Genomic DNA, 144,179 nt, shown 5'->3' on the forward strand with positions numbered 1-144,179 from the left:
CTGTGTATAATGTCACTGGTGATCACTGTATTACCTGTACACTGGCACTATATACAGAGCTCATGTGTATAATGTCACTGATGATCTCTGTATTACCTGTACACTATACACTATATACAAAGCTCCTGTGTATAATGTCACTGGTGATCACTGTATTGCCTGTACACTATACACTATATACAGAGCTCCTGTGTATAATGTCACTGGTGATCACTGTATTACCTGTACACTATACACTATATACAGAGCTCCTGTGTATAATGTCACTGGTGATCACTGTATTACCTGTACACTATACACTATATACAGAGCTCCTGTGTATAATGTCACTGGTGATCACTGTATTACCTGTACACTGGCACTATATACAGAGCTCATGTGTATAATGTCACTTATGATCACTGTTTCACCTGTATACTGACACTATATACAGAGCTCCTGTATATAATGTCACTAGGGGATCACTGTATTACCTGTACACTGGCACTATACAGTTGTGGCCAAAAGTATTGACACCCCTGCAATTCTGTCAGATAATACTCAGTTTCTTCCTGAAAATGATTGCAAACACAAATTCTTTGGTATTGTTATCTTCATTTAATTCGTCTTAAATGAAAAAACACAAAAAGAATTGTGCTAAAGCCAAATTGGATCTAATTCCACACCAAACATAAAAAAGAGGGTGGACAAAAGTATTGGCACTGTTCAAAAAATCATGTGATACTTCTCTAATTTGTGTAATTAACAGCACCTCTAACTTACCTGTGGCACCTAACAGGTGTTGGCAATAACTAAATCACACTTGCAGCCAGCTGACATGGATTAAAGTTGACTCAACCTCTGTCCTGTGTCCTTGTGTGTAACACATTGAGCATGGAGAAAAGAAAGAAGACCAAAGAACTGTCTGAGGACTTGAGAAACCAAATTGTGAGGAAGCATGAGCAATCTCAAGGCTACAAGTCCATCTCCAAAGACCTGAATGTTCCTGTGTCTACCGTGCGCAGTGTCATCAAGAAGTTGAAAGCCAATGGCACTGTGGCTAACCTCCCCAGATGTGGATGGAAAAGAAAAATTGACAAGAGATTTCAACGCAAGATTGTGCGGATGTTGGATAAAGAACCTCGACTAACATCCAAACAAGTTCAAGCTGCCCTGCAGTCCAAGGGTGCAGCAGTGTCAACCCGTACTATCCGTCGGCGTCTGAATGAAAAGGGACTGTATGGTAGGAGACCCAGGAAGACCCCACTTCTTACCCCGAGACATAAAAAAGCCAGGCTGGAGTTTGCCAAAACTTACCTGAAAAAGCATATAACGTTTTGGAAGAATGCTCTCTGGTCAGATGAGACAAAAGTAGAGCTTTTTGGGCAAAGGCATCAACATAGAGTTTACAGGAGAAAATAAGAGGCATTCAAAGAAAAGAACACGGTCCCTACAGTCAAACATGGAGGAGGTTCCCTGATGTTTTGGTGTTGCTTTGCTGCCTCTGGCACTGGACTGCTTGACCGTGTGCATGGCATTATGAAGTCTGAAGACTACCAATAAATTTTGCGGCATAATGTAGGGCCCAGTGTGAGAAAGCTGTTTCTCCCTCAGAGGTCATGGGTCTTCCAGCAGGACAATGAACCAAAACACACTTCAAAAAGCACTAGAAAATGGTTTGAGAGAAAGCACTGGAGACTTCTAAGATGGCCAGCAATGAGTCCAGACCTGAATCCCATAGAACACCTGTGGAGAGATCTAAAAATGGCAGTTTGGAGAAGGCACCCTTCTAATATCAGGGACCTGGAGCAGTTTGCCAAAGAAGAATGGTCTAAAATTCCAACAGAGCATTGTAAGAAACTCATTGATGGTTACCAGAAGCGGTTGGTCGCAGTTATTTTGGCTAAATGTTGTGCAACCAAGTATTAGGCTGAGGGTGCCAATACTTTTGTCTGGCCCTTTTTTGGAGTTTTGTGTGAAATAATCAATCTTTTGCTTTTTGCTTCATTCTCTTTTGTGTTGTTTCATTTAAGACAAATTAAATGAAGATAATAATACCAAAGAATTTGTGTTTGCAATCATTTTCAGGAAGAAACTGAGTATTATCTGACAGATTTGCAGGGGTGTCAATACTTTTGGCCACAACTGTATACAGAGCTCATGTGTATAATGTCACTGGTGATCACTGTATTACCTGTGCACTGGCACTATATACAAAGCTCATGTGTATAATGTCACTGATGATCACTGTATTACCTGTACACTAACTCTATATACAGAGCTCCTGTGTATAATGTCAAAAGAGATCACTATTACCTATTCACTAACACTATATACAGCGCTCCTGTGTATAATGTCACTGGTGATCACTGTATTACCTGTACAATGACATTTTATACAGAGATCCTGTGTATAATGTCACCAGAGATCACTGTATTACCTGTACACTATACACTATATACAGAGCTCCTGTGTATAATGTCACTAGGGGATCACTGTATTACCAGTACACTAGCACTATAGACAGTGATCCTGTGTATAATGTCACTGGTGATCACTGTATTACCTGTACACTATATACAGAGCTCCTGTGTATAATATCACTGGTGATCACTGTATTACCTGTACACTATACACTATATACAGAGCTCCTGTGTATAATGTCACTGGTGATCACTGTATTACCTGTACACTACATACTATATACAGAGCTCCTGTGTATAATGTCACTGGTGATCACTGTATTACCTGTACACTATACACTATATACAGAGCTCCTGTGTATAATGTCACTGGTGATCACTGTATTACCTGTACTTTATACACTATATACAGAGCTTCTGTGTATAATGTCACTGGTGATCACTGTATTACCTGTACACTATACACTATATACAGAGCTCCTGTGTATAATGTCATTGGTGATCACTGTATTACCTGTACACTGACACTATATTCAGAGCTCATGTGTATAATGTCACTGGTGATCACTGTATTTACCTGTACATTGAACACTATATACAGAGCTCCTGTGTATAATGTCACTAGGGGATCACTGTATTACCTGTACACTGACACTATATACAGAGCTCATGTGTATAATGTCACTGGTGATCGCTGTATTACCTGTACACTATACACTATATACAGAGCTCCTGTGTATAATGTCACTGGTGATCACTGTATTACCTGTACACTGGCACTATATACAGAGCTCATGTGTATAATGTCACTGATGATCACTGTATTACCTGTACAATGACATTTTATACAGAGATCCTGTGTATAATGTCACCAGAGATCACTGTATTACCTGTACACTATACACTATATACAGAGCTCCTGTGTATAAGGTCACTAGGGGATCACTGTATTACCTGTACTATGACATTTTATACAGAGATCCTGTGTATAATGTCACCAGAGATCACTGTATTACCTGTACACTATATACAGAGCTCCTGTGTATAATGTCACTGGTGATCACTGTATTACCTGTACACTGACACTATATACAGAGCTCCTGTGTATAATGTCACTGGTGATCACTGTATTACCTGTACACTGACACTATATACAGAGCTCATGTGTATAATGTCACTGGTGATCGCTGTATTACCTGTACACTATACACTATATACAGAGCTCCTGTGTATAATGTCACTGGTGATCACTGTATTACCTGTACACTGGCACTATATACAGAGCTCATGTGTATAATGTCACTGATGATCACTGTATTACCTGTACACTATACACTATATACAGAGCTCCTGTGTATAATGTCACTGGTGATCACTGTATTACCTGTACACTATATACAGAGCTCCTGTGTATAATGTCACTGGTGATCACTGTATTACTTGTACACTATACACTATATACAGAGCTCCTGTGTATAATGTCACTGATGATCACTGTATTACCTGTACACTATACACTATATACAGAGCTCCTGTGTATAATGTCACTGGTGATCACTGTATTACCTGTACACTATACACTATATACAGAGCTCCTGTGTATAATGTCATTGGTGATCACTGTATTACCTGTACACTGACACTATATTCAGAGCTCATGTGTATAATGTCACTGGTGATCACTGTATTTACCTGTACATTGAACACTATATACAGAGCTCCTGTATATAATGTCACTAGGGGATCACTGTATTACCTGTACACTGACACTATATACAGAGCTCATGCGTATAATGTCACTGGTGATCACTGTATTACCTGTACACTGGCACTATATACAGAGCCCATGTGTATAATGTCACTGGTCATCACTGTATTTACCTGTACACTATACACTATATACAGAGTTCCTGTGTATAATGTCACTGGTGATCACTGTATTACCTGTACACTGGCACTATATACAGAGCTCATGTGCATAATGTCACTGATGATCACTGTATTACCTGTACACTATACACTATATACAGAGCTCCTGTGTATAATGTCACTAGGGGATCACTGTATTACCTGTACACTGTACACTATATACAGAGCTCCTGTGTATAATGTCACTGGTGATCACTGTATTACCTGTACACTATACACTCTATACAGAGCTCCTGTGTATAATGTCATTGGTGATCACTGTATTACCTGTACACTGACACTATATTCAGAGCTCATGTGTATAATGTCACTGGTGATCACTGTATTTACCTGTACACTATCCACTATATACAGAGCTCCTGTGAATAATGTCACTAGGGGATCATTGTATTACCTGTACACTGACACTATATACAGAGCTCATGTGTATAATGTCACTAGTGATCACTGTATTACCTGTACACTGGCACTATATACAGATCTCATGTGTATAATGTCACTGGTGATCGCTGCATTACCTGTACACTATACACTATATACAGAGCTCCTGTGTATAATGTCACTGGTGATCACTGAATTACCTGTACACTGGCACTATACACAGAGCTCATTTGTATAATGTCACTGGTGATCATTGTATTACCTGTGCACTGGCACTATATACAGAGCTCATGTGTATAATGTCACTGATGATCACTGTATTACCTGTACACTAACTCTATATACAGAGCTCCTGTGTATAATGTCACCAGCGATCACTATTACCTATTCACTAACACTATATTCAGCGCTCATGTGTATAATGTCACTGGTGATCACTGTAATACCTGTACACAATACACTATATACAGAACTCCTGTGTATAATGTCACTAGGGGATCACTGTATTACCTGTACACTAGCACTATGTACAGTGCTCCTGTGTATAATGTCAGTGGTGATCACTGTATTACCTGTACACTATCTACAGAGCTCCTGTGTATAATGTCACTGGTGATCACTGTATTACCTGTTCACTATATACAGAGCCCCTCTGTAAAATGTCACTGGTGATCACTGTATTACCTGTTCACTATATACAGAGCCCCTGTGTAAAATGTCACTGGTGATCACTGTATTACCTGTACACTATACACTATATACAGAGCCCCTGTGTATAATGTTACTGGTGATCACTGTATTGCCTGTACACTATACACTATATACAGAGCTCCTGTGTATAATGTCACTGGTGATCACTGTATTACCTGTACAATATACACTATATACAGAGCTCCTGTGTATAATGTCATTGGTGATCACTGTATTACCTGTACACTGACACTATATTCAGAGCTCATGTGTATAATGTCACTGGTGATCACTGTATTACCTGTACACTATACAATATATACAGAGCTCCTGTGTATAATGTCACTGGTGATCACTGTATTACCTGTACACTATACACTATATACAGTGCTCCTGTGTATAATGTCACTGGTGATCACTGTATTACCTGTACACTATACACTATATACAGAGCTCCTGTGTATAATGTCATTGGTGATCACTGTATTACCTGTACCGTGACACTATATTCAGAGCTCATGTGTATAATGTCACTGGTGATCACTGTATTACCTGTACACTATACACTATATACAGAGCTCCTGTGTATAATGTCATTGGTGATCACTGTATTACCTGTACACTGACACTATATTCAGAGCTCATGTGTATAATGTCACTGGTGATCACTGTATTACCAGTACACTATACACAGAGCTCCTGTGTATAATGTCACTGGTGATCACTGTATTGCCTATACACTATTCACTATATACAGAGCTCCTGTGTATAATGTCACTAGGGGATCACTGTATTACCTGTACACAGACACTATATACAGAGCTCATGTGAATAATGTCACTTGTGATCACTGTATTACCTGTACACTGGCACTATATACAGAGCTCATGTGTATAATGTCACTGGTGATCGCTGTATTACCTGTACACTATACACTATATACAGAGCTCCTGTGTAATGTCACTGATGATCACTGTATTACCTGTACACTGACACTATATACAGAGTTCATGTGTATAATGGCACTGGTGATCACTGTATTACCTGTACACTGACACTATATACAGAGCTCCTCTGTATGATGTCACTGGTGATTACTGTATTACCTGTACACTGGCACTATATACAGAGCTCATGTGTATAATGTCACTGATGATCACTGTATTACCTGTATACTGACACTATATACAGAGCTCCTGTATATAATGTCACTAAGGGATCACTGTATTACCTGTACTCTGGCACTATATACAGAGCTCATGTGTATAATGTCACTGGTGATCACTGTATTACCTGTACACTGACACTATATACAGAGCTCATGTGTATAATGTCACTGATGATCACTGTATTACCTGTATACTGACACTATATACAGAGCTCCTGTATATAATGTCACTAAGGGATCACTGTATTACCTGTACACTGGCACTATATACAGAGCTCATGTGTATAATGTTACTGGTGATCACTGTATTACCTGTACTCTGGCACTATATACAGAGCTCATGTGTATAATGTCACTGGTGATCGCTGTATTACCTGTACACTATACACTATATACAGAGCTCCTGTGTATAATGTCACTAGGGTATCACTGTATTACCTGTACACTGGCACTATATACAGAGCTCATGTGTATGTCACTGGTGATCACTATATTATCTGTACAATATACACTATATACAGAGCTCCTGTGTATAATGTCATTGGTGATCACTGTATTACCTGTATGCTGACACTATATACAGAGCTCATGTGTATAATGTCACTGGTGATCACTGTATTACCTGTACACTATACACTATATACAGAGCTTCTGTGTATAATGTCTCTACGGGATCACTGTATTACCTGTACACTGGCACTATTTACAGAGCTCATGTGTATAATGTCACTGGTGATCGCTGTATTACCTGTACACTGACACTATATACAGAGCTCATGTGTATAATGTCACTGGTGATCGCTGTATTACCTGTACACTATACACTATATACAGAGCTCCTGTGTATAATGTCACTAGGGGATCACTGTATTTCCTGTACACTGGCACTATATACAGAGTTCATGTGTATAATGTCACTGGTGATCGCTGTATTAACAGTACACTTACACTGTATAATTGTCATGTCCCATGATTTAGGATCATACAGACAGTATTGCATTATTATTGTATTGTTGTTATTTTGTTTTGCAATAGGGTTTTCCCCTTTTAGAATTTTCACTCCCTCTCTCCATGTGGCTCCAAGTTAGCTCTGGTGTTAGTAAGCCCTCCCTGTTTCTTCCTCATTCTGTATGTCAACCATGTTAAGAAGCAAACGTGTCTGCATCTCTGATTCAGAAAAAGTTCTTTTTACCTTCTGTAAGTGTGCATAACTGCAAGAATTTAGCTGGGAAATAAGCATATTTCTGGAATCTTTATACATACCTCTTCAGTGAAGTCAAGCTATCTGATTAAACTTCTTTATGAGCAATGGTACATATAGAACCATAGAAACGGTCTCTCAGGTGCCTCACACACTCAGCCTAGTTATGGATTCAGTATAATGCTATCTATAGAGCCCTTACGTAAAATGCCACTGGGGATTATTGTATTCACTGTAGATTTACATTTTATACAGTCATGGACAAAAGTGTTGCACACTTGTGGCAACCTTGTGCCGCCCGTGTACTGCATCAGTACCACAAGGACGGTCGCCGGGTAAGAAGCACTACTATAAACGCTGTTCCGTGGAGGCAGGTGCTGAATGCGGCTCTCATTCTCCCCTGCTCTGCCGGCAATCGGCGCAAGCAGAGGAAAATGAATGAATGAAAAACCCGACGTGGGTTCTCCCTAAGCTTTTCAACCAACCTGGCAAAACTCACATGTAGGGCTGCTATTGTCAGGCTGGTAAGGGGCCATGGAAATGGGCCCCCCAGCCTAAAAACTGCAGTCCACAGCTGCCCAGAAAACGCGCATCTATTAGATGGGCCAATTCTGGAGCTTTTCCTCACTCTTCCCACTTGCCCTGTAGTGGTGGCAAGTGGGATGTTTTGCTATCTTTATTGATCTGCTAATCCAAGCGATGCCCTCAATCTCCTGTAATAAAGATAAAAAAATAAAGCAACAATATACCACACGTGTCCGTTACTCTGTCCCACGCCGTAATCCATATCTGGGGAATAATCAGTTTACAACCGGAACGGTGTTAAATGCGACCTCTCCGGCTGTAAACTACTGGTGAATGAATGAGAAGCTGCGGGCGCAGGCTCAGTGACGTCACTGAGTCTGTGCTCGCTGCCGGCCTGAACTCCTGTGACCTCAGGACCGTAGAAAAATTCAATTGATGAGGTCCCTGTGACAGGCACATTGTAGGGTTCAGAAAAGAGAGGGGGCATTTGGATTTTGAGGCGTAGATGTCACTGGAATTTTTTTTTGGTGGAGCCATGTTGCTTTTACAGTCTTTATACTACTAGTAAAGTGGAAGCCCCTATATTTCCCTTAACAGATGTTGGATCTGAGTGGGGACTTGTTTTTTGCGGGTTGAGTTGAAGATTCTATTGGTGGCATTTTGGGGTACATACAGGTACGGACTGGGACTGAAATTCAGCCCTGGTATTTGAAATCATACTGGCCCATGCTATTCCCATCCACAATCACCAGATGATATATATTACTAATATTACCCAGGATGGAGGAAAGCAAGATTTACTACAAGACCAATATTGCCAATGATACCCAGTGGTCTGCTGGGGTAAGTGAGGGAGTCAGCGACTTTGTGCTTCATCACAGCTCTTAACAGTATGGGTGTCTTGAGAACACCGATTCTATTCACAAAAATAGCAAACAAGGCGGCCCATGACCAGACAGGCCCTTCTGGCATTTGCCAGAATTGTCAGATGGCCAGTCCGGCCCTGGGTACATAACATTATACAGTAGATCACTTCTAAGGATCAGTTCACATTTATCCTCTGATCCTTGCACCCCTTGTAATTATTGATAACATAGTAATAGTGTAGGTTATGACAACCCCTACAGACCGTAACGGATGCAGCTAGTGGTTGTCAGCTCACTTACTTAATAAATGAAGTTCCGTAACATTTCCGAATCTGAACCTTTGTTAAACCTCCATGGAAATATTGCAGCATTTGCACAATCTGACATTATCTGTTTATAATGGCTCTTTTTTTTTGCTGACAACCATATGTGCTGCTGTGATCTCGCTGATATCGGTCACCCACATTACAGCCTTGAAGTGATAATGTTGCTGTAGTCAACATCCTCCAAGCCAACTGACTGACTCATTCAGAAGAAAATGGAAAGGACATTACAGGGGAAATAAACATCAGAATTTTTTTAGGGGGTGGGCACGCATCCCATCTCTTAGGTTTAGTCCCCGCAAGTATATTATAGCCATATAGACGGTACTGTAGGTATCGAAACATGAATTGAGGGGCATGGAGATTTTAGAGCGAGCCAAGCCACCTGCTCTTTAACCAATTAACAACTAGAGGTATTTGAGTTTTTGCGTTTTCGTTTTTTTGCTCCCCTACTTCACAGAGCCATAACTTTTTTTTATTTTTTGCTCAAAATGGCCATGTGAGAACGTGGTTTTTTTTTGTGGGATAAGTTGTACGTTTGAACGACACCATTGGTTTTAGCATATCGTGTACTGAAAAACAGGAAAAAAAAATTCCAAGTGCGGGGAAATTGCGAAAAAAAAAAGTGCAATTCAACAGTTTTTTTTGCCTTTGCTTTTTTGCTAGGTTCACTAAATGTTAAAACTGACCTGCCATTATGATTCTCCAGGTCATTACGAGTTCATAGACATCAAACACGTCACGTCTAGGTTCTTTTTTATTTAAGTGGTGAAAAAAAAAATCCAAAATTTGGAAAAAAAAATTAATAAATAAAGGGAGCCATTAGCGTCTTTATTTTTCGTGATTTGGGACTGATTGAGGGCTCATTTTTATTGAAACCATTTTGGTGTGGATGCGATCTTTTGATCGCCCGTTATTGCAGCTTATTGCATTGTAGCGCCAACCAAAAAACATAATTCTGATGTTTTTCTCCTTACGCCGTTTAGCAATCGGACTAATTCTTTTTATATAGCTTGATAGATCGGGCGATTCTAAACGTGGCGATAACAAATATGTGCATATTTGATTTTTTTTATGTTTTATTTTGAATGGAGCGAATGGGGGTGATTTGAACTTTAATTTTTTTATTTTTTTAATATTTTGTTAAAAAAAATGTTTCCTTTGTGCATGCTTAAATAGTCTCCATGGGAGACTAGAAGATAGAGTACTTCAATGATCAGATCCCCTGTGTGTAGCAGAAACTGTTAGGTGTCGGGTTTCTGCATCTGCTCTGCAGGAATCCAGAGCCTCACATTCTGCGGTCTCCTGCTGTCTATCTACCGCAGAGATTACTTTGCAGCAAATCTCTCCAGAGACTAAAGCCCCCATTACACATAGCGATATCGCTAGCAATATCGCTGTAACGTCACCGATTTTGTGACGTAGCAGTGATATTGCTAGCATTATCGCTATGTCTGATACTTACCTGCGACCGGCTCCCCCGCTGCTCGCGCGAGAAGGTCCTGGATCATTTCTCATCGGCCGCTTCCTGTTGGGCTTCCTGTGGCGCCGACCGGCGACGCGTGGACGTGGGCGGGAGGACGTCAGGATCGCCACGTCTGACAGGTAAGTAACGACCCCCGACCCCTGCGATGTCGCTGGTGTGATCTGCCTGTGTGGCAGTTCACTACCGACCACTTAGCGATGCACCAGCGATCCATATCGTTGTCGGGATCGCTGGTGCATCCCTAAGTGTAACGGTACCCTAAGTTTCTCTATCCTCCTACTGGGCATGCTCACAAGACGATCTCCCATTGGAGATCGGGAGTCATGTGCCCAGGTCCTGTTCCAGATCTCATTGGTCCATCGTGGAGATCTGGAAGCTTCCGGAAGGTCCTGGCTATAAAAAGCGCACATGGCCATTCCGCCATGCGCTAGTATAGTCTCTAGTTGCTACTGTGTGAATGATGATGGATGTATGTGTGGCGCCTCCAGGATTAAGGTCGCCACAGTGGCTTTGCCTTCCTCCATTGAGGGTAATGCCAGGCTTGGAGGCAATGACGGGTCTCTCTCGCAGTCAATCTATGCATGCAACACAGTTCCACTCCAGGCCAGCAGGGGGAACTCTGAATCGGGAATAAGGGGAGGAGTGCTCTCTGAGGGCCAGGGGCAGGGAGTGGTGAGTTAGTCTGCGGAGGGTGAAGTGTGCAGATGTGTGGAAGGAGCGCTGAGATAGAGCTGAGAGGAAGAGCTCATCTCCCGTAAGAGCGCATGAACTGGAGCCTGGTCTCCACGGCTGTATGGACAATGAGGGTCCTACAGCAGACACCAGAGGGGTAGGAGGCTGTAAATGTAATACTCCCATCTAAGACTTGAGGGCACAACAGCAACACTGATAGTGAGCCGGGACTTAGAAGTGAGGAGTCCCTGGAAAAGGCTACAGCTGTTCGTCGTACAAGTAGAGTTCTTGGGAACATCTGACAGGAGGACCTTCAGTGTAACTTGGTACTGGAGATCCCTCAAATAAGTGCTAGGAAGGAGACTGCACAGCCCATCTGCTGAGAGAGAATCCCTGAGTTGCTTCCAGGCTAGCCTGCTCCGTTACCATCTGTAATCAGGACCCTGGACTGCATTTACCAAGTAAAGGTACAGAAATTGCACCCCGCTGTGTCTTGTCTCCTTCGTACCTTTCCGGCACCGCTACATCCCCGTGCCAACCACATCTACACTGCCCTGGGACTATAGCTTCACCTGTGGGGAGCTTTTACATCTTGGCTGCACCATATCATCAGTCCCAGCGGATCTGCATGCAGCGTTGGCTTAACACCTCCCTTGCCGAGCACCACAGGTGGCATCACGAACTATTCATCTAACTACACTCCACCATTCACATTTTCCTATTACTTGGGCGCCCAGGGCCACGGTCCGGGTCACTGCTGCTGTGACACATCCCACTGATACCGGCCCGGTACCGGGTATCCCACAGCCCTGGGAGGGTGACCAATATGATTCTGGTGACTGACTCATTAAAATCCCCTCCCTCTGATATTACGGATGTGTACTGGGACTTAGCTTAGAGTCAGTGCCTGCAAGTGGCAAGCCTCAAGCCACTACAGCATCATCCACAGTGCTAGCGTCCGACATTGCGCTTGCTTCCTTGCTTGGTTGACTAGCGGCAGTGTCCTACGCCGCGCTGCAGTTGCAGCCCTCTTTGGCGTCCGCAGTAGTGACGTCGCATGCACGGTAGGTCTAGACGGACGCAGCTCCTATGTCTTGGGTCCTGCTCTTGTGACCAGATACCGTGTGTGCAGTTTCCTGAGACCTGTGACAATAACAGGCTCAGCCTTTTGTGTTTACCTCTGCTGGCATCTCTGTGAGCAAAGAGAGAGTGCTAAGCGCACCTGGGTGACGTTCAACCTGCGGGCGCATTTCCGCCATATTGCTCATCTGTCACTACTTAGCAGCAGTGATATCACCTTCTGCATGGTGGACGGCGAACGCACTTTATTATTTATTTTATTTAATGCGTTCTGCTGTTCCTAACAAGAAACGCTCACTTGCTATGAGTACCGACCACAGGGTGGCGCTCATAGGAATCTGGCAATGACAACCATAGAGGTCTGCTGGAGAGCTCTGGTTGTCATGCCGACACATTAGTGACCCACGATCATGTGATGGGGTCACCGATGGGTGGGATTAGTGACGTGCCTCCGGTAAGAGCGAGTAAAATGCCGCAGTCTGAAATTGACAGCGGCATTTAACTTGTTTACAGCCGTAGGTGGATACCAGCTGTAATGTGCCCATAAAGGTGCAGGCTCAGCGCCGAAGCCCACACCAAACATGGGGAGTCCCGGCATCGGCGTACTATTATGACCAATGTCGGAAAGGGGTTATATAATTGTCATTTCAACAAACTTTCCTTAAATCAATAGTACAATCAAATATAAGAAACAGTGTAATATATATTATCAGGGAAATTAGCTTCTTTCTCCACTTATGAGCCATTTCTCCTCCCCATGAGCTCATCACTCACTCTGAAAAAATGCTAAAATGCTTCTCAAAAAAGACAAGATAGACTGTCTGCTCACTGAGGAATCTGAGTGCAAATGCCTATTGAAATCTGTAGACGGGAGGGGGGGTGGAGAGAAGAGGACTGTGAGATTATAGTAAGTGTTTTTATATTTTTACCTCACCTCAGTGCTGGATTCACAGTTACGCTGCTCAGTACTGCTGTATAATGTTGTCCATGCTGCTGCTGCTGCTTCTGAACATGTACTACAGAGAGACAGGAGAGAAGGAATCCTTCATGTCTGTGTGTGATGTGTATGAGACATATGATAGCAGCTAGCCTCCACTCACTAGCTCAGAGATGACTGAAAACTAGATCATGCCAGACAAAATGGCCAGAAATATTGTAAATGCATGACAGCTTATTCTGAAACGTTACCTGGAAAAATTAAAACTTTAGTATGTGTGACCACCTTCCTACTGCTACACCACAGGAAAGGATCACCAAACAGTCAGGATGAAGGCCTCCCCCTAGGGATTTCACAAAGGACAAGCCCCATAAACATCACCAGAATTCCCTTGATTACTGTAAAAAATAAAAATAACGTAATATAGACACAGAAAAATAAGTGACAATTGTAATCATAAGATCAAGCACGTAGTTCCCCATGGAGCTTTTCTTGAAGGTAACCTCCAACCCCATTCGCAAGGTGTGTTGATCCATGGGGTCTATACTTGGTGGCTTCATCACCACACTTTAAGTTGTCCAGGAACCAGTACAAAATGTTATTCGTTATGTCCAGAATTATTTCCTGCAGAGAATCCCATAATTCTAGGAAGCTGATGAGGGCCACCTCTCGAAACCTCATGTAGGCTCATCTATGAAGACACCCAAATATCTGCAGGAGAAAGGGTTACAATCTCAACCAGTTGTTTGGCATGCCATTTTCCAAAAATATACAGGATGCTCCCTGTGTGTTAGAATAGTCCCCAAAGAACAAATAAACAATGTTTCAAGTGTTTTCATTGGGGTCCTATATTGGACCAAATGCAAAATTAGTTGTATTTTTTTAATTGCTCCAAATCCGAGTTTAAGCTAAAATCGTTTTGCCACGACTGCCTTAAATTCTTTGCTCTAGTTCACGTCTTCAGCTTCCATGTGTATGAGGGACCCTGAGATGACCTCTTCTCTTCTCACATTCTTTTCTGTTCCACACTTCAGACTTTCACGACTTGGAAAGAATTGTTTGACTTCTCAATTGGAAAATTCTTCCTCGCTATGTAAATATTCCTATCTTTTTTTTTTCCCTAGACAGCTGTCTCAGTGCAGAAAAGGTTTTGTGAGGCCACTGGGCAATAGTAGCTGAAACTTACTTGAAAAACTGCAGCTGTGTTACCGGGGCCTGGATGATATTTACAGTCAAATCACTTTAGGCTACTTTTTCAGAAAATATTAGGATAAGGTCTCATTTCAGTTTACATTTATATTGGGTGATCTAATTGTAACTAAAGGACAATGAAGGCTGAAGGACATGCCAGGTATACTAAAGGACATTTGTTGCTAGCACTTTACCAACCAAACTCAAAAAACTGGGTCCAGTGCTGAGTCTCCACTGCTAATCCTGGTGTATGTTATCTGCAGCGCTGATGCCATGTGGACAGCACTGCGGCCAAACAGTGAGCTCAGCAGCTCTGCCCACGTTGGTGGCACAAGCTTCTTATAGCCACTGATCCCACTGATTGACTGCAGTGCTAACAGACTACAGTGCAGACAATATCAGACACCAGGAGCAGTGGCTTAGTCTTAGTGTTGGACACAGGATGTGTGAAGAAAAGCACAACAACACAACAACAAGCTACAGCCGGGTGGGCAGGGGTTTTTTAAATCTGGAAAACTCCTTTATCAAACACCAGGCTCTTCTGTCCTGGGTGACAAAACCTGGCAGCTAGTGGAGGCCCATTTATGCCCATATAGGACCTTTTATGCCCAAGCACTTGATCAATGCTTAGACTTTTATTACTGCTTCCACGGGCATACAGTTGATTCCCAATTGTTAGACTAAATTGGGTAACAGTTTTTCTGATTAGGGAAATGATATTCTGATTAGTCACTATGTCCTTGTTCCCAGAATAGACCAGAAGGCTAAGTGATGAGGAGTATTTCTGTGTGGTCTTCAAACTGTGGAACTTCTTTAGATGTCCTTGTGTTGACCTTGTGTTGTGTCGGCACAGTACTTGTGATGAATCGTCAATTTGATTCCTTCACTTTGTAGGGTGAAAAATCAATCAAATTACAAATATGTGGGACAAAAAGTACTTCCTTAGTCAAGAGGACTTGTTTTCGAACATCTTTCCAACCAAGAGCCATACGATGTGTGAGCCTCTCAATGTTTCTGAATGGCTCGTATGGTTCTTGGTTGGCAAGATGCCACCAGAAATGATCTCAAGCATATCGAGTACAAACCTTGACCCAACCACAAGACTGATCACCCAATAGAACAGCTCCACAGAGACTGATGATGATGTCAGGTTACGTCATCAGAATTTTTGCAGCTGTGATACTGACAGGGTTACCAACGGTCCAAAAATTCCTCCAAGTCCAAATAATTGGGCACCTTTTATTTACCGTGACCATAGAGAAGAAAAATGAATGCCTCTGTGATTTTTTTTTTCTATGACCAGGAAGGAACATGTGCAGAATATTGTGAATGTCATTATCATCATTTCAGAGGTCACAATGAATGTTAATAATGTGTTTTATATCTATATTAGGGCCTGTAGACATTTATCACTTGTATTATAAATGATTCATTATGATTTTCCAATGTGTCTGCAAAAATGTTTCTGTGGTGGAAAAAGTTTAATGGTTTGATTGATTCTGCACTTTTACAATTATTACAGCTAACGTTAAAGATTAAACAATACGATTCCGAATAAAACTACAAGCTGGAAAGTCTACTCTCCTGACCATCTGGGTCTAGGCATGGAGGGACTCTCCCGGACGTGGAGGTTGATTAGAATAGAAGTTTATCAGTATTGTCTTGTATAATGACATCTTTTGATGTCTTACATATTCATTCCTCAATAGTGAAATTGCAACACCCAGATGGAAAAGTGATAGAATTATGGAAACCACCACAGGATGGATTCATGTTAGTGATGTGCAAATGATAAAGCAAATAGGAACAAAGTTTTCAAAACATCTTGATTTATTAAGTCCGGAGTATGAGCACCACGTGCAGAAATCCGTGAGGTTATTAATGATCATCTTGAGTAATGTTCTGCCACGCTGAATACATTCATCAAGATCCGCTGCTGGCAGCTCACTTTGCAATTGACTTTTTGATGATGTCCCAGATGTGCTAGATAGAGTACGAGTCTGGAGACAGTGCAGGCTGTGGTAGCACGAGTAACATGCGCCCTGTCGATGTTTTATATAAAATCAGCTCCTGGGACACTTTATAGAAATGGCCATAACACTGGTTCTACCACTTTATCAATGTAACACTGATATGTTACATAACCTGGAATGAAAAGTAGGTGTCCGGCTACCACATATTATGCCACCCCACACTATAATCCACAGAGTAGGACCGGTGTGCCCACGTGGTCTCCAGACCAGAGTCTGGAATGGAGGTTCATCCTCTTCAGCAATCAGTCCTGCTTTTATTTTGGATGTAGTTATATGCCAAGGCTGTAAGTGTGAGGATTTTTGAAAATGTTGTTTTATCATTTGCAGAACAGTAACGTCTGTAACGTCTCGATTTCCATAATTCCATGGCTTTCCCTTCTCAGTGTTGCAATTTCAATGAAGAGGACCCCTGATGAAGAAATAGTGAAATGTGCCTCTGGCGTTTGGTGGGTGAGCTACTTTTGCTACATTATTCATATTTATTTATTACTGCCAATATTTGTATTGAGTCCTATATTTATCGGTATCTTCTTGTATAGACATCTATGTATCTCTATTCTTACACAATTGAATACTTATTCATGTATACTGCTAAATTATGTAATTTATACTGTATATTTAGTCATCTATACGTACTATCTTTGGGGTTCTGACTATAGCTCATTCAGCAATTTTTAATCTCTATGTACTGCTGGAATTATTTGTATTTGTTTATAAGATTTCTATTCAATAAAGTTCATTATTTTTTTTTATTATATCTTTCCCTGGAACATTTTCCTTTTCTGTTATATTTGCTGTCCCTGTGCCCTATAGAGGGTTATAATTTTCAGTTGCCAATGTAGAGGAGTGTTTAACCTGTATATATTCTCTTACATGTATTTTTTATTATTATTATTTCAGTAAACTGCAGTGTTTCATTTAGCCATTACCTACTATTATGTCTCCTCCCTATCACTCTCCAGCTATTAGAAATCCCTGCTACCTCTCTAACCTATAACCCATTCACTTGACATTTCGCTGCTCCCTCTCTCTGGAGGACTGTGGCACGCTGGCTCAGTCTGTAAGAAACTCTGTGTTATTCACAACCTCTTCACTTCTCAGAATCTATCCTTCCTGGGCCTCACAGAAACTTGGCTGGCACACTCTGACACGGCCTTACCTGGTGCGCTGTGTTATCGCGGCCTTCACTTCACCCAGACTCTTTGCCCTGGCAATAAAAATGGTGAAGAATTTGGACTTCTCCTTTCTAACAACTGCACCTTCAACCCAATCTTAGCTCTACCCTCCCTTACCCTTCCTTCTTTTAACATGCTCTCTGTCCAGATGCACTGTCCCTGCAATCTCCATACGGCCCTCATATACCAACCCCCTGGCCTTTTTACCACCTTTATCAATCACTTGTCCACTTGGCTTCTACTCTTTTCTTCTCTTGACATTCCTACCGCCATCATGGGTTATCTCAAGATCCCCATTGACACCCACCAGTCAGTAGCTTCCAAACACTTGTCAATTGCTTCAGAATTTGGGCTTACTCAATGTTAGCCACCCACAAACAAACATAGATTAGACCTCATCTTCACCCGTCTATATTCCCTATCTAAACTCACAAACTCACCTCTCTTCCTATCTGACCATCATCTACTCACTTTCTCATGCCTATCCACTTCACCTGCCCTCCAAGTCCAGCTGTTACCACATCCTCATAGAAAACTTCACACTTGTTAGCTCTCTTCTACTGCTGTCCAACTTATCCTTGCTATGCAACATAGACATACACATTGTTCTCTACAATGGCACATTGTCATCAGTTATGGACACGGTTGCCCCTCTCATGCATAGCAGGGGGAGACAAATCATTAGACAAACCTGGTACACAACCTCACAAAAAACCTGCCCCAAGCATCCATGGTTACCGAGCTGCACTGGAAGGAAATGCAGTCGCAGTAAGACTGGATCTTACTCAAACGAGCAATTCTCACATTCAAGTTGGCCCTCAACTCTACTAAACTGGACGACTTCACAACTATCATTTTTTCTCCACCTGTAACGCCGATGACCCTCCATGATTCCTCCTGCCCTTCCGGCAGGGATGCCGACATGCTCACAGCCCAGCTATGTCCTCTGCTCCGACTCCCATGTTCCAGGACCTGCACATGCCACACAGGTCTCCTGTTAGAACACTTAGGACACATGCTCCCCACCTCTTAAAGGAGTAGTGCGCACACTCCTCATGTGTACCCAACCAATGGCTTGGAGGCACTGAAGTGTTTAAGGCACCTTCCCCTACAGGGAGATGCCTGTGCAATACCTGTGTTTAGTTAGTCTGCAACCTGCTAAGCCGTTGTCATGTCCCTATCCCTGAACTGAATCCCGAAACTGAACCGTCATGTCGGTACCTGAACCTGAAACTTGAACCAACTTGTCGGTTCCTGAATCTTCTCTATCAGTCCCTCAACATGTAATCACTCAGTCAGTCGCCGAACCTGAAATCGCTTTGTCGGTCCCCAACTTTGGAACCGCTTTGTCTGTATCTGAACCTGAAACCACTCTGTCGTTTCTGAACCTGAAACAGCCTTGTCAGTCCCTGAACTGAAACCGCTCTTACGGTCCCTGACTCTGAAACCGCTTTGTCTGTATCTGAACCTGAAACCACTTTGTCAGTCTCTGAATCTGAAACAGCCTTGTCAGTCCCTGAACCTGAAACCGCTCTGTCGGTCCACAACTTTGGAACCGCTTTGTCTGTATCTGAACCTGAAACCACTCTGTTGTCTCTGAACCTGAAACAGCCTTGTCAGTCCCTGAACCTGAAACCGCTCTGACGGTCCCCGACTCTGAAACCGCTTTTTCTGTATCTGAACCTGAAACCACGCTGTCAGTCTCTGAATCTGAAACAGCCTTGTCGGTCCCTGAACCTGAAACCGCTCTGTTGGGACCTGAACCTGAATCCATCCCATCTGGTCCTGAACCTGAATCCATCCTGTCTGAACCTGAACCTGTCCTGTCTGTGTCTGAACCTGGAACCATCCTGTTTGTCCATGAACCTGAATCCATCCTGTCTGTAACTGAACCTGGAACCGTCCTGTCTGCAACTGAACTTAAATTTGTCCTGTCTGTACCTGAACCTATTACTTGTTCTGTCAAATCTTCAAGGGTCCACAGTGTCTGAACCTGCACCAGTGTCCATCCGGTCATGAGTTTCTGCACCCACACAGTTTGAAACAGCACCAGCATCCAATCCTTCCTCTGACTCAGAGATCATACCTGCATTCCTGACTCTTGGGTTCAGCTGCTGCAGTATCGGGGGATTGCCCTGGAGTAGTATGTAACATAGTAACATAGTAACATAGTTATTAAGGTTGAAGGGAGACTTTAAGTCCATCTAGTTCAACCCATATCCTATCCTAACTTGCCCTAACATGTTGATCCAGAGGAAGGCAAAAAAAAACCCATGTGGCAAACAGTAAGCTTCACATTGGGGAAAAAAATTCCTTCCCGACTCCACATACGGCAATCAGACTAGCTCCCTGGATCAACGCAATATTAAGGAAACTAGTGTATATACCCTGTAATATTATACTTTTCAAGAAAGGCATCCAGTCCCTTCTTAAATTTTAGTAGGGAATCACTCATTACAACATCATATGGCAGAGAGTTCCATAGTCTCGCTGCTCTTACAGTAAAGAATCCACGTCTGTGAGTATGCTTAAACCTTCTTTCCTCCAGACGTAGAGGATGCCCCCTTGTCCCCGTCACAGGTCTAAGAGTAAAAAGATCATTAGAAAGCTCTTGGTATTGTCCCCGCATATATTTATACATTGTAATAAGATCACCCCTAAGCCTTCGATTCTCCAAATTAAATAACCCCAAATGTAATAACCTGTCATGGTATTGCAGACCCCCTAGTTCCCTAATAACCTTGGTCGCTCTTCTCTGCACCCACTCCAGTTCAGCTATGTCTTTCTTATACACCGGAGACCAGAACTGTACACAGTATTCTAAGTGTGGTCGCACTAGTGACTTATATAGAGGTAAAATTATGTTCTCCTCATGAGCATCTATGCCTCTTTTAATGCATCCCATTATTTTATTTGCCTTTGCAGCAGCTGCCTGACACTGGCCGCTAAATGTGAGTTTGTCGTCCACCCATACACCCAGGTCTTTTTCAGTGACTGTTTTGCCCAGTGTTTTACAATTAAGCACATAATTATACATCTTGTTCGTTCTACCCAAGTGCATGACCTTACATTTATCCCCATTAAAGCTCATTTGCCATTTATCAGCCCAAGCTTCTAGTTTACATAAATCCTCCTGTAATATAAAATTGTCCTCCTCTGTATTGATTACCCTGAAGAGTTTAGTGTCATCTGCAAATATTGAAATTCTACTCTCTATGCCCCCTACAAGGTCATTAATAAATATGTTAAAAAGAAGCGGGCCCAAAACTGACCCCTGTGGTACCCCACTGCTAACCGTGACCCAGTCCGAGTGTGCTCCATTAATAACCACCCTTTGTTTCCTATCCCTGAGCCAGCTCTTAACCCACCTACACATATTTTCCCCTATCCCCATTGTTCTCATTTTATGTATCAACCTTTTGTGTGGCACCGTATCAAAAGCTTTTGAAAAGTCCATGTACACCACGTCCACTGCATTCCCTTGGTCCAGTCCGGAACTTACCTCTTCATAAAAGCTTATCAGATTAGTCTGACAGGAACGGTCCCTTGTAAACCCATGTTGATATTGGGTCATGAGGTTATTCTTCTCCAGATACTCCAGTATAGTATCTCTTGGGAAACCCTCCAGGATCTTACCCACCGTTGAGGTTAAACTTGTGCCATTGTGGCGGCTTCCTGAAGCTCAAGCATAACTCCACTATCAGGGGCTCTAGTGAAAACAAGGTAGCAGCCTAGTCAAGCCCCTCCAGGGCAAGTCTGGCTCATGGGTCCTTGATCCACCAACATGATACTATCCCATAATCGCAAATAGTTATTCAACTCTTTTAATTCCCTCATCCAGCCTCTGTTTACCCTGCATCCTCCATCATTTCTGCAATAGACTTTCTGTTAGGAACGGCAGAACACACTAAATTAAAATATAAATAAAGTGCATTCGCCGCTCGAGGTCCACCGTGCAGTAGGTGAAATAACCGCTGCTAAGTGGTGGCAGGAGCAATATAGCGGAACTGCACACAGGGTTAAACTCCACCCAGGAGCGCAGAGCAATCTCAGTTAAACTCACAGAGATGCCAAAAATACAAATACAAATAACTGAGCCTGTTGCAGTCACAGTAAAAAACGCACACACGGTATACGGTCACAGGAGTAGCCCAAGACGGCGGCACTACATCCGTCTAAACCTACCGTGTGCATGGCGTTGCAACTGCAAACACAAAGGAGGCTGCTACTGCAGCGCGGCGTGGACACTGCCGCCAAACAACAAAGGCAAGGCGCAAGCGCAATGTCGGACGCTAGCAGCTGTGCAAGTTGAAGCAGAGGAACGCTGGCGCTGATACTAACTCAGTCCCTATTCACATGCGTAATATCAGAGGGAAGGGGTTTCAGATGAGTCAGTCACCAGAATCATGCATCCGTCCTCATACACACAGCAGCAAGTAAGTCTATACTAGTGTAGGGAAGGTGACCTGACGGACGGACGGACTAGTCAGAGTGAAGAAAGATAGGTTTGCACAGTGTAGGTAGGAGTCAGTGATTACAGTGGGGAAACAACTAGGAAAGTGTAGTGGACGTGCAGTACCTTGGGATGACCATTAGATGGCAGGGTGGAGTGTGAGCGAAGGACTTTACAGCAGCTTAGGGCTTTTGAAACCGTTGGTCATGGGGGGCGAGGTGACAGTTGGAGTGACAGTTTCAAGGAACCGGGGGAGCTATAAATTCTGAGGGAGGGTTCCAGAAGATTCCAGTCCCCAGGGGGAGCTCAAGTGACAGGAGGACTACGACAGTCTGTGCACTCTGAGGAGAATCCAGACCAGGGGGACTGAGGAGAGAGGACGTCAGGGGGGTGGTCCTGACAGGAAAGGACCGCAGTTGAGACGAGGTACTGGGTGTAAGACACCGTATGTGACACGACGACTGAGCAGTAGAAGCGCTGTTGGTTAATGGGCCTAAGGCGGCCACAGTGATGGAACTGTCAGGAGCGTCGACAGTAAAGGAGGGGACGGTGTGTGCAGACACGTCTCCAGTGTACGGTGTGAGAAGCGGCTCTGGAAACGGAGGGCCGCGAGGTGTGCCGTCAGTCGGACGGCAAGTGAAGAAATAAACTTGGACCTGTTGCACCCAGAATCTGCCTCCATCGTGTCTCTGTTGTCATCTCTGCGCGGTATAAAAGTAGGACCACCCCCCCAGCTCGGCACCCCACCACCGACACTACATTTGGCGTAGTCGGCAGGATCGCCACCGCTAATACCCCATCTTCTGCGGCAGACCTGCCTCAAAGAATGGAAAAGGACTTGGACTACTCTGTTTGGATTACAATTACCTGTGGATTACAAATGACCTACCTGTGGAATTCAAATGGGAAGCGCTGTGGCTGATCTGTGTTGCCAGCAGAGGATCCGGGGCGGTACCAGGTACTGTGCAGTATGGCGGTGTTGCTTCAGCGCAGAGGAGAGGTCCGGGTGTTTGCAGTCGTGTTGAATGGACTGGGACCCCCTCCAACGTACCCCAAAAGGAAGCAGTATGTGCCTGGAAATCGACGCTTCCATATATTGGACCCTGACAGGATGGTGGAGAGGCCTGCCGACACCTCACCTCACAGAGGGAGTGGCACAGAAGAAAAACTTGGCTGCGGCTGTCTGATGCCATTCGAGTGCTGCCCAACGGACGGTATGAGACTCTGCAGGTGTCGGGGCATCGGCCGCCTAGAGTGGCAGTGGCGGCAGGGGATGGAGCTGTGCCAGAAGTCGCCCTCAGAGCCACGGGAGAGCAGCGGGATGCTGAGCTGGGGAGCGGAGCCTGAGCGGAGTCAGCGAAAACGGCCGCCACCAATACCAGCAGAGGACTTCTCAGCGGAGCCCCCGAGTTTAGGGGAAAAACCCGGGGGACAGTGGAGCGAGGGACGGAGGCTGCGGGTGAAGCCACGTATTGATGTGATGGAGGCCGCAGCGCCGGGGAAGGTGAGAGTACCCCCGGCACCACCAGTGCCTCCGCCAGCGGCCCTCATCATTCCGCCGCAGCACGCTGCCCCCTGCGCACCGGAAGGCCTGGGTACATCGGGCCCAGTGGTGTATGCAGAGTTGTGCGAGGCCCCTGCTCAAGTCCCTGAGGTACCCCGCCTGGAGCCGCCAGTGCGGAAGTCATCTAAAGAAGACGCTGCTGCGTTCCCCTTGCTGATAGCAGCTGCGTTGTTGGAACCGGCCGTTACTCCGGCTCCATTGGAAGTAGTGGATGCGGCCTGTCCTGAGGCCGCGGTTATGCCGCTGCTGAAGTCGACTGCGGCCGACTTAGTGGGCCTTGTGATTCCAGCCTCCAAGGACCCGGTTGTCCCCATTTGCCACCTGGCCCCAGCGGCTGTTGAGCCGCAGGAATCATCGGCCGCCTCTGATCCACGTCCTTCCTCGGTTAAGTCCCGCCCACCGGACTCCAGGGCTCATGCCGGACCCTCTGTTTGGGTCGCAGGAGTTATAGAGAAGAAGAGGGCCAGGGGGCAGGAAGTCTGGAACCTGCTCCATGAGAGGGGAGAGGCTGGCATGGCGGCTGCACGACCCCCGGGACGGCTCGTTTATACTATCTTGCAGAAAGGGACACTTCTTGCATCCTGGGAGCTCCACGGTTGTGGGGTCCCATACTACTGACCACCGAAAGGAGGATTGAACTGTCAAGAGTTCGTTGCACCGTTGTGCAGGTCAAAAGGACAGTTCGCGGTCAGCTTTTAAAAAAAAAAAAGAAATGTTTATCTGTGATTTTTATGTCTGTTTTTCTATGTTCCTCTTACAGGATAGTTTGTGTTTACTTGTTAGACTGACAGAGCGGGGATACTTAGAAGAGAGGGAGTGTCCATGTCCAAGGAAGGGGGGAGAAAGAAGACATGCAATGTTATGTTGTTATATGTTGGTTTTAAAATGAGCAAAAGAAAACGGAAAAAAAAAAATTATAAAAAAATGGGGTACTTGTGCTATTATAAAGTTGTATGATGTATAATATGCAAAGTAAAATGCAACAGGTCCGGGTAAGGGAAGGTCTGCGGGACCAAAGGAAAGTGTGAGATCCGGTAGGGATCTAAGAGTTGAGGAGGTCTGGGAGACCGGGACGCCGACCATGACATGTAATTGAAAGAAGGAAAATGAGTTGGAAGACGTGAGAAAGACAGCCGTCCTAGGTCAGGTCCCCAACACCACGGACACCCCTGAAGAAGGAAAGGCGGGCGCCGGCAATGATCTGGTAGGTGAGTGGCCTCGATCATGGCGTACCGGATAGTGAAAGGTAACAGTAGGGGAGAGTAGGGAAAAGATACACGCCGTAGAGAGAATACGGGTGTACCTTGCCCAATTTGAAAGACGTTGTCATGTGGCGTGCGCGCTGGTGAGTAGCAGTAGGCTGCTCAGAGCATAGTGCTCCCAGTATGGTTCGGCCCCCGCAGATAGTGGGTTTGGCTCAACTTCTGGTCCGACAACAGAATGTAGGTGTAGATTCAGAACGACGAAGGCAGGGATTACGATTGTCGAGGACGACAATGGACAAAGGAAGGTGGAGTGTAGGGAAGGTGACCTGACGGACGGACGGACTAGTCAGAGTGAAGAAAGATAGGTTTGCACAGTGTAGGTAGGAGTCAGTGATTACAGTGGGGAAACAACTAGGAAAGTGTAGTGGACGTGCAGTACCTTGGGATGACCATTAGATGGCAGGGTGGAGTGTGAGCGAAGGACTTTACAGCAGCTTAGGGCTTTAGAAACCGTTGGTCATGGGGGGCGAGGTGACAGTTGGAGTGACAGTTTCAAGGAACCGGGGGAGCTATAAATTCTGAGGGAGGGTTCCAGAAGATTCCAGTCCCCAGGGGGAGCTCAAGTGACAGGAGGACTACGACAGTCTGTGCACTCTGAGGAGAATCCAGACCAGGGGGACTGAGGAGAGAGGACGTCAGGGGGGTGGTCCTGACAGGAAAGGACCGCAGTTGAGACGAGGTACTGGGTGTAAGACACCGTATGTGACACGACGACTGAGCAGTAGAAGCGCTGTTGGTTAATGGGCCTAAGGCGGCCACAGTGACGGAACTGTCAGGAGCGTCGACAGTAAAGGAGGGGACGGTGTGTGCAGACACGTCTCCAGTGTACGGTGTGAGAAGCGGCTCTGGAAACGGAGGGCCGCGAGGTGTGCCGTCAGTCGGACGGCAAGTGAAGAAATAAACTTGGACCTGTTGCACCCAGAATCTGCCTCCATCGTGTCTCTGTTGTCATCTCTGCGCGGTATAAAAGTAGGACCACCCCCCCAGCTCGGCACCCCACCACCGACACTACACTAGCACATGGCGGAACAGCCATGCGCGCCTTTTATAGCAGCCGGGACCTTCTGCACGCTTCCAGATCTCTGAGATGGACCAATGAGATCTGGAGCGGGACCTGAGCACATGACTCCCGATCTCCAAAGGGAGATCGTCCCATGAGCATGCCCAGTAAGAGGACAGAAGGACTTAGCCTCAGGAGAGATTTGCTGCAAGGCAATCTCCTCTGCAGTGGAAAAATAGGAGGAGAGTGCAGAATGTGAGGATCTGGATCCCTGCTGAGTAAACGCTGGAATCCGACTCCTAACACTTTCAAAATCAAAATTTACCAAATCAAAACTTTAATTTTCAACAACCACAACCCACTCAAATAGCAAACCAATGCCTTCCCCATAATCTTCCTTCCCATATCATTGAAGTAAAGCGTTCTCATCTTCTCTCCAAATCACACCTTACCACTTGTCCACTCTACCTTATCCCATCCTACATCCTGCCCATCCTTACCACCATGCTTATCCCACCCCTAACCCGTGTCTTCAACTTCTTAACCTTTGGTCTCTTCCTTTCTGATTTCAAACATGCAACAATCACACCTTTCCTGAAGAAGCCAACCCTCGACCCAACCTCTACATCCAGCTTTTGTCCCTTATCACTACTCCCGTTCGCCTTCAAATTCCTTGAACAACATAGCCACATTCTACTTTCCTCAAACCTCTCATTTAACTCACTCTTTAATAATCTACAATCCGACTTCTTCTACCGCTCCATGAAACTGCCCTAAACAAAATTGCTAACAACTTTCTAACCGCCAAAACTAGCAATATTACATAATACTCCTTCTAGACCTGTCATCTGCTTTTGACACAGTTGAACACTCCCTACTACTACAGAACCTTTCTTCCTTTGGAACCATACACCTTGCCCTTTCCTGGACTTCCTCATACCTCATTAGCCACACATTTAGGGTCTCCCATTCCCATATTACCTCCTCATCCCGCCCTCTTTCTGTCTATGTTCCGAAAGCCTCTGTTCTGGGATCCCTAATCTTCTCCAACTATACATTTTGTCTGGAACCACTCATAAGGTTCCATGGCTTCCAGTACTACCTTTATACTGATGACACTCAAATCTATCTTTCTGGCTTGGATATCACCTCTTTGCTGTGCAGTACACATTTTCTATCATTGATATTCTCCTTCTTCCCAACCCACTTTCTAAACATCAAAGTTTCCTCCATCTCATTCACCCTTGACAAGATGTACAGTGTCTATGACAATAAATGACATCATGTTTTCCCCTGTATCACAAGTCTACTGCCTTGGAAAATCCCTCAACTTCGACCACGCATTCAAGCTCATACCAGTTACTGCTATCTCCAACTTGAAAATATTTCCAGAATTTGTCTTTTCCTCAACTTAGAATTTACAAAAAGCTAAAATATTAGTGCATACCCTCAATATCTCCCGCCTTGGCTACTGCAATATCCCCATCTGTGACCTCCCAATTAGCATTCCCCCATCTCTCCAGTCCATCCTTAACTCTGTTGCCTGAATACTCCACCACGCCTGCATTTCTTCTCCTCCTCTCCGTTCTGCAAATCGCTTTATTGGCTCCCAGTTTCCCAAATAATAGAGTTTAAACTACTATAATTGGACCTACAAGATAATCCACAATCTGTGCTCTCCGTATATCTTCAAACTAATCTCCCGATATCTTCTCACACATAATCTCCAGTCCTCACAAAACCTCCTTCTCTCCTCCATTCTTGTATGTTCCTCACCCAATTGCCTTCAAGACTTCTTTCAAGCAACCACCCTGGAATTCAAAATCTCAGCATATCTGATTGTCTCCCACAATGCAAAGAGAACTGCCCAAAAGTGAAACATGGAGAACCGTGAAAAGCTACAGAGAAAAAGTCCTCCAAAAAATTCATTTAAAAGCAATTTTTCTTTATTGAACAATGTCACAGGTTAAAAAAGGGAAATTCACATACAAGGAAAAACAGTGTAAACATTGAGCAGGAGAATAAGTTCAGCCCAAAATGCAAAATGGAAAAAAAAATTTTCTTTGTTGGATAATGAGTAGGAACATGCACATAAATTTAATTTTTAAAGAAGTATAAAAGAGCTAGAACAGATCCTAAAGGACAGTGCCGGGTCACGTTGGAGATAGAAGTCACATGCCCCTTTATGCACCAATTAGATCAGGCTAGGCAGCAATGATGCTCCACACATGCGCACTGGGTCTCAATGGTGGATCACACATCCGGTTCTCTATGCACGGCGTCCCACACAGGTGCAGCGATTTCAAATCTGGGTCATGGGTATAAAGAGATGGTTCATGGGGTTGTTCCCTTGCGCACACCTTCTGAGAAAGATACCGAAACGCGCATCAAGGGGTACATTGCAGCAGCTTGGACTTTGGGTAAATATGTTCATGTTTAGCTCCTTTCAATTGTGTTTACTCCTGCTATCTAATACATAATGACTGGCCATGGTATATAAAGAAATTCTCATTTAACTTGTTATTATATTATCTGTGATGAATTATCTTCTTCCATGAATTAGCCTATATTGTTTTGTGAGCTTGTGTATATTTAACACTCCAACCATTGTCCTTTGGGATCTGTTCTGGCCCGTTTATACTTCTTTAAAAATTAAATTTATGTGCATGTTCCTACCCAAAAAAGAAAAAAAAAATTTCCCATTTTGCATTTTGGGGCTGAACTTATTCTCCTGCTCAATGTTTGCACTGTTTTTCCTTGGATGTGAATTTCCCCTTTTTAACTCATGACATTGTTCAATGAAGAAAAATTGCTTTTCAATGAATTTTTTGGAGGACTTTTTCTCTGTATTGGTTTTCCCACTCCCACAAGTTGAAGTCCAATAATAACACATAAAAAATTGGCAAATCTACTGTAGATATAGACAATGATATGCATCAATCTTACACTTGCACGGAGGAGCCCTACTGGTTTTGAAGATGTAGAGAAATGTCAAGAACCATTTCCTCCAAATCAGAATTTTTTGTAATTCGATTTGAGTTTAATCTAGCAAATTGTCGGATGACTAGTTGCCAAAAATTATGTTGAAACTGTAAAAAAATATATTTTCTTTCCTGCTCTTTATCCTTATGCCGCAATTCCCCACCTGGTCCTCTGCTGGGTCTTTTTGACTCCGGTCTCTGATTTTCATGGCAGGTGATTCCCTCCATGTTGGCAGGCACCGCACTGCCTAAGGAGAGTGCCTCTGACTGCAGCGCCCTCTCCCCTCGCACCCCTCTCCCCCCCCCAAGTTTGTCTGAGGCACGCTTTCGTTCAGCTGCCCACGGTGGGAGGAGTAGGGATGGGGTGAGGGATCGTAAGCCCATCAGGGGCAGGGGTTTCAATTCACCCCTCCCTCCTCCTTACAGCTCCTATACATACTATGCTATGATGTCTATTACTTCCTCTTCCTCCCGGCTTGAAGCGTGTCCTGGAGGCACTTGTGTATAGCGCTGTCTGGTTGGAAAAGGTATGGCAGACCCTCTGCTGGATGCCCTGTGTTCTAGGAGTGAGAGTTAAGGTGAGCAATGGCTGTCTGCCCTCGTCGCAGGGCTCAGCGCTCACCCCCCCGGTGCGTCGCATGAGCCTCCTTTGAATCCCCTGTCGGTCACTTACCTCAGCAGCCCACCCGCGGTCATGCCCCCGACCCTGACGGTAAATACCTGGGGGTCAGTAGCGTCAGGTACTGGGCAGGGAAGCGGGCGGTCTGTGCGGCGTTCCTGCCCTTCTAAGCGCCTCAGAGAGCTCTCCTGCTCTGACAGGGAGCTCGCGCTGGGGCCAAGACAGGAGAAAATTCCCGCCCGTGAAGCTCCCGCCCTCTAGTCAGGCGACAGGAGCAGTTACACGAGTCAGCGGTGGGAACTCTGCATCTGCAGTGTCATTATCTCATCCTGCCCTCCCGTCAGCCGTCGCAGGTGCTTAGAGGCCCGGTTATCACAGCGGGCGACGTAGTTGTGCAAGCGAGGGGCCTGGACTGTAGTTTGGTGCCGGCGGTCGCTGCTAAGGGAGGGAGGACTAGTACCCACTCATCAGGCTTCACTGAAGAGCCAATTTCACCATTAAGTAATAAACAAAGATTGCTTCGTCGGGTGTTTCACAACATAATATAACCCCTTGGTAACCTTTTTCCTAGACAAGCAGCTGCAAGGGCAGTTTTCCCCATATCTGGCCTGTCTGAGGGGGACCCTGTGATGAACGCAGATTTGCTCGAGGTGTCATCGCCTCTGAGGAGCAGCCCCATAAGGGCACACAGGGTAGACATAGGCGCAGGCGTTTCTATTCCTCATTTTCTTCATGGTCGCATTTAGCGGGCAGATGTGACAGGAGGTCCTCGCACTCGAGCTGTAGGTCTAGAAGCAGCCGTCGCCATAGATCTCGGTCCTCGAGGCGCCGCTCTCCTTCTTCATTGTCAGAGAGGTCGAGCGCGTCTGCAAGCCCCCACATCGCTGGCATTGTCCTCCTCGTGATAACGTGAGTTGAGGGCTCATTTAGGAGCTTACAGCCTGGTTGAGCCAAGTGCACCACCGGGGCTACAAGCTAAGGCATCCTATGTTACCACATAACAGGAGCCGGAGTTCCTCCACCAGTGGGAGTCCCTCCTCCAGCCGTGGATCCCGGTGAGTGATCGTTTTTGGTGTCTCAGATGGTAGCAGTGGTTAATGCTAACAGCCTTCAAGGCTTTGGTGGAACAATTATCGTTTCGGATGGTAAAAGTGTGTTACGGATGGTAACAGTGTGTTAATGGTAACAGCCTTTAAGGCTTTGGTGGAACAATTATTGTTGTTCCGGATGGTAAGAGTAAAAAAGAAAAAAAAAATGATGCATGAAAAAATTATAAAAAAAAATAATAAAAAAACGTGAGTGTATATGTGGGTATGTATGTTTATGTATGTGTGTGTGTGTGCGCGTGTGTGTGTGTGTGTGTATATATAAATAGAGAGAGAGAAATTAATATAAAAAAAAGTGTGTGTCTATGTGTGTATGTGTGTATATATTTATATGTATGTGTATATATATATGTATATATATAGAAATTAATTTAAAAAAAAGGGGGGTTCACACGCCAGCTGTTGAGCATAATTTTTAATGGACGAATAATTGGTTGCAAGTTTTGCAGTTTTAACATGCTTTATGGGACAGCCCCGAACGGGGCTGCAATGCTTATACGGTTTGCGCAGGTCCCAGCAGATGGAGCGCAAGGACCCCGATGAGCGTGGTTGCGTTAGGGCCTGTGGTTAGACCGTTACCCCACACAGGATGAAGCAGAAGTCTGCGTTTTTGGTTCATGTGGTTTTTCATTCCGTTAAAGCTGTTTACTAGAGTTGAGCGAAACGGGTCGAAAAAATTCAAAAGTCGCCGACTTTTGGCAAAGTCGGGTTTCATGAAACGAAACCCGACCCTAGGATGAGGTCGGCCACGAGGTCGGCGACTTACGCGCCAAAGTCGCGTTTCAAAAGTTTGTTTTGCGCTCTTTTTCAGCCAATCAGGATCCACGGACACTGTGGGCAACGTGATGACATAGGCACGGGTCACCACCATCTTTCAGAAGGGCATGCAAGTGATTGGCTTGCTTTGGTGGGCGTCACAGGGGGTATAAAAGGGCGTGCACGCCGACCGCCATCTTACTTCTGCCAATCTTAGTATAGGGAGAGGTTGCTGCTGATTCTGTAGGGAGAGCGTTAGGCAGGGAAGAAGACAAAAAAACTGCTTCTGCTGCTAGCGATTTGGCCTGCACAACACACAAGTCACTGTGTGTGCAGTGCAAGGGGAGGCTATATTGTGGTGTATCAGTGGTGTTGGTTGTTGGGCTGCCTTTTAAGGCTTCCTGACACGCTGGCATTGCTGTTTACCCACTGCTCCGCAAACTGCTTTTTTAAAAGCAATCCAATCTCCCTTATCCTCTCGTCACTTTGGTCACAGGCAGCTGTGCCATCGAGCGTGTCACATAGCGCTCAGATATCAGTGGGCCTCACACCATCCACAAGTGTCCAGTGTCCAAAAGTGTACGCAGAGATTCCAAATCTCCATTATCCTCTCGTCACTTTGGTCACAGGCAGCTGTGCCATCGAGCGTGTCACATAGCGCTCAGATATCAGTGGGCCTCACACCATCCACAAGTGTCCAGTGTCCAAAAGTGTACGCAGAGATTCAAAATCTCCATTATCCTCTCGTCACTTTGGTCACAGGCAGCTGTGCCATCGAGCGTGTCACATAGCGCTCAGATATCAGTGGGCCTCACACCATCCACAAGTGTCCAGTGTCCAAAAGTGTACGCAGAGATTCAAAATCTCCATTATCCTCTCGTCACTTTGGTCACAGGCAGCTGTGCCATCGAGCGTGTCACATAGCGCTCAGATATCAGTGGGCCTCACACCATCCACAAGTGTCCAGTGTCCAAAAGTGTACGCAGAGATTCAAAATCTCCATTATCCTCTCGTCACTTTGGTCACAGGCAGCTGTGCCATCGAGCGTGTCACATAGCGCTCAGATATCAGTGGGCCTCACACAATCCACAAGTGTCCAGTGTCCAAAAGTGTACGCAGAGATTCAAAATCTCCATTATCCTCTCGTCACTTTGGTCACAGGCAGCTGTGCCATCGAGCGTGTCACATAGCGCTCAGATATCAGTGGGCCTCACACAATCTACAAGTGTCCAGTGTCCAAAAGTGTACGCAGAGATTCAAAATCTCCATTATCCTCTCGTCACTTTGGTCACAGGCAGCTGTGCCATCGAGCCTGTCACATAGCGCTCAGATATCAGTGGGCCTCACACAATCCACAAGTGTCCAGTGTCCAAAAGTGTACGCAGAGATTCAAAATCTCCATTATCCTCTCGTCACTTTGGTCACAGGCAGCTGTGCCATCGAGCGTGTCACATAGCGCTCAGATATCAGTGGGCCTCACACAATCCACAAGTGTCCACTGTCCACAAGTGTGTGCAGAAATTCTAAAACTCCCCTGTCCTATAGACACCTTGTAGCTTGTTTTACATTACTATATAGTTTGTTGGATTTTGTCTACATTTCTACCAAAAATGAGGAAGGCTGGTGGAAGAGGCCGTGGAATTGGGCGGGGGTTGGCAGCTGGTAATGATGGTGTTGGTGGTGGATCTGATGGTAGTGGCAAGAGCAAAATAGGACCGAATGCAGGAGGTGCTGACCCTGCGTCATCGTCTGGCTACATAAGGCCTCGAACGCTTAGTTTTCTAGGAGTTGGCAAACCGCTTTTAAAGGCAGAGCATCAGGAAAAAGTTTTGTCTTACAATGCTGACTCAGCCTCCAGCTCTATCGCCTCCTCTTCTTCAGTTGTAAAAAGTAAAAGCACTGAGTCGTCATTGGAGGCTCATGTTCATGAACCACACCTTTCCTTGTGTCCTTCACGCCAACCAAGATTGAAGGATGACGCAGGCCATACTACTGATTACTCCATGGAGCTGTTTTCACATACCATGCCTGGATTATCAAGTGAAATGGTGAATTACCCAGGCCAAGATGAATCTGACATGGAGTGCACTGATGCACAGCCGCTGATGGATGATTCTGCTGGTACATTCACTCAGAGCACTACATTGTCCTCGCAGTGTACAGAGCCAGATTCTGACCCTGATGAGACTCAGGTGCCCCTTCCCGCACACTATACCACCATACACGGTGACACAGAGGAAGGTGCACATGACATAGAAGAGGAGGTGATGGATGACCCAGTTGTTGACCCAGATTGGCATCCATTGGGGGAAGAGGGTGCTGCTTCCAATAGCTCAGATGAGGAGCATCCACAGCAGACATCGACATCGCAACAGCTGTTATCTGGCAGGCCTGGAGCACTCCAAAGACAGGTTCCAAACATCAAAAGAGTTGCTGGACAGCTTGTCCAGAGGGTCAAAAGATCACAGCGTGCTAGGCCGCAAAATGTCTGCCAAAGTAGGAAGAGTGCAGTGTGGCAGTTTTTTGAACAAAATCCTCATGATCAGGCCAAGGTTATCTGTAAGAAGTGCGCAAAGACCTTTAGCCGAGGGAAAAATCTGAAAAATTTGAATACCAGTTGCATGCTTAGACATTTAACCAGCATGCACTTGCAAGCGTGGACACAACACCAAACCTCAAGTGCCACATGTGCAACTGATCACAACGAAGGTAGTCAGCAACGCTACATTGTTTCCCCCACTGTAAGCCCACCGGTTAGCACAGCAGCAAATGTTGAGGTGTCGTTGCAAGGCCACAGCAGTCAGGGAATCCCACTGTTATATCAACGAAAGACTGATTCTAGGCCATCAGAAAGAACACCAACTCCATCACCATCATCAACCCTCTCTCAGTCCGCCCTGTCCACCGCTACTTCCACCATATGCAGCTCTCAAGTCCAGCTCACCCTCCCAGACACTATGAATAGGTCAAGAAAGTACTCAGTCTCTCATCCGCGTACACTGGGTTTGAACGCCCACATTGCCAAACTAATCTCGTTTGAGATGATGCCCTTTCGGTTGGTGGAAAGCACAGCTTTCCGCGAACTCATGGCCTATGCAGTACCACGCTATGACCTACCCAGTCGCCACTTCTTCTCTCGCAAAGCCATCCCAGCCCTCCACCATCATGTGAAAGACCGCATTGTCCATGCACTCAAGCAGTCAGTGAGCGGAAAGGTGCATCTCACAACTGATGCATGGTCCAGTCGGCATGGCCAGGGCCGTTACGTGTCCATCACTGCGCACTGGGTTAATGTGGTGGATGCAGGGTCCACAGGGGACATCGGTGGTGGGACAGTGCTGCCTAGCCCACGGTATAGGAAACAGTTGGCTGTAGGCGTTCGACCCTCCTCCTCCTCCTCCTCCTCCAGAAGCGAAAGCTCGTCCACAGAGCGCAGTCGTACGAGCACTCCATCTGCAGCTGCCACTGTTGTACACGATGTGTCCCCCTATCGAGCAGCTAGTGGAAAGTGTCAGCAGGCTGTGTTGCAGATGATGTGTTTGGGCGACAGACACACCGCCGAGGTGCTGGCCGAGTACTTGAAGCGACAAACTGAGTCATGGCTGGGCAGTGTACATCTTGAGGCAGGCAAGGTAGTTAGTGATAACGGCCGTAATTTTTTGGCAGCCATAGCCCTTTCAAAACTCAGCCACATACCTTGCTTGGCTCACACCTTGAACCTGGTGGTGCAGTGCTTCCTCAAAAATTATCCGGAGTTAACAGCCCTGCTCCAGAAGGTGCGAAGACTGTGCGCGCACATCCGCCGGTCGCCTGTACACTCCGTTCGTATGCAGAAGCTGCAGCGATTGCTCCACCTTCCCAACCACCGCCTCATTATCGACATTGCAACAAGGTGGAACTCCACCCTGCACATGGTGGAGCGGCTGTGCGAGCAGAGGCAGGCCATAATGCATTTGTGGGAGGATACACGGCCAGGCACTTTGAGAGCAGACATGGAGTTGACAGGCGTGCAGTGGTCGAAGCTGAAAGACCTTTGTAAAGTCCTTCAGTGTTTTGAGGAATGCACACGGCTGGTAAGCGCAGACGACGCCATCCTAAGCATGAGCATCCCACTTATGCGTCTGCTCATGCAAACTTTGACGCACCTTAAGGAGCAGGCGTCTGCAGCCAATGTTGATGAGGAGGAAGAGGAGGAGGGAATCCTTGATGACATTCAGCCATTGTCTGCTCAGGGACCTCTCCTGGACGAGGTGGAGGAAGAAGAGGAGGAGGAGGAGGATGATGGGGATGATTACTTAGGGGAGGAGGATGCATCTCGTGGGGCAAGTGAAAATGTTGGCGTGGCAAGGTCTGGTACAGGGTTTGTGCGTGACTGGAGGGATGTGGATTTGCCAGAAAGTGCTCCTCCACCCAGCACTCGCAGTGCATCATTGACACCGGGAACATTGGCCCACATGTCAGATTATGCCTTGCGGATCCTAAAAAGGGACCCCCGCATTGCCAAAATGATGAACGATGACGACTACTGGTTGGCCAGCATCCTGGATCCACGCTATAAAGGCAAATTACAAAACATCATGCCACAGGAGAACCTTGACCTAATATTGGCTAATAAACAAGCAACTCTGGTAAATCGGTTGCTTGAGGCATTCCCAGCACACAGCAGCGGTGATGGTTCTCACAAAAGCCGTACGGGCCGGGGCAGCTTGGCAGAGGTGTTCGTGGTGCACACAGCAGAAGTGGCGTTGGAGACAGGGGTTTCATGACAATGTTGTGGACTGATTTTTCAAATACCGCTCACACAACTGGTAATACTGCATCGATGGAAAGTGACAGGAGACAGCAGTTGTCAACTATGGTTACAAACTACTTTTCCTCCCATATCGATGTTCTCCCACACAGGTCATTCCCCTTTGACTATTGGGCCGCTAAACTGGACACCTGGCCTGAATTGGCCCAATATGCCTTACAGGAGCTCGCTTGCCCAGCTGCAAGTGTGCTATCGGAAAGAGTCTTCAGTGCAGCTGGATCAATCCTGACAGAAAAAAGGACCCGTCTGTCAACCCAAAATGTGGATGATCTAACCTTCATTAAAATGAACCACGCATGGGTTTCCAAGGATTTTGTCCCACCTTCCCCTGATGACACATAGGGTGACAGAAAAATGGCTTGCTTTGGTCCACCTCTTCCTGGTACTTCACCTATTTCGCCTTTTGCATCAGCTGAATGTCCAACATCAACATATGCCACTTTCTAAAACTCCATAACTGTGCTGCCTCCCCCCCCATGGCCGGGGTCACCACCTACCGCACGACACCGTGCGAGTGCCGTTTGCCCTGGACAGGTGGGTAGGCCGACTCTTGGGCGCGGGCACTGGCACAGGGTCCCTCATAGTGCAATCAAGTGTCTCTGACGGTGGTGGTGCACACCCAGCCGTCAGACACACCGCTGTACTATGAGGGGCCCAGTGCCAGTACCGACGCCCCCTTGCTTGGCCAGGGCCCCAGCATTTGCAATCTTTACCTCTCCCTGCTCCTCCGCTGTGTAATCTGGGCTGTCAAATCCATACTGTGCCTGACACCGTCTGAGCCTGCCTCCTGAGACATATATTTTGAATGTGTACGCTATCCATACATGTTATCCAGGGATACGGTACCCTTTCTAACCTTTGTGCAATGACGTGCAATCCATACTGGGCCTAACACCGTCTGAGCCTGCCTCATGCTGTATAGACATATATTTTGAATGTGTACGCTATCCATACATGTTATCCGGGGATACGGTACCCCATCTAACCTTTGTGCAATGACGTGCAATCCATACTGGGCCTAACACCGTCTGAGCCTGCCTCATGCTGTATAGACATATATTTTGAATGTGTATGCTATCCATACATGTTATCCGGGGATACGGTACCCTTTCTAACCTTTGTGCAATGACGTGCAATCCATACTGGGCCTAACACCGTCTGAGCCTGCCTCTTGCTGTATAGACATATATTTTGAATGTGTACGCTATCCATACATGTTATCCGGGGATACGGTACCCCTTCTAACCTTTGTGCAATGACGTGCAATCCATACTGGGCCTAACACCGTCTGAGCCTGCCTCATGCTGTATAGACATATATTTTGAATGTGTACGCTATCCATACATGTTATCCGGGGATACGGTACCCTTTCTAACCTTTGTGCAATGACGTGCAATCCATACTGGGCCTAACACCGTCTGAGCCTGCCTCATGCTGTATAGACATATATTTTGAATGTGTACGCTATCCATACATGTTATCCGGGGATACGGTACCCCTTCTAACCTTTGTGCAATGACGTGCAATCCATACTGGGCCTAACACCGTCTGAGCCTGCCTCATGCTGTATAGACATATATTTTGAATGTGTACGCTATCCATACATGTTATCCGGGGATACGGTACCCCTTCTAACCTTTGTGCAATGACGTGCAATCCATACTGGGCCTAACACCGTCTGAGCCTGCCTCATGCTGTATAGACATATATTTTGAATGTGTACGCTATCCATACTTGTTATCCGGGGATACGGTACCCTTTCTAACCTTTGTGCAATGACGTGCAATCCATACTGGGCCTAACACCGTCTGAGCCTGCTTCATGCTGTATAGACATATATTTTGAATGTGTACGCTATCCATACATGTTATCCGGGGATACGGTACCCTTTCTAACCTTTGTGCAATGACGTGCAATCCATACTGGGCCTAACACCGTCTGAGCCTGCCTCATGCTGTATAGACATATATTTTGAATGTGTACGCTATCCATACATGTTATCCAGGGATACGGTACCCTTTCTAACCTTTGTGCAATCACGTGCAATCCATACTGGGCGTGAGAACGGCTGGCGAGCTGTTAAGCAAGCTACAGCACCTGTCCAGACAAGTACAGGGATTCCCTAGCGAGGAGACTTATTTGATTGTTTTCAATGTTGGGACAGCAATTTTTGGGGAGCACTATACTCTGGAGAATGATAGATGGGGCCCACCATACACTGGAACATTCCAAAGGTGGACATCAGACACTGGAGCAGCATTTACAGGGCCCATTATACACTAGAGCATTAGAAATGGGGCCCATTATGTTTGGAGCATTATTTGGGCCCATAAGACAGTAGAGCTTCATCCATGGGGACCAACATATACTGTAGCATTATGTGGAGCTCATCATATACTGTTTCAAACATTATATGGGACCAATGATTCTGTATGGAGAAATAGATGGGCCTCGTCATGAGATGTAAAAAGTGAGGTATTTTTCATTGTACTATACCGCTATTTCTCTGCCGTATCGGAGCATGATGAGTTGTGGTATGTGTTAAAGGGGCGCTCTTTCGCCCAGGGCACATGAAAACCTGCAGCCAGCCCTCCCCCCCACAAATTTAGCCAAATAACCCCCATTTTTCAGTGCGTAACTTGTATTATGAAGTTAATTAAGGTTGACAAGCTTAAGTAAGAAGAATTGATGCTTTTGGCATTCAAATGGGCACTGTAGGTGTGTTTCCTGTCCTCCTCTCACTGCCGACTTTTATTCCCCATTGACTTACATTGGGTTTCGTGTTTCGGGACGACCCCGACTTTTCCCTATAATCGGACGATCTTGCTCGACCCGACTTTTGGAAAAGTCGGGTTTCACGAAACGAAACGCGACCCTAAAAAACCAAAAGTCGCTCAACTCTACTGTTTACTACTTGTGCAAAGAATTTGAAATCTGCTTGGAATACTCGGGTTATCGGTCACAAGATCACTAAGAGACTTGCGCCCGAGCAAGAATCCGGAGCTTTCTGCTTTATTCAACATCTATTACACCCAAAAGGGCTTTTGGTAAATGATGGGTTCTGCTGTGGGTTGCATTGGTGACGCATTAGTTTTTTATAGTGCGTTCGCTCTAGTTAGGGCTGTGGTCACGGAGCTTGGTTAGTAAAGGCCGTTATTGGCCCTGCCTTTCGTTTATTGTCAGTGCATTCCGAGTGTTTTTCATATAGTGGAATGTCGAATGGACTTCGAGTACTTTACGTTCCCATGTGTCGCTCTTTTCATTTTACTATTTCAAGCGTTTTTAGTACTTGGGTGGTGAGATATGAGTCTGAGTGAAGATCAGTTACCCACTACATAGATGATTTTATTTTTATCGGCCCTGGGAACTCAGAGTTGTGCTCTGTCGCGATGAGTACGTTTATGGTCATAACGCGTCGTTTCATGTTCATTTGTCTTCCACCCAAAAAAAAAAAAATCATTTGTATGGTGTTGGTTTCACATTTCTCGGAATAAAAAATCAACACCATTGCAATGGTATATTCTTCTATGCTTCTCTACGAAAAATTTCAAAAAGCAATTTTTTTCCTGATCACCGAGCTTGTTTATGTCTGTAGGGTCACCTCCTTTTGCAAATGCAATCTTTGCTGGGGTTTTGGTCTTCGCTAGCAGAACTATGCCGGTAGACAGTGTCTTTTTTGCTGAGTTGGTTATTGGCATCTTAAGGCTTTTTATGCCCGGCTACAGATTGAGAGTTACGTTTACGATGAAGGCTGATTTTAGGTGTGTAAGGTATTTTGGTTTCTTTTAATGGTTTATACTAGGTTCATTTTACTTGAAACGTCAAAATCGGGAATTACGGTTATTCAATTTGGACACAGTGCGCGGTGAACAAAGTGCATGGTTTCATGGCCGTTTTATTATAGGAGGCCTGGTTTGTGTCAGGACATTTATTTTATGCAAAGTTTTTTCTATTGCATTGATCGTAGAATTTCGGGGTGCTTAGTTGTTCAATAAGAAAGTTTATTTTGTTAAACAGCCTTGATGTATAGCGTGGTATAAACCTCAGGTCGTCCGTGTCACCCACGGTGTTGGGTTTTCTTCGTCGTTTAGTGTTATGTCTGTGATTTAATGTTTTACCACAGGCGCGGCATATGCCGAAAACAGATGACACTCTTGCTAATATTATGAATGTTTTGTTTGTCAAGCCATCAAAGAAGTCTTTCCCGATATTTTCTGAGGAGTTTTTTCCTTGCCCTCCTTCGCTAAGGGAAGTGGTGGTGATCTACTAATGCCACTGGTGCGTTCTTCTGTGGCTCCATAAACTTGGCAAGCATTCGGTTAGGCATGGGTAGAGTGGTGTCTACTGGTAAATAACAATATGTTTACGTCTTGTGACCAAGCACGCTTGAAGGTTTCCATGTAGTTTCTGTTGCAGATTCATCGATGGGGTTTATCGGTCACGTATGCTCAGCAGCGCTTATCTAGGTTGGCCTGTTTTTTCAGTTGTTGGATTGGGCGGATGTTACGAAAATGTTATTCGGCTGCTTTCGGGATCGCCTTTTTGGTGCGTTTTGTATCGGTGAGATTGTTCTTGGGGTCGAAGTTTAGCTCTTTAGGGGGGTTGTTGCTTGTCGATGTCGTGGTTGTACGGAATACTATTCGTTTCCACAAGTCAAAGAAAGACCTGTTGGGTAAAGGAGCTTGTGGGATTATACGGCCGTTTGAAGGCCTTACTTGTCCCGTTACCTTAATTAACGATTATTCGTCACACAGTGCGGGGTCTAGTTTTGTCTTGTCACATGTTGTGGTTCTCTTTTCACGAGGTATCAATTCCAGTCCATATTTACGATAATTTTGTCGGCGCTGGGAGTTGAGCCACGGGAATATGGCACCCACGCATTTGGTTCGAGGATGCGATGAAGGCAGCTAGTTGGATTTACCGGATTTCAAGGTGCAGAGATTGGGTTGGTGGCGTTTGACGTGCTTTTTTAGGTGCCTTAGGCCTCATTTCTTGTATGGTTGCCGTCTATTTTACTCGCAGGTGCCATGAGGCATAGGGTTTGGCCTTTGGGCCACTCATTTATATTCTGGGTTACCCAACGGGCTGAAGGCCTTCATGGAGGTAGAAATTTGGGTTTCAGGAGGTGAATTTTATGTGTCAGGGTATAAGGGGTTTATATTGGCCGCAAGTGCTTACTGATGTTGTGTACATCTCCAGAACAAACACTGGTACGATAATCCTTGTGCTGCATGGGGGGGGGGGGTGAAATGACTTATGCCCCTGCAAATTGGCATAGTTCCTGTGCATTATTTGGTTGGGGTTTGTGTTTTGGAAAGAGTGCCAAAGGAAGGGGTCCGGGTCCAGGCTCTGGGGTCGCTGCAGTCCTCTCTTCACTCATCGTTGCCACTTTCTGTGGTGAGTACGCCCTAGGAAATGCACTTCATTATCACAACATGCGCTTTCCAAAACCTAGTCAACAACTTGGGAGATGCCCATCAGAACTTCCCGTTGTGCATCGCCCAATATCTTCGCTGGTGCAGAGGGAAGGAATGCAGAGGGGTCTGAAGAGACGATAGAACATAATTGTCACGTCCGCCATGTCTGCCATGTCTGTTTGTCTCAAGAACTCCTGGAGCGATGTGCATGCGCATGTTTTGTCTGCTGTCCTGCATGTTCGCTAGAGCTGTGTGCAGACTCACCTCATGTCTGAGCTGCAGGATCCCTGCGTTTCTGCTCTGCCTTCTGTGATCTTCTCGTCATGTCTGGAGTCCTTGATCATGTGATGTTTCTTAAGATCCTGCACTGTCTGGTTCTGCAATCATCTCGTCATGTCTAGAATCCCGGATCATGTGTTCTTCCTAGGATCCTGCACTGGTTGGTTCGGTGATCATCTCGTCATGTCTGAAACCCTGATCATGTGACGTTTCCTAAGATCCTGCACTGTCTGGTTCTGCTATCATCTCGTCATGTCTAGAATCCGGAAGTTCTCCCCTGGTCCTGACCTGGAGGAGGAGGTGCTATGCCCTATATCAGGCCGCCTCTTCCTATGCTCAGGGCGCGATTATTGTGTTGCTTCCCTGCAAGGCTCTGGGTCTGTGGGGTTGCTCCCTCTATTCTGTGCCCTTGCACTTTGCTCTGTAGTGCGTCTCTGCACACGCTCCGTGCTCGTATTCCGCCTCTTGTCTTGTGCCATGTCTTGTTGTCTCTTGTGCCATGTTTGTCTTTGCCTTGCTTTGCCTTGTAGTCCTTCTGCTGTTCTTTGTCTTAGTCTGTTTTGCTATGTCTCGCCTTAGCTATGCTTTGACTTGTAGTCCTTCCTTTGTTCTCTGCCTCGCCTGTTTTGCCATGTCTTGCTTTTGCTATGCTTTGACTTGTAGTCCTCCCTGTGTTCTCTGCCTTGCTATTCCTTGCTTTGTGTTCCTCCCTATGGTCTCAGTCTTTGCTTGCTCTGCCTCGCTCTCTCCTATGGTGCTCTGTAGTGCTCCCTGGCACACGCACCATTTCTCCTCTCCTTAGTGCTCGTTTCTTTGTCTAGTCCCAAGGTCTTCCCTTGGCCCGGCTCTGGGCTTCTGCCTACGCTCCGCTGCTAGACTCTGTCCTCTCTCTGACCTGGCTCTGTTTCTGCTTGTGTTCCTTGCCTTGTTCCCTGCCTTGTACTTGCATTGAACCCCGGCGTGGGTTCCCCTTGGCCGTCTCCTGTGCCGTGGTAAGTGCCACGTGTTTGTGTACAGCCGTGTGTACTGGCCAGTGTGGTGTGCCCCCTGCGTGGCTCCTAGCACGCAACCCTTCCTTGTGCCCTGGCGTGGCTCCTAGCACGCACCCTGCCTTGAACCCTGGCGTGGCTCCTAGCACGCACCCTGCCTTGAACCCTGGCGTGGCTACTAGCACGCACCCTGCCCTGAACCTGGCGTGGCTCCTAGCACGAAGGTACCTTTGCCCCCTCCTGTGCCTTAGTCGTGCCTCGTGCTGGCGTTACAGCCGTGTGCATTGGCCAGTGAGGTGTGCGTCCCTGCGTAGCTCCTAGCACGCAGCCCTGCTCTGAACCCTGGCGTGTCTCTACATGCACCCTGTCTTGTGCCTTGGCGTGTCTCTACACGCACTCTGTCTTGTACCTTGGCGTGTCTCTACACGCACTCTGTCTTGTACCTTGGCGTGTCTCTACACGCACTCTGTCTTGTACCTTTCGCCTTGGCGTGTCTCTACACGCACTCTGTCTTATTCTATGCTTTGGCGTGGCTACACACGCACCCTGTCTCGCTTTGAACCCTGGCGTGTCCCCTACACACGCACCTAGTCTTGAACCCTGGTGTGTCCCCTACACACGCACCTAGCCTTGGACCTTGGCATGTTCCCTAAACACGCACCCTGCTTGGATATCTGTCGTGCCTCCTTGCCTGAACCCTGGTTTGCCTGCCGGATGCCCGGAACCTGCCGACCGTTGCCAGAGGTCCGGAACCAGATGACTACGTCCTGATGTCCGGAGCTGACGTCCGCAGCCTGATCCCTGGACCCTGTCGGTTTGCCAGCAGTCCGGAGTCCAATGCCATCATGCCATTACCTGTGCCTAGGCGTGCCATCTGGCACGTACCATGTTATGGACCTTGGCGTGCCCATGCGCGCACCTTGCACGTTTTGCTTGTTTTCTCTGTATGTGATCTTGTGTTATTCTAATGAAGATACCTTGCACCTACGTCTAGTCTCGTCTTGCTTCCTGCTCGTCCTTGTCGTCAGACACTCGTCTAGTGTCCCCTGAGCCGGCCGTCTGGTCCCAGCAGTCGTGGTGGCTCACCCCCTTGGTCTTGCCCCTGACACTCCCTGTATAGGGGGTGGATTCTCACAAGGTCAGCTCGCCCTCGGTGGGTGGGTGCCACGACCCAGAGTGTCCACTCAAAAAATGGGCTCAGCAGGAGCTGAGTCCGTCACAGTTAATCAGGCCATGGACTCCGCTGGTACCTCGGCTACCCGTCTGATGACCCGTCTGTTATAGAATCTGATCTGCTCTGTCTCCTGGACTCTCCTGAATATGGCGGTACCCCGGCCACTCTTCTGATGTAAATCAGACCTGGCCATTGACCTCTGGACTCATTTGGAAATGATGGCAGCCAGAGTAAGAAGACTTGCTTGTCTAACCGCAGTCCTCCCCACTGGATCTTCATGTCTCGTTAGCGGCTCCTGTGTCTTGACCGGTGCAGGTGTCCGTTTCAGATGTCGGATCAACATTGTTGGAGTGGTTTGTACTAAACTCTGGTTTCTCCCGAAGAAAATTTTTTTTTTTTCTTCTTTCCAGCCCCGGTGAGAGGGGGCTTAAAGAGGGGGGTACTGTCACGTCCGCCATGTCTGCCATGTCTGTTTGTCGCAAGAACTCCTGGAGCGATGTGCATGCGCATGTTTTGTCTGCTGTCCTGCATGTTCGCTAGAGCTGTGTGCAGACTCACCTCATGTCTGAGCTGCAGGATCCCTGCGTTTCTGCTCTGCCTTCTGTGATCTTCTCGTCATGTCTGGAGTCCTTGATCATGTGATGTTTCTTAAGATCCTGCACTGTCTGGTTCTGCAATCATCTCGTCATGTCTAGAATCCCAGATCATGTGTTCTTCCTAGGATCCTGCACTGGTTGGTTCGGTGATCATCTCGTCATGTCTGAAACCCTGATCATGTGACGTTTCCTAAGATCCTGCACTGTCTGGTTCTGCTATCATCTCGTCATGTCTAGAATCCGGAAGTTCTCCCCTGGTCCTGACCTGGAGGAGGAGGTGCTATGCCCTATATCAGGCCGCCTCTTCCTATGCTCAGGGCGCGATTATTGTGTTGCTTCCCTGCAAGGCTCTGGGTCTGTGGGGTTGCTCCCTCTATTCTGTGCCCTTGCACTTTGCTCTGTAGTGCGTCTCTGCACACGCTCCGTGCTCGTATTCCGCCTCTTGTCTTGTGCCATGTCTTGTTGTCTCTCGTGCCATGTTTGTCTTTGCCTTGCTTTGCCTTGTAGTCCTTCTGCTGTTCTTTGTCTTAGTCTGTTTTGCTATGTCTCGCCTTAGCTATGCTTTGACTTGTAGTCCTTCCTTTGTTCTCTGCCTCGCCTGTTTTGCCATGTCTTGCTTTTGCTATGCTTTGACTTGTAGTCCTCCCTGTGTTCTCTGCCTTGCTATTCCTTGCTTTGTGTTCCTCCCTATGGTCTCAGTCTTTGCTTGCTCTGCCTCGCTCTCTCCTATGGTGCTCTGTAGTGCTCCCTGGCACACGCACCATTTCTCCTCTCCTTAGTGCTCGTTTCTTTGTCTAGTCCCAAGGTCTTCCCTTGGCCCGGCTCTGGGCTTCTGCCTACGCTCCGCTGCTAGACTCTGTCCTCTCTCTGACCTGGCTCTGTTTCTGCTTGTGTTCCTTGCCTTGTTCCCTGCCTTGTCCTTGCATTGAACCCCGGCGTGGGTTCCCCTTGGCCGTCTCCTGTGCCGTAGTAAGTGCCACGTGTTTGTGTACAGCCGTGTGTACTGGCCAGTGTGGCGTGCCCCCTGCGTGGCTCCTAGCACGCAACCCTTCCTTGTGCCCTGGCGTGGCTCCTAGCACGCAACCCTTCCTTGTGCCCTGGCGTGGCTCCTAGCACGCACCCTGCCTTGAACCCTGGCGTGGCTCCTAGCACGCACCCTGCCTTGAACCCTGGCGTGGCTACTAGCACGCACCCTGCCCTGAACCTGGCGTGGCTCCTAGCACGAAGGTACCTTTGCCCCCTCCTGTGCCTTAGTCGTGCCTCGTGCTGGCGTTACAGCCATGTGCATTGGCCAGTGAGGTGTGCGTCCCTGCGTAGCTCCTAGCACGCAGCCCTGCTCTGAACCCTGGCGTGTCTCTACACGCACCCTGTCTTGTGCCTTGGCGTGTCTCTACACGCACTCTGTCTTGTACCTTGGCGTGTCTCTACACGCACTCTGTCTTGTACCTTGGCGTGTCTCTACACGCACTCTGTCTTGTACCTTGGCGTGTCTCTACACGCACTCTGTCTTGTACCTTGTGCCTTGGCGTGTCTCTACACGCACTCTGTCTTATTCTATGCTTTGGCGTGGCTACACACGCACCCTGTCTCGCTTTGAACCCTGGCGTGTCCCCTACACACGCACCTAGTCTTGAACCCTGGTGTGTCCCCTACACACGCACCTAGCCTTGGACCTTGGCGTGTTCCCTAAACACGCACCCTGCTTGGATATCTGTCGTGCCTCCTTGCCTGAACCCTGGTTTGCCTGCCGGACGCCCGGAGCCTGCCGACCGTTGCCAGAGGTCCGGAACCAGATGACTACGGCCTGATGTCCGGAGCTGACGTCCGCAGCCTGATCCCTGGACCCTGTCGGTTTGCCAGCAGTCCGGAGTCCGATGCCATCATGCCATTACCTGTGCCTAGGCGTGCCATCTGGCACGTACCATGTTATGGACCTTGGCGTGCCCATGCGCGCACCTTGCACGTTTTGCTTGTTTTCTCCTTATGTGATCTTGTGTTATTCTAATGAAGATACCTTGCACCTACGTCTAGTCTCGTCTTGCTTCCTGCTCGTCCTTGTCGTCAGACACTCGTCTAGTGTCCCCTGAGCCGGCCGTCTGGTCCCAGCAGTAGTGGTGGCTCACCCCCTTGGTCTTGCCCCTGACACTCCCTGTATAGGGGGTGGATTCTCACAAGGTCAGCTCGCCCTCGGTGGGTGGGTGCCACGACCCAGAGGGTCCACTCAAAAAATGGGCTCAGCAGGAGCTGAGTCCGTCACAATAATAAAGCACATTCAATTCATATCCGACTTTTTCGATGCAACTCAAATTTCTTATCCAGATTTCAGAGACCTAAAATCCGATTTTGACAGATTTTCTCAAACCCTTAAGTAATACAAAAAAAAAAACAAAATGATACAACTTTACATTAATGCCAAAAAGCCATACAAAAATTAAACCCGTCATAGAGAGCTCACACGCCAGCAAAAGATAGAAGTCCACATGTTGTCGTGAATCCAAGGTTGTGGAGACTAGGACAATTCTTTCATCCAGTGATCAGACCATTCTTTTTCACAAAGACATATATACGTTCTTACTCTCCATTCTTAAGTATGGAGTCAATGGAGTCAAAGGAAACACCTCGCCCTAGAGACAGAAATATGGATCTGACTGGTTCTATTGCTATGATCTATCCATCATCCTATAAATTAAAATTTGGTGTCTTATGAGGTCAATTAAATTCAGGCAAAGTGAATTAAACATTATAAAAAAAAGCCAGATAAGCAGCAGCACATTGTGTCCTGGGTGGAATGCGCCACGTGGACCAATATACTGCGCTGACTAAGCCAACTAACCTTTGTGAGCTCTTATAAGACTGCACATTAAACAGATAAAATCTTAGTCCTGTACAAGGTGTCATATTCCAAGAGGAGTTTACTATTGGAGTAATAAAATAGATATGTTGGCACAATGAATTATGTAAGATCACTTTAGCTATGTTTACAAAGAAGGTTCTCCAGCAAATTCTAAGGCCCTTTTTATATTCTTGCACATAGGAGCAGCATTATAGTAGTTATATTCTTGTATATAGGGGCAGTATTATAGTAGTTATATTCTTGTACATAGGGGCAGTATTATAGTAGTTATTGTTATGAATGAGTCACCGGAGGATGAGAAAACAAAAATACAAGCTAAGTCCAGAAAATCGGAGAGGTTGGTAGCTATCGGATTGCAGACCCCTGATCCTATACACCACAACTAACAGTAGCCGTGGGGGGTTCCTACGGTGCCCTAGACCCCTCGTCACAGCCGGAGAACTACATAAGCCTAAAGAAGGAAAGGGGAAATCTAAACTGCCCCAGAGCAGACCCCAAAGCAATAGACAGCCCCCAACATGTATTGTCGGTGAAAAACAGATGAAAACACAAACACAGACAGAAAGACAGGCTGAGCAAATGATGGGGCCTAACTAACTAGATAGGACAGGACAGAAAAGATGCTGGCTGCAATCCGCAAAAAACCCTACCAAAAATGTCCCAACCGTCTGATAGGGAAAAAGGCCCTGAAGTCGCTAGACTTAAAAATCGCTATATCAGCACTCAGGTATATTCTGAAAACAGAGCAAAGAGATCAACTGATCAGAGACAAAAATGGAATTCAGCCAGTCCCAACCAGGACTGGCTGAATACATACACTAAGGAAACCAGACAAAATCTCATGGAATAATAGCAGGGCAAAAAACTTAGCTTTTAGTAGACAGGAACTAAGCTGGATGCAAGAGCTCAGAGCAGAAAGGATCACCAGCAGCCCTGCAGGGCGTCAGCTGCCTTATATCCACTCAGAAAATCCAGATGTCCAATCACACTCCGCCTGTTCAGATGACAGGTTCTTCCCATCCCAATCAATTTCACTACCTCTCTTCACCAGCAGAGGGAGTTTATCAGACATCAAAGGTGAAGGGGAGAATGAACTCACAACAAGTTATATTCTTGTACATAGGGGGCAGTATTATAGTAGTTATATTCTTGTACAGAGGGGACAGTACTATAGTAGTTATATTCTTGTACATAGGAGCAGTATTATAGTATTTATATTCTTGTACATAGCGACCCTATTATAGTAGTTATATTCTTGTACATAGGGCCAGTATTATAGTAGTTATATTCTAGTACATAGGGACAGTATTATAGTAGTTATATTCTTGTACATAGGGGGCAGTATTATAGTAGTTATATTCTTGTACATAGGGGCAGTATTATAGTAGTTATATTATTGTACGTAGAGGCAGTATTATAGTAGTTATAGTCTTGCACATAGGGGCAGTATTATAGTAGTTATACTATTGAACACACAGGCAGTATTATAGTAGTTTTATTCTTGTACATAGAGGGAGTATTATAGTAGTTATATTCTTGTATATAGGAGCAGTATTATAGTAGTTATATTCTTGTAGTTAGGGGCAGTATTATAGCAGTTATTTTCTTGTACATAGGAGCAGTATTACAGTAGTTATATTCTTGTACATAGGGGCAGTTGTTGTGAGTTCATTTTCCCCTTCACCATTGAGGTCTGATGAACTCCCTCTTCTGGTGAAGGAAGGTAGTGAGGCTGATTACAAAGCACCTGAGCAGAATGATGATGACTGGGTGACTGGGATTGCTGACTGGATATAAGGCAGCCAACGCCCTTCTGCCTTGCGGGTGATTACTCTGAGGGATTCTTGGAGACCAGTCTGATTCCTGCTCCTCAAAAGCTAAGTTTTCTTCTCTACTTTTTGCATTTGTGTTTTGGTTTTGTTTTGCCTTGTTTTTCTGGATTTCTGCCTTTCCCTGCTGGAAGAGCTGAATTCCTTTTTGCTCTGTTTTCAGTTAATACCTGATTACTGATAAAGTCTTTTTGAAGCCTAGCGTCTTCAGGGCTTTTTGCCCTATCAGACTGTTGGCTCTTGTTTTTGAGAGAGAGTTTTGGCGGATTGCAGACAGCAGCTTTTCTATTCTATTTAGTTAGCTTGGACCCCATCATTTGCTCAGCCTATCTTTCTATCTGTGTGAGTGTTTTTTCATCTTGCTTCACCGTCATTATATGTTGGGGGCTGCCTATTGCTTTGGGGTCTGCTCTGGCTCAGTTTAGATTTCCCTTTCTGTCTTTAGGCTATGTAGTTCTCCGGCTGTGATTGAGGGGTCTAGGGCACCGTAGGAACCCCCCACGGCTACTGCTAGTTGTTGTTATTAGGTTCAGGGGTCTGCAATCCGATAGCTGCCAACTTCTCTGGTTTTCTGGACTTAGCTAGTATTTCTGTTTTTGCCTCCTACGGTGACTCATTCATAACAGAATCACCCGCCATACCACAGATCCTAGGGTACTCAATAGCAGGAAAGAATTGTAAAAAAAAAAAAAGTGTATATTTTTCCCTCTATATCTCTGAGGCGTAGGGGGAATTTTTTTTCTCTCAATAGAGATAAAGCAATTGTCTGATCGTGTGGAGCAGCTCGCCTACCTTGCTCATTCACATGCTGCTGAACCAAAGATCCCTACTCCTGATGTGTTATTTGGGGATCGGTCTAAATTTTTGAATTTCAAAAATAATTGTAAATTATTTTTTGCCTTGAAGCCTAACTCGTCAGGGAGCTCTGCGCAGCAGGTTAAAATTGTCATCTCTTTGCTGCGTGGCGATCCCCAAGATTGGGTGTGAACGCATTTTTTCAAGCCTTGGGGTTGTTGTATGACGAACCTAATGCTATTGATCAGGCTGAAAAGACCCTGTTGGCATTGAGCCAGGGTCGAGATTCTGCAGAATTGTACTGTCAAAAATTCTGAAAGTGGGCGGTCCTTACTACCTGGAATGATAATGCCTTGGCAGCTCTCTTTCGGAAGGGTTTGTCAGAAGCCGTAAAAGATACTATGGTGGGATTTCCTGTTCCCTCTGGTCTTGACGATTCTATGTCATTAGCCATTCAGGTTGATCGGCGTTTACGTGAACGCAGGACTGCACGAAAGGTGTTGCCACATGTTGAACAAGTGTCTGAACCTATGCAATGTGATAGAGTTTTGTCCAGGGAGCAACATCAGGAGTTCAGAAGGCGTAATAAGCTGTGTTTTTTTTGTGGAGATGCCTCGCATATTATTTCTGTCTGTCCTAAACGAGAGAAACGTTTTGCACACACGTTTTCTGTGGGTGGTGTTCAACCTAAGTTTCTTCTGGCAATTACTCTGATCTGCTCCCTGTTCACATTTTCCGCCAAGGCTTTTGTGGATTCGGGAGCAGCCCTGAATCTAATGGACTTGGATTTTGCTAAACGTTGTGGATTTCCGATGACACCTCTGCGGACGCCTATCCCTTTGAGGGGTATTGATGCTACTCCTTTGGCGAAAAATAAACCTCAGTTTTGGACCCAGGTGGTAATGCGGGTCGCCCCAGACCATCAAGGAAATTGCAGATTTTTGGTGTTGCATAATTTGCATGATACCATTGTTCTGGGGTGTCCCTGGTTGCAAATCCATAATCCAGATTTGGATTGGAAATCTGTGTCTGTGGTGAGCTGGGGTTGTCGGTGTCCCCGTAGTGAGGCTCCGTTTTTTTCCACCTCTCCTCAGTCGCATGATGTTCCTGACTATTTGGCAGACTTTTATGATGTATTTAGTGAGAATGAGTCTGCGTCTTTGCCTCCTCATAGGAGTTATGACTGTGCAATTGAACTAAGCCCGGGGTGTAAATTTCCTAAGGGTCGGCTCTTCAATTTATCTGTACCCGAGCACGAGGCTATGCGATCCTATATTAAGGAGGCGTTCGAGAAGGGTCATATTAGACCATCCTCTTCACCCTTAGGTGCCGTTTTTTTTTTCGTGGCCAAAAAGGATGGTTCATTAAGGCCTTGTATTGATTATAGTACCCTCAACAAAATTACTATTAAATATCAGTATCCGATACCCCTGATTTCGGATCTATTCTCCAGAGTTAAAGGTGCTTGCTGGTTTACCAAGCTTGACCTCAGGGGGGCGTATAATCTTATCCGCATTAAGCATGGGGATGAATGGAAGACGGCGTTTAATACTCCGGAGGGACATTTTGAGTACCTGGTGATGCCTTTTGGGCTCACTAATGCCCCTTCTGTCTTCCAGTGCTTCATGAACGACATTTTCTGAGACTTTGTGGATAAATTTTTGATTTTCTATCTGAATGATATTTTGATCTTCTCCAAGGATTGGGATTCTCATGTGGAACATGTTCGGACTGTGTTCCGGATCTTGAGGGAGAATTCCCTGTATGTCAAAGGATCGAAATGCCTTTTTGGGGTACAGAGGATTTCATTTTTGGGATTTATTTTGTCTCCGTCAACTATTGAAATGGACCCGGCCAAGGTACAGGCCATTTATGATTGGGTTCAGCCCACTTCTTTGAAGGCCCTCCAGAAGTTTTTGGGTTTTGCTAATTTTTATCGGAAATTTATAGCAAAATTTTCTAGTATTGCCAAGCCATTGACTGATCTGACTAAAAAGGGTGCTGATGTGTTGAATTGGTCTCCAGAGGCTGTTTCTTCCTTTCAGGAGCTGAAGCGAAGATTCACTTCTGCCCCGGTTTTGCGGCAACCTGATGTCTCACTCCCGTTCCAGGTAGAGGTGGACGCTTCTGAGATTGGTGCAGGAGCTGTTTTGTCCCAAAAGGATCCTGTAACATCTAAAATGAATCCCTGTGCTTTCTTTTCCCGAAAGTTCTCTCCATCTGAACGTAACTATGATGTGGTGAATCGGGAACTGTTAGCCATGAAAAGGGCATTTGAGGAGTGGAGACATTGGTTGGAGGGAGCTAAACACCAATTCGTGGTCCTCACTGACCACAAGAATTTGATTTACCTGGAGTCGGCCAAAAGCTTGAACCCTAGACAGGCTAGGTGGGCCTTATTTTTTACACGTTTTGATTTTGTGGTCTCTTTTCTTCCTGGCACTAAGAATGTCAAGGCAGACGCCCTCTCTAGGAGCTTCTTTGCTGATTCTCCTGTGGTGACCAAGCCTGCTACCATCTTAGGCGAAGGGGTAGTTCTTTCTGCCATCTCGCCCGATTTGAGACGTGCTCTGGAAGAGTTCCAGGAGGACAAACCTGAGCGTTGTCCCAGTGGAAAGTTGTATGTGCCTGACCAGTGGAAGAAGAGAGTGATGTCTGAAGTTCATTGCTCTGCATTGGCTGGTCATCCAGGTATTTTTGGTACTAGAGATCTGGTGAGTCGGTCTTTTTGGTGGCCCACCTTGTCTCGTGATGTCAGGAATTTTGTGCAGTCCTGTGGGACTTGCTCCCGGTCTAAACCTTGTTCTCGCTCTAGTGGGTTGTTGATGCCTTTGCCGGTCCCCAGGAGGCCATGGACCCATATTTCAATGGATTTCATCTCTGATATGCCTGTCTCTCAGAGAATGACTTTTATTTGGGTGATTTTTGATAGGTTCTCTAAGATGGTTCATCTTGTACCACTTCCTAAGTTGCCATCTTCCTCTGAGTTGGTGCCCCTGTTTATGCAACAGGTGGTTCGCTTGCACGGGATTCCTGAGAACACTGTATCTGACAGAGGAGTTCAATTTGTGTCTAGATTTTGGAGGACTTTCTGTTCCAAGCTGGGAATTCAGTTGTCCTTCTCCTCTGCTTTTCACCCTCAGACCAATGGGCAGACGGAGAGAACAAACCAGACCTTGGAGTCGTATTTGAGATGTTTTATTTCCGCTGATCAGGATGATTGGGTTTCATTTTTGCCCTTGGCCGAATTTGCTTTAAATAATAGAGCTAGGTCTGCCACTTTGATATCACCTTTTTTTTGTAACTTTGGGTTTCATCCTCGATTTTCTTCAGGGCAGGTGGAGACTTCTGCCTGCCCAGGTGTTGACACTGTGGTGGAGAGAATGCACCAGATCTGGGACCAAGTGGTGGATAAGTTATCTCTCTCCCAGGAAAAGGCCCAGCGGTTTTCAAACCGACATAGGACCATTGGTCCCCAGTTTAAGGTTGGTGATATGGTTTGGTTATCATCAAAAAATATCACTATGAAGGTGGCTTCTCCTAAGTTTAAGCCTAGATTTATTGGACCTTACAAGATTTTGGAGATTATTAATCCGGTCTCTTTTCGTTTGGCTCTTCCTGTCACATTTAAAATTCATAATGTGTTTCATAAGTCCTTGTTGAAGAGGTTTGTTGAACCAGTTGTTCCTGGGGTGGCACCTCCGGACCCTGTATTAGTTGAAGGTAACATGGAATATGAGGTAGAGAAGATACTGGATTCCCGTCTGGCTAGACGGAGACTCCAGTATTTGGTTAAGTGGAAGGGTTATGGTCAGGAGGATAATTCCTGGGTCTCTGCCTCTGATATTCATGCCAAAAGATTGGTGCATGCCTTTCATTGGGCTGACCCTGATCGCCCTAGTGGCATGGAGGAGGGTTCAGTGACCCCTCCTCAAGGGGGAGGTACTGTTGTGAGTTCATTTTCCCCTTCACCATTGAGGTCTGATGAACTCCCTCTTCTGGTGAAGGAAGGTAGTGAGGCTGATTACAAAGCACCTGAGCAGAATGATGATGACTGGGTGACTGGGATTGCTGACTGGATATAAGGCAGCCGACACCCTTCTGCCTTGCGGGTGATTACTCTGAGGGATTCTTGGAGACCAGTCTGATTCCTGCTCCTCAAAAGCTAAGTTTTCTTCTCTACTTTTTGCATTTGTGTTTTGGTTTTGTTTTGCCTTGTTTTTCTGGATTTCTGCCTTTCCCTGCTGGGTGAGCTGAATTCCTTTTTGCTCTGTCTTCAGATAATACCTGAGTACTGATATAGTCTTTTTGAAGCCTAGCGTCATCAGGGCTTTTTTCCCTATCAGTCTGTTGGCTCTTGTTTTTGAGAGGGTTTTGGCGGATTGCAGACAGCAGCTTTTCTATTCTGTCCTATTTAGTTAGCTTGGGCCCCATCATTTGCTCAGCCTATCTTTCTATCTGTGTGAGTGCTTTTTCATCTTGCTTCACCGTCATTATATGTTGGGGGCTGCCAATTGCTTTGGAGTCTGCTCTGGGGCAGTTTAGATTTCCCTTTCTGTCTTTAGGCTATGTAGTTCTCCGGGTGTGATCGAGGGGTCTAGGGCACCGTAGGAACCCCCCACAGCTACTGCTAGTTGTTGTTGTTAGGTTCAGGGGTCTGCAATCCGATAGCTGCCAACTTCTCTGGTTTTCTGGACTTAGCTAGTATTTCTGTTTTTGCCTCCTACGGTGACTCATTCATAACAGGCAGTATTATAGTAGTTATATTCTTAGACATAGGATCAGTATTATAGTAGTTATATTGTTGTACATGGGGGCAGTATTATAGTAGTTCTATTCTTGTACATAGGGGGCAGTATTATAGTAGTTATATTATTGTACATAGGAGCAGCATTATAGTAGTTATATTATTGTACATAGAGGCAGTATTATAGTAGTTATATTATTGTGCATAGAGGCAGTATTATAGTAGTTATATTCTTGTACATAGTGGCAGTATTATAGTAGTTATATTCTTGTACATAGGGGCAGTATTATAGTAGTTATATTCTTGTACATAGGAGCAGTATTATAGTAGTTATATTCTTGTACATAGGGGCAGTATTATAGTAGTTATATTCTTGTACATAGGGGCAGTATTATAGTAGTTATATTCTTGTACGTATGGACAGTATTATGGCAGGTATATTCTTGTACATAGGAGCCGTATTATAGTAGTTATATTCTTGTACATAGGGGCAGTATTATAGTAGTTATATTCTTTTACATAGGGGCAGTATTATAGTAGTTATATTTTTATACATAGGAGCAGTATTATAGCAGTTATATTCTTGTACATAGGGGACAGTATTATAGTAGGTATATTCTTGTACATAGGAGCAGTACTATAGTAGTTATATTCTTGTACATAGGGAGCAGTATTATAGTAGTTATATTCTTGTACATAGGAGGCAGTATTATAGTAGCTATATTCTTATACATAGGAGCAGTATTATAGTAGTTATATTGTTGTACATAGGGGCAGTATTATAGTAGTTATGTTATTGTACTGTCATGTCCGCCATGTTTGTCATGTCTGCCTTGTCTGTTTTGCCTTAAAAACCCCTGGAGCGGTGTGCACGCGCATCTCGTGTCTATCTTGCATGTTCCCTAGAGCAGTGTGCACACTCAACTCATGTCTGTTGAGCTGCAGGATGCCTGCGTTTCTGCTCTGCCTTCTGTGATCATCTCGTTATGTCTAGAACCCCTGATCATGTGTCCTTCCTATGCTCCAGCATAGGCTGGTTCTGCAATCATCTCTGCATGTCTGCAACTCTGATCATGTGACCTGCCTAGGTTTCAGCACTGGTTCTGCAATCATCCCTGCATGTCTGGAATCCTGATCATGTGACTGCTCCCTGTGATCCTGGAGGATCTGAACTGGAAGTTCTCCGCTGGTCCTGACCCGGAATTGAGGTGCTATGCCCTATATCAGTCTGCCCCTTCGTTTGCTCAGGGCCTGAGTATTGTGTTGCTTCCCTGCATGGCTGCTTGGTCTGCTGGGTTGCTCCCTCTATTCTGTGCCCTTGCACTTTACTCTGTCGTGCGTCTCTGCACACGCTCCGTGCTCGTATTCCGTCTCTTGTCTCATGCTTTGTCTCATGTTGTCCTTCGTGCTTTGTTTGTCCTCGCTATGCTTCCTTGTTATGCTATGCTCTGTACCCTGTCCCTGACGTGTCTCTCTACACGTGCAGGTCACCGTTCTGTACCCTGTCCCTGACGTGTCTCTCTACACGTGCAGGCCTCCGTTCTGTACCCTGTCCCTGACGTGTCTCTCTACACGTGCAGGCCTCCGCTCTGTACTCTGTCTAGTCCCAAGGCTCTCCCTTGGCCCGGCTCTGGGCTTCGGCCTACGCTCCGCTGCTAGACTCTGTCCCTGTCCCTGGCATGTCTCTCCACACGCACAGGACTCGTCTTGTACTTTGCCCCTGGCATGCCCTCTGCATGCGCAGGACTCTGCCTCTTACCCTATGCCTTGTCTCTGATGTTTCGTGTGCCCTTGCACTTTTTGTACTAGGCTTTGCTGTGCTGTTTCGCACGCGTCTCTGTCCTGTACCTTTGCCTAGCCCTGCCTCTTGGCTCCGTGCCCTAGTGCACGTGACTGGTCGCCCAGTGCCTGCCTGTTGTGCCTCAGTCGTGCCGCCTCTAGTCGTGCTCGCCTGCTTATGCTACCGTCGGTACCGCCTGCCGGTGCCCCAGCCATGGTTTCCGTGCTCCCTTGCACTCACGCTGGTTCTCGCACTGTGCCTTTTCGTGCTACTCTTGCACAAAGTCTTTTGCTTACTTTGCTCTGCTCTGAACCCTGTCTTGCCTGCCGGATTCCGTAACCTGCCGACCGCTGCCAGAAGTCCGGACCTAGATGACTGCGGCCTGATGTCCGGAGCTGATTTCCGCAGTCTGATTCCTGGACCCTGTCGGTCGATGCCAGCACCCCAGATTCCGATGCCACCGTACCCTATCTTGGTTTCTGGCGTGTCCTCTGCACGCGCAGGCCTCCGTCCTGTATCTCTCCCTGGCGTGTTTCTTCGCACGCGCAGGCCACCGTCCCTGTACCTGTCCCTGGCATGCCCCTTGGCATGCGCAGGCCTCCGTCCTGTGAACCTGACCCGGGCGTGTTCGTTGACACGCATCCTGTTTCTAACTTTTCTTGTCTCCTTGCATGGAACCCTGGTTTGCTTACTGGATGTCCAGAACCTGCCAATCACCTTCAGAGCTACAGAACCTGATGTCCCGGTTGATCGTTGCCTGCTGTCCGGAGTCCGATGTCCTCGTGCCTCTGTCTACCATCTGCACGTACCATGCTTTGGACCTCGGCGTGCCCTTGCACGCATCTTGCTTTATGTACTTTGTGTGTTCACGTTTTGCACCTGTTATACCCTGAAGTGTTCCTCATGCCTTGGACCTCGGCGTGCCCTTGCACGCATCTTGCTTTATGTACTTTGTGTGTTCACAACTCTAGCACCAGAGGATAAAAATGGGTCCTTCTCTCTGAAATACAGCCTTTTCACCATCTTGTCTCTACCGGAACTGACTGTCCAGCTGCTGTTCTTCCCCCCACCCCCTTCCTTGTCCAGGGGTAGTCAAACAAGTTGCCTCCCAGAAGAGAACAAAGGGCCTTAGGGATTAATGCACTACAGGGGGTCATCAAGAGACAGATACAGTGAGGCTGTAGACTTACAATGTAATAAGAAAAACACTATGAAAATAACTGGAATTGTTAAAAATAGGAATATACAAAAAATGACATCCACCTAACATATCACACCATCACAACCTCTCCCCCCCCATAATAAGTGAGCACGCCATGAGGTCTACACAGACCTCTGGCCTGCTCACTTTAGTCCACATTGCTCAGTTATTTATAGTTCCTTGTACAGTGGCAGGGGTAGGTCGGCCTGGGGAGCCTATGGTTCTTCTTGTATTGGATGGAGAAGCTGTAGGGTTGTAAGGACAAGTAGTAGTAGTTATATTCTTGTACATAGGAGCAATATTATAGTAGTTATATTCTTGTACATAGGGGCAGTATTATAGTAGTTATATTCTTGTACATAGGAGCAATATTATAGTAGTTATATTCTTGTACATAGGAGCAGTATTATAGTAGTTATATTCTTGTACATAGGAGCAATATTATAGTAGTTATATTCTTGTACATAGGGGCAGTATTATAGTAGTTATATTCTTGTACATAGGAGCAGTATTATAGTAGTTATATTCTTGTACATAGGAGCAGTATTATAGTAGTTATATTCTTGTACATAGGGGCAGTATTATAGTAGTTATATTCTTGTACATAGGAGCAGTATTATAGTAGTTATATTCTTGTACATAGGAGCAGTATTATAGTAGTTATATTCTTGTACATAGGGGCAGTATTGTAGTAGTTATATTCTTGTACATAGGGGGCAGTATTATAGTAGTTATATTCTTGTACATAGGAGCAGTATTATAGTAGTTATATTCTTGTACATAGGGAGCAGTATTATAGTAGTTATATTCTTGTACATAGGAGCAGTATTATAGTAGCTATATTCTTGTACGTAGGGAGCAGTATTATAGTAGTTATATTCTTGTACATAGGAGCAGTATTATAGTAGTTATATTCTTGTACATAGGGGCAGTATTATAGTAGTTATATTCTTGTACATAGGAGCAGTATTATAGTAGTTATATTCTTGTACATAGGAGCAGTATTATAGTAGTTATATTCTTGTACATAGGGGCAGTATTGTAGTAGTTATATTCTTGTACGTAGGGGCAGTATTATAGTAGTTATATTCTTGTACATAGGGGCAGTATTGTAGTAGTTATATTCTTGTACATAGGGGGCAGTATTATAGTAGTTATATTCTTGTACATAGGAGCAGTATTATAGTAGTTATATTCTTGTACATAGGGAGCAGTATTATAGTAGTTATATTCTTGTACATAGGAGCAGTATTATAGTAGTTATATTCTTGTACATAGGGAGCAGTATTATAGTAGTTATATTCTTGTACATAGGAGCAGTATTATAGTAGCTATATTCTTGTACATAGGGGGCAGTATTATAGTAGTTATATTCTTGTACATAGGAGCAATATTATAGTAGTTATATTCTTGTACGTAGGGGCAGTATTATAGTAGTTATATTCTTGTACATAGGAGCAGTATTATAGTAGTTATATTCTTGTACATAGGGGCAGTATTATAGTAGTTATATTCTTGTACATAGGAGCAGTATTATAGTAGTTATATTCTTGTACATTAATGCAGTATTATAGTAGTTATATTCTTGTACATAGGGGCAGTATTATTGTAGTTATATTCTTGTACATAGGGGCAGTATTATAGTAGTTTTATTCTTGTACATAGGAGCAGTATTATAGTAGTTATATTCTTGTACATAGAGTCAGTATTATAGTAGTTATATTCTTATATGAAGGGGTTGACGTAGTAGACTGCTTCTGCATATCCGCCTCCTGAAGGTATACAGTCCCAAAAGTAGTGCACGTCAAGAGCTCAGGTTTGCTGTACTGTCACCATTACAGTGTATCTTTATGTCCCTGTTGGCACAGGCGTTCGGACCCCAATGTCGGACGTATGCCCCGCCGGCGACACAGAAGGCACTGTGAAACGCTCTCTTTTGTGGATTTTAGCAACAGATTTATCTCTACTCTATGTAATATAATTCTTATACTAATAGTCACAAATGTTCTTTTTCTGGGTGGAGTAAGATGGCTACATATTTTATTTTTTTTGCAGATAGATGAGCTGCTGCCTGACGTCTTTAGTACCACTAATTCCATCGAGACCATTGTTGTATTCTGTCCGGTCTAACGGAGTAAATCAATAGTTATATGAGAGACAACCCCTTTAAGAGGCAGGTGCTTCTTCAATATAAAAAAAGAGGTGCAGGAAAGGAAGTAACTTATTTGCTTAAGGAAATTCATCTGGACTGACGGAAATGAAAGTTCCTGTTGTTAGCGTAACAAAAGCTGCCACATAAATAAACTCCTAGACTTGCTTGTTTCCAGCCCTGCCCTGAAGAATCTGCACTTGTTTCCATTTGTGTTGTTTTGTCTTGACCAACACAATAAGGTCAATGGGGAGAAAACTGACTGCTCTTCTCCGCTCTTTCCACTGTAAAACCACCAGTAGGCTTAAATATTCATCTATTTCCATTTATTTGGTGTCATGTAAGATAAATCTTTTTCTTTGGTTCCTCAAATACTGTTAAGGCCTGTTTCACACATCTGTTTGTCACTATCAGTCAAAATCCGCCGTTTTTTAGAAAAAACGGATCCGCCATTTTTTTTATGGATCCGTTTTTTTCCCCATTGACTTGCATTAACGGCGGATTTTGACTGACTCTCGTCCATTGCATCCGTATGTCGGCGGGTCCGCCAAAATTTTGGCGTCCGCTGACATCACCGGACGGACAGTGCACCGTTTTTTTGGCGGCCGGATCCGCATCTTTGCCTTTTGCTCCACATTTAGCCCTGAATCCAATCTGGCTGCTGGAGACAATCTCTCTCTCTCTCCTCCCGCCTGACGATGATCCGCGATATCCTGGCTCTCGTCCCGCGATATCCTGGCTCTCGTCCCGCGATATCCTGGCTCTCGTCCCGCGATATCCTGGCTCTCGTCCCGCGATATCCCGGCTCTCATTTTTTTTTTCAGCGCGGCTCCTTTAACTTTCCCGGATCGGCGGATCCCGTTGCACCAACGGTCCGGTGGCTCCCGTTGCACCAACGGTCCGGTGGCTCCCGTTGGTATTTCGACGCCTACGGATCCGTTCTCCGCCATTTTGACGGATTACAACTGAGAAGAAAAACGTAAGTGTGAGGCTGGTTTCACATTTGCGTTTTTTTGCGCTTGAAAAAAACGCATACGTGCGCATGCGTTTTTTCCCCTATATTTAACATGGGTGCGCATACCTGCGCGCTGGCATGCGCACGTATGCGATTTTCATGCTCTGCGTTTTTTTGGGGTGTGCGTTTGTATTTTCCAGACGCTACATGTTGCATTTTTTGGTCCTGCAAAAAAGCGCATGCGCACGTATGCGCACGTTTTGCGTTAAAAATGGCCATTATAGCCTATGGATGCGCATATGTGCGCACTGGCATGCGCATGTATGCGTTTTTTTAGCGCTGCGTTTTTTTGGTGGTGTCCACTTGTTGTACTAGTTATAAACTTCTAAAGTCAAAAAAAAAAAAGTCTATATAAAGGAGGTGCCTGCCAAAACTCTGCCACTACTACACTGACAGATTGGAGAGCAGACAGTCACCAAGGAACCCATCTTCTATCAGCGTCAAGAATGTGAGTATATTACATTATATGCCTGTCCTTTTAAATTATGTATGTACTAATGATTTTTAGTATTTTTACATGCAGTATGTCTTCAGAATCCGAATATTCCCCATCGAGGCAGGAATTGGCGCAAGCAGACCGTGAGGTGATTATTTTCGTGCATCTGGTAAGTATATCTGCTGCTTCTCCAAATCTCTTACGTTTTTTTCAACTTTTTTAAGACATCGTCATCATCATCTTCTGCGGACGGGACTAGTGAGGGCGAAGAGCAGGAGCAGCGAAGCCAAGTCCCGGTGGTGATACGGAATGTATGTATCAAATGATTTGTAATGTTCTTTATTTTTTATCTTCTATTTTTACTCTTTTTTATGTTTCTTTTTTTTGTAACTTTTTATTCAATTTAAATTGGATTATTCTAATGAATGTGTTTTGTCTAGGTTCCACAACGGGATGAAGACGTCTACCTGGATAATGAGCAGCTCATCAGCCTGGTCCAGGAGCGTGCGCCGTTGTGGGACAGCCGTGAACGGCTGTACAAGGACAATGTGGTGACCCGGCGGCTATGGAATGAGGTGGCCGCAGCGTTGATGGATGGCTGGGACAGCGCCACAGCATCCTCCAAAAAGGCGTTTAGTGAGTATTTCCCTGCTCTATATTGTGCCGCAGTGACTGTTGTCCTTGACGGCACTGTTGGGTTTCGTGCTAGGTATATTCTAGCAGGAAACCCAACAGTGTCATCGGGCTCTACAGTGACTGCTTTGAGTATTGTATTACTATATTGTGCCGCAGTGACTGTTGTCCTTGACGGCACTGTTGGGTTTCGTGCTAGGTATATTCTAGCAGGAAACCCAACAGTGTCATCGGGCTCTACAGTGACTGCTTTGAGTATTGTATTGCTACATTGTGCCGCAGTGACTGTTGTCCTTGACGGCACTGTTGGGTTTCGTGCTAGGCGTATTCTAGCAGGAAACCCAACAGTGTCATCGGGGTCTACAGTGACTGCTTTGAGTATTGTATTGCTATATTGTGCCGCAGTGACTGTTGTCCTTGACGGCACTGTTTTTTTTTTTCCCAACAGTGGACAAAGTCCGAACACGTTGGCGTTCGATCAAGGACCGCTTCAACAGTGATGTTCGTGCTGAAGGCCAGGTTCGCAGTGGATCTGCGTCAAGGACCAGAACAAGATACCGTCACTATCACGCGTTGCAGTTCCTAAGACCGGTCCTTGCCACGAGATCGTAAGTATTATAAATTTTGGGTTTTTGTTTTTATTAATCTGTGTTTTTCTAATCCACAGCTGATGCTTCTTGTAAAGGCATGGTAGTAATGATTTTCCTTTCTTCCACAGCACCTGGAGCAGCACCCTGCAACCTGGCCCTGGAGCGGTCCTTCCTCGGACGTCCTCTGACCCGTCCCAGCCATCCGACAGCTATGAAGCACCTTGCAGGTCAGCCACACACACAGCTGGTAACCAGGAAGCTGGGCCATCAGGTGTTCCCCTGTCCCAGGTCTCTGCCACTGGTTATGCGGGCACTACCCGCCAGCGGCAGAGGGCCTTGGACAGGAATGTCTTGCCCGAGTTTATGCATTTGAGCGAGGCCTTTAATTCCAGCCTCAAGTCGCTGTCCGACAGAGTTGAAAGCGGTTTTGCACTCATGGAACGTGGTTTTAACCACTTTGAACACCGCTTCAATTCTGTAGAACAGCGCCTTGACCGTCTGGAGGCCGACCTCAACAGACCAGCACACCATTTTTTTAGTAAGATTGAAAAGGGCATGGCGGAACACCTTAGTCCTGAGCAACAGCTGAATGTGCTGCAGGCCTGCAACAATGCTTTCTTGCAGGCTATGCAGCATAATCGGTACGGTCAGCAGTCAGTGGTGTCATTTCCACCTGTGCCACCATTGACTCGCTTCACCTCACTACCGACTTGTGCTGCATACCACTGCACGGACACCTCTATTCAAAGCCAGGACACCCACCGTTACACCACCACAAGTCTGAGTGCAGCTGGTCACTTCACCGACACCACCATGGCAAGCGCTGCTCCTGTCTGGAGCACCACCGCCACTCCCATGCATGCGTGGAGCTCAGCCACCACTAGGCAAACATGGAACAGCCCTGCCGCTACAACAACATGTATAGTAGCCCTGCCACCACCACTCCGCAAACCTGGACCATCACTGCCGCCACCAGTCCTCCTGCAAGGACGAGCACTGCCAACCAAGAGCAGCAGCAGCAGCCACCTCAGCAGCAGCAGCAGCCACCTCAGCAGCAGCCACCTCAGCAGCAGCCACCTCAGCAGCAGCAGCAGCCACCTCAGCAGCAGCCACCTCAGCAGCAGCCACCTCAGCAGCAGTAGCAGCCACCTCAGCAGCAGCAGCAGCCACCTCAGCAGCAGCAGCCACCTCAGCAGCAGCAGCAGCCACCTCAGCAGCAGCAGCCACCTCAGCAGCAGCAGCAGCCACCCCAGCAGACGGGGGACCTACACTCAATATTTGCCCCAAGTTCAAGGCGAAATCAATCAAGGCGGGCATTGGGCCAAAGTCGGTCCAGGCACACAAGCCTACGGCGACATGCCATTACAACAAATGTACCTGAACAGATTTCCTCTCCTCCAAGTGTTCCTAGTTTAATTCCCTTAACTGGACTACCTTCCCCCACAAGTTTTGTTGCCCCTTCCCCTCAAACACCGTCTTCAACTGCAAGTGTTGCATATTCCCTGCACACCCCCAAATTGAAACCATCTGCCCCCAAACGCCGGAAAAAATAATTTTTTGGTTTATTTTTGTGATTAAAAATAAATTTACATTTGTGGTTCACCATTACAAAGTTTCATTAATGTTGTTTGCGCCGCTCACACACACTGATGGGTAAATACATGTTAAAAACCAACCCAAGGCCTAGTATAGTCATATGTGAAATAACACGGACTAGTATAGTCATACCAAGGCCTAGTGTAATAACTCGAGTTTTACCAACTTGGATCTGGTTTCATGAAAAACAAAAAGTTGAAACTTGTCTAAAAAATAAGTTTCTTTCTTAAAAAGTTTCACCAGTTTGTTTTTTGTGAAACAAGATGCTAGTTGGTAAAAATCGAGTTATTACAGTAGGCCTTGGTATGACTATACTAGGCCGTGGTATTTCACATGACTATACTAGTAGGCCCAAGGCCTACTATACTCATATTTGAAATACCACGGCCTAGTATAGTCATTCCAAGGCCTAGTGTAATAACTCTAGAAACTTGTCTATTTATACACTACCACAATTTTAAATAAAAGTTGGAATTGAGCTGATTACATTCATCCACTCAATGCTGACTTGTATTCCCCATTGACTTTCATTGGGTGGGGTTGGGTTTTGAGGGTTGGGTTTTGAAAAAATCACATACTTTTTTTTCAACTAGTTTGACCCATTTTCTCTTGAAAAAAAATGGTTTCCTGATTCATGGCCTGCAGCTTTGCTCGTTCCAATATATTTCACGCAGACTAGCAATGCTGCATTTTAACTCATATGTGTATTTACCTGCCCAGGTGTGTGAACATCAAAAAATTCAGTTATACATGGGAAGTTTTTTATTTAATTGGATTTTAAAAAATATAGTGCACTCAGTAATGGTATCAAATAAGGTTTTTTATTACCATAAACAAACAAAAACATTACACCATTTCATCTTGCCAGTGCACCCGTCCTACATCAGAAATAAAGTAGGCCGCAAATTGGTCCCTCATTTGGCCAACTTCAACGGATGACCTGAGAGTGTGCTGAGTGAATTCAGGCAATGGGTTAGGAGCATCATCGTCCAGTTCAAAGGTCGGGTGCTCTTTAGCCATCACAAAGTTATGTAGAACCACACAGGCCTTCACCACCTCATCGACTGTTTCAAGTTTAAGATTAATGGCCGTGCCCAGAATTCGCCATCTGGAGACAAGAATCCCAAAAGCACACTCGACAGTTCTTCTGGCCCTGGTCAGCCTGTAATTAAATATTTTTTTGGTGTGGTCCAAGTCCCGGCTGGAGTAGGGTTTCAGTAAGTTTCCGCACATTTGAAAAGCCTCATCGCCAACCATTACAAAGGGCATTGGCGGAGCTTCGGTGTGAGGAAGAGGCCGTGGCAAAGGGAAATTAAATTGGTTGCCATACAACCTCCGGCCCATGTCTGAGTTTTTAAAAGCCTGTGAGTCATTACCACGGCCAAATGCTCCAATGTCCACTGCAACAAACATACATCCGGCATCCGCAATGGCCATGACTACTATTGAAAAGTACTTTTTGTAATTATAGTACTCAGATCCCGTTCTTTTGGGTTTGATGATCCGTATGTGTTTACCATCAACAGCTCCCAAACAGTTGGGAAAATTGCATACTGTCCAGAATTTGTCAGCAATTTCCATCCACTTTTCAGCGGTGGGCAGGGGCAGAAATTCTGGACAAAGAACATTCCAGAGAGCCCGGCAGGTGTCAGCAACAATTCCAGACAAGGTAGAGATTCCAATACGGTACTGGAAGTGTAGTGAAGATAGGGTTTCTCCAGTCGCCAGGAATCTGTGAACAGACAAAGAAGTAAAATTAATATTTATGTATATTATTTTAAAAAACTATAAAATAAAATATTAGTACATTCACGAAAACTAATTACCCAATGTTTTGAATACTAAATTTAAAAAAAAACCATCAGACCGCACCCCTTGGTTTAATATTACATACCGTAATGTCACCAGTAGCCGTTCCTCAGGAGGAATCGCACGACGGAGCTGTGTGTCCTGTCTCCGGATGGATTGTTGGACACGAGCAAGCAAATCCCTGAAACTTTCTTGGGACATCCGGATATAATCTATAAATTTCTCCGGGTTTGACTGGAGCTCGCTGTAGAGGGTGTGGTATGCCCCACGGCTCTCCCGGAGTTCATCAATCGGATGTATCCACATACGCCGCCGCTGCCGTCTTCGCTCCCTCTCTCTCTTCCTTTGTTCATGGCAAGCAACTGCATACGCCTGAGCCATCGCGATGTCCAAATCCAAGTTGAAGTGAAAACTCTTCCAGCGCAGATCCATGGTCACGAGAAGAATCAAGCAAATGTGAAGAATACTGTAGACAGGGTCTATATATTAACATACCACACCCACAATGAAGTCCCATTGGTCTTGTGTGTTGTTGAATGTTTTTTTTTTCTTTTTTGGGGGGTTTTTCCAAAATCTGTAAAAAAACGCAAACGCACAAAAAACGCATACAAACGCACAAAAACGCTGCGTTTTTTTCCTGCATGCGCATAAAAATGCTTGAAAAAAACGCAGCGTTTGTATGCATTTGTATGCGTTTTTTCAATGCGTTTTTTTGCGGGAAAAACGCGCTGCAAAAAAAAGCAAGTGTGAAACAGGCCTGAAACAGGCCTAACACTTAAATCATTTCTGTCATTCCAGGTAATAATATATGTAAGGGGGTGAAGAGTCAGAAGGGGGTTACCTCCTCTGTTCCGTGTCTGGAACCACATAGCCGGACAGCAGGGTTGCCGGGGAGAAGACTTGCTGACTTGGACCGACTGCACCATGTGACCGTCAGGAGCAGTGGGGGAAGAGAAGGGGCGGTGGACTGGAAGCTGTGCAGGCTGAGGGCGTGAAAGCAGAGCGCACCAGAGTCAGAGCAGAGCGCGCCAGAGTCAGAGCAGCGCGCGTCACGGAGAGAGCAGATTGCAGCACCGCACACCAGTAGAGAGTGGACTCCCGGTCAGGGTACTGAGGCAGAAGGACGTGACATAGAGAGCGCTGTCTGTGAGAATGTGACCGTGGAAGCCCCGGTGACCATAGGAGGCTTCCCCCCTGACAAGGCAAAGACAGTGACCCGTGCGCGCAGCCCCGTTGCCCGCAGTGACAGGCCAGAGCCCCCTGAGTGTGGCAGAGAGACTTTTCAGTGTACGCAGCATCGTTCCTGCGGAGAGACCGTTAGCTTGACATACAGAGACTCAGAGCAGGGGAGACTCAGTTCCACAGCATCACCCTGCCTCCTGCTTTAACCCCGGAGTTCCCGTGTCCTGAGAGAGAGAGACTACAGAGACTTCAAGTGCCGCTGTTGACGGTGCCAACGTTGGGGAAAACGACCCTTCAATCAAGACTTCATCGGGCTGATAAGTTGCAAGAATACCCGTTTAATTATTTTTATTCTGCTTAACTGTTTTACAGCTTTTCCTAGTTTTAGTGTTCCGTTAAATCGTTGAACTCTGTCAGTTTAACCCCCACTGCTTCTCCCTGTGTGGAGATACTATACCCTGTAAAAAAAACCTTTTAACTTTTCGTCTGTCTCTGATCCGTGGTGACATCATCCGCACCTGCTCATTATTACATATACATGAGGGATAAAACTATTTCTGGGCATTGTATGACTTGTATCCACTGTTTTTTACCAGTGTTCTACAGCCTCAGTCAAAATTCCAGTTTTCTCTGAGCTAGTGAGTGGAGACTGGCTGCTATGAAGTCTCCCATAAACAACGCATACACAGACATTCCTGCACTCCTGCCTCTATGTAGCACATGATCAGAAAAAGCAGCAGCATGGAGGACATTATACAGTGGTACTGTGAGCAGCATAGCTGTGAAACCAGATCTGGAGAGAGATGAAATACTAGGAAGCAGCAGCTTGGAGTACGTTCAAAAGTAGTAATGTGAGCAGTGTGACTGTGAATCGAGCTCTGCAGAGAGATGAAACACTAGAAAGCAGCAGCATGGAAAACATTATACATTGGTGCTGAGTAGTGTAGCTGTGAATCCAGCTCTGCAGTGAGATGAATCACTTATTAGAAAGCAGCAACATGGAGAACATTATACAATGGTACTCTGAGTAGTGTAGCTGTGAATCCAGCTCTGAAGTGACCTGAAAAACTTACTAGAAGGCAGTAGAATTCTCTGTACAATTTTCTTTGCTTCTTTCACTATCTGATCTCTCAGTTAGCTGGCAGTCTGTCTTGCTTTGACCATGATGATAATTTAGCAATTTTTCTGAGTGATTTATGAAGAAGGCAGGGAGAGGAGAAGAAGTGGCTCATATGTAGAGGAAAAAGCATATTTCTCTGCTAAAGATATATTACAAATTTTTGTTTTTACTATTTAATGAAACAATAGTTTTTAAAACAGCAGTGACCATTTAAAAAACAATTACCAAACCACTCAATAAGAAAAAAGCGCGAGACACATGGAAGTCTGGAAGGGGTTTTCAAGTGGAGACTGTGTTGCGTAATCACACAGAGGTTAGCACAACTGTAGGGGGCTAATCAGATGTGTGGACCCGCAACAGTTTATCATGTGAAAGCGTCCTAATGTGTTCATTATTTTATGCATTATATTTATACTGAATGACAGTTGTATTTGGACATTGAATAGTAGTAATAAATAGTACACAAAAAATTGAATTTGTCACCTTTGCCATTTTTTTCTCTAAAATTTGATTTGACATAAATGGTAAGTACTCCAATTGCCCTGAAAAGATATACATAACTCTCAGACGTCTCCTAGGACTGTTTCCAAACACTGTAAAGCTATTTAACACAAACAGAGCCTTAGAAATGTCACTGTGACCTCCATATGTATGGCTATGGGATAGTGGTAAAAAACAACCTGTTAATCTCCTTCACTGCCTTTCTGACTTTCTTTAAGGCTGAGCTGTGACGTGTTCTCACTATCCAGATTCACGCCAAAATGACTGCTGCATTTCCTGCCTCAGTTTTTATACAGGCACATAGTTTGTCATGTGATATACCATGTGATGTGATAGTTTCAGAAGCTCGCGAGTGTGTGCCTGAGGTTATGTGAGCCCTCTCTGGCTGATGCAATCTTCTGTCATGTGTAAATTGGTTAACAACATTTTTGGTGGTTCGTGGGAAGCAAATTGCAAATTGTTCGAATTCAGAGTATCAAGAGAATTTCCAAACATTCTAGACAAATTTGATTTGAATTGATTCAATTCTCTCTTCTCTAATTAGTAGGAAACAACCCAGCAGTGTCTGGTGGACACTTTATGGTAGAAATAATTGCATACTGTACTGGGTAATAGTTAGGCTTTGTATGGCAGTATGACTCAGGCACCGAGTGGCTGTTTTGTGTGGGCATTATATGGAAGAACTATGTGTCATTGTATGGCAGTAGAAAGGGTCTAGGTATCTGCATATTGCCTACAGATTTTCAGATTACTGAGCAACTGTCTAAAAATGACAGGGAGCCCCTTAAGGCTACTTTCACACATCAGGCTTTTTCCGACAGGCAGGATCTGGCTATTTTTAGAAAATACGGAACCGGTGAAATCTGCCGCCGGAACCGTTTTTTTCTCATTGAATTGTAATAGCGCCGGATCGCGCCGCATGGCCTTCTGTTTCTTCCAGTTTTCGCTGGATCCAACTAAAATTTTAATTCCGGCATCTGGGAAAAACGTGTCCAGTAACGTTTTTTGGCTGCGGTGGAAAACCGGACAGCGCCAGATGCGGCGCTTCGGGCTTTTTGCTACAATGCAAGTCTATGGGCGCCGGGATGCGCTGGATATCGAAAAAGCTGGATCCGGTCACCGGATCCGTTCTTTAAGTCTGAGCATGCTCAGATCCAACTGGATCCTCCCTTCAGCGTTTTTAAAAACCGGATCCGTCTTAAAATGGACGAAACAGATGGAAAACTGATGAAACAGATCCGGATTTTTGCCGATTCCGCTAGACGGATCCGGCGGAAAAATGGATCCGTTTCATCAGTTTTCCACAATTTACGCCGGTTCCGGCGCGTCGCCGCATCCTGTCTGTCAGAAGAAACCTGATGTGTGAAAGTATCCTTATGTTCCGATGGCCATATTCTCTATCCAGTACCTTATCTTATTGTGTCCCACATAAAAATGTCATGTTTATTTTGTACTTCTAACCACAAAAATGTATTTTTTTGTTTTTTTTGTTCTTTATTTTTTGCATTTATTATTCTCACTTGATATGTGGCGTACTCGGCAGGGAGGCAACATGCCCCAACACTTCCACAGGAAAAAGAGGAAGAGACTCTGCCCGTTCGGCAAACATTACTTGTAACTGTGCAGGAAACAGCTTAGCGATCTGGCATTAGCTGAGGATATCAAGATGTTTAGCTAGCGGTCTTGCAATCAGCCGGGGTTTGTCTCCTACTGGTTTTGCCGCTTGTCTTTATTTGTTTTGTACTTTCCTATAAATTGTGTTAAACTAATATCGGTAAAGTGTTGTTGTGTCGAGAACTCACTTACTGTAAGGCTTTGCTCCTCTCAGGTCTCATGGCATCTGAATACAATGATTGGGCAAATGCCGTTATCCTTTAGGACAAGAGACACAAAAAGTTAATTGAAAAGTTTTAGGCAGTTTTGGAAAAATTGCTGGTCAGTAAGATCGCTCTCAAAAATAGAAATGGTAATACTTTATTTTTATCAATTAATAAAATGCAAAGTGAATGAATAGAAGAGAAATGTAAATCATATTAAATAATTGCTGTGGCCACCCTTTGCCGTCAAAATTTAAGTTCTTCTAGGGACATTTACACTCAGTTTTTGAAAAATTTGACAGGGAGATTGTAAGAGAACTGACCCCAGACCTTCAGGCTTGTGCAGATCTTTTTGTCTTCTCATGTGGCCCCAAACAGACTGGATGATGTGAGATCAGAGCTCTGAGGAGCCGGATGATCGCTTCATGGACTCCTTCTTTTTAGTAGCATTGACTAAATGTTTGGGGTCATTGTTCAGTTGCAGAATAAATTTGCAGCCGATGGTATTACTTGATGGGTAAGTATCTGACTGGATTTCTTGGAGTTGAGGACACGATTAATCTACTAAATTCCCAACTCCATTGACTGAAATGCACCTCCTAACTTGCAGGACCCTCCACCATGCTTCACTGTTCCTGCAAACACCCATCACTGTGCCACTCTGCAGTGTTTCAGCAAACAAACTGCTTATATTACAACCAAATATTTCACATTTTGACACAATAGTCCAGGGAACCTGCTTCCATTTTTATGAACCCCAGTTTCCATGTTTTTGTGCATAGTTGAAACTCTTGGCCTTGTTTCCATGTAGAAGGTATTTCTTTTGGCTGCAATTCTTCCATGAAGACACTTCTGCCCAATCTTCTCTGAACAGTAGATGGGTGTAGCTGGTCCCACTGGTTGCTGCTAGTTCTGAGCTGATGGCAATGCTGGACATCTTCCAATTTCAATGACAAGTGAGCATAATGTGTTTTTCATCCGCTGCACTAAGTTTCCTAGGCTAGTTTCCTTCATCTACAGTCCTCAATGTTGCCCCTTTTTTTGGTGTCCTCAGTGCTGAGAAATACATGCAGATACTTATTGTTACAGAACCCCCCAGCACCCTGAATAGGAGATGCATGTATGATGGGTGCAATGTGAGATGCATACCCCTAATGCAGCAACCGACCGGCTGCGACCCCTGGGCAGAGATAAACGAGATATCCCACTTCTGACCTCCCCCCACCTTTGTAAATCCCACAGTAAATGATCGGGGGTCGCCAGCCACCTGCGGCTATTGTAATGTATGTCTGGCGTCTTATTTGGAGCCTGTTATCTACTGGCCCGCCACATATTGATTGTCCTGTCCTCTGTATGTATGTATATTCTGAGACCTGTGAGTAAAATGTTGTCACACTGGAAATACGTGGAGAAGCAGTGATCTTTTATATGTTCCCATGTTACAAAGCCTTTTGAGCCAACGTCCTTCATCCAGAAGTGAGGAAAAGCAGACTGGACGTATTATAATTCCCCCTCCTTGGATATTACGCATGTGTTAGGGTTAGGAACTGGAGTCAGCACAGTAGCTCTGACACTGCATAGCGCCGCAGTGTTCCTCATCGTCTTCATCTTGCTCCTTGGTCGTCGGCCCGTACAGGCCTTCTGGATCACTGCTACTGCAGGGGCTGCCTAAGTAACGCCGTGTGCCTTAGGAGCGCTTTCCAGCTCAGTTGTTAGGCTGGTTAGTGGCGTCCGTCAGGGCGGACAGTGCACCCGTACTAAGCGGTGGTTCACACTACCGTGACCTGTGACGCTAACAGGTTGCGGTTGTTCGCCGGCTGGCATGTGCCTCGTGAAGTAACGGGGTTCGCGCCTGTTCACACCGGGTTAGTGTTTTCCCACCGGTGTCTGGCTCTCTCCTACACGCCTTCTCCCCATTGTTTTAGCTGCAGTTGGTCACCTCTGCACTGTGGGGCTTGGGCTGCGAACGCACCTTATATATTATTTCGTCTTTATTTGGTGCGTTCCGCCAGCCCATAACAGGTATATTGATATGCTGCAGTCGGGACAGAGGTGCCGACTGTCCATCTCCGCGGATAAGCTGCAGGCGCCGCTGGACATAGTGTACATGGGATTTCTTGAACGTACACTGCGTCCAACCCGCAGCGTTTACTGATCATGTGCACATGCACAAACACACAATTTATTGTGTACTTCTCATCCCTCATGGCACCTATCTCTGCCTTAACCAATGTGGTGGCTAATAGCAGAGTCTTGCCTAACTTGGCTGTGTTGGCTTTTCAGCATTTGAAAGAGGTTTCTGCGAGAGCTCTGGTGCTGCACCATCCCGATCCTAGCAAACAGTTTCTCCTAGAAGTGGATGCCTCCTTTATCGGTGCTGGGTCAGTGCTTCTGCTAAGAACTTCTGCAGGGAAGTCCATCTCTTGCGTTTTTTCTCTAAACTATTTTCACTAGCCAAGCGGAGTTTCTCAGGTAGTGCAGCTCATCCAGGATGGCACATCCATACGAACAGGGTAGCGGTGTCTGTCAGCACAGTGTCCAGAACTTGGAACAGATACGTGAACAGATGTGTCCTCTCAGTCTGTCAGAAACAGACTACATGAGGGTGTTATGAGGGCCCAACGTCCACCATTAGGTGTTGTGCTTACAGTCCAACACCGTGCAGGGCGATTGGCATTTGCCAGAGAACACCACGATTGGCAGATTCGACATTGGAGCACTGTGCTCTTCACGGATGAGAGCAGGTTCACACTGAGCATATATGACAGAGTCTGGAGACAATGTGGAAAACGTTCTGCTGCCTGCAACATCCTCCAGCATGACCGGTTTGACAGAGGTGTGAGGAGGCAGCCCTCCATGTGCTAGCCAGATGTACCTTGACTACTATTAGGCACTCGGATGAAATCCTCAGACTCATTGTGAGACCATATGCAGGTGCACTGGGTCCTGGGTCCCTTCTGATGCATGACAATGCTAGGCCTCATGTGGCTGAAGTGTGTCAGCAGTTCCTCCATGATGAAGGCATTGATGCTATGTACTGGCCTGCTGATTCCCCAGGCCTGAATCCAATCAAGCAAATCTGGGACATCATGTCTTGTTCCTTCCACCAAAGCCATGTTGCCCCACAGACTGTCCAGGAGTTGACTAATGTTTTACTCCATGTCTGGGAGGAGATCCCTCAGGAGAACATCTGCCACCTCATCAAGACCATGCCCAGGCATTATAGGGAGGTTATTTAGGCACATGGAGGCCACACACAATACTGAGCATCATTTCCCTGTCTTGAGGCATTTCCACTGAAGTTGGATCAGCCTGTAATTTGATTTTTCACTTTGATTTTGAGCATCATTCCAAATCCAGACCTCCATGGCATATTAATTTTGATTGATCATTTTTCTGTTTTATTGTTTTCAACGCATTTCACTATGTAATGAATAAATATTTGCAACTAGAATATTTAATTCAATGATATCTAGGATGTGGTATTTTAGTGTTCCCTTTAGTTTTTTGAGCAGTGTATATCATATAAGAAACATAGTGCCAAATCAGTAATACTTCTGTCCGTGAATCTGCATACGACTTCTTTCCTATAGGGGCCACCAATTGAAGAATGGAAAATGAAGGAAGGCAAAAGTATGCCAAACAACATAAATCCCTCTAGTTCTGCAAGAGATTGGTTGAAAGGTCCACAAGCCCTGCATTGTGCAGGTCTGAGGATTGTATGGTGACAAGAATCGACACCATTGTTTTGTTCTTGCTATGGTACCTACTTCTCTAATTTGTGCCTGCTACTGTTGACCATAGCTGTCGACACGCTTCAGGTCCTTCTGGCAAGAGGTGGCACTGGCAATGAATGAGGTAAGCTCATTAACTAATGATCTACATTTCATCACTTCTCGGCCTTATGACTTAGATCAAGTGTAGTATCTTTCAAAAAGGCAGTTTTGGCCTTGGCCATCCTAATTGATACATTATGCACACTGATTTTCGTGTGCTTGCTAGTATGGTAGGTGGCTTATATGCTTATCTGGTAGAAAGCCTGGACCACCAGGATCAAATCCACTAGTTTGAAACCTCAACGTGCAAAGTGCCCCAGGAGTGGTGAACATGGGGTGCCTTAATTCACTGGGATTGGAAATCCCACTTGAATTTTGGCACATTAGCAGCTCAAATTTTCTCACTTCTTGGCAATACCCACTTTTCCAGGCCTTTTGGCCTTAGGAGGGGTATTTCTAAATTCCCTATCGAAGGTCAAGGTCCAATTGGTATTACACAGATAAACCCTGCACTATTTTTGTTCTCTGTGTCACCCCTTTTACAGTGTGTGTGTGCACTTTGATTTTTTTCTGATGCAGTTCCCTTATGGGTTCCCTTCTGATAGGTCCTGGGGTGGGGAGCGTGTGACGATCAGGTTCTGCTTCCCCTGATCCCTGACTCTCCTCTCTAGGGGGGAGAGTCGATAGTTGATGTCTCCTAGCTGTAGCTTGTCCCTTTCCTTCACTGTGGCCTTTTGGCTTGGAGGGATGGGGAACGGTCTTTGGGGTCCTTTCTCCTGTTGGAGAGGGTTACAGATGATTGCATCTCAGTGCACTTTTTTGTGGCAACTTTTAGTCACATTTTTAGCACACTCGGGAGAGAGAGCATAATCTCAGGGGAAGAAAAAAAAATAGATCTACAGTTCATAGAAAAGAAAAGTATTCATGTGTGGTCATTATGCAGCACCAGTCCCTCCAGGGTTTTATGGAGAAGTTACAAGGTTAATTCATTTTCACTGATGGTGCATTGAATGTCGTGACCACTGATGTTGCCAGACACTTTTTCTCCATAGAGCCTGTAATAACCAGGTCAGCAGACAATGGCATTAGAGATCAATAGAAAGAAGCTTCTTGCATTACTGACTCCTTATATAACTCTCCCTAACACTAGTAATAACTTAGAAAAGCACTGACAATCAGTTATACAACTTGTTTGCTTCAAAAGCATTATTAGATTAAATTTATCAAGTGGACGTAGAATGTAGAACGTAGAGTCCCTCGTGATCCCGAACAGCAGATCGTCAAAAAATATTTTCTACAAATCAATTTAATTTACAAAGTAGCGTAGATGATACCCTTACAAACGTCTAGTTGGGTGCGACCAGATAAAAATGAAAAAATGACAAGTGGGTTGCAGCAGTAGTGTCAGGCTTTAAGTTTACGGTGCACTTACACTTCCTTTATATTTTTATTTTTTCAGGACATCTGATGAATTTCTAATAGCCACACACACGTGTTTGAAGCCCGCCTGAATGCTTCCTCCCTCAGGTCACCGCCATGTACAACCTTCTCCACAAGGTATAGCTGTGCGACTCCAGATGCCTTACCTCAATATCAGTGCTATGACGCTAGTCACTACTCATAAACAAGAAGCGAGGTTGGGTAGTCAAGAGGTCTGAGATCAAAAGCCAGAAGGGTATGTAATAGACAGAGGGGTAAGACAATGGTATTGTCAGGTCATGGTCTGGGGCACAGAATTCCAAGAAGGTGGCAGATCACAACAAAAGGGCTAGACAAATGCAAGGTCAAAGACAAATGCAAGATCAGAATACAAGAAAAGGAGCTTAGACGCTAGGCTGGGTAGTCAAGTGGTCCGAGGTCAAAAGCCAGAAGGGTATGTCATAGACAGAGGGGTGAAACAAAAGCTTAGTCAGGTCATAATCCGGGGTCAGAATTCCAAGAAGATGGCAGATCACAACAAAAGGGCTAGGCAAATGCAAGGTCAAAAACAAATCCAAGGTTGACCAACAAAGATCAGAATATAAGAAAAGGAGCCCAGACACTAGGCTGGATAGTCAAGAGGTCCGAGGTCAAAAGCCAGCAGGGTATGTCATCAACAGAGGGGTGAGACAACAGCTTAGTCAAGTCATAATCCGGGGTCAGAATTCCAAGAAGATGGCAGATCACAACAAAAGGGCTAGGCAAATGCAGGATCAAAGACAAATCCATAGTCGATCAATAAAGATCAGAATACAAGAATAGAAGCCTAGAGTGCACACACTTCATGAGCAAAGCTACAATTGGCAGCAATCTAAGGCAGAGAGCTGGCTAAGTCGTCAGGTGATTACTGTGAACAGGAGACACATGGATGAAGACCCGGGGCACCCTGGTCCTGATTGAATGGCTAAACTGTCACTCAAGACATTCACAGCTCTGCACGCCCCAGCATCCGCTTGGACCACTGAGCTGTCAGTCACCATACTGACAGCTCAGCACGTCCCTGTCCTAAATTGGACAGCAGAACTGTCATTCATTGCATCTAGACACACTGACAGGAGGAATCATGACAAATGCTTTTTCAGCCACACATCATCTTGACCAATAAAAAAACACATCTGTTTACTACTTTAGGAATGTCTGTGTTATGTTCCACATGGTGAGGTGGCTGAAATAATATACTACGCAGCTATTCACAGGTCAATTTTTTTTCTGTGATCTGATGGTACACATGAAAAAAAACGCAACACGAATTGGTGTGTCATGGACTGGTTGCTCAGAGATGCTTGGGAAACTTCCATTGATTTTTCTTTTTTTGTTTTTGCATATCACAAATGAAACGGTCCATTGTTATGACTATAGAGTGTAGGTAAGGTCTAATAGACACATCTGTGTCCTTCTTCTGCACCTCCATATCTGTACTCAGAAAATGTCTGACTTGACATCTGTCTCTCCGCACCCGGGGCAGTAATTCTAAGCCTGTGACCTCCATGACTTAGGACACCAGTTATTACAGCCTGATTTCCAGTCTTATACACATACCGGCTCGGCTCACAGTAATCTAAACGCCTGTAACATTATCTCTGAGACAGAAATAATAAAATCACTATACAGATATTCTCGTCATGAAAACTGAGCCGTATAGATCTGGTGGACAAACATTGGTTGTCAGACCTCTGTCTTCTATGGGACCCGATAACATGGCAGCCATCATCAATGTCTGGCCTTGATTCCATACATTTAAAGGAGAAAAATAACTTTATGGAGGTGATATATTTAGTGGTTCCATAGTGGAGAGGTGCCATCGGGATCTATAGAAGCGTTTATACTTATGTGAAATGTTGGGCGTCACATAGATAACAAGGTTGCCCCTCACTACCCATCAGAAATTGGCTTTTCATCCTATTTTAATGTTTGCAGCTCCCTGTCACGTACCCACTTCTCAGCACGTGATTTGGGGTTGTGCCTGCAAGGGTTAATCTATCTCCTCTCACTCAGTCCAGCATTCAACCTATTTTCTATGCTGCAATGGGAGCAAAAATCACACCCCAACACAGACCACACACCCTGCTTCATACACGCCGGAAGTACCACTACTATGTGCCCATCACCAGGAGCACACACTCTTTAAGGCTATAGATTCTTTAGAGCAGCAAGGTTCAGACTTATTAAAGTTTTAAGCTTTAATATAAAAGGTACAGTGCTTACAATAAAAAGGATATAAAAATGGAAATAAAAAGTGACATACAAATATGTAAAACAGTGATAAAATAAAAGGAAGAAAACTTACAGAAATATCAAACTTTGCAGTCTGTTATTCTGTCCCTGAGGGAGGGGGGAATATGAAATGGAGCACAACAGCTAAGCTGCCCTCACATGTGAACACTTTTCTTTGTGTATAAGCCTAATTTATAGATGTGACTTGGGAATCCAATTTCTAGGCCAGCCTCTCATGTTAATATTCTAATAGCTGGCTTGTGACTGGACCATGGCTATTTTACCAATGAATACATTATTTTTTCTCTGAAACTCTTGTGTAACCTTTCTCATAGATAGTGTCGTTATCCAGTTGGCAGCTCTTCTTCAAAAGAGCTAAGAGGTGTGAAATGTTACCACTGTGTGGTTCTCAGGAAAGCCCCCTGGGGAGATTGGAGACAGGAGACTGCCTTCTCAGGATAACATGAGGACCATGAGGTCATGACCTGTGTGGAGAGCTGCAGTCTAAGATAAATGTTAATTACTGCTGGTCATACATGCATACATATACATATTTCACTACACTCCCATTTTCCTTCTGGTGAGTGTTACCATTCAAGTAAGTTTTGTACCCTTTTTTGCCTAGCACGATATTACTGCACATGCGTGCCATTTTTTTCCTGGATGCAGTGCTCACCACATGATCCATGGACTTCATTGTTATTTCCTTTGGAATGGCCGACTGTTTTATATCCTCCTGACACTTCTGGCAATCATTATCTTGATTGCTATTTTCGGCATTTGATCTTCTTAATTTGCACCCTATTCAAGACTCATCTGACAACACAACACTATTACCCTGATGAAGGCACAAGTGTGTGGTGATATGCGTGGGATGGGTTTCTCCCCTCTCCTCTTGCTTGATCATCTTTGGCCCATGTTACGTGCACATAGCTCTCATTTTTTGTTGATCCCCACTTCCTTCATTGGCTTATTATTTTCTTCATTGATTCATTATTTATCCAGGATCGCATTTGCCTTTGGTCAGTTGTGTTTATCATATGATTTTCATCATGACACATTACTGACTTAAATCATGTATTTCGGTTTCTTTGTGGGTATTACAGTAGATTTGTGCATATTCTCTTGGGGCAACTTGTTTTATCTACTGTACTATAATCATTTTCAAGTAGAGGTTGTAATTTATCATAACCTTGTTGTGATGCTTTTTAAATACATTAGACACATACAGCACATACCGCTCACATATCAGACACATACACCACATACCGCTCACATATCAGACACATACAGCACACACCGCTCACATATCAGACACATACAGCACACACCGCTCACATATCAGACACATACAGCACACACCTCTCACATATCAGACACATACAGCACACACCGCTCACATATCAGACACATACAGCACACACCGCTCACATATCAGACACATACAGCACACACCGCTCACATATCAGATAAATACAGCACACACCGCTCACATATCAGACACATACAGCACACACCGCTCTCATATCAGACACATACATCACACACCGCTCACATATCAGACACATACAGCACACACCGCTCACATATCAGACACATACAGCACACACCGCTCACATATCAGACACATACAACACACACCGCTCACATATCAGACACATACAGCACACACCGCTCACATATCAGACACATACATCACACACCGCTCTCATATCAGACACATACAACACACACCGCTCACATATCAGACACATACAGCACACACCACTCACATATCAGACACATACAGCACACACCGCTCTCATATCAGACACATACACCACATACCGCTCACATGTCAGACACATACAGCACACACCGCTCACATATCAGACACATACAGCACACACCGCTCACATATCAGACACATACAGCACACACCGCTCACATATCAGACACATACAGCACACACCGCTCACATATCAGACACATACACCACATACCGCTCACATATCAGACACATACAGCACACACCGCTCACATATCAGACACATACAGCACACACCGCTCACATATCAGACACATACAGCACACACCGCTCACATATCAGACACATACAGCACACACCGCTCACACATCAGATAAATACAGCACACACCGCTCACATATCAGACACATACAGCACACACCGCTCTCATATCAGACACATACATCACACACCGCTCACATATCAGACACATACAGCACACACCGCTCTCATATCAGATAAATACAGCACACACCGCTCACATATCAGACACATACAGCACACACCGCTCTCATATCAGACACATACATCACACACCGCTCACATATCAGACACATACAGCACACACCGCTCACATATCAGACACATACAGCACACACCGCTCTCATATCAGACACATACATCACACACCGCTCACATATCAGACACATACAGCACACACCGCTCACATATCAGACACATACAGCACAGACTGCTCACATATCAGACACATACATCACACACCGCTCTCATATCAGACACATACAGCACACACCGCTCACATATCAGACACATACAGCACACACCGCTCTCATATCAGACACATACAGCACACACCGCTCTCATATCAGACACATACAGCACACACCGCTCACATATCAGACACATACAGCACACACCGCTCTCATATCAGACACATACATCACACACCGCTCTCATATCAGACACATACAGCACACACCGCTCTCATATCAGACACATACAGCACACACCGCTCACATATCAGACACATACAGCACACACCGCTCACATATCAGACACATACAGCACACACCGCTCACTTATTAGACACATACAGCACACACCGCTCACATATCAGACACATACAGCACACACCGCTCTCATATCAGACACATACAGCACACACCGCTCTCATATCAGACACATACAGCACACACCGCTCACATATCAGATAAATACAGCACACACCGCTCACATATCAGACACATACAGCACACACCGCTCTCATATCAGACACATACATCACACACCGCTCACATATCAGACACATACAGCACACACCGCTCACATATCAGACACATACAGCACACACCGCTCACATATCAGACACATACATCACACACCGCTCTCATATCAGACACATACAGCACACACCGCTCACATATCAGACACATACAGCACACACCACTCACATATCAGACACATACAGCACACACCGCTCTCATATCAGACACATACATCACACACCGCTCTCATATCAGACACATACAGCACACACCGCTCTCATATCAGACACATACAGCACACACCGCTCACATATCAGACACATACAGCACACACCGCTCACATATCAGACACATACAGCACACACCGCTCACTTATTAGACACATACAGCACACACCGCTCACATATCAGACACATACAGCACACACCGCTCTCATATCAGACACATACAGCACACACCGCTCTCATATCAGACACATACAGCACACACCGCTCACATATCAGACACATACAGCACACACCGCTCACATATCAGACACATACAGCACACACCTCTCACATATCAGACACATGCAGCACACACCGCTCACATATCAGACACATACAGCACACACCGCTCACATATCAGACACATACAGCACACACCGCTCACATATCAGACACATACAGCACACACTGCTCTCATATCAGACACATACAGCACACACCGCTCTCATATCAGACACATACATCACACACCGCTCTCATATCAGACACATACAGCACACACCGCTCACTTATTAGACACATACAGCACACACCTCTCACATATCAGACACATACAGCACACACCGCTCACATATCAGACACATACAGCACACACCGCTCACTCATTAGACACATACAGCACACACCGCTCACATATCAGACACATACAGCACACACCGCTCACATATCAGACACATACATCACACACCGCTCACATATCAGACACATACAGCACACACCGCTCTCATATCAGACACATACATCACACACCGCTCACATATCAGACACATACAGCACACACCGCTTACATATCAGACACATACAGCACACACCGCTCACATATCAGACACATACATCACACACCGCTCACATATCAGACACATACAGCACACACCGCTCACATATCAGACACATACAGCACACACCGCTCACATATCAGACACATACATCACACACCGCTCTCATATCAGACACATACAGCACACACCGCTCACTTATTAGACACATACAGCACACACCGCTCACATATCAGACACATACAACACACACAGCTCACATATCAGACACATACAGCACACACCGCTCACATATCAGACACATACAGCACACACCGCTCACATATCAGACACATGCAGCACACACCGCTTACATATCAGACACATACAGCACACTCCACTCACATATCAGACACATACAGCACACACCACTCACATATCAGACACATACAGCACACACCGCTCACATATCAGACACATACATCACACACCGCTCACATATCAGACACATACAGCACACACCGCTCACATATCAGACACATGCAGCACACACCGCTTACATATTAGACACATGCAGCACACACCGCTTACATATTAGACACATGCAGCACACACCTCTCACATATCAGACACATACATCACACACCGCTCACATATCAGACACATACAGCACACACCGCTCACTTATTAGACACATACAGCACACACCGCTCACATATCAGACACATACAACACACACAGCTCACATATCAGACACATACAGCACACACCGCTCACTTATCAGACACATACAGCACACACCGCTCACATATCAGACACATACAACACACACAGCTCACATATCAGACACATACATCACACCCCGCTCACATATCAGACACATACAGCACACACCGCTCACTTATTAGACACATACAGCACACACCGCTCACATATCAGACACATACAGCACACACCGCTCACATATCAGACACATGCAGCACACACCGCTTACATATTAGACACATGCAGCACACACCGCTTACATATTAGACACATACAGCACACACCGCTCACATATCAGACACATACAACACACACCGCTCACTTATTAGACACATACAGCACACACCGCTCACATATCAGACACATACAGCACACACCGCTCTCATATCAGACACATACAGCACACACCGCTCTCATATCAGACACATACAGCACACACCGCTCACATATCAGACACATACAGCACACACCGCTCACATATCAGACACATACAACACACACCGCTCACTTATTAGACACATACAGCACACACCGCTCACATATCAGACACATACAGCACACACCGCTCTCATATCAGACACATACAACACACACAGCTCACATATCAGACACATACAACACACACCGCTCACTTATTAGACACATACAGCACACACCGCTCACATATCAGACACATACAGCACACACCGCTCTCATATCAGACACATACAGCACACACCGCTCACATATCAGACACATACAGCACACACCTCTCACATATCAGACACATGCAGCACACACCGCTCACATATCAGACACATACAGCACACACCGCTCACATATCAGACACATACAGCACACACCGCTCACATATCAGACACATACAGCACACACTGCTCTCATATCAGACACATACAGCACACACCGCTCTCATATCAGACACATACAGCACACACCGCTCACATATCAGACACATACAGCACACACCGCTCACATATCAGACACATACAGCACACACCGCTCACTTATCAGACACATACAGCACACACCTCTCACATATCAGACACATACAGCACACACCGCTCACATATCAGACACATACATCACACACCGCTCTCATATCAGACACATACAGCACACACCGCTCACTTATTAGACACATACAGCACACACCTCTCACATATCAGACACATACAGCACACACCGCTCACATATCAGACACATACAGCACACACCGCTCACTCATTAGACACATACAGCACACACCGCTCACATATCAGACACATACAGCACACACCGCTCACATATCAGACACATACATCACACACCGCTCACATATCAGACACATACAGCACACACCGCTCTCATATCAGACACATACATCACACACCGCTCACATATCAGACACACACAGCACACACCGCTTACATATCAGACACATACAGCACACACCGCTCACATATCAGACACATACATCACACACCGCTCACATATCAGACACATACAGCACACACCGCTCACATATCAGACACATACAGCACACACCGCTCACATATCAGACACATACATCACACACCGCTCTCATATCAGACACATACAGCACACACCGCTCACTTATTAGACACATACAGCACACACCGCTCACATATCAGACACATACAACACACACAGCTCACATATCAGACACATACAGCACACACCGCTCACATATCAGACACATACAGCACACACCGCTCACATATCAGACACATGCAGCACACACCGCTTACATATCAGACACATACAGCACACACCACTCACATATCAGACACATACAGCACACACCGCTCACATATCAGACACATACATCACACACCGCTCACATATCAGACACATACAGCACACACCGCTCACATATCAGACACATGCAGCACACACCGCTTACATATTAGACACATGCAGCACACACCGCTTACATATTAGACACATGCAGCACACACCTCTCACATATCAGACACATACATCACACACCGCTCACATATCAGACACATACAGCACACACCGCTCACTTATTAGACACATACAGCACACACCGCTCACATATCAGACACATACAACACACACAGCTCACATATCAGACACATACAGCACACACCGCTCACTTATCAGACACATACAGCACACACCGCTCACATATCAGACACATACAACACACACAGCTCACATATCAGACACATACATCACACACCGCTCACATATCAGACACATACAGCACACACCGCTCACTTATTAGACACATACAGCACACACCGCTCACATATCAGACACATACAGCACACACCGCTCACATATCAGACACATGCAGCACACACCGCTTACATATTAGACACATGCAGCACACACCGCTTACATATTAGACACATACAGCACACACCGCTCACATATCAGACACATACAACACACACAGCTCACATATCAGACACATACAGCACACACCTCTCACATATCAGACACATACAGCACACACCGCTCACATATCAGACACATACATCACACACCGCTCTCATATCAGACACATACATCACACACCGCTCTCATATCAGACACATACAGCACACACCGCTCACTTATTAGACACATACAGCACACACCGCTCACATATCAGACACATACAACACACACAGCTCACATATCAGACACATACAGCACACACCGCTCACATATCAGACACATACAGCACACACCGCTCACATATCAGACACATGCAGCACACACCGCTTACATATTAGACACATGCAGCACACACCGCTTACATATTAGACACATACAGCACACACCGCTCACATATCAGACACATACAACACACACAGCTCACATATCAGACACATACAGCACACACCTCTCACATATCAGACACATACAGCACACACCTCTCACATATCAGACACATGCAGCACACACCGCTTACATATTAGACACATGCAGCACACACCGCTTACATATTAGACACATACAGCACACACCGCTCACATATCAGACACATACAACACACACCGCTCACATATTAGACACATGCAGCACACACCTCTCACATATCAGACACATACAGCACACACCGCTCACATATTAGACACATGCAGCATACACCTCTCACATATCAGACACATACAGCACACACCGCTCACATATCAGACACATACAGCACACACCGCTCACATATTAGACACATGCAGCATACACCTCTCACATATCAGACACATACAGCACACACCGCTCACATATCAGACACATACAGCACACACCGCTTACATATTAGACACATACAGCACACACCTCTCACATATCAGACACATAGAGCACACACCGCTCACATATTAGACACATGCAGCACACACCGCTCACATATCAGACACATACAGCACACACCGCTTACATATCAGACACATACAGCACACACCGCTTACATATTAGACACATACAGCACACACCTCTCACATATCAGACACATACAGCACACACCTCTCACATATCAGACACATACAGCACACACCGCTCACATATCAGACACATACAGCACACACCGCTTACATATCAGACACATACAGCACACACCGCTTACATATTAGACACATACAGCACACACCTCTCACATATCAGACACATACAGCACACACCTCTCACATATCAGACACATACAGCACACACCGCTCACATATCAGACACATACAGCACACACCGCTTACATATCAGACACATACAGCACACACCGCTCTCATATCAGACACATACATCACACACCGCTCACATATCAGACACATACAGCACACACCGCTAACATATCAGACACATACAGCACACACCGCTCACATATCAGACACATACATCACACACCGCTCTCATATCAGACACATACAGCACACACCGCTCACATATCAGACACATACAGCACACACCGCTCACTTATTAGACACATACAGCACACACCGCTCACATATCAGACACATACAACACACACCTCTTACATATCAGACACATACAGCACACACCGCTCACATATCAGACACATACATCACACACCGCTCTCATATCAGACACATACAGCACACACCGCTCACTTATCAGACACATACAGCACACACCGCTCTCATATCAGACACATACAGCACACACCGCTCACATATCAGACACATACAGCACACACCGCTTACATATTAGACACATGCAGCACACACCTCTCACATATCAGACACATACAGCACACACCTCTCACATATCAGACACATACAGCACACACCACTCACATATCAGACACATACAGCACACACCGCTTACATATTAGACACATGCAGCACACACCTCTCACATATCAGACACATACAGCACACACCGCTCACATATCAGACACATACATCACACACCGCTCACATATCAGACACATACAGCACACACCTCTTACATATTAGACACATGCAGCACACACCGCTCACATATCAGACACATACAGCACACACCTCTCACATATCAGACACATACAGCACACACCGCTTACATATTAGACACATACAGCACACACCGCTCACATATCAGACACATACAGCACACACCGCTCACATATCAGACACATACAGCACACACCGCTCACATATCAGACACATACAGCACACACCGCTTACATATTAGACACATGCAGCACACACCGCTCACATATCAGACACATACAGCACACACCGCTTACATATTAGACACATACAGCACACACCGCTCACATATCAGACACATACAACACACACCGCTCACATATCAGACACATGCAGCACACACCTCTCACATATCAGACACATGCAGCACACACCGCTTACATATGAGACACATACAGCAAACACCGCTCACATATCAGACACATGCAGCACACACCGCTTACATATTAGACACATGCAGCACACACCTCTCACATATCAGACACATACAGCACACACCTCTCACATATCAGACACATGCAGCACACACCTCTCACATATCAGACACATACAGCACACACCGCTTACATATGAGACACATACAGCACACACCGCTCACATATCAGACACATGCAGCACACACCTCTCACATATCAGACACATACAGCACACACCGCTTACATATGAGACACATACAGCACACACCTCTCACATATCAGACACATGCAGCACACACCGCTTACATATTAGACACATGCAGCACACACCTCTCACATATCAGACACATACAGCACACACCTCTCACATATCAGACACATACAGCACACACCGCTCACATATCAGACACATACAGCACACACCGCTTACATATTAGACACATACAGCACACACCGCTCACATATCAGACACATACAGCACACACCTCTCACATATCAGACACATACAGCACACACCGCTTACATATGAGACACATACAGCACACACCTCTCACATATCAGACACATGCAGCACACACCTCTCACATATCAGACACATACAGCACACACCGCTTACATATGAGACACATACAGCACACACCTCTCACATATCAGACACATGCAGCACACACCGCTTACATATTAGACACATGCAGCACACACCTCTCACATATCAGACACATACAGCACACACCTCTCACATATCAGACACATACAGCACACACCGCTCACATATCAGACACATACAGCACACACCGCTTACATATTAGACACATACAGCACACACCGCTCACATATCAGACACATACAACACACACCTCTTACATATCAGACACATACAGCACACACCGCTCACATATCAGACACATACAGCACACACCTCTCACATATCAGACACATACAGCACACACCGCTTACATATGAGACACATACAGCACACACCTCTCACATATCAGACACATGCAGCACACACCTCTCACATATCAGACACATACAGCACACACCGCTTACATATGAGACACATACAGCACACACCGCTCACATATCAGACACATACAGCACACACCTCTCACATATCAGACACATACAGCACACACCTCTCACATATCAGACACATGCAGCACACACCGCTTACATATTAGACACATGCAGCACACACCGCTCACATATCAGACACATACAGCACACACCTCTCACATATCAGACACATACAGCACACACCGCTCACATATCAGACACATACAGCACACACCGCTCACATATCAGACACATACAACACACACCTCTTACATATCAGACACATACAGCACACACCGCTCACATATCAGACACATACAGCACACACCGCTCACATATCAGACACATACAGCACACACCGCTTACATATTAGACACATACAGCACACACCGCTCACATATCAGACACATACAACACACACCTCTTACATATCAGACACATGCAGCACACACCGCTTACATATTAGACACATGCAGCACACACCTCTCACATATCAGACACATACAGCACACACCTCTCACATATCAGACACATACAGCACACACCGCTCACATATCAGACACATACAGCACACACCGCTCACATATCAGACACATACAGCACACACCTCTCACATATCAGACACATACAGCACACACCGCTCACATATCAGACACATACAGCACACACCGCTCACATATCAGACACATACAGCACACACCGCTCACATATCAGACACATACAGCACACACCGCTTACATATTAGACACATACAGCACACACCGCTCACATATCAGACACATACAACACACACCTCTTACATATCAGACACATACAGCACACACCTCTCACATATCAGACACATACAGCACACACCGCTCACATATCAGACACATACAGCACACACCGCTTACATATTAGACACATACAGCACACACCGCTCACATATCAGACACATACAACACACACCTCTTACATATCAGACACATACAGCACACACCTCTCACATATCAGACACATACAGCACACACCGCTCACATATCAGACACATACAACACACACCTCTTACATATCAGACACATACAGCACACACCGCTTACATATTAGACACATACAGCACACACCGCTCACATATCAGACACATACAACACACACCTCTTACATATCAGACACATGCAGCACACACCGCTTACATATTAGACACATGCAGCACACACCTCTCACATATCAGACACATACAGCACACACCTCTCACATATCAGACACATACAGCACACACCGCTCACATATCAGACACATACAGCACACACCGCTCACATATCAGACACATACAGCACACACCGCTCACATATCAGACACATACAGCACACACCGCTCACATATCAGACACATACAGCACACACCGCTTACATATTAGACACATACAGCACACACCGCTCACATATCAGACACATACAGCACACACCTCTCACATATCAGACACATACAGCACACACCGCTCACATATTAGACACATACAGCACACACCGCTCACATATCAGACACATACAGCACACACCTCTCACATATCAGACACATACAGCACACACCTCTCACATATCAGACACATACAGCACACACCGCTCACATATCAGACACATACAGCACACACCGCTCACATATCAGACACATACAGCACACACCGCTCACATATCAGACACATACAGCACACACCGCTCACATATCAGACACATACAGCACACACCGCTCACATATCAGACACATACAGCACACACCGCTCACATATCAGACACATACAGCACACACCGCTTACATATTAGACACATACAGCACACACCGCTCACATATCAGACACATACAGCACACACCTCTCACATATCAGACACATACAGCACACACCGCTCACATATTAGACACATACAGCACACACCGCTCACATATCAGACACATACAGCACACACCGCTCACATATTAGACACATACAGCACACACCGCTCACATATCAGACACATACAGCACACACCGCTCACATATCAGACACATACAGCACACACCGCTCACATATCAGACACATACAGCACACACCGCTTACATATTAGACACATACAGCACACACCGCTCACATATCAGACACATACAGCACACACCTCTCACATATCAGACACATACAGCACACACCGCTCACATATTAGACACATACAGCACACACCGCTCACATATCAGACACATACAGCACACACCTCTCACATATCAGACACATACAGCACACACCGCTCACATATCAGACACATACAGCACACACCGCTCACATATCAGACACATACAGCACACACCGCTTACATATTAGACACATACAGCACACACCGCTCACATATCAGACACATACAGCACACACCTCTCACATATCAGACACATACAGCACACACCGCTTACATATTAGACACATACAACACACACCGCTCACATATCAGACACATACAGCACACACCTCTCACATATCAGACACATACAGCACACACCGCTCACATATTAGACACATACAGCACACACCGCTCACATATCAGACACATACAGCACACACCGCTCACATATCAGACACATACATAACACACCACTCACATATCAGACACATATAGCACACACCTCTCACATATCAGACACATACAGCACACACCGCTCACATATCAGACACATACAGCACACACCTCTCACATATCAGACACATACAGCACACACCGCTCACATATTAGACACATACAGCACACACCGCTCACATATCAGACACATACAGCACACACCGCTCACATATCAGACACATACATAACACACCACTCACATATCAGACACATACAGCACACACCTCTCACATATCAGACACATACAGCACACACCGCTCACATATCAGACACATACAGCACACACCGCTCACATATCAGACACATACAGCACACACCGCTCACATATCAGACACATACATAACACACCACTCACATATCAGACACATACAGCACACACCTCTCACATATCAGACACATACAGCACACACCGCTCACATATCAGACACATACAGCACACACCTCTCACATATCAGACACATACATAACACACCACTCACATATCAGACACATATAGCACACACCGCTCACATATCAGACACATGCAGCACACACCGCTTACAAATTAGACACATACAGCACACACCGCTCACATATCAGACACATGCAGCACACACCTCTCACATATCAGACACATACAGCACACACCGCTTACATATTAGACACATACAACACACACCGCTCACATATCAGACACATACAGCACACACCTCTCACATATCAGACACATACAGCACACACCGCTTACATATTAGACACATACAACACACACCGCTCACATATCAGACACATACAGCACACACCTCTCACATATCAGACACATACAGCACACACCGCTTACATATTAGACACATACAGCACACACCGCTCACATATCAGACACATACAGCACACACCTCTCACATATCAGACACATACAGCACACACCGCTTACATATTAGACACATACAACACACACCGCTCACATATCAGACACATACAGCACACACCTCTCACATATCAGACACATACAGCACACACCGCTCACATATTAGACACATACAGCACACACCGCTCACATATCAGACACATACAGCACACACCTCTCACATATCAGACACATACAGCACACACCGCTCACATATCAGACACATACAGCACACACCTCTCACATATCAGACACATACATAACACACCGCTCACATATCAGACACATATAGCACACACCGCTCACATATCAGACACATGCAGCACACACCGCTTACAAATTAGACACATACAGCACACACCGCTCACATATCAGACACATACAGCACACACCGCTCACAAAACCAGGGGAAGAGTCTTGAGGAGATCATTTGCATATTCCCAGTGCCTTCTGGGATAAGTGAAGAGTCTCCGCGAGCTCAACGATCACTAGGTTTTGGCCGTTGCAGCTGAAAAGAGGAAATCGGAAAAATTTTGGCTCATCTTTCATCGTTTTTAAGAAATCTCAAGATGGAAGAGGCCAGGAGCCATTTGGTGAGCTGCATTTCTTGCTACATGTTCACAGATTTACCAGTGGAAAAGCCAAACTTCACATGCCACAAATGCAAGCTTGTGTCCCTGTTGGAGGAAAAGTTGCAAAATCTCGAAGAGAGGTTGGCTACGTTGAAGATCATTAAGGAAGGTGAAGAGTTCTTGGACAGAGCAGAATTATCTCTTCATGTTACAGAAAGAGAAGAAATTCGAAGTGCACCTGAAGAAACAGAGGAATGGAGACATGTGACCCAGAGAAGCAGGAGGATCAGGAGGCAGTCAGCACCCATACTGCTCAGGAACCAGTACCAGGCTCTCACGCAGGAAAACGATGAAGAAATACATCAGGATAAGATTTTGCCAACAAACAGCAACCTTGTACGCCTTCAGAGTCCTCCTGGATGGAGAAAGAAAAATGTTGTGAAGAAGAAACGGAGAGTGGTGGTCATGGGGGATTCCCTGCTGAGAGGAACAGAGGCCGCTATCTGCAGACCGGATATAACTACAAGAGAAATGTGCTGTCTTCCAGGTGCAAAAATTAAAGATGTGTCTGACAGGATATCAGGACTCTTCAGACCTACAGATGACTACCCATTCCTGCTACTACATGTGGGGACAAATGACACCGCAAGAAACGACCTGGAAACCATCTGCAGAGACTTTGAAGACTTAGGCAAGAAAGTGAAAGAACTGGGAGCGCAGGTGGTCTTCTCTTCCATCCTCCCAGTGGATGGCCATGGAACAAGGAGGTGGAATAAGATTCTGCAGGTGAACAACTGGCTACGTCGATGGTGCCGTCAGCAACGATTTGGATTTCTGGATCACGGAGTGAACTACTTATACGATGGACTACTTGCTAGAGATGGGGTGCACCTTACGAAGCCTGGAAAGCAGGTATTTGGAAGTCGCCTTGCTACACTTGTAAGGAGAGCTTTAAACTAGAACAACATGGGAAGGGAAGCAAAAGACCAGAAAAAGCCATACACCTGACAAATGCTATTGAGAACTCTGCTATTAGAAGTGGAAAGGAAGAACAAAGACGAAAGAATCTAATTAATAAAAATATTGGAGAAAGAGAAACCAATCACAAACTAAAATGTTTCTATACTAAAGCACAAAGCATGGGCAACAAACAAGGAGAATTGGAACTACTAACACAGGAAAAGAAATATGATGTCATTGGAATCACTGAAACTTGGTGGGACAATACACATGATTGGAATACAAGACTAGAAGGATACAACTTATTTGCAAGAAACAGACTTGATAAACGAGGAGGGGGTGTCGCATTGTATGTTCGAAACGCGTATATCTGCACAGAGATTGAAGCTTCAGAGACTGGGAGTTCTGTGGAAACTGTTTGGGTAAGAATACAAGGACAGAACAATGGAAAGGACACCATTGTAGGCATTTACTACAGGCCACCTGTGCAAGCCGAAGATATAGATGAACTCTTTATGCATCAGATGGCCAAGTTCTCCAAAAAATATGACATGGTTGTCATGGGAGATTTCAACTATCCAGACATTTGTTGGGAATCTCTCTCAGGCAAAACTAACAGGTCAAGGAAATTCTTATCCTCTCTTGCTGACAACTTTATCTTCCAAAAGGTAAGGGAGAAAACAAGGGGAACTGCTACCTTGGATCTAATCCTTATAAACAGGGAGGAAATGGTTGAGGAGGTAAAAGTGGCTGGGACCCTAGGAGGTAGCGACCATGCTATTTTAGAATTTTGGATAACTAGAGGCGGAAGACCTGTGAAGACTCAGACGTCAAGGTTAGATTTCAGAAAGGCAGATTTTAAGGGATTCAGAAAGAGAATTGGAGGGATCCAATGGCTGGATATCCTTAAAGACAAAAATGTCCAGGAAGGATGGGAAATCTTGAAAAATGAAATTCTCAAAGCACAGTTGTTAATTCCGAAAAGAGGGAAGAATAGGAAGCAGTTAAGGAAACCAGGATGGATGAACACAGAACTTAAGCACATGCTAAAAAGGAAGAAAAAAATGTTTATAAAATGGAAAGAGGGAGGCATATCTAAAGAAGAATATAATGCTGTCTGCAGAACCTGCAGGGCACAAATCAGATTATGTAAAGCTGAAAATGAATTGAGGCTTGCAAGAGATGTCAAAAGCAATAATAAAGGATTTTGGGGATATGTCAAAAGTAAAAGAAAAGTCAAAGATGCTATAGGATTTTTACAGGATGAAAATGATGAAATGGTAAGACAGGATGTTGAGAAGGCTGAACTTTTAAATTCCTATTTTGCATCTGTTTTCTCTCAGAAAGGAAATGTAACATCAACTGTTATTCACTGTCCTATTAAGGGAATAGAAGAATCCAGGATATCTATAAACAGAAAGATAGTGAGGAAACACTTAGCTAACCTAAATGAATTCAAGTCTCCAGGTCCAGATGAATTACACCCCAGAGTACTGAAGGAGATAGCAGAAGAAATTTTTGAACCCCTCTCTATAATCTTTGAAAATTCTTGGAGAACAGGAGAAGTGCCAGAAGACTGGAGAAGAGCAAATGTTGTTCCTATCTTCAAAAAGGGGAAGAAGGTGGACCCAGGTAACTATAGGCCGGTGAGTCTGACTTCTATACCAGGAAAGATCTTTGAACAAATTATTAAACAACATGTATGTCAATACCTGGATAAGAATGAAGTGATTAAACAGAGTCAGCATGGGTTTGTAACTAATAAGTCATGTCAGACTAACTTAATTTCCTTCTATGACGGTATCACTGATTGGGTAGATCAAGGAAATGCTGTAGATATAGTATATCTTGACTTCAGCAAAGCATTTGACAAAGTCTCTCATACAATCCTTATTGAAAAAATGATTAAGTATGGAATGGACAAGGCAACTGTTAGGTGGATTCATAACTGGCTTAGTGATCGGACCCAAAGAGTGGTCGTAAATGGCTGCACATCCAGTTGGAAGAATGTCTCAAGTGGGGTACCACAGGGCTCTGTCCTGGGCCCTGTATTGTTCAACATCTTTATCAACGATTTAGATGAAGGAATTGAGGGTAAACTGATTAAATTTGCTGATGACACAAAGCTAGGAGGGATAGCTAATACTAGAGAAGAGAGAGAGAGGATTCAAAAAGATTTAAATAAACTGGAGAAGTGGGCAGCAACTAACAGAATGGTTTTTAACAGGGAGAAATGCAAAGTACTACATCTGGGCAATAAAAATGGAAAAAGCATATATAGAATGGGAGGAATAGGGCTAAGTGACAGCACATGTGAAAAAGACTTGGGTATACTAATAGATCACAGACTGAATATGAGTCAACAGTGTGATGCAGCAGCAAAAAAGGCAAATGCAATTCTAGGATGTATTAACAGAAGCATACAGTCTAGATCACGTGAAGTCATTATTTCCCTCTACTCCTCTTTGGTCAGACCTCATCTGGAATATTGTGTCCAGTTTTGGGCACCACATTTTAAAAAAGACATCAACAAACTGGAGCAAGTTCAGAAAAGAGCGACCAGAATGGTGACCGGTCTGCAAACCCTGTCTTATGAGGAAAGGTTGCAGGATTTGGGAATGTTTAGTTTGCAAAAGAGAAGACTGAGAGGAGACTTAATAGCTGTCTACAAATATCTAAAGGGCTGTCACATTGTAGAAGGATCAACTTTATTCTCATTTGCACAAGGAAAGACTAGAAGCAATGGGATGAAACTGAATGGGAGGAAACACAGATTAGATATTAGAAAAAACTTTTTGACAGTTAGAGTGATCAATGAGTGGAACAGGCTGCCACGAGAAGTGGTGAGTTCTCCTTCAATGGATGTCTTCAAACAGAGGCTGGACAGACATCTGACTGGGATGATTTAGCGAATCCTGCTTTGAGCAGGGGGTTGGACCAGATGGCCCAGGAGGTCCCTTCCAACTCTACGATTCTATGATTCTATGATATCAGACACATACAGCACACACCGCTCACATATCAGACACATACAGCACACACCGCTCACATATCAGACACATAGAGCACATACCGCTCACATATTAGACACATACAGCACACACCGCTCACATATCAGACACATACAGCACACACCGCTTACATATTAGACACATGCAGCACACACCTCTCATATCAGACACATACAGCACATACCGCTCACATATCAGACACATACAGCACACACCGCTCACATATCAGACACATACAGCACACACCTCTCACATATCAGACACATACAGCACACACCTCTCACATATCAGACACATACAGCACACACCGCTCACACATCAGACACCTACAGCACACACCGCTCACATATCAGACACATACATAACACACCGCTCACATATCAGACACATACATCACACACCTCTCACATATCAGACACATACAGCACACACCTCTCACATATCAGACACATACAGCACACACCTCTCACATATCAGACACATACAGCACACACCTCTCACATATCAGACACATACAGCACACACCTCTCACATATCAGACACATACAGCACACACCGCTCACATATCAGACACATACAGCACACACCGCTCACATATCAGACACATACAGCACACACCTCTCACATATCAGACACATACAGCACACACCGCTCACACATCAGACACATACAGCACACACCGCTCACATATCAGACACATACATAACACACCGCTCACATATTAGACACATACAGCACACACCTCTCACATATCAGACACATACAGCACACACCACTCACATATCAGACATATACAGCACACACCACTCACATATCAGACACATACAGCACACACCGCTCACATATCAGACACATACAGCACACACCGCTCACATATCAGACACATACATAACACACCACTCACATATCAGACACATACAGCACACACCGCTCACATATCAGACACATACATAACACACCGCTCACATATCAGACACATACATCACACACCACTCACATATCAGACACATACAGCACACACCACTCACATATCAGACACATACATAACACACCACTCACTTATCAGACACATACAGCACACACCACTCACATATCAGACACATACAGCACACACCACTCACATATCAGACACATACAGCACACACCGCTCACATATCAGACACATACAGCACACACCTCTCACATATCAGACACATACAGCACACACCTCTCACATATCAGACACATACAGCACACACCGCTCACACATCAGACACATACAGCACACACCGCTCACATATTAGACACATACAGCACACACCACTCACATATCAGACACATACAGCACACACCACTCACATATCAGACACATACAGCACACACCGCTCACATATCAGACACATACATAACACACCGCTCACATATTAGACACATACAGCACACACCACTCACATATCAGACACATACAGCACACACCACTCACATATCAGACACATACAGCACACACCGCTCACATATCAGACACATACAGCACACACCGCTCACATATTAGACACATACATCACACACCGCTCACATATCAGACACATACAGCACACACCTCTCACATATCAGACACATACAGCACACACCTCTCACATATCAGACACATACAGCACACACCGCTCACACATCAGACACATACAGCACACACCGCTCACATATCAGACACATACATAACACACCGCTCACATATTAGACACATACAGCACACACCTCTCACATATCAGACACATACAGCACACACCACTCACATATCAGACACATACAGCACACACCGCTCACATATCAGACACATACACCACACACCGCTCACATGTCAGACACATGCATAACACACCGCTCACATATCAGACACATGCAGCACACACTGCTCACATATCAGACACATATAGCACACACCGCTCACATATCAGACACATACAGCACACACCGCTCTCATATCAGACACATACAGCACACACCGCTCACATATCAGACACATACAGCACACACCGCTCTCATATCAGACACATACAGCACACACCGCTCACATATCAGACACATGCAGCACACACCGCTCACATATCAGACACATATAGCACACACCGCTCACATATCAGACACATACAGCACACACCGCTCTCATATCAGACACATACAGCACACACCGCTCACATATCAGACACATACAGCACACACCGCTCTCATATCAGACACATACAGCACACACCGCTCACATATCAGACACATGCAGCACACACCGCTCACATATCAGACACATATAGCACACACCGCTCACATATCAGACACATACAGCACACACCGCTCACATATTAGACACATACAGCACACTCCACTCACATATCAGACACATACAGCACACACCGCTCACATATCAGACACATACAGCACACACCGCTCACATATCAGACACATACAGCACACACCGCTCACATATCAGACACATATAGCACACACCGCTCACATATCAGACACATACAGCACACACCGCTCTCATATCAGACACATACAGCACACACCGCTCTCATATCAGACACATACAGCACACACCGCTCACATATCAGACACATACAGCACAGACACCGCTCACATATTAGACACATATAGCACACACCGCTCACATATTAGACACATATAGCATGTAACGCCGGTATGTTTGTATCTTGTTTCCCCAGCATGTCTCTGTATTAACCCTTTGCTCCGTTCCCCCTAATTAGCAGGGATACTGTTGTCTGTTACCTTTATGGATTCTGCTCAGTTCCCTGCTCCGCTGCGTAGCCATACATGCGTGTGTGGCTCCGCTGCACTGCATGAACACCCGAGTGTGCGGTCCCTGACTGCCGCTGTAGAAAGCTATCCGTGGGTTTTTAGGTCTGCTGCACTGTGCATGGCTTACCACGTGTGTTCAGGCTTGCAGCTTTTGCCAGGTGTCCTTTGCATTGCTGATTTCTGTCTGGCTGTGCTTAGCGTGCGCGTGGCCACACCTCCCCTGCTTTTATGTGGAATGGGTGTGTGCTATAATTGCTGCTCCAGCCTATCGCTGTGAGGCAGCTCCTATATAAAAGTTCACTGCCCTGAGGGGTGTTGCCAGAGCTTTGCCTTATGTCTCTGTGGTGTCAGCACCTGTCCTACTTGCCTGCAGTTTGAGGTGAGCTGATGCCTGTCTTGCTGCCCTCCAGGAGGCAGAATACCCTGGTTCCTGTTCCTGTCCATCCTCCAGGAGGCAGAATATCCTGGTCCCTGTTCCTGTCCGCCCTCCAGGAGGCAGAATATCCTGGTCCCTGGTCCTGTCCACCCTCCAGGAGGCAGAATATTCTGGTCCCTGTTCCTGTCCGCCCTCCAGGAGGCAGAATATCCTGGTCCCTGTTCCTGTCCGCCCTCCAGGATGCAAAATATTCTGGTCCCTGTTCCTGTCTGCCCTCCAGGAGGCAGAATATCCTGGTCCCTGTTCCTGTCTGCCATCCAGGTGGCAGAATATCCTGGTCCCTGTGTTACTGTTTGGAGTCTTGCCTAGTACCTGTTTCCTGCTGTGTCTTGTTTCCTGGATCTGTTCCTAAACCTGAACCTGTCTGAACTGTGTCCTCTGTGTTGTGTTCCTAAGGTCCTTCCGTGTCTTGAACCCTGTGCCCAGTGACTGTGACTCTTTGCTACCTGACTTTCTGTGATCTAGCCTGGGTTCATCTTGGAAGTGGGAGCCTGGTCTGCCCACTGAGTTTCTGCTGCTCTGTGCTCAGCTTGATATTCGGTGCAATCTCCGGCTGGTTCCGGTCCAACCCAGCTGGGCTTGCACCAGACCTCTTGGGTTCCTTTTTAGGTCGCTGCCAGATGTCCGGAGCCTGATGACTGCGGCCTGATGTCCAGAGCTGATGTCCGCAGCCTGATGTCCGGAGCCTATCGATCATTGCCAAATGTCCGGAGTCCAAAGCCAGTGTGCTGATGCTCTTTCTGAAATCCGAGTCCTGATGTCCTGCCTGAGACCTGATGAGACCTGGTGTCCTGATGTCCTGCCTGAGACCTGATGAGACCTGGTGTCCTGATGTCCTGCCTGGTGTCCTGCCTGAGACCTGATATCCGCCTGGTGCCCTGATGTCTGCCTGGTGCCCTGAAGTCCAGATGTCCTGCTTGTGCCCTGTGTTCCTGATGTCCAGTCTGTGTTCCTGATGTCCAGTCTGTGTTCCTGATATCCAGTCTGTGTTCCTGATGTCCAGTCTGTGTTCCTGATGTCCAGTCCGTGTTCCTGATGTCCAGTCCGTGTTCCTGATGTCCAGTCCGTGTTCCTGATGTCCAGTCCGTGTTCCTGGTTCTCCTGCTGAGCCTGTGCTATGCCTGAGAGGCCGTCCTGATATGCCCGTGCCAGATGACCCTGGACTGCATCAACCCGAGATGTCATCCTGCCTTCGTATGTTATTCTGAGACATGTACCCTTCCCTGATGTGCGGAATCGGGAGCCTGGCACAATTATGTTTCGTGTTTGTACTTTGTTTCTTGTTTGAGTAAACTTTATGTCTTCATACCTGAAGTTGTGCGGTGTCATGTCGTTCTGCCACCTCGTCCACATGCTCATCTGCCACTAATCCTGCTCGCTGTCCTTCCCTAGTCTGGGAAGGTCCATGTCACTCCATGTGGTCTAGTGGGTCCAAATTCCGTCCTCACCTGGTACGTTTACCCCATGTTGGCGTGGTTGGTCGACGTGGAGGCGCCGACTGGCCTGTGTACGCGGTTGCAGTCGTGACACAGCACACACCACTCACATATTAGACACATACAGCACACACTGCTCACATATTAGATACATACAGCACACACCACTCACATATTAGGCACTTTAGACACATTTGTTTCCATTTAGAGCTGTAATAGCGTTAACAACCTGTAGGCAGGAGTGGCGCTGCTTTTGGAAGAAATTATTCAAAATAAAGATATTTTTTGTAATTTTCTTTAGGTGCTATAAATGTAGTCTCTGCTTTTTATGCAGATCTGGATAAACCATATTGTTATCTGAGCATTCAATCATTTTTGACTGGGGTAGAAGTGAGCAAAGGCCGCTGCCTTCAGCAATGCTGAGCGTGTTCCTATGTGGCTGCACATTCGGTCTATCTGTGACTCACGAGATTGGTTTCCTGTTCGGCCCTTTCTTTATGCTGAAGTTGTGGTTTTTGCTTTTTATCGTGTTAAAGAGAGGGAAGAGACAGTGAAACTGACCTTTAATCAGGGTTTACGCTCGACAAGATGATTGCAGTAGGGAAACAAAGATGGCTTTAATGTTTTAAGGTTAAAAAAGATGCCGGGTATTGACGTGCGAGACTCGTCCGAGTTTCTCGCAAGTCTGACCATGGCTTATCTCAGTCACAGTTATGACGTATCGATAAAGGGGAGGAGAGACGTCTGTCATGAACTCACTTTCTGCTCCACCAGTTGAGAGTTCCCCTTCCGTTCGCCCTCTGGTGGTGACAGGAGGTAGTGCGATTGGTTTAAGTGGTAGTGATCTGCACCTGATGAGGAAGATAACGATTGGATCTCTGGAGTATCAGACTGGACATAAGACAGCCGACGCCCTATCCGGGTGCTGGTGATTCAGTCTGCTTCTCAGGTCCTGGACTTCAGCTCTCTTCCAGTCTTCTCAAGTTAAGTTTGTTTTTTGCTAATGTTCACACTTGCGCTTGTTGGTCAATTCAGTTTGTTGTGTAATCAGCCTGCCCCTGCTGGGGCTTTGCTGAAATTCCACTCCTATTAATCAGTATTTGCCAATCTGCTTTTGGTCCCTTATTAGACTGGCCTGTTTTTTGCTCTGTCTCAGAATATTTCAGAGTGCTGATATAGGTTTAGAAGTCTAGTGACTTCAGGGTTAATTTTGCTATCAAAAGTGTTGGACAATATTTTTGTAGGTTTTTCTTGACAGATTGCAGACAGTGTCTTTCCTTTTCTGTCCTTTTTCGTTAGCCAGGCCCCATCGTTTGCTCAGCCTATTTTCCTGCCTTTGTTTGTATTTTCATCTTGTTTCACTGTCAATACATTTGGGGGGCTGTTTTTCCTTTGGGGTCTGCTCTGGGGCAGTTAGTTTTCCTCTTTTCCTGCTTTAGGCTTATGTAGTTCTCCGGTTGTGACGAGGCGTCTAGGACCAACGTAGGAACGCTCCACGACTGCTGCTAGTTGTGCGGTTAAGATCAGGGATCTGCAATCTGCATAGTTACCAACTTCTCTGGTTTTCTGAGACTTAGCTTGTTCTCTTGTTTTTCCTCCTCAGTTTCTTATTCATAACAGAATCACCAGCCATACCGCAGATTCAAGGGTACTCAAAAGCAGGAAAGAATTGTTAGAGAAAGAAAAAAAAAAAGTGTCAGAATTTTTTTTTTTTTTTATTATGTATTTTTTCCTCTTTTTCTCTGGGGCTGTAGGAGGATTTTTTTCTGTGATCGTGTGGAGCAGCTTGCTGCTGAAGTATAGGGAATTTCCACCTACCTTAGTCAGTCACATGCTGCTGAACCCAAGATTCCTACTCCTGATGTGTTTTCTGGGGATCGGTCTAAATTTCTGAATTTTAAGAATAATTGTAAATTATTTCTTGCTTTGAAACCTAACTCATCTGGGAGCTCTGTGCAGCAGGTTAAAATTGTCATCTCCTTGCTGCGTGGCGATCCCCAAGATTGGGCTTTTTCTCTGACACCTGAAAATCCTATTCTGACTAATGTGGATGCATTTTTTCAGGCCTTGGGGTTGTTGTATGATGAACCTAATACCGTTGATCAAGCTGAGAGAACCCTGTTGGCATTAAACCAGGGTCAGGATCCTGCAGAGTTGTACTGTCAAAAATTCCAAAAGTGTGCGGTCCTTACTACATGGAATGATAGTGCATTGACAGCTCTCTTTCGGAAAGGCTTGTCAGAGACAGTAAAAGATATTATGGTGGGATTTCCTGTTCCCTCTGGTCTGGATAGCTCTATGTCATTAGCCATTCAAGTTTATCGGCGTTTACGTGAACGTAAAACTACACGGGAGGCGCTGCCACCTTTTGAACAAATGTCTGAACCTATGCAATGTGATGGGGTTTTGTCTAGGGCGCAACGAAATAAGCTGTGTTTTTTCTGTGGAGACGTCTCTCATACTATTTCTGTCTGCCCTAAATGAGCTAAACGTTTTGCACACACATTTGCTGTGGGCAGTATACAACCTAAGTTCCTTTTGGCAATTACTCTGATCTGCTCCTTGTCCACATTTTCCACGAAGGCTTTTGTGGATTCAGGAGCAGCTCTGAATCTGATGGATTTGGACTTTGCTAAACGTTGTGGTTTGTCCATGACACCTCTGCAGACGCCTATTCCTTTGAGGGGTATTGATGCCACTCCTTTGGCGGAGAATAAACCTCAGTTTTGGACCCAGGTGATAATGCGAGTTGCCCCAGACCACCAAGAAAATTGTAAATTTTTGGTGCTGCATAATTTGCATGATACTATTGTTCTGGGGTTCCCCTGGTTGCAAACTCATAACCCAGTTTTGGATTTTAAATCTCTGTCTGTGGTGAGTTGGGGTTGTCAGTGTGTTCTTAGGGTCGCTCCTGTTTTCTCCACCTCTCCTCAATCTCATGATATTCCTGATTATCTCGCTGATTTCTCTGATGTTTTTAGTGAGAGTAAGTCTGCGTCTTTGCCTCCTCATAGGAGTTATGACTGTGCAATTGAGTTGATGCCTGGGTGTAAATTTCCCAAGGGTCGGCTTTTTAACTTATCAGTACCCGAACATGATGCTATGCGATTCTATAATAAGGAGTCGTTGGAGAAGGGTCATATTAGACCATCCTTGTCACCGTTAGGCGCTGTTTTTTTTTTGTGGCCAAGAAAGATGGTTCATTAAGACCGTGTATTGATTATCTTTCCCTTAACAAGATGACGGTTAAATATCAGTACCCGATACCTCTGATGTCTGATTTATTCTCCAGAGTTAAGAGTGCCTGCTGGTTTACTAAGCTTGACCTCAGGGGGGCGTATAATCTTATTCGCATCAAGCACAGGGATGAATGGAAGACGGCGTTTAATACTCCGGAGGTACATTTTGAGTACCTGGTGATGCCTTTTGAGCTCTCTAATGCTCCTTCTGTCTTCAAATCCTTTATGAATGATATTTTCCGAGACTTTGTGGATAAGTTTTTGATCATCTATCTGGATGATATTTTGATCTTTTCTAGTGATTGGGATTCCCATGTGGAACATGTCCAGACTGTGTTCCGGATTTTGAGGGAGAATTCCCTGTTTGTTAAGGAATCGAAGTGCCTCTTTGGTGTACAGAGGATTTCATTTTTGGGATTTATCTCGTCTCCATCGACTATTGAAATGGACCCGGCCAAGGTACAGGCCATTTATGATTGGGTTCAGCCTACTTCTAATTTCTATCGTAAATTTAGCCTACTTCTAATTTCTATCGTAAATTTATAGGTAATTTTTCTAGTCTTGTCAAACCACTGACTGATCTGACCAAGAAGGGAGCTGATGTGCTGAACTGGTTCCGGAGGCTGTCTCAGCATTTCAGGAGCTTAAGTGGAGATTTACTTCAGCTCCAGTTTTACGGCAACCTGATGTCTCACTTCCATTTCAAGTGGAGGTGGACGCTTCTGAGATTGGTGCAGGAGCTGTGTTGTCCCAAAAAGACCCTGTGACTTCTAAGATGAATCCCCGTGCCTTCTTTTCTCGAAAGTTTTCAACATCTGAACGCAACTATAACGTGGGGAATCGGGAATTGTTGGCCATGAAATGGGCATTTGAGGAGTGGAGACATTGGTTGGAGGGAGCTAGACATCAATTTGTGGTCCTCACCGATCACAAGAATCTGATTTATCTGGAGTCGGCCAAATGCTTGAATCCTAGACAGGCTAGATGGGCCTTGTTTTTCACGTGTTTTAATTTTGTGGTCTCTTTTCTTCCGGGCACTAAGAATGTTAAGGCAGACGTCCTTTCTAGGAGTTTCTTTGCTGATTCTCTTAATGTGACCGAGCCTACTACTATCCTAGGTGAGGGGGTAGTTCTTTCTGCCATTTCGCCTGATTTGAGACACGCCCTGGAGGAATTTCTGGAGGATAAACCTGAGCGTTGCCCTATGGGAAGATTGTATGTTCCTGACCAGTGGATAAAGAGTATTTTTGGTACCAGAGATTTGGTGAGTCGGTCGTTTTGGTGGCCTGCCTTATCTCGTGATGTCAGGAATTTTGTACAGTCCTGTGGGACTTGTTCTCGGTCTAAACCCTGTTCTCATTCTAGTGGGTTGCTGATGCCCTTGCCGGTGCCCAAGTGGCCATGGACTCATATCTCAATGGATTTTATTTCTGATCTTCCTGTCTCTCAGAGAATGACTGTTATCTGGGTGATTTGTGATAGATTTTCGAAGATGGTCCATCTTGTACCACTCCCAAAGTTGCCATCTTCCGCTGAGTTGGTGCCCTTGTTTTTACAACAGGTGGTTCGGTTACACGGGATTCCTGAGAACATTGTGTCCGATAGAGGGGTCCAGTTTGTTTCCAGATTCTGGAAAGCCTTTTGTTCCAATCTGGGAATTCAGTTATCCTTCTCCTCCGCGTTTCATCCCCAGTCCAATGGGCAGACTGAGAGAACAAACCAGACCCTGGAGTCTTATTTAAGATGTTTTATATCTGCTGATCAAGATGATTGGGTCTCATTTTTGCCCTTGGCCGAATTTGCGCTGAACAATAGAGCTAGTTCTGCCACTCTGATGTCACCCTTTTCTGTAATTTTGGGTTTCATCCTCGATTCTCTTCAGGGCAAGTGGAATCTTCGTCCTGTCCAGGTGTGGACACTGTGGTTGTGAGAATGCAGCAGATATGGGACCAAGTGGTGGATAAGTTGTCACTCTCTCAGGAAAAGGCCCAGCATTTTTCCAACCGGCGTAGGACCATTGGTTCCCGGTTTAAAGTGGGTGATATGGTTTGGCTGTCGTCTAAGAATATTCCTATGAAGGTTGCATCTCCAAAATTTAAGTCAAAATTTATTGGACCTTATAAGATTTTGGAGATTCTTAATCCTGTTTCTTTTCGATTGGCTCTTCCAGTTACGTTCAAAATCCATAACGTATTTCACAAGTCACTGTTGAAGAGGTTTGTTGAGCCAGTAGTTCCTGTGGTGGCACCTCCTGATCCTGTATTGGTTAAAGGCAATGTGGAATATGAGGTAGAGAAAATATTGGATTCTCGTTTGGTTAGATGGAGACTCCAGTATTTGGTCAAATGGAAGGGTTATGGCCAGGAGGATAATTCTTGGGTCTCTGCCTCTGATATTCATGCCAATAAATTGGTTCGTGCTTTTCACCGGGCCCATCCTGATCGGCCTGGTGGCATGGATGAGGCTTCGGTGACCCCTCCTCAAGGGGGGGTACTGTTGTGGTGTCCCCAGGGGTATGGTCCCCACTCTGGCTTTGCCTTCCTCCAGGGGAGGGTAATGCCAGGCTTGGAAGCAGTGATGGGTCTCTCCAGCAGTTAAGCTAATGCATGCAACACAGTTCCACTCCGGGCCAGCAGGGGAATTCTGAACCAGGATTCTGGAAAGGGGTGTCCCCTGAGGGCCAGGAGGAAGAAGGATCAGATAGTCTGCGGAGGGTGAAGTGTGCAGACGGGAGGTGCGAAGCTGAGAGGTTGAGCTGCAGAAGGCGAGCTCCCTCAGCTTGAGAGCGCACGGAACTGGAGCCTGGTCTCCACGGTGGTACGGATACTGATGGTCCTACCACAGATACCAGAGGAGTAGGAGGCTGTAAATGACCTGCTCCCAGCAAAGACTTGGGACACAACAGCAATGGACTAGTAAGCCAGGGCTCAGGAGAGGAGTCCCTGAGAGAGGCTACAGCTGTCTGTCATACAAGTAAAGTTCTAGGAACATCCGAAGAGAGGTATTTCAGAGTAACTAAGTTCTGGAGTGCTTCACACTACAAAGCACTAGGAAGGAGACTGCACAGCCCTTCTGCCGAGAGAGAATCCTCATCTGCTTCCAGGCTAACCTGCTCCAATACCATCTGTAATCAGGACTCTGGACTGCATATACTCAGTAAAGGTACAGAAACTACAACCACTGTGTCTTGTATGTTCCCTACGCTTTCGGCACTGCTACATCCCCATGCCAGCTACATCTACACTGCCCTGGGACTACAGCTCCACCTGTGGGAAGCTTTACCATCTAAGCTGCACATACCATCAGTCCCAGCGGATCTGTATGCAGCGTTGGCCTAACACCATATTTGCCAAACACCACGGGTGGCGTCACGAACTATCCTACCATTAACTACATCTCCCCATTGCTTGGGCGCCCAGGGCCACGGACCGGGTCACCGCTGCTGTGACACATCCCCCTGACACCGGCCCCGTACCGAGTACCCCACAGCCCTGGGGAGGGCGACCCAATTTGGCGTCACGAACAGGATTACGGAGCAAGGTATCCCCGGGTCCTGTGTGCCATAGACTGCGTTTGTGAACTGTGTGAATTTGGCGCCATTTGCCGCCATTGCCATGCTGCTTGGCGCGTGTGGGAAGAAAGAGGGGCAGTCTTCGTAGGCGGAGACTGCCGCAGAGTGCGAAGAAGAGAAGTGCCGCGCGGGAAGAAAGGACAGCGCGCGCGTGAGAGGAGGAGGAGCTGAGGCCTGCAGCCCAGAGCGTCGGGCCTGCGAAGCGGCCGCCGGTGAGCTCCCGCAACCCCCGGCCCTGGCTAACGTTAACTAGGGGGGAAGAGAATGTCTGCGCCACAAGCCAATGCAGCGGCGGACGCCGCTGCCAACCCTGCAGTACCGCCAGGAGGAGCACCCGCCGCAGCGGTCCCCATAATACCGCTATCCATGCCCTACATACCGGGAGCGGCCTGGCTACCGCAGTACTCGGGTGAGTCACATACCCTGAGTGAATTTAAAGAGAGACTGTGCAGCTTATTTAAAGTTTTCCCCCTGTCTGAAAGCCAGAAAGTGAATATCCTGATTGGACAGCTAACGGGTGCAGCACTGAGGGAGGTGATTGCCTGGCAGGACACTGATAAAGAGACTGTTGCAAAGGTCCTGGCCAAGCTGAAGAGCACTTTTGACACTCGCACTGCAGCTGAAATCAAGATGAGGTTCTTTGGCTGTAAACAGAGGGCACAGGACAGTATCAGAGACTATGCTCTCAACCTGCAGGAGGCGCTGCGAGCAGTTAAACAAGTTGACCCTGACAGTGTAAAGGAAGAAGATCAACTTTTAATGGAGCAGTTCATTGAAGGGCTCCTGTCCAGTACCCACAGAGGGCAGTTACGTATTTTAACCATGCAAGACCCTGATCTGGACTTTGCTAATTTCAAGGACAGGGCTATCCGGGTACTACAGGAATCCTCTGACAGCCGTCCAGCGCCCCCTAGGCACCCAGCGATCACCTACCATCAGGAAACTACATCCTTTCCTTCCATCCCTGTGGAGGCTGATACCCAGACCCTGGATAAAGATCCAACAGAGGAGCTGCGTCTTCAGGTCCAGGAGCTGACCAAAGGGATGGCTGCACTCACCAGAACCGTGCAGTCCCTGCAGGATTCCGCCAAAGAAAAGGTCCAGCTTGCTTCCAGTCCAGAGGATGTCCCGTGGCTCCGGAGGAGGAGAATCCCGCCACTTCGTGTAAGGGACAACGATCGCTACGATCAGAACGGATGTCCCATCTGTCGCCGCTGTCACAAGGCAGGTCATCGTCCAAGGTACTGTCCTTTAAACGAGCAACCCCTGGGGCAGAGGGCCAACCCCCAGGAATAGGATCACCAGGCCCAAAGAACTGGACAGCCAAGCATGTGGGAGGGAGACCGATCCTTCCTGTGGTGATTGACGGCATCCCCATGAACGCTTTGCTGGACACTGGCTCCCAGGTGACCACTATGCCGTATATTTTGTACAAGAGGTACTGGGCTGATTCTGAACTCACCCGTGGCCCAACTGATGAACTAACAGTAGTTGCTAGTAATGGTCATACCTTGCCACAGATTGGATGCAAGGAAATTACTGTTAAAGTGGGCCGGGTGGAGCTAAAATCACAAGGTCTGATAATTGTTGATATTGATCAACGTGAATGTAATCCCATGATGACTCTTGGTGCAAATGTAATTGAAAACTGTCTGTTCGAGGTTATTGTCTTGTTGCAACAGATGGCTGAGACTGCTGGTTCCGGAGAACAAAGAGTCCTGCAGAAGGAGATCCGAGCCCTGAAGCAAAGGCAACAGGTAGAACTCTCTGGTGGAGAGATTGGCAGCGTCAGAGTGAGTGATGCTTTTCCCATTGTAATACCCCCTGATGTGAAATGTTGGTTTGGTGTCGGTCAGCCATAGGGCTCAGAGGGCAGGATTACCAGGCATTGGTAGAATCAGTATATTCTGATAGCAGGCCCACTGTCCTGACAGCGAAAGGGGTGGTTGATGTACGAAAGGGGAGAGTACCTGTACGCCTTCTGAATTGTGGGGAGGAGGAAGCCACAATACCTCGGTACGCCGCAGTTGCTAAACTGCTCACTGTTAATAACAACTCATTGCAGGTAGCAGAGCCTTTGGTCTCATCCAATCCGGTGGAGGACAATGGCCCTGTGAAGCAGCTAGAAGAGTGGTGCCAGCAACTGCAGGTGGGCATACCAGAGAAATGGGGTTTACAGAGTGACACAAGAGTATGAGCGGGTATTCAGCAAACACCCACTAGATTTTGGGCAGGCAAAAGGGGTCCAACATCATATCCCCACCGGAGACCATCCACCCATAAAGGAGAGGTACAGACCTATACCCCCAACACAGTACCAATGTGCTAAGAGTAAGTTGAAAGAGATGAAGGAAGCTGGGGTCATAAGGGACAGTTGTAGCCCATGGGCAGCTCCAATAGTGTTTGTAAAGAAAAAGGATGGTACCATGAGAATGTGTGTTGATTACAGGAAAATTAACAGTATCACACCTAAAGATGCTGACCCATTGCCTAGAATTGAAGAGTCATTAGCTGCACTTAAAACTGCTAACTACTTTTCCACCTTGGATCTCACCAGTGGGTATTGGCAGGTTCCCGTGGCAGAGGCAGACAAGGTGAAAACAGCATTTACCACTCCAATGGGTCTCTGTAAGTTCAATTATATGCCATTTGGGCTCTGCACTGCTCCAGGAACCTTTCAACGGCTGATGGAGTGTTGCCTGGGACACATGAACTTTGAAACAGTCCTGTTGTACTTGGATGATGTCATTGTTTTCTCCAAGACCTATGGAGAGCATCTGGAACACCTGGCCGAAGTGTTTGAAGCTTTGTCCAATTTTGGCCTGAAACTGAAACCTTCAAAATGCCACCTCCTGAAGCCTAAGGTACAGTACCTTGGTCATGTGGTCAGTGCAGAAGGTGTGGCACCAGATCCTGAAAAGGTCACGGTCATGCGGGACTGGACGAAGCCCAGCAACCTCCATGAGGTACGCCAGTTCCTTGGACTGGTAGGCTACTACCGGAGATTCATCAAAGGCTTTACTGAAATAGCCACCCCGATGCAAAACCTTCTGGTGGGGCAGTCCAAGAAAGGCAAGCAGAAGAATTCACATTTGAATGGACTGAAGAGTTGGAGAGGTCTTTCACCAGATTGAAGATGGCTCTCACAGGTGACAAAGTTCTGGCCTACCCAGATTATGACAAACCCTTTGTGCTGTACACGGATGCCAGCAACGTGGGATTAGGAGCAGTACTGTCGCAGGTACAGAATCGAAAAGAGAGAGTGATCTCCTACGCCAGCAGGAAGCTGCATCCCACTGAGAGGAACCCTGATAATTACAGTTCTTTTAAGCTGGAGTTACTTGCCATAGTCTGGGCTGTCACCGAAAGGTTCAAGCTTTACTTAGCTTCGGCCAAATTTACAATCTTCACGGACAACAACCCGTTGACCCACTTGGACACTGCCAAGCTAGGAGCACTGGACCAGCGATGGATGGCTCGGTTATCCAATTATGAGTTTACCATCAAGTACCGGGCAGGGCACAAGAATGCCAATGCTGATGCGCTATCCAGGATGCCTAATCTGCCAGATGCAGGAGAAGACCCTGAGGCTCTGGAAGAGGTAGAATTGCCTCCCTTCCACCGGCCACTGGCGGCCCAATGTGCTCAAGAAGTGAGAAACAGGCGGCCTGGCTTGAAGGAAGTCACTCTGAATCTGTTGCCCCATCATGATTGGGCAGAAGCGCAAGATAATGACCCTGCAGTCCGCCTGGTGAAAGAGCTGCTGACACAAGGTGACTCACGCCCAGAGTTGAATGCTCCTGAAGAAACTCATCAGTTGTGGAAGGAAAGAGGTCGGCTGTTCATTTATGAAGGGAAGCTGTGTCGGAGGAGTATCAATGCCCGCACACATGAGCTGGTCTGGCAGGTGGTGGTCCCAAAGAGAGATGCATCAATGGTCCTAGGAGCATACCACAATGGAGCTGGACACTTTGGATGGAAGAAGTTGGAAACATTGCTCCGAGAGAGGTTCTACTGGACGGGCATGAGAAAAGCCATTGAGAGGTGGTGCTGGGAGCGTGGACAATATAACCTGCGCAGAAAGGATCGAGACAGCCAGAGAGCTCCCCTACAGCCAATCATCACCAAACAGCCACTGGAGTTGGTAGCCCTGGATCATGTGAAGCTGGTTCCAAGCCGGTCAGGCTACCTCTATGCCCTTACCATTGTGGACCACTATTCAAGATTCCAGGTGGTTGTGCCCGTCAAAGATCTAACGGCCAGGACAGCGGCCAGAGCCTTCCAACAGCACTTATGTAGGCCACATGGGTATCCTGAAAAAGTACTCACAGATCAAGGTCCAGCTTTCGAGGCAGAAGTGTTCCATGAGTTCTGCAACTTGTATGGTTGTAAGAAGGTCCGGACAACACCTTATCACCCACAGACCAACGGCATGTGCGAGAAGATGAACCAGGTAGTGATTGATTTACTGAAGACATTGCCCTTGGAGGAGAGAAATCTGTGGCCAGAAAAGTTACCCGATCTGGTAGATCTCTACAACCATATCCCAGTGAACTCTACCAATTGTACTCCAGCGTACCTGATGAGAGCAAGGCCTGGTAAGCTGCCTATTGACTTGGACATGGGAGTCCTGACGCCTGAAGTAACGTCACCAGATGCTGACTGGGACAAGGAGAGGCAGCAGCAGTACAGGAGGGTACAGGAGTGTGTGGAGAAGAGTCTGGCTCAGGCAAGGCAGAAGCAGGAGAGACTTTATAACCAAAATGCACCTGCTGTTCCTTTTTCGCCGGGAGAACAAGTTCTCAAGAGAAAAAGAAGACTGCATAAGCTGGATGATCAATGGGAAGAGGAGCCCTATACAATTCTGCCCTTGAACTTTGATAATGCCAAAGTATGCCTTGTTAGCAAAGATGGAGGAGAGACCTCAGCAGCGGTATCCAGGGATCACTTGAAGTTATGCCCTGACCAGTTGAAAGAAAAAGCGGGAGGAGCAGATAACATCCCACCTACAGATGAAGAAAAGACAGTCAGTACCGTGCTGGGAGAGTTCCCTGCGAATTGGACTAGAGTTAATGATGCATTCATGGTGCCAGTGTTGTTATTCTCCCAAGTGGTAGCACCGGAAGACGGGACTCAAGAAAATCCTGAGAATCAGGAAAATCAGGCAGCAGTTGCCACACCAGCAGTGGAGCCAGAGAACCCTTGCCCTGCCAGTGGTGAACCTGTTATGCCCCTGGTGAATCTAAGAGTCGGAAGGAGAATGCTACCTAGTTTGCCTACACTAGGGTTATGCAGATCCACTCGCACCACACAAGGCATACTACCAGTTAGATATCGCATATAGCAAAATAGATGTAAATGTTGAAATTATGTAAATATGTAACTGGTTTTCAAGCTTTTGTGCCTACAGGTAACCTGTAAGAGTTTCCTTTGGAGTTTGTTTTATGGACACTGAACCACATGACTTGTGTGTGGTCAAAAACTTTTACCATTTGCCCAGGGATGGACTATGGACATTGATGCTGGACTTATCATCATAGGACCATTTTTGAGCTCTTGGTTTTTGTACATTTTTCCCTTTTTCAAATCTTGTACAATTATTGTTGTTTAAATGTTTATATGTTGTTTTTCATGTTTTTGTTCAGCCCAGGAGTGCTGACTTTCACTAGGGGGAATGTGGCACCCCCAGGAGTATGGTCGCCACACTGGCTTTGCCTTCCTCCAGGGGAGGGTAATGCCAGGCTTGGAAGCAGTGATGGGTCTCTCCAGCAGTTAACCTAATGCATGCAACACAGTTCCACTCCGGGCCAGCAGGGGGATCTCTGAACCAGGATTCTGGAAAGGGGTGTCCTCTGAGGGCCAGGTGGAAGAAGGATGAGATAGTCTGCGGAGGGTGAAGTGTGCAGACGGGAGGTGCGAAGCTGAGAGGTTGAGCTGCAGAAGGCGAGCTCCCTCAGCTTGAGAGCGCACAGAACTGGAGCCTGGACTCCACAGTGGTACGGATACTGACGGTCCTACCACAGATACCAGAGGAGTAGGAGGCTGTAAATGACCTGCTCCCAGCAAAGATTTGGGACACAACAGCAATGGACTAGTGAGCCAGGGCTGAGGAGAGGAATCCCCGAGAGAGGCTACAGCTGTCTGTCATACAAGTAAAGTTCTAGGAACATCTGAAGAGCGGTATTTCAGAGTAACTAAGCACTGGAGTGCTTCACACTACAAAGCGCTAGGAAGGAGACTGCACAGCCCTTCTGCTGAGAGAGAATCCTGATCTGCTTCCAGGCTAACCTGCTCCAATACCATCTGTAATCAGGACTCTGGACTGCATATACTCAGTAAAGGTACAGAAACTACAACCGCTGTGTCTTGTCTGTTCTCTATGCTTTCGGCACTGCTACATCCCCGTGCCAGCTACATCTACACTGCCCTGGGACTACAGCTCCACCTGTGGGGAGCTTTACCATCTAAGCTGCACATACCATCAGTCCCAGCGGATCTGTATGCAGTGTTGGCCTAACACCATATTTGCCAAACACCACGGGTGGCGTCACGAACTATCCTATCATTAACTACATCTCCCCATTGCTTGGGTACCCAGGGCCACAGACTGGGTCACTGCTGCTGTGACACATCCCCCTGACACCGGCCCGGTACCGAGTACCCCACAGCCCTGGGAGGGTGACCCACTGTCATGAACTCATTTTCTGCTCCACCAGTTGAGAGTTCCCCTTCCGTTCTCCCTCTGATGGCGACAGGAGGTAGTGCGGTTGGTTTAAGTGGTAGTGATCTGCCAACTGATGAGGAAGATAACGATTGGATCTCTGGAGTATCAGACTGGATATAAGACAGCCGACGCCCTATCCAGGTGCTGGTGATTCAGTCTGCTTTTCAGGTCCTGGACTTCAGCTCTCTTCCAGTCTTCTCAAGTTAAGTTTGTTTTTTGCTAATGTTCACACTTGCGCTTGTTGGTCAATTCAGTTTGTTGTGTAATCAGCCTGCCCCTGCTGGGGCTATGCTGAAATTTCACTCGTATTAATCAGTATTTGCCAATCTGCTTTTTGTCCTTTATTAGATTGGCCTCTTTTTTGCTCTGTCTCAGAATATTTCAGAGTGCTGATATAGGTTTAGAAGTCTAGTGACTTCAGGGTTAATTTTGCTATCAGAAGTGTTGGACAATATTTTTGTAGGTTGTTTTTGGCAGATTGCAGACAGTGTCTTTACTTTTCTGTCCTTTTAAGTTAGCCGGGCCCTATCGTTTGCTCAGCCTATTTTCCTGCCTTTGTTTGTATTTTCATCTTGTTTCACCATCAATACATGTGGGGGGCTGTTTTTCCTTTGGGGTCTGCTCTGGGGCAGTTAGTTTTCCTCTTTCCTGCTTTTCCTGCTTTAGGCTTATGTAGTTCTCCGGTTGTGACGAGGCGTCTAGGACCAACGTAGGAACGCTCCACGACTGCTGCTAGTTGTGCGGTAAAGATCAGGGATCTGCAATCTGCATAGTTACCTGAGACTTAGCTTGTTGTCTTGTTTTTCCTCCTCGGTTTCTCATTCAAAAATGGATCAGCAGCACAGCATGTTGTCTAGCTGACTCTCCTGCGTCTGACACCTTCCCAAATGTGATTTTCAGTTTTATGCTTTGCCTACAAACCTAGGGCATCCTCCCTGGATGACGCCACTGGTGGGCTGGGTAAAAGGACGTACGCCCCTTTTGAAAAATTATTAAAAACTCCTATCTTCAATATCTTTTGCTGGAAAGCTTACAGGGTGACAATAGGTGCATCACATTTTCCCCTTCAAAGTGACCATTCTTTTGAGATTAAATATGCATGTCTGCTTGTTACAGGGGGCAGAAACTCATTTCCCAGGTTTCTGATGGCCCTAAAGGCCGCAAAATGTTGCCATGTGTAGGTCCACTTACCCTGGTCCTGGAAATCCACTTTTCCTGTCTCTAAGGTTATTGAGTGTTATGGAATTCTACCTGGTCCTGGAAATCTACTTTTCCTGTCTCTAGGGTTATTGTGTGTTATGGAATTCTACCTGGAATATTACGCCTGATAGACAAAGGAGTTTTGGAGGGAAAAAAAACACACTTAACTCTGCCAGAGCTGGCATGCAATAAAAGCGACCATTTGCTGAAGGGAGGGGGGGAGGGGATAGAACTTCACAGAGGCAGACTGAGGGGGCTTCAGCATTCCGAGGGGGATTGGAGTGGGTACTGGGTTTTTCAACAGGGCAGAGCAGTGCGCTTGCGCCGCAGCAATTACAGGATGGGAGAAGAGAATGTCATCGCATGAAAAAGGGAGGCGTCGGACCGGACCGCAACCCCCCCCGGCCCGGACCGCCCACCCTGGTGAGTATAATATAACGTGTTTTTCTTATCTTTCAGGTTCATTCGGAGGCTTATCTACAGCACTACAGAATGCTGTAGATAAGCCCCTTATGTCTATGCCGGCAGCTGCAAGCCGAAAAAAAGGGTGACAGATTCCCTTTAAAGTCTATGGGTGCGCAAAAAAACGCATGCTTTTTTTAAAAAACTGCACCAAAACCTGCAAAAAAACGCACACAAACGCATGATGCGTTTTTTTCATGCGTTTGTGTGTGCAAAAAACGTGCAGCAAAAAAACGCAAGTGTGAAAGTAGCCTTAGGCTATGTGCCCACGCAGCGTTTTAAAACGCTCACTAAAAACCGGACTCCTTCCCAGAAATCGCGCGTTTTTTTCTGCGCAATTTCACCGCGATTTTACCGTGATTTTCGCGTGCGATATTCAAGCACTTTCCAAGCGACTTGAAGCATCGCTTGGAAAGTGATTGACAGGTTGGTCACACTCGTCAAACATAGTGTTTGACAAGTGTGACCATGTTTTTACTATTGAGGCCGCCTATGCGGCATCAATAGTAAAAGATAGAATGTTAAAATGCTGAAAAAAATAAAGAATCGGGGTATATTTACCTTCCGACGTCCCGCGCTGCCATCCCGGCCACAGCGTTCCCAGTAATGCCTTGCGAGACCTGTGATGACGTTGGTCTTGCGTTATTATAGCAATCTCGCGAGACCGCTAGAGTCACGCGAGACTACGTCATTGCAGGGCCTTGCCGCAAGGCATTACTGGGAACGCTTAGGCCGGGAATGCAGCACGGGACGCCGGAAGGTAAATATACCCCGATTTTTTATTTTTTATTCTTTTTTTTACAGGGGTATGGTACCCAGGGCCTGGAGGACAGTCTCCTCTCCTCCACACCGTGGGTACCAACCGCACATGAGACGCTTAACTTCTCGCATGGTGGGCATAGCCACATGCAGGAAGTAAGCGATTCTCATGCATTCCTATGGGTGCGGAATCGCGACAATTCTTTGCGATTCCGCACAAAAGAATGAGCATGCTGCGATTTTTTCCGCGATGCGATTCCGCCGCGGAGAAAAGCGCAGCATTAGCACAGCATGTGTGGAATGCCATCGGAATGCATGGGGGGCGTTCTGTACACGATTTTTAAACGTTTTCGCAGCGTTTTCGCGCCGAAAATCGCGGCAAAAACGCTTAAAAATCGCATCGTGGGCACACAGCCTTAGAGGACTGGCACACCCGAGAATACTGGAGACTCATGCTTTTGTCCTCATATAGCTAGGTCTCTATGCTCCCCTCAGGGGTGACAATCCTCACCCTTTCCTAGTAACAATAGATGGCCTGGTCTTCTTCATCTGAGATTGACTACACTGACGTCAGTACAAGCTACTTTGCTACTCAAACATGAAAACCACAGAAAGAGGAAAAAGTCCTCCACAAAAATCAGGAAAAACCAGACCGGACCAAAGTAAAATGGCAGCTGCACAGGTGCAATAATAGCAAATGAGACAGCCAGCCTACAATCAGGGATTGGCCGTGTGGCACACCAGTGCAGAAAAATTAATCTGTATGTGGCAGTGTTCACACAGGGAATGCAGAGCTACTTTGCTACTCAGTTGCCATCTCTGTAGCCCTAAAGCAGCACATCATGTACTGTATGAGCAGTGCTACTCCCTCCCACTTCTGGTTAGCTAAGGTGCAAGCACTCTCTCCTGGTTTGCACAGCTTCTTCCCCTATATGCCAGGCTGCGTGCAGGTTACAGATGCCTTTTATGCTCTTTACATTCCCATAAGTATGGGTAGAAACTACAGCTTCCTATTTTGGTCCTCAGTGGCCCGCTATATAGGCCAAAGTCATCACAGCATGTATAATGGCAGGCACTGTACTAAATCAGGAAGGTGCCTCTGACTGCTGTGCCCCTCTCCTGTTGTTTAGTGGTGTGTTGCTGGTGCCTTCCCACCCACCCCTGTATTTAAGGATGGTTATAGCATTGGTGGGCCAATGGAAAGTGGAGGGGGCTAGTATAGCCCCTTTCCTAGTATTAAAAGCAGGCAGCAAGCCTTTCTCCTGCTCTTCCCCCTGTTCAGGTCCCGGAGGTGCTCATCTCAACCTCCCTCCCATGGTTGATTTCAATTATATTATTGTTAATGTGGCGCCCCCAGGAGTATGGTCGCCACAGTGGCATTGCCTTCCTCCAGGGAGGGTAATGTCAGGCTTGGAAGCAATGAAGGGTCTCTCTGGCAGTTAACCATAACATGCATCACTGTTCCCACTCCGAGCCAGCAAGAATTGGGGGAGGAGTGCTCTCTGAGGGCCAGGAAGGGAAGTGAGGAGTTAGTGTGAGGAGGCCGAAGTGTGTACACGTGGAGAGACAAGCTGGGAGACTGAGCGGAGTTGAGAGCTCGTTCCCAGCTGGAGCGAATGATCTGGAGCCTGGTCTCCACGGTTGTATGGATACTGAAGGTCCTGCAACAGAAACCAGAGGAATAGGAAGCTGTAAATGCTCTATTCCCATCTAAGACTCGGAGGCACAACAGCAACGGGTGAGCCAAGAGAAGAGATAGAAGGCTACAGCTGTCTGCCATACGAGGTAGATCTGAGAAGGAACAAGAAGGAGGAATTTCAGTGTAACACAGTACTGGATGTACCTCAAGTAAGCGCTAGGAAGGAGACTACACAACCTATCTGCATAGAGAGATTCCTGAGTTGCTTCCAGGCTAATCAGCTCCGGTGCCATCTGTAATCTGGACCCTGGACTGCACTTACAAAGTAAAGGTAAAGAAACTACATTCCGCTGTGTCCTTGCCTTCTTTCTGCAACTTCTCCAGCACTGCTACATCTCTGTGCCAAACACTACACCCTCTTCCCCAACACCGATCTACACTGCCCTGGGACTACAGCCCTGCCTGTGGAGGGATACACCATCATTGCTGCACCATACCATCTGTCCCAGAGGATCTGTCTGCAGCGTCGGCTTAACACCTCCCTTGCCAAACACCACAGGTGGCGTCGCGAATCACTCATAAACTTTACTCTACCCCTTTTACGTGGGCGCCCAGGGCCACGGACCGGGTCACCGCTGCTGTGACATTCCCCTCTGAGAGACCGGCCCGGGACCGAGTACCCCACAGCCCTGGGAGGGCGACCCATTAATGCACGTCTTATTTTTCTAGATTTGCAAGTCACAGCGGCAGTAAGTTATAGAAAGAACACATGGTTATATTATGGCTCGTTGGCTGACTTGCCTGTGATTATACAACAGGGTATTTGGCGATGAGCGCGGTTAAAAAAAGTTAAATGCCTTTCTTTTTGTTAAAGCAAAATATTAATAAAGTTGTGACCAACCATCAATTTGTGTACTTGTTTTATTTGTTAGGATGCAGAAGTGTGAGTGGAAAGGCGCAACGGTGGGTTATGTTTTTGCCACCACAGTACGAGTGCTACTCACCCCCACTTCTAGCTACTATGATGTAGAAGCTCCAGAGCCTTGAACACCTTTCATTTCCCAGTTTGCCTTTGTCTGAGCTTTACAGGCAGCATACAGAATCCTTTTAAACTATACACATTGCCAAAAGCAAGAGCTTGCATACTAATTCTGACCCCACACTGTCGGATGTCATCAGTATGACTTTATATGAAGCAAATTCTGTGCAAGTGGCTCGCACATCACCAATTACTGGTGGCATTCATGCGGAGCACCACATGATATGTAAGAGCTTTGTTGCAGCACAAACTGGCATTGCTATGGATCATACGGCTACAGTGTGCACGGCAATGCAATGAATGGCGTAATACTGCTTCGGACTTCCATACTGTATCTAGTATAGTATATGATGGTAGAAAAATGCATTTTTATGCTATAAAATCCATTGTTTGATCCTTGACACTGAGTAATTAGCCTACAGATTGCTCCATCCCCGCCTGCGCCAGCACAATGCTGTAGTCATCATATAATGCTGCTCTTCGAGGCTTAGCGTGTTCACATGACGCTGTGCGCTGAGGATTTACTGATCACGAGACGATTGAGGATGTTACATATTGTCATCCCAGCATTCTTCACAGGCATGTCAGCTCCGTCTAGACAGATTATTATAATAGCCATGTTATAAGGGGCTTACCGGGGTGTTTCTGGGTTACATCACTCACAATCACACGGTAACACATTTGGGATGGTTGCATATTATAGTTTTTTTTGACTCCTCTTGAACTTACGCTTCTCTATTTTTTTTTTTTTTTTTTAAGCCCACGTTCCTCTACTACCTTACAGGGCTATTCCCGACATTTAAAGTTATCACTTATACAAAGAATAGGACCCACCATAATGTTGGAAAATGGGGTCTTAAAACACTGTGCCAGTGGCCAAAAATGCAACCACTGTTCCATTCTTTCTCTATTGCAGCGGGAGACATAGCGCTGTACTCAGCCATCTCTGGAAGTACCATCTTGAATGAATGGAAAGTCGGCATTGTCGAGCAGATTGCTCCATTCCCAACAAGTCTGTTCAGAACCCCGTTCTCAGGTCAGTAAAATCTGTCCCTCAATTCATTCTGAGATATGAATACCAGGAGGAAAAACAGAGCATGCAATAAAAGTTATATCAAATTTTATTTAAGTAAAGTACTACAAACAACATGTATCTAATAGTGTACATTTTTGGACAAAAGCAGACAGTATCCAACCACAATACCCCAAACCTCCATGATGATGGAAAGTAAACCCAAGCTATGTCCCCGGGAAATACTTCAACCCCACAATCAATACTGATATATAATGCCCAGGCACAATGGCCTAAATATAGTTGCAATAAAATAAACAAATGGAGGGCATCAATGTAAAAAAAATTAAACCGCAGTGTGAAGCTGCGGTATAGAAGTGGGGAAGTGAAGTCCCAGGGGCACTTACCGGGAGAGGAGGCAAGGGGGAACCAGGCTGTACCACCCCCGACGCGCGTTTTGCGGCGTCTCAGGCCGCTTTCTCAAGAGGGATATGATGAAAATGGTCCATCAGGACCTTAAAATAGCCCCTGACCCTGGTCATGTGACCTGAATTAATCAATAGGAAAAGCGCTGTCAGCGCATGCTCCCCAATCGCCGCCAAAGCACAAGGTACAAATAGGACCTTGCGAGAGGCCCTGACCTCAGTCATGTGATTTTAGGCTGGCCAATAGTGAAGGCACTACCGGTGCATGCGCCCCAAACCCGAAAGTCCTGCGATGCACCACAGGCATCATGTGTCACTGCACACAGTCCGGGATGTAACCCGGATGTGCGCACCACACATAGAGATGCCGGGCACAGAGCAGGGCCACGGAGCACTGGAGGCGACGCGCACGGCCAATCACCAAATGGCCAGTGCCAAAGATAGATGGAATCAGTATCAGTGGGGCAGAGGGCTAACACGCAAAAGATATATGTGCAAAGATCTTATTATTCAAACCGCTAAGTATAAATGGCAAAAAATATACCAATATTTCCAGCAACATATACATAAAAAATTCAAAACACCACAATATATATATATATCACAATACAGCCAATAACAGTTAAAGCGGTATAGAATATAAACTGTATACAATAATGAATGCATAATACAATATATAGAAATACAGAATATGGATAAGACATAAATATACATTTATCACAATTATGAAAAGGCATCCAATATTGTAAAAAGTAACACTGTGGGCACTTGTAGATGACCAGTCCAATTGTGTAAACAATCACGTCACAAATCCACGGACAGGGGGAATGCTGTATGCTGAAAATGAATAAATGTGAAAAAGATTTTTTAATTAAAAACAAAATATAAAAACAAAAATAAAAACCAAAAAGGAACTGCCACGGAATCAAATGGGGGATACGGAATATGGAAGCAACAGAAAGGAAAGGAAGGGATCTCGCAAAGTAATTGGGACAGAGCCAATGTCAATAAAAAAAAAAAAAAAAAAAAATAAGTTTTGCATGCTACAGGGGTTATAAGAAAGGGGCGAAACTGAGATGTTCATTAAGTCCCTTTGGGGTCATGGTATCCAGTTCCACAATCCACCTTGCTTCCATTTGTGCAAGAATTTTCTTGTTGTCACCACCCCTAATACCCATATGCAATACGTCAATCCCCCTCACCTTCAACAGACTACCATCACTATTATGATGTGACCGGAAGTGTCGGGGGATCGTCTTCAAGTCAGCCGGGTCGGACACCACCCTAGCCGCGCCAATGTCCCGCACATGCTCCCGAACACGTGTCCTCAACTCTCTAGTGGTCAGACCAACGTAGATTTTTGTACACGGACATGTGGCATAATATATCACATTTGATGTGCCACATGAAATACGATTTCTAATTTTAAACTGTCTGGTACCACTTGAAGAGGAGAACGTGGAGCAGCGCAGGACATTGGCGCAGCTAATGCAGTGCCCGCAAGAAAACCAGCCAGTGATCGGGCCACTTGAACCAAAAGGGTTTTTAAAGGTGGGAACGTAATGGCTCAGCACCAAAATATCATTAAGATTTTTTGATCGGCGAGGTGTCATGGAGGGAGAGCTCCCCAGAGTGGCCCCTAGGAAGGGATCTGTCTCTAAAACGGACCAATGTTTACGTAAAATTTTTCTCATATTTTGCCACTCATGATTATATGTAGAGATGAACCTGACAGGTCCATCACCAACATTTCCACCACCCCTCTGGGTCGAATGTAAAAGACTGCTGCGTGGAGTATGCCTTGCCCTGTTATAGCCGGCTTTGATACATCTCCGGCTATAGCCTCTATTAAGGAAACGATTTGTCAGATCGTGAGCTTGTCTCTCAAAACGGTCGTCGGTGGAACAGATGCGTCGCATACGTAGGAATTGTCCGACCGGGATGGCCCTCACCGTGGCATAATCATGGGCTGATGTAGCATGCAATAGGGAATTCACCGAAGTGGGCTTCCTGAATACATCCGTCTGGATGCGCCGGCCGACATCGACCTCCAGACGGACGTCCAGGAAGTCCACGCATGCATAATCAAATGAATATGTCAAGCGAATGTTTTTAGTATTCCCATTTAATGTCCTCATAAAATCACTGAGCTGACCCGTCGTCCCGTCCCACAAAAACAAGATATCGTCTATATAGCGGTACCAGCACAGCACATGGGACGCGTCGCGTGGACCCCCGTCACCAAACACCTCCCTCTCCCAGGCGCCAAGGAAGAGATTGGCATACGAAGGCGCACAGGCCGCGCCCATGGCTGTGCCCCGCTTTTGCAAATAAAACTGGTCTTTGAAAACAAAAAAATTGTGGGTAAGGATGAAATCAGCCAGCTCAAGAATCAAGTCACGTAGAGGGCCATCCAGATCGGAGGTCCCCAAAAACCAGCGTACCGCATCTAATCCCACCGAATGATCAATACATGTATAGAGACTCTCCACGTCAGCAGTCACAAGAAGGGTGGATGGTTCCACAAGGACGCCATCGACCCGTGCCAGGACGTCCGTCGTGTCTCGGATATAGGAAGGCAGTGATTCGACAAGTGGTTTCAAATAAAAGTCAACGAATTGACATATGGGTTCACACATGCCACCGATACCTGACACGATAGGGCACCCTGGGGGGTCAAGGGCGTCCTTGTGGACCTTAGGTAGAAGGTAAAAAGTGGGGTTCCTGGAAGACCTGACAGTCAGACCATCAACAACTCCCTTGGTTATGATACCACTCCTAAATGCCCGATCGAGGATAATCTGAAGTTCTTGTGAAAAGGTGGCCCTAGGATCAAACGAGAGTTTCAAATAAGTGTCCACATCTCTGAGCTGTCGGAAGGCTTCCCATTCGTATATCTGTTTAGGCCAGACCACTATGTTCCCCCCCTTGTCGGCCGGTTTAAAAACTACATCCCCCAGAGACTGTAGTTGTGAAATTGCCTGACGTTGTTTATAGGTGAGATTATCAAATTTCCGTCTCGATGATAGTTTCTTAAAATCATCACTAACCAACTTGGTGAAAATCTCAATGGAAGGACAAATAGACAAAGGGGGGAACCTGGTAGATCTAGGCCGAGCCAGAGGGGGAAACTTACTTGTACGTGGGGTGCCCTGTTCCGAGAGCAATTCCTCCAGATCAGAGAGTGCCACCCTTTCCACATCACTCAGAACCTCGGGAGTATAACTTCGGGCATGAAGCTTTTTCAAAATAAGTTTCCTTGAGAAAAGTTGAAGATCTTTCAGAGCTGTAAAATAATCAAATGAGCTGGTGGGTGAGAAGGTCAGGCCTTTACCAAGAACCTCCAACTGTATATCAGTAAGTATATGAGTGGACAAATTTAATACCTGTAGATCCCCCCGAGAGCCGGTCTGGAGAGCCCTAAGTCCGGATGATTTGTTTTTAGACGATTGACGTGTCTCAATCCTCTTTGGGAGAGCCACCTTATTGGTGGTATTCTGATCAAAACCTCTCTGTCCCATCTCATCATCATAGTTCGAAATATTAGAGCTCAATGATGTGGATCTCGAACGAGAGTGGGACATGTTCCTGAACTTTGGACGGGAGCGCCCAGTAGGATCCCGCCAACGATAAACTCTTGATGAGATTTTATCCTGCACATCCCTCTTAAATTTCTTTGCCTTATTGGCTTGGATGTCATGTGCCCATTTTTGGAGATCAACGTCAATTTGGTCATTCAATTTCTTTAAGGCGTCATTAGACATCTCTTTTTGTAGAATGGATTGCAATTCGTCAATCTCGGCCTCAATGGTAGTAAGGGAATCATGGTTCAATTGTTTTAAGAGAACCATGAAACCCTTAGAGCATTCATTGGTTAGGATCTCCCATTTGTTTTTAAAAGTCTCATCCAATACTGGAAATGAGGGGAAAACCTGAATTCGGAGTCCCCTTGGAATCAAATCCTTTCGTATATATTGGTCCAGGAACTCGTGGTTCCACCAAATGCGGGTTCTCTTACGTAACAATTCCTTAAATTTAAATACAACTTCCTGTATGTCCTTATTGGAGCCAACATATTCCCCATCTGGGTTGTCCTGAAGCACATCACTTAGTTGCGTGCGCCACGTGAGATCGCGGGCGCGAAAATCCATAATAGGAATAGGGATAGCTGTGAAGAACACAGAAACAATTAATGAAATCAGAAGCCCTATAGTCATCATATGGCTTATGAAGGAAGAAAAATTCGACCTCCAATGCCAAAAAAGCATAAGCTCAAACAATTAAATGAATACCAGGAGGAAAAACAGAGCATGCAATAAAAGTTATATCAAATTTTATTTAAGTAAAGTACTACAAACAACATGTATCTAATAGTGTACATTTTTGGACAAAAGCAGACAGTATCCAACCACAATACCCCAAACCTCCATGATGATGGAAAGTAAACCCAAGCTATGTCCCCAGGAAATACTTCAACCCCACAATCAATACTGATATATAATGCCCAGGCACAATGGCCTAAATATAGTTGCAATAAAATAAACAAATGGAGGGCATCAATGTAAAAAAAATTAAACCGCAGTGTGAAGCTGCGGTATAGAAGTGGGGAAGTGAAGTCCGAGGGGCACTTACCGGGAGAGGAGGCAAGGGGGAACCAGGCTGTACCACCCCCGACGCGCGTTTCGCGGCGTCTCAGGCCGCTTTCTCAAGAGGGATATGATGAAAATGGTCCATCAGGACCTTAAAATAGCCCCTGACCCTGGTCATGTGACCTGAATTAATCAATAGGAAAAGCGCTGTCAGCGCATGCGCCCCAATCGCCGCCAAAGCACAAGGTACAAATAGGACCTTGCGAGAGCCCCTGACCTCAGTCATGTGATTTTAGGCTGGCCAATAGTGAAGGCACTACCGGCGCATGCGCCCCAGACCCGAAAGTCCTGCGATGCACCACAGGCATCATGTGTCACTGCACACAGTCCGGGATGTAACCCGGATGTGCGCACCACACATAGAGATGCCGGGCGCAGAGCAGGGCCACGGAGCACTGGAGGAGACGCGCACGGCCAATCACCAAATGGCCAGTGCCAAAGATAGATGGAATCAGTGGGGCAGAGGGCTAACACGCAAAAGATATATGTGCAAAGATCTTATTATTCAAACCGCTAAGTATAAATGGCAAAAAATATACCAATATTTCCAGCAACATATACATAAAAAATTCAAAACACCACAATATATATATATATCACAATACAGCCAATAACAGTTAAAGCGGTATAGAATATAAACTGTATACAATAATGAATGCATAATACAATATATAGAAATACAGAATATGGATAAGACATAAATATACATTTATCACAATTATGAAAAGGCATCCAATATTGTAAAAAGTAACACTGTGGGCACTTGTAGATGACCAGTCCAATTGTGTAAACAATCACGTCACAAATCCACGGACAGGGGGAATGCTGTATGCTGAAAATGAATAAATGTGAAAAAGATTTTTTAATTAAAAACAAAATATAAAAACAAAAATAAAAACCAAAAAGGAACTGCCACGGAATCAAATGGGGGATACGGAATATGGAAGCAACAGAAAGGAAAGGAAGGGATCTCGCAAAGTAATTGGGACAGAGCCAATGTCAATAAAAAAAAAAAAAAAATTAAGTTTTGCATGCTACAGGGGTTATAAGAAAGGGGCGAGACTGAGATGTTCATTAAGTCCCTTTGGGGTCATGGTATCCAGTTCCACAATCCACCTTGCTTCCATTTGTGCAAGAATTTTCTTGTTGTCACCACCCCTAATACCCATATGCAATACGTCAATCCCCCTCACCTTCAACAGACTACCATCACTATTATGATGTGACCGGAAGTGTCGGGGGATCGTCTTCAAGTCAGCCGGGTCGAACACCACCCTAGCCGCGCCAATGTCCCGCACATGCTCCCGAACACGTGTCCTCAACTCTCTAGTGGTCAGACCAACGTAGATTTTTGGACACGGACATGTGGCATAATATATCACATTTGATGTGCCACATGAAATACGATTTCTAATTTTAAACTGTCTGGTACCACTTGAAGAGGAGAACGTGGAGCAGCGCAGGACATTGGCGCAGCTAATGCAGTGCCCGCAAGAAAACCAGCCAGTGATCGGGCCACTTGAACCAAAAGGGTTTTTAAAGGTGGGAACGTAATGGCTCAGCACCAAAATATCATTAAGATTTTTTGATCGGCGAGGTGTCATGGAGGGAGAGCTCCCCAGAGTGGCCCCTAGGAAGGGATCTGTCTCTAAAACGGACCAATGTTTACGTAAAATGTTTCTCATATTTTGCCACTCATGATTATATGTAGAGATGAACCTGACAGGTCATCACCAACATTTCCACCACCCCTCTGGGTCGAATGTAAAAGACTGCTGCGTGGAGTATGCCTTGCCCTGTTATAGCCGGCTTTGATACATCTCCGGCTATAGCCTCTATTAAGGAAACGATTTGTCAGATCGTGAGCTTGTCTCTCAAAACGGTCGTCGGTGGAACAGATGCGTCGCATACGTAGGAATTGTCCGACCGGGATGGCCCTCACCGTGGCATAATCATGGGCTGATGTAGCATGCAATAGGGAATTCACCGAAGTGGGCTTCCTGAATACATCCGTCTGGATGCGCCGGCCGACATCGACCTCCAGACGGACGTCCAGGAAGTCCACGCATGCATAATCAAATGAATATGTCAAGCGAATGTTTTTAGTATTCCCATTTAATGTCCTCATAAAATCACTGAGCTGACCCGTCGTCCCGTCCCACAAAAACAAGATATCATCTATATAGCGGTACCAGCACAGCACATGGGACGTGTCGCGTGGGCCCCCCGTCACCAAACACCTCCCTCTCCCAGGCGCCAAGGAAGAGATTGGCATACGAAGGCGCACAGGCCGCGCCCATGGCTGTGCCCCGCTTTTGCAAATAAAACTGGTCTTTGAAAACAAAAAAATTGTGGGTAAGGATGAAATCAGCCAGCTCAAGAATCAAGTCACGTAGAGGGCCATCCAGATCGGAGGTCCCCAAAAACCATCGTACCGCATCTAATCCCACCGAATGATCAATACATGTATAGAGACTCTCCACGTCAGCAGTCACAAGAAGGGTGGATGGTTCCACAAGGACGCCATCGACCCGTGCCAGGACGTCCGTCGTGTCTCGGATATAGGAAGGCAGTGATTCGACAAGTGGTTTCAAATAAAAGTCAACGAATTGACATATGGGTTCACACATGCCACCGATACCCGACACGATAGGGCACCCTGGGGGGTCAAGGGCGTCCTTGTGGACCTTAGGTAGAAGGTAAAAAGTGGGGTTCCTGGAAGACCTGACAGTCAGACCATCAACAACTCCCTTGGTTATGATACCACTCCTAAATGCCCGATCGAGGATAATCTGAAGTTCTTGTGAAAAGGTGGCCCTAGGATCAAACGAGAGTTTCAAATAAGTGTCCACATCTCTGAGCTGTCGGAAGGCTTCCCATTCGTATATCTGTTTAGGCCAGACCACTATGTTCCCCCCCTTGTTGGCCGGTTTAAAAACTACATCCCCCAGAGACTGTAGTTGTGAAATTGCCTGACGTTGTTTATAGGTGAGATTATCAAATTTCCGTCTCGATGATAGTTTCTTAAAATCATCACTAACCAACTTGGTGAAAATCTCAATGGAAGGACAAATAGACAAAGGGGGGAACCTGGTAGATCTAGGCCGAGCCAGAGGGGGAAACTTACTTGTACGTGGGGTGCCCTGTTCCGAGAGCAATTCCTCCAGATCAGAGAGTGCCACCCTTTCCACATCACTCAGAACCTCGGGAGTATAACTTCGGGCATGAAGCTTTTTCAAAATAAGTTTCCTTGAGAAAAGTTGAAGATCTTTCAGAGCTGTAAAATAATCAAATGAGCTGGTGGGTGAGAAGGTCAGGCCTTTACCAAGAACCTCCAACTGTATATCAGTAAGTATATGAGTGGACAAATTTAATACCTGTAGATCCCCCCGAGAGCCGGTCTGGAGAGCCCTAAGTCCGGATGATTTGTTTTTAGACGATTGACGTGTCTCAATCCTCTTTGGGAGAGCCACCTTATTGGTGGTATTCTGATCAAAACCTCTCTGTCCCATCTCATCATCATAGTTCGAAATATTAGAGCTCAATGATGTGGATCTCGAACGAGAGTGGGACATGTTCCTGAACTTTGGACGGGAGCGCCCAGTAGGATCCCGCCAACGATAAACTCTTGATGAGATTTTATCCTGCACATCCCTCTTAAATTTCTTTGCCTTATTGGCCTGGATGTCATGTGCCCATTTTTGGAGATCAACGTCAATTTGGTCATTCAATTTCTTTAAGGCGTCATTAGACATCTCTTTTTGTAGAATGGATTGCAATTCGTCAATCTCGGCCTCAATGGTAGTAAGGGAATCATGGTTCAATTGTTTTAAGAGAATCATGAAACCCTTAGAGCATTCATTGGTTAGGATCTCCCATTTGTTTTTAAAAGTCTCATCCAATACTGGAAATGAGGGGAAAACCTGAATTCGGAGTCCCCTTGGAATCAAATCCTTTCGTACAGTATATATTGGTCCAGGAACTCGTGGTTCCACCAAATGCGGGTTCTCTTACGTAACAATTCCTTAAATTTAAATACAACTTCCTGTATGTCCTTATTGGAGCCAACATATTCCCCATCTGGGTTGTCCTGAAGCACATCACTTAGTTGCGTGCGCCACGTGAGATCGCGGGCGCGAAAATCCATAATAGGAATAGGGATAGCTGTGAAGAACACAGAAACAATTAATGAAATCAGAAGCCCTATAGTCATCATATGGCTTATGAAGGAAGAAAAATTCGACCTCCAATGCCAAAAAAACATAAGCTCAAACAATTAAATGAATACCAGGAGGAAAAACAGAGCATGCAATAAAAGTTATATCAAATTTTATTTAAGTAAAGTACTACAAACAACATGTATCTAATAGTGTACATTTTTGGACAAAAGCAGACAGTATCCAACCACAATACCCCAAACCTCCATGATGATGGAAAGTTATCCCAAGCTATGTCCCCGGGAAATACTTCAACCCCACAATCAATACTGATATATAATGCCCAGGCACAATGGCCTAAATATAGTTGCAATAAAATAAACAAATGGAGGGCATCAATGTAAAAAAAATTAAACCGCAGTGTGAAGCTGCGGTATAGAAGTGGGGAAGTGAAGTCCCAGGGGCACTTACCGGGAGAGGAGGCAAGGGGGAACCAGGCTGTACCACCCCCGACGCGCGTTTCGCGGCGTCTCAGGCCGCTTTCTCAAGAGGGATATGATGAAAATGGTCCATATACCGCTATATAGACGATATCTTGTTTTTGTGGGACGGAACGACGGGTCAGCTCAGTGATTTTATGAGGACATTAAATGGGAATACTAAAAACATTCGCTTGACATATTCATTTGATTATGCATGCGTGGACTTCCTGGACGTCCGTCTGGAGGTCGATGTCGGCCGGCGCATCCAGACGGATGTATTCAGGAAGCCCACTTCGGTGAATTCCCTATTGCATGCTACATCAGCCCATGATTATGCCACGGTGAGGGCCAGCCCGGTCGGACAATTCCTACGTATGCGACGCATCTGTTCCACCGACGACCGTTTTGAGAGACAAGCTCACGATCTGACAAATCGTTTCCTTAATAGAGGCTATAGCCGGAGATGTATCAAAGCCGGCTATAACAGGGCAAGGCATACTCCACGCAGCAGTCTTTTACATTCGACCCAGAGGGGTGGTGGAAATGTTGGTGATGACCTGTCAGGTTCATCTCTACATATAATCATGAGTGGCAAAATATGAGAAACATTTTACTTAAACATTGGTCCGTTTTAGAGACAGATCCCTTCCTAGGGGCCACTCTGGGGAGCTCTCCCTCCATGACACCTCGCCGATCAAAAAATCTTAATGATATTTTGGTGCTGAGCCATTACGTTCCCACCTTTAAAAACCCTTTTGGTTCAAGTGGCCCGATCACTGGCTGGTTTTCTTGCGGGCACTGCATTAGCTGCGCCAATGTCCTGCGCTGCTCCACGTTCTCCTCTTCAAGTGGTACCAGACAGTTTAAAATTAGAAATCGTATTTCATGTGGCACATCAAATGTGATATATTATGCCACATGTCCGTGTCCAAAAATCTACGTTGGTCTGACCACTAGAGAGTTGAGGACATGTGTTCGGGAGCATGTGCGGGACATTGGCGCGGCTAGGGTGGTGTCCGACCCGGCTGACTTGAAGACGATCCCCCGACACTTCCGGTCACATCATAATAGTGATGGTAGTCTGTTGAAGGTGAGGGGGATTGACGTATTGCATATGGGTATTAGGGGTGGTGACAACAAGAAAATTCTTGCACAAATGGAAGCAAGGTGGATTGTGGAACTGGATACCATGACCCCAAAGGGACTTAATGAACATCTCAGTTTCGCCCCTTTCTTATAACCCCTGTAGCATGCAAAACTTAATTTTTTTTTTATTGACATTGGCTCTGTCCCAATTACTTTGCGAGATCCCTTCCTTTCCTTTCTGTTGCTTCCATATTCCGTATCCCCCATTTGATTCCGTGGCAGTTCCTTTTTGGTTTTTATTTTTGTTTTTATATTTTGTTTTTAATTAAAAAATCTTTTTCACATTTATTCATTTTCAGCATACAGCATTCCCCCTGTCCGTGGATTTGTGACGTGATTGTTTACACAATTGGACTGGTCATCTGCAAGTGCCCACAGTGTTACTTTTTACAATATTGGATGCCTTTTCATAATTGTGATAAATGTATATTTATGTCTTATCCATATTCTGTATTTCTATATATTGTATTATGCATTCATTATTGTATACAGTTTATATTCTATATCGCTTTAACTGTTATTGGCTGTATTGTGATATATATATATATATTGTGGTGTTTTGAATTTTTTATGTATATGTTGCTGGAAATATTGGTATATTTTTTGCCATTTATACTTAGCGGTTTGAATAATAAGATCTTTGCACATATATCTTTTGCGTGTTAGTCCTCTGCCCCACTGATTCCATCTATCTTTGGCACTGGCCATTTGGTGATTGGCCGTGCGCGTCGCCTCCAGTGCTCCGTGGCCCTGCTCTGCGCCCGGCATCTCTATGTGTGGTGCGCACATCCGGGTTACATCCCGGACTGTGTGCAGTGACACATGATGCCTGTGGTGCATCGCAAGACTTTCGGGTCTGGGGCGCATGCGCCGGTAGTGCCTTCACTATTGGCCAGCCTAAAATCACATGACTGAGGTCAGGGCCTCTCGCAAGGTCCTATTTGTACCTTGTGCTTTGGCGGCGATTGGGGCGCATGCGCTGACAGTGCTTTTGCTATTGATTAATTCAGGTCACATGACCAGGGTCAGGGGCTATTTTAAGGTCCTGATGGACCATTTTCATCATATCCCTCTTGAAAAAGCGGCCTGAGATGCCGCGAAACGCGCGTCGGGGGTGGTACAGCCTGGTTCCCCCTTGCCTCCTCTCCCGGTAAGTGCCCCTGGGACTTCACTTCCCCACTTCTATACCGCAGCTTCACACTGTGGTTTAATTTTTTTTACATTGATGCCCTCCATTTGTTTATTTTATTGCAACTATATTTAGGCCATTGTGCCTGGGCATTATATATCAGTATTGATTGTGGGGTTGAAGTATTTCCCGGGGACATAGCTTGGGTTTACTTTCCATCATCATGGAGGTTTGGGGTATTGTGGTTGGATACTGTCTGCTTTTGTCCAAAAATGTACACTATTAGATACATGTTGTTTGTAGTACTTTACTTAAATAAAATTTGATATAACTTTTATTGCATGCTCTGTTTTTCCTCCTGGTATTCATTTAATTGTTTGAGCTTATGCTTTTTTGGCATTGGAGGTCGAATTTTTCTTCCTTCATAAGCCATATGATGACTATAGGGCTTCTGATTTCATTCATTCTGAGATATGTAGTTTCACACTTGTCTCATGTTGCTGGGTCTCTCACTGTAATACATGCTGGGTATGAAGTCTGTGTAATAGATCTACTAAGTCATTTCTAACAATTTTGGGTCATGAAAGAAAAGATTCAATTTCATCCCAAAATGCGTTAAATGTAGTAATTTGAGCTTGTTATTAACTTTGGAGAATCTTATTTCCACTTTCTTTGTAGAATGCTGTTCCCTTCGCCGGTTCTCATGCATCAGCACAGCTTCCTTTCTGGACTGATTTCCCTTTCCAAAGCTTGTAGCTTGTGTTTGATTCCTCCTCTATTACACGCTCTGCTTTTTCTCCACACTTACACAAACTCTTTGTAATTGTATTTCACCCCCTTTCTACCACAGACTGCCTTTTTTTCTTTCCTCCCTATCTAGAGCTTTGTACAATCTGTCCTCCCTGATAACTTTGCTCCCTCACCACATTCTAATCCCCAAAGTGCAAATTACTTCCCCTCCCCCGTTATATCTAACACCGAAAGAATCAATGTTAGGAGAACAGAGGGCAATGAAAGTTAGTCATAAGAAAGTGTTGTGGGATGGATGTCAGATTCAGCAGGACAGCCACCTGCATGAAGAAGTTACAGTGATTCTACAGCACCATGATAAGAAACTTAAGATTATTGTTACATTTGTTAACTATTAGGATATACTGTATATACTGTATGTAGGTTCAAGTGCTCTAAAGGAAATGAAAAAAAAATAAAAAATATGAGAAAAAAGTAAAAAAAAATGAAAATTAGAATCACACCTGTTTACCCAAGTAATAATAATAATAATAATAATAATAAAAGCACATTTGTTAAAGTCTGATCTATCAAAATTGAAAATTAAATTACCCAAAAAGGAGAAAGAAAATTGAAATGTAAGAATAGCAGTTCTCTGCTAGTAAAAATCTATTGAAATGTTCTACCCAAGAAAGGTATCTATAAAAAATATCAGCATGACGTGCAAAAAAAACATACCTTCATCACACAGGTACCTCTACAAGCGTTACGGGTCTCAGAAAATGGCGTCATGAACCAGAGTAGAGCAGGGCAGGGCATAGCAGAGTACTGCAGTGCGCAGGCGCCAGACCTCTCTGACCTTTCCCGACACCTGCGCACTGCAGTACTCTGCTCTGCCCTCAACAGGGCAAAGAATTACGCCTGCGCAGGAGCAGCGACAGAAGTAAGGAGGAGGACGTCATCGTTAGAAGATGGGAGGCGCCGGACCGGACCGTGACACCCATCGGACCAGACCCCCCAGTGAGTATAATATAAAGCCCCTGTTACACTAAACAATGTTCCAGCGATCCCACCAACGATCTGACATGATGGGATCGCTGGGACATCGTTAGGCTGATCGCTGGTGAGCTGACGCATAGCCCCAGCGATCAGGACCAGCGATGCTGGACTCTGGTTTCTAATGTAAACATCGGGTACCTAGGAGCAGCGCGACTCCTGGATACCCGACGTTTACATTAGCAACCAGCGTCCAGCGTCGCTGATCACTGGTCTCTCGCTGGGCAGCGGGAGACCAGCAATCGAAAAACGGCCCAGGCCGCTCGAGCACGATCAGCAATACCCGGCGGGGGGGCCGGTCGCTGCTCCCCGTCACACACAGCAATCTCGCTGGCGAGATCACTGTGGTGTCATAAAATCAGCGATCTCACTAGCGAGATCGCTGTGTGTGACGGGACCCTAACTCGTTGTTCTTCTCTTTCAGGTTACATCGGGGGCTTATCTACAGCAATGCAGAATGTTGTATATCAGCCCCTGATGGCGGTGGCTGCATCTCATATCGGAAAAATGAGGTGACAGATTCCCTTTAAGAAATTAAAAATAAATAAATCTTAAAAAAAAAAAAAAAAAAAAAAACAATGGCGGCATTGCTTTTTGGACGACATTTTTTTTCACAATTTCACTTGGAGTTTTTTTTTTCCTATTTTCCAGTACGTTATATGGAAAAATAAATGGTGTCTTTCACGAGTAGAATTCACCCTGCAAAAAAAAAAAAATCCTCAAACGACTATGTGGGTGGAAAAGCAAAAAAAAAAAGTCACGGCTCCTGTGCCGCCCGGCTTCCCGCTATGTGTGAACGTGCGCCTCATTGTATAACCAGTCACACATACAATAATCTCCCTATTTCTATGATTAATTGCTAAACTCTCCTCTTGCCTTAATCATATTAGGTGGCCTGATTCATTTCTCCGGCTCAGAACCTACTTTACAAGAAAAGCCGATTAATTCTTTAAATAGCTGCAGCGCAAATTAATCGACTGGCCGTGTTATCAAAGGAATAATAATAATGCCAGATTCCAGGAGACTTTCACAATAATTAATTGTTACGACATATTCCGCATCTCATTTACCGTGTTTTATTGTAAATTCAGTATTTGGGGGATTTTACGTTGAAGGCAGATGTAAATATAGCAGAGGATTAGACAAGTAGGAGAACAGCACGCATGAAAATTAGCGGGGTATCTATGTAGGGGTGTGACAGGGGCTGTCATATGCATCCCCTTCTCTGAACAGTGTTTGCACCAAGTGTATGGTTTTATTGTATTTTTCTGACTGCAATAATAAGTGAACCTGCATAGAGTTTCATAGGCACTAATGTACACGGTTAATGTAATGCATGCTGATTAATGTATAATGTTATGTATGGTGTATAGGGAAAGTCTAAGGTTAAGTTTAAAGTATATTATGCATGGCATAGGACATAGGGATTAAGTTAGAAAGGGGGAATATTTAGTTGGGGAGCACATTAGACTTAGGAAGTTCAGTGCATACTGTTAGACTGGAGTTAAATAGGTGAAGTCTGCCCAGCAACCATCCACTGGGATAGATAGAGAAAAACAGACAGTTGGTGATTGGTCCAGCCCAAATCTTATAGATGCGCCTTTTCTGGGGTGTCTGGGGGCAGATTTTTGTAGCTGGGGATGGGGGGGCAAAAACAATGGTCCCTCTCATGGCTATTAAGATCTGCCCTCACTCACTGGCTTTGCCTCTCTGGTTGTGCATTTACCGCGGGAGACCACGTAATTTTTTTCAACGAATTAACCCCATTATTTAACACCTAGATGTCCCAAATTTTACACACAAACCCTAATCTAATTATTAGTCATTGACATATAAAAAAAATGAAATGAAATGAAATGCTTTACTATATGTAAACCATGTGTCATTTCATGTCGGGTTGGGGAATGATTTTACAGAAGCCGACAATTGAATTGGCGGCAATTCTGCTATGAAGAACTCTGTGAAATATAGAGTGTAACGGGGTCTACCCAAGCTGGGGTACCTCTTTCAGTACCACCCCGTGTTTTCGGAGGTCCGCTCTGCGTTGGCTGGAGTCTGAATGAAGGACGCTGGCTGGAATTCCTCTGAGTGCATGGGCGCATATAAAAGATCACTGCTTCTCCATGTATTTCCAGTCTGACAACACTTTACTCACAGGACACAGAATATATCACACAGATACAGAGGGCCAGCCAATAGAAAAGCGGCAGGCCAGACATGCATTACAAAAGCCGCAGGTGGCCGGAGCCTGCTGATGTTTACTGTGGGAATTACAAAGATGGGGGGAGGGCGGACAAAAGGAGAATGCTGATGCATTAGGGACATGCATCTCACATAGAACCTATTATCCATACATATAACTGCACAACATATTCTGGGTGCTGAGTGGTTCTGTAACACGTAACATAGATATATGTGTGTCTCAATGACATGTGTATATATATATATATATATATATATATACATATATGCATATATATGTATTCTATGTGTCTATATCTATTCTTTCGTTTCTTTATTAAACCTGTCAGTGTGATTTTACTGTCTCGCAAAATGAATTGCGGGCTTTTGTTAAAGGACACCGGGTGCGATTTTCTCGCGAGTCACACTTGTGGTCCGTTTGTAATCTGATTTTTTTCTCGCACCCATAGACTTGCATTGGCGAATCCGATCCGAAAATCGGTGACAGTCACAGCATGCTGCGATTGTATCGGCCTGAGGAAAACGGCCGAGAAAAAAAATCGGATGATGGGAGCTGCCCCATGGATTAACATTGGGACGATTGCAATGCGACTTTTTATCGCATTGCGCTCGTCCGGTTTTGTCGCTAGTGTGACGCCGGCCTAAGACTGGAGTCAGGGGCTATGGAGAGCGCTGAGAACCCTTCAGTGCAGTGGAAGATGGGTGTGGAACCGAGTGAGGGAAACATTGCGGATCTCGGGCATACTGCGGAGCTGAATTGGGAAACCCTGGGGCTGACAGGAGGATCAAGCGTAGGGTTAATCTGTGCGGAACGTGTGATATTCTGTGTGGAAGAAGAAAGTGACGGAGGGTGCTGTGCCCGATACTGCGTGATAAAGATGGATGTACTTGAACAGCAGAGGCCGGCGGCCAAAACATGAGTTAACTGTACTTCCAGCACATGGCAACTGGGAGACTGTTTATTTGTGGGGTGCCAAGCTGTGGGGGAACTACAGCCCCCCCAGCCATGACTACCGCCGCGCGCACCTTACACCTACTGTATAATGGCAACAGAGGTCACGTTTTATGATCCCGAACCCTAATGCACATGCCATTTATAGTATCTGTGTCTTGTTTGTGGCGGAGAAGCCTTCAGCCCCCCTATGTACCCTGAACACTGGCGCTATGTACAAATGTATTGGGCCACACATCTTAATCATTGAACTCAGGTTTCACATCCAGTCCCATAGTTCCCTGTGTGTAATGTCTGGCCCCATTACCCCATGGTGTATGACATGTGGCCCCATTTCCCTCAGTCTATAACATCTGGCCCGGTTGCCCCCATTTTATAACATTTGGTCCCACTGCCCCCTGTGTAAGTCATCCGGCCCCATTGCCCCCAGTGTTTACCATCTGGCTCCATTTCCCTCACCCCCACCTTCCAGCTCCATTATCCCCAATGTTTAATATCCAGCCCCCCCACCCTGGTGTATATCATTCGGCCTTGTTGCCCCCAGGGTATAATATCCATCCCTCTCATCTCCAATGTATAACATCTGGCCCCATTTTCCCCGGTGTATAACATCAGGCCCTTCGCCCTCAATGTATGACCTCCAGCCCCTCGCCCCAGTGTAAAGCATCCACCCCCCCAAGCCGTCTGCCTTTACTAACATGAGAAAGATGGGCTGGTGGAGTAGAGCTCACTGATACCAGCGCGGCCCTGTGGAAGTTGAAGGAACCGCAGCAATTCAGCCACAAAGTGGAGACCCCGTAATGTTACAGAGCGGAAGGCTGAGTGATGAAGAGCAGAGGGCAAAAAGTCACCACCGCTCTGCTATGGCCTCTTTCACACATCCGTTTGTCACCATCAGTCAAAATCCGCCGTTTTGCTAAAAAAACGGATCCGCCATTTTTCTTGGCGGATCCATTTTTTTTCCCATTGAGTTGCATTACCGGCGGATCTTGACGGATGGTCATCTGTTGGATTCGTTTTAATACGGATCCACCAAAATTTTGGTGTCCGCCGACTTGCCCGGATGGACAATGAAACGTTTTTTTGGCCGGCCGGATCCGCATTTTACAGTGCGCATGCCCGGAGGAATTGACTCAGCCGGAAATTTAACCCTAAACTCTGTTCTGGCAGCTGAGAAAATCTCTCTCTCTCTCTCTCTCTCAATTAATGCCTATGGATGTAGGATGGAATGTCATAAAAGCTCCTGTAGGTGTAATGTGGAGGGGAAATATACTTTTCTCAGTGTATTGTATGTGCATCTCTACAGCTCCAGTGCTATTAATAAGTATGGAGAACCATGGTGCTTCCCCCCTTTTATGACTTTTGGATGTGTGGATCCTCGTGGGCGTGTCTAATTGCCAATTACTGACAGCCCACTCTGCTGTAAATCTTCAGGAGGGGTGGAATAAACAGCCAATCAACGTTTCCAATTTTTTAGCTGACAGGCGAAGGGAACAGCAGAATGTACAGAATGGAAATGTGCTAAGACATGCCATCAATGTCTGACAAAGAAGACTTCTGTCCTGAGGAAAGATAGAAACTACACTCCTGTAGATGCTTGACTTAGGAAAGTCTGACTGACGGCTTCACTGTAATGACCCCTCCCAAAAACTCACACTTACCCCTTCTTAACTTAAATAAGACACAACTGCGTGACATTTGATGTAAAAGGCCACAGCAGCCCCGTTTATTAACACCAAACAAGCAATAACATTTTATCCATAAACGTAGAAATATTCCATAAGCATAACCACCAGCAAAAGGAGGGGGGGTAAATGAAGAGTCCATTGTACATGATTGCAACACCAGCTCCACCACGTGCCCTCAGCCGCACCACACCGGCTCGAGGACACCCAGCCGAGTGTTGCCCAACCAATGTCCTGCTGGGACCCAGCCCAGCAGGGACCCACATTAACATGCCCCGCTGTGACCCAACACAGCAGGGTCCCACGTTAACATGTCCCGCTGTGACCCAGCACAGCTGGGACCCACCTTAACCAAGTATACCATTGCACCACCAGGGGTAACCCGCTCCTGCACTGGGTTCACCCCCCCGCTCTTTGTGCAATCCACCGACTTCAAATACCCCCCTCCTTTCCGCCGACTGCTGCGACAACGTCAAACCTCTTCTTGTCTTCACCATGTCGATCTCCAGAAGATCCTAAAATTAGGGCGGGAGGGCGGGACGATTCCGGACGACTGCAAGGTAAGGAATGACCATCCCCCCACAGTTCTGCCCTATATATCCATCCCACAACTGACCACTCCCTGCCAACTCACATTGCACAATAAGCCCCATAGCTCCAACCCACACCTTCCCCACAAACACAAAGCACTACTGACCACTCCCTGCCAACTCACATTGCACCATAAGCCCCATAGCTCCAACCCACACCTTCCCCACAAACACAAAAGCACTACACCTTACCCTTCACTAACCCTCAGGCCTAGCATCCCTCCTTAGTCATGTGCGCCCTCCCTGTAGCCCCTTTGGGGCAGGCGTCCGGGCTTGCCTTTCAGAAAGTGTGGACAGCAGCCACATGGTGACAGCGGTCACATGGTATAGAATATGAAGGGACAGACAAGTGGATGACCGGCTGTGAAGGGCCAAGCAGCGGCAGTACCATCAGTAGAACAGTTTAGGTATAAAATGATGTACAGGCAGGAGATGGTAGACTGACAACAGTGGGCAGTCAAGCAGGGAGATGGTATGGATGATTTAATTATTGGCATCTGTCATAGGTGAATGACAATCATCACTACCCCATGCTTGATCCATTTTGCCAAATTTAAGATTTTCCACACTCAGGTGAGTGCAGTCTAATCCCCTTGGATGTGACAAAGCCACCTGACATGTTGACATTACGCTGGAGGCTGGAGAAACTTCTTGCCGCTGGTCCAATCAGTTAGCTGAGAAGAATGCCGAAACAATATTTTAACTATTGTCCTCCCACTGCTCTTGGCCAAATAACACAATCCATAAACTTTTTTGTTAAACGGAGGTCATCCACAGGTTGTTTTTTTCTAAATTTTCCTGTTGAATGGATTGTCCACCTATTGAACAGGTTGTCCACCTTTGGAGACATTTTTTTTCCCCTAATGAAGTGCTTGTATGTGGGGCGAAAACTTATTTTTGCAACTGGGTTCCATTAAAGAAATATTCACCATTTGCCTCCAGGTTGTGTTATAGTGTATTGCTGGTGGCTGAATATGTTAACTAAGAATCCATCATTCAGCACTCTACGATGGTCTGATGTGAAGTTTGCCAGTCTTATCTACTTCTTCTGACCTTCTAGTTTGACCTCCACAGGCCACATCAAACTAGAATGTGCAGGAAAACAGCGTGTAAAAGTCAAACGGTACAAACTTGATTAATGAAACCCAAAAGGGAAAATTATTACATGTATTTAAGAAAAAAAATCATATTCCATGTCTCTCCCCTATCAAATGCCACATCAGCAGCTTCCGGGAAAAAACTGGGCAGAGTTTATTCGAAGCTTAGACCTCGCTTCTGCAGTTAGTAACACCGTCCCTAAAAGGTGTGGTGTTACCCAGTCTATGGGATCTTGCTCTGGGTATCTGCCGGAGAATGGACCGTTTTCTGACGTAAAAGCTTTGATGAATCTGGACCATAGCTTATGTATGACTAAGTTTGACTGTTCAGGTGCTGCCTCTCTGTTTGCTGCAGGACATCAAGGCTGACGCATCTGTCGGTAAAGCATCTGGTCCATCATGTAGTCCTAGTTCAGACACAGATAAGAAATTGTTGGCTCTGTGAAAAATAGAGGTGTCTCCAGATCAGATGTGCGCTTACGAGCAGACAACATTGTTTATCCTACTAATGGAACAGTTTTATATCTCTTTCAGAAGCCAGAAAATAAAATCCCATTTTTCTTTTATAGAGAGGATCTAAAGTCATGGATGCCCAATAGTTATGCCCTTGGCTGATGTTAACGATATGCTTGTCAGTCAACAAGAAATCAAGCATGTAGCTTGCCATATTCACCAGCACTACCAAGGGATCCAGTGGTTTTCTTTCCGCAGCCTGCTGTAATGGCTGTTCATGATGGTCACCGTCAATATGGTCATAATCTATTTCACACTGACTGTGAGACTTGTCACCTACCTGTACCTGGGATAACTCAATGTCCCCCTCCACATCCACTTCCTGCTACTCCTCCTACATCTTCTCCACATCCTGCTGCATACAACATTGACATTGAGGGCCCCCAACAGTCTCAGAGTAGAAATTAACATACACATGTGCTATTCCTCCATGTAAGCCTTCAGTGCCTATTGTAGTCTTCTGCTTTATGTAAAAAGGCAGCAGAACTTTTTTTGGACAACAATTTGTGATTCGAGAGTCAAATTCATAAATTCTTACAATTTGCCCAGAACAGTGAATTTCCTAAAATTCTACACAAATTTAATTTTCTTTGAATCAAGTGGCTCATTTCAAACTGTAATAGTTCACATCTGAATGGCTTTCTCAGTGAATGTAAAATTAGACAGTGATGTATAGCTGACGTCCATTTGACTGACGTGGTTACATAAAAGCACAGATAAAGAGCTGCTGAATAAATGAGCAATTCCTGGGAAGAGAAAATAGCCTGGCTGATGGAAGAAGACATTTACTCCACGCCGCCATACAGAGCAATGTGATACAGTGTTCATTATTCTCCCGGTGAAATGTCTATTGTGTAATGACTCGTCTTTGAATTTATAGATGTTTGTAATATATTGTACTGATCGTATTCATTTCTTTTACTACATGACACCAAGTGAGATTGGAAGATGCACTTGATATATATAACGTTGAGAGCGGGCCTGCTGCTGTGACTACGGAGCAGACGGTCTGCGGTGACTAATAGTGAAGTGGAAGTAGTGGCGGTGACTACGCAAGCAGTTTTAAGGACTAGGAAAGTAAAGGGGGGCAGTGTGGACACAGTTCTTACTGCTGGCAGATTAGCTGTTTTGTTACTTTTGGGGAAAATAATCTGTAATTGAGCAAACTCTCTTTTCAAAAGTCACATTCATAAGGGTGCAGGAAGCTTTAATATACACCTTTGTTTTTTTGGCATTGTCCACTGTATCCCAAGTGTCAGTGCCATTATCCTGTACCCCCAGTGTCAGTGTCATTATCCTGTACCCCCAGTGTCAGTGCCATTATCCTGTACCCCCAGTGTCAGTGTCATTATCCTGTACCCCCAGTGTCAGTGCCATTATCCTGTACCCCCAGTGTCAGTGTCATTATCCTGTACCCCCAGTGTCAGTGTCATTATCCTGTACCCCCAGTGTCAGTGTCATTATCCTGTACCCCCAGTGTCAGTGTCATTATCCTGTATCCCAAGTGTCAGTGCCATTATCCTGTACCCCGAGTGTCAGTGTCATTATCCTGTACCCCCAGTGTCAGTGTCATTATCCTGTACCACGAGTGTCAGTGTCATTATCCTGTACCCCCAGTGTCAGTGTCATTATCCTGTACCCCCAGTGTCAGTGTCATTATCCTGTACCCCGAGTGTCAGTGTCATTATCCTGTACCCCGAGTGTCAGTGTCATTATCCT

General features: G+C 45.7%; 1 long non-coding RNA gene across 1 annotated transcript; it reads left to right on the forward strand.

Annotated features, from left to right (window-relative positions):
- The first annotated feature begins 17,210 nt into the window (after window positions 1-17,210).
- LOC141098754 (uncharacterized) lies at window positions 17,211-101,881 on the forward strand. Its single transcript, XR_012234350.1, has 3 exons — window positions 17,211-17,330; window positions 76,358-76,455; window positions 101,177-101,881. It is a non-coding gene; the product is annotated as an uncharacterized lncRNA (long non-coding RNA).
- Window positions 101,882-144,179: the final 42,298 nt, after the last annotated feature.

The sequence above is a fragment of the Dendrobates tinctorius genome, unplaced genomic scaffold (assembly GCF_039654945.1).
Source record: "Dendrobates tinctorius isolate UK_male_01 unplaced genomic scaffold, ASM3965494v1 ptg000095l, whole genome shotgun sequence".
In the NCBI taxonomy this organism is placed as follows: Eukaryota; Metazoa; Chordata; class Amphibia; order Anura; family Dendrobatidae; genus Dendrobates; species Dendrobates tinctorius.